The 139,296-nt window shown below is 36.8% G+C and overlaps 1 protein-coding gene across 7 annotated transcripts; it reads right to left on the bottom strand.

Moving 5' to 3' along the window:
• Positions 1-22,557: 22,557 nt before the first annotated feature.
• On the bottom strand, positions 22,558-100,819 carry ERBIN (erbb2 interacting protein; the record flags this gene model as incomplete). Of its 7 annotated transcripts, XM_084233358.1 has the most annotated exons (26): positions 22,558-22,665; positions 23,992-24,066; positions 24,521-24,613; positions 25,724-25,933; positions 28,284-28,403; positions 30,846-30,989; positions 44,511-46,056; positions 47,607-47,787; positions 49,778-49,892; positions 53,885-54,070; positions 56,338-56,511; positions 57,604-57,725; positions 63,306-63,405; positions 71,061-71,130; positions 72,785-72,900; positions 73,195-73,324; positions 73,592-73,664; positions 75,302-75,446; positions 75,900-75,974; positions 77,876-77,939; positions 81,937-81,993; positions 83,192-83,281; positions 86,173-86,251; positions 96,507-96,624; positions 97,631-97,828; positions 100,778-100,819. In XM_084233358.1, the coding sequence occupies 25 exons, from the start codon at positions 97,817-97,819 to the stop codon at positions 22,558-22,560; spliced, it is 4,380 nt and encodes a 1,459-aa protein (XP_084089484.1). The 7 variants fall into 7 exon arrangements, with proteins under 7 accessions (XP_084089484.1, XP_084089479.1, XP_084089478.1 ...); XM_084233353.1 differs by lacking the exons at positions 30,846-30,989; positions 100,778-100,819 and having other exon boundaries at positions 97,631-97,819; XM_084233352.1 differs by lacking the exons at positions 28,284-28,403; positions 100,778-100,819 and having other exon boundaries at positions 97,631-97,819.
• Positions 100,820-139,296: the final 38,477 nt, after the last annotated feature.

The following is a 139,296-nucleotide window of genomic DNA, read 5'->3' on the forward strand; positions in this document are numbered from 1 at the left end:
GTGAACACGAGGCCAAACATACAAGCTGCTCCGGCCCCGACTGTTTAAAAAATTGGGAAGTTTTGCAAGACGTCTCCATTCAGATCGAATTAAGGAATGAGGCGGTACGATGAAGGCTACGTGGCTGTATAATTTGTGGTTTAATCTCTCATTTCTCAGGCATTAATATTTATTGTTATGTACAAATCACTGTTAGACAAGGACGTACAGAACAGTTACAGACGGTTCACCCCAAATTCACCAACAGGTGAAACTAGGGCTGCTGTCCCCAGGCTGCCACGCTCAGAACCCTGAGGATGCTCGAGGCCCTTTCACTTGGCCTACAAGGTGAAAACAAATTTTGTAATACCTAAGACTTAACCTTTTTCATTTTTTTTTTATTTTTTTAAGATTGATTGATTGATTTATACATACATTCATACGAGCACTGGGTACAGTCAGAAGCTCGGGAGGGTGAGAGAATTCACCAGAGCCAGAGCGGGGAGCAGAGCAGGCAGAAGGACCGAAGTACACTGCTGAGGGGAGCAGCGGGCAGCAGAAGGGGTCTGCGCGCCATGTGGGACCCTCCTCCGGTAGCCGGGGAGCAGCCGGGGATCGAACCGGCAGCGCAGAGGCCGCGGGCAGCTTTACAACCCAGCGCTCAACCGCTGCGCCACCGGGGAGGCCCAACCTTTTTCATTTTTATTGACATTTGCACTGATTTTGGAAAGGCAATCATGGATTAAACTGCTTGCACCGTAGCAAGAATGAAGGCAGTGGCTACTAAAATAGTGGTATTTTGGGCCTCCCCGGTGGCGCAGCGGTTGAGCGCTGGGTTGCTAAGCTGCCCGCAACCCCTGCAGCACCGGTTCAATCCCCGGCCTCCGGCTGAGGATCCCACATGGCGCACAGACCTCTCCTGCCGCCCGCTGCTCCCCTCAGGAGTGTACTTCGGTCCTTCTGCCTGCTCTGCTCCCTGCTCTGGATCTGGTGAATTCTTTCACCCTCCTGCGCTTCTGACTGTACCCAGTGTTTGTATAAATAAATAAATAAATAAATCTTAAAAAAAAAAATTAAAATGGTGGTATTTTGTATTTACCTTCATGCACTCGGCATACAAAATTTAAGATTTTTTAAACAAGTTGGTTTAACATAAAAATATCCTTCACAGAGTAAAAAATATTAATTTCATTAAATCTGCAACATAGCATACATGTCTTTTTAATGTGTGAAGAAATGGTATTTGTGCAGCATGCTCAAGCAAAGAAGATGGTTGTCGCCAGAAAAAGCACTTGAGTGACAGTTTTCACACAAATAACCAAATTTTGCAAAACTTATATCCACAACCTTGAATTTGACTGCTTTCCAATACATAAAAACTTTTCTGGGGCCTCCCTGGTGGCGTAAGGGGTTAAGACAACCTATGAAGCTATCCACAGCCACTGCAGCAGGAGTTCCATCCCTGGCCAGGGAGCAACCCAAAGGTGCAGCAGACCTCTCCTGACTAGCCTGCTGCTCCCCTCAGAGGTCTATTTCAGTCAATCTGTCTGGTGAATCCTCTCACCCCCTGCACCTCTCGCCTGTACCCCAGTTCCTGTATGCATAAACAATTAAACCTTAAAAAAAAACTTTTCTGTTAGTTTCTTACAACACTTATGGCATATAAATATATAACACCCCCAATTTGCAGATATTTAGCATTTGGTTTCATCTGCCAACTAATCCAACACTTCTTTTTTTTTTTTTTTAAGATTTATTTATTTATGCATACAAGAACTGGGGGAAGGTCAGAGGTGTGGGGAGTGAGAGGATTCACCAGAGACTGAGTGGGGAACAGAACAGGCAAATTGACTGAAATACACTGCTGAGGGGAGCAGCTGGCAAGACAGGAGAGGTCTGCTGCACTAAGTGGGTTGCTCCCTGGCTGGCCAGCATCCAACTCATGCTGCAGTGGCTGCTGGTAGCTTCATAGTGTTGCCATTTAACCCCTTGTGCAACCATGGAGGCCCCTAATCCAACACTTCCTAAGCACTAAAATAAGCCATTACAATGTATCAATGCAGAAAGGGCCTCTCACCTGTAGGCTCACACCTGTAAGAGCAAACCAGAAATAAGATAAATTCCTGTAAATAAATTAACAATGAGAGAGAAAATGTTTATGTATTTATTAGATTTTGGATCAGATATTGACTTTATTTTTTTTTAATTTTTTTAACACTCCATTCCTTGAAAACTTTTTTTTTTTAAAAAAAGATTTATTTATTTATTTATTTATACAAGCACTGGGTACAGTCAGAAGCATGGGAGGGTGAGAGAATTCACCAGAGCCAGAGCGGGGAGCAGAACAGGCAGAAGGACCGAAGTACACTGCTGAGGGGAGCAGCAGGCGGCAGGAGAGGTCTGCGCGCCATGTGGGACCCTCGCTGGCTGGCCGGGGATCGAACTGGCACTGCAGGGGCTGCGGGCAGCTTCGCAGCCCAGTGCTCAACCTCTGCACCACCAGGGGAGGCCCCAGATATTGACTTTAGAGAGCAGATCCAGGATACAGTGACAAGATGAAAATACTTGAGCTGTGAGGGTATGCAGATGGATTATACTTATTCAAGCAGGCTTTGTTGCTTTTCTTTAGTCATCTTTAAAGAAGGAATGCTGATTATAATCTTAGTACAGCAAGAAAGCAATGGGAGAAAAATTAAAAGGTAATGGTGGAGAGGATCAAAAGAATGAGAACCCACATGCATGAGTGTGTGCGTGTGTGTGTGTGTGTGTGTAGACATGTGCTGTTCTGTGTTTTGGAATAGCACTTTTCCAGAAATGAAGTAGAAACTCTCTTAGTCTTTCCTGTGCTATACCACATAAGGCCCAAATTATTACTTTTTTCCCTTATGGATTCTATTTTTTTATTACCATGCATTGGAAAACTTGCCTAACCTGAGGTCACAATATTTCCTCATGTTCTAGAAATTTTTAGTTTGGGTACTTACACTTAAGTCTCAGATTCCTTCTCAGTTAAATTTTACATGTGGTGTGAGGCAAGGGTCTTCTTGCCTTTCTGGAGGCTTAGAAGTCCCAGGTCAAGGCCCCATCAGATTCAGAGTCTGATGAAAGCCAGGCTTCCTGGTTCATAGCAAGTTCTTTACACTGCATCTTGGGTTCCGTACTTTGTATCCTCACATGGTTGAAGGAGTAAGTGCTTTCTAGGACATCCTTTATAAGGACACTAATCATATTCACCTAATCACCTCCCAAAGGTCCTACCTCTTAATACCATCTTATCGGGGTTTAGGATTTCAACATATTAATGGGGTGGAGGGGGATGACGATGGAAAACACAAACATCAAACATTTAATTCATGACACTCCTCAGCAATAACTTAAGTGTGAGTAATGCATATTTTTACAAAATGATATTTTGCCTGCTCCCTGGATTGGATTCAGTTTTTCCTGAATCCTTTCTTTTTTCTTGGCATTCCTCATTTAGCTAGAGCACATCCCAAAGTAACTTCCTAAAAATATGTCACCAGTGTTCCTGAATCCTCATATATCCAAAAATGCTTTACTTGACATATTGATTATCGATTATCTGAATGGGTATAAAAAGTTATTCAAAGTGATTTGGGAATCATTGCTCATTTATCCTTGAGCATCCAGCATTGCCAACAATTTTTCTGTTATTGGTTAAATACAGCATTATTTGGTGACCAGAAACCAAACTGGCTAGAATCTTGAACATCTAGCCTCCAGACCTGTGAGAATTAAATTTCTGTTTTTTATAAGCCACCCAGTCAGTGGTGTTTTTTTATTACAGGATCCCAAAGACCCTTGATATACCAGATAAGTGTCCTCAATTCTTAAGGGAAAAGACAATCAACAGATACCAACCCTGAGATGACCTACATATTGAAATCATCAGACAAAGATGTTGAAACAGCTATTATTATTATGTCCCATGAATTGAAGTTTAGCACTCTTGAATGGAAAGATAGAAATTCTTAGCAGAGAAGTAGAAAACAAAAAAATGAACTAAACAGAAATTTTGGTATGGAAAATAGAATATTTGATATTTGAAATGTTCACTCAATAGCAGATAAGGTGACAAAAAGAGTCAGTGACTTGATAAGAATTTACACAATCACTGGCAGGTTGATATCTACTGAGAGGCCACTTTCTGGTTCATAGTCGCTATCTTTTCACTGTGTCCTCACAAGACAGAAGGAGGCAAAGGATCTTCTTAGGTCTCTTTTTATGAGGACACGAACCTGATACTTAATCACCTACCTCCCCAAAAACCTATCTATTAATGCCATTATTTTGGGGGTTAGAATTTTATCATATTTCCTGATCCCCATATAAAGCCCACAGCTCTTTTGCGTTTATCAAAAATTTTTCCTTTAAAATTCATAAGGACAACATAATTACAAAAAGATTTCATAACAGAGAAAAACTTCATAAAGCTATCACTCTAGTTTTTACATTTCTATAGAGGTAATCATAGGGCACATGGAATTTTATAAATTGGGACCTCCCTGGTGGCACAAGGGGTAAAGAGACAGCACTATGTGGCTATCCGCAGCCACTGCAGCATGAGTTTGATCCCCGGCCAAGGAGCTACCCACATGACACAGCAGACCTCTCCTGACTCACCCGCTGCTCCCCTCAGCAGTGTATTTCAGTCCGTCTGCCTGTTCTGTTCCCCACCCAGTCTCTGGTGAATCCTCTCACCTCCCACACCTCTGGCCTGTACCCCAGTTCTTGTGTACATAAATAAATATTTAAAAAAATTTTATAAATTATCTTTTCCACATAACATTATTATAATCATTTTCATGCTGCCTTCCTACTTTCCCAATTAGAATGCTAGGTAAATGCTTTTTTAAAAACATTTATTTATTTATGCATACAAGAACTGGGGAACAGGCCAGAGGTGTGGGGGGTGAGGGGATTCACCAGAGCCTGAATGGGGAGCAGAACAGGCAGACTGACTGAAATTACACTGCTGAGGGGACCAGTGGGTGAGTCAGAAGAAGTCTGCTGTGCCATGTGTGTCACCTCCCTTGCTGGGGATTGAACTCGTGCTGCAGTGGGTGTGGACAGCCTCATAGTGCTGTGTCTTAACCCCTTGTGCCACCAGGGAGACCCTGATGAACGATATTCTTACCTTATTTGTAGTAGCTCCAAAATTGTAGCATAAATAGCAGTATTTAAAAGTGGAAGATTGTGTACATCTGTAAAACAATTTCCTGACACAGTAGCAAGAAAGTTTCAAAAATATTAAGGTAGAAAAGCTGATGTTCTATACTCTGACAGTCGTATAGTTGCCTGATATATTAAATAAGACTTAAAAACTTAACCCATTAAATCCAATTCATTTTAAACCATGAATCATGTGATTTAAGTAAGATGTTTTTGCCTCTGTGCCTAAAGATAACTAACACGCAGTTGGGTTTTGAAGATACTGAGCATGGAGAACAGATGGGATTTTTTGGCAAAAAGTGGACATGTGTGACTGTCAGCAGCAGGAGCTGGCTAATGCGCTAGCATAAGGTGCTGATAATACCTCCATCAATTAAAGAGATGCCATCCAGGATTTGCCAGGCAGAAGACATCTTAACTATCTTTTCTTAAAGCCAAGAGCAGCTTCATTATCATCTCCTATGGGGCCAAGCAGCCAATTTAGGATTCACTTTTGACACTCAACTGATGTCAGTTTTTCAATGTTCATGCCTGAAAATATCACTAATGTGAAATGTTGCTATTTGTATGATATTATGTCACCATATGAGCAGCACATGCATAATTTATTTATCATACACAAATATTTATTGAACTCCAATGTTGAGTGCTTTAATATATACATAACAGATCTCTTGTTTTCAAAAGTCAATGTTTTGTTTTCAAGGTGATTATGCTGCAGATCATCATGGGGCTTCCTGTGAATGCCTGTAGTGCTTTGTCCTGGACAGCACTTCTTAGAATTAATTTATCACTTTCTTTTTATATTCTCTCAGTTTTAAAAAAGTCATTTTCATAACGGCCTAACAGATCTTATACAAACTTCTCTTAGGTATCTGATGTCTCGGCATCATTTCTCTGTTTTCTCTGACTCTGCATGTGTGGGTGAAATATAAGATTCCATTGTAGGAGCACAAATGATCCTCTCTACAGTTTTGAGTACATTTTACATATCCACTACACCAGAGTGGATGTAAAAGATTCTTCCATCAAGAAGTTTCCAGTAGTGTCAGAAATGAGGCTAAGTAATACACACGACAGCGTAAGTAGGTACTCTATTGTGTCAAAATTTAAATAACAAAGAATCAGGAGGAAATTCAGAGTTCAGAAAAGGCATGAGGAGGACGTCTGCTTGTACCAAGCTGTTATTATAACAATAATAAGTTTAAAGCCTTCAAATCTTTATCTGTTTCTCACTACTTTTTCCTGAGACTATGTGGGCATTTATAAATGCTCTAAACTAAGCAAGTGCAGTAGGGACTTTATTATTCCTGATTTCAATTATTGGCATTATTACGTATCCTCTGACTCCAGCCAGAACCTTCAAAGTCACTCTGACTTCCTCTTTCTCCCTGACTTTTTAGCCCGGTCTCTTATTAACCTGGCACTTCTTAAGTATGTCCTATATATAGATCCTCTGTTCTAAATTTCCATTACCATTACCTTAGCTGGTGCCAATGTCATCTCTATTTTGCATTTTCCAGTAACTTTCTAATGATTACTAACTCTAAGATTTTTACCTCAGGCACTACCACCCCATCCATTTTATATATAGCTGAGTGGTCTTTTTACTATCAAATCAAATAATTTCTGTCACTTGTTATTGTCTTCAGAATAAAATTCTTTGCATGACACCAGTTGTCCTACATATTGCAACCTTTCTAGATGATCTTTACATTGTAGTGAGTTACATAAAATTTACACAGAAAGGGCCTCCCCGGTAGCAGGTTGAGCGCAGCACTGTGAAGATGTCCGCAGCCTCTGCAGCGAGGGTTTGATTCCCGGTAGGCCAGGGAGAAACCCACATGGTGCGACAGACCTCTCCTGTCTCGCCTGCTGCTCCCCTCAGTGGTGTTTTCGTTTTCTGCCTGTTCTACTCCCCGCTCTGTCTCTGGTGAATTCTCTTGCCCTCCCACGCCTCTGGCCTGTACCCCAGTGCTTGTATAAATAAATAATAAATAAATCTTTAAAAAAAATTTACACAGAAATATTACAAGTGGTCCCCCAAACACCCCAAGTGAGTATGGAGAGTCAATAGTTAACATCCCAACACAGGCAGAGCCTCCCTGGTGGCGCAAGGGGGTAAGATGCAACGTATGAAGCCATCCACAGCCACTGCAGCACGAGTTTGATCCACGGCGGCCATTGAGTTATCCTCTGGTCCCCTCTGCGGTGTATTTCAGTCAATCTGCCTGTTCTGCTTCCCACTCAGTCTTTGGTGAATCCTCCTACCCACCACACCTCTGGCCTGTACACCAGTTCTTGTATGAATATTTAAAAAAAATCCCACATCCCAACACACATAAAGCCTTTGTTCTTGATAAGGGTAACACGTTCCATACATGATCTGAATATGAACTGCTAGTCAGATGTATGATACGCAATTATTTTCTTACATTCCACACATCACCTTTTCACTCTGTTGATTTCCTTTGATATGTAAAAGCTTTAAGGATAGGGCCTCCCCGGTGGCACAGCAGTTAAGCCCTGGGCTGTGAAGCTGCCCGCAGCCTCTATAGTGCTGGTTTGATCCCCGGCCAGCCGGTGAGGGTCCCACATGGCATGGCAGACCTCTCCTGCCGCCCGCTGCTCCCCTCAGCATGTGCTTCAGTCCTTCTGCCTGTTTTTCTCCCCGCTCTGGCTCTGGTGAATTCTCTCATCCCCACTCCGCGCTTCTGACTGTACCCACTGCTTGTATAAATAAATAAATAAACCTAAAAAAAAAAACAGTAAAAAGCTTTAAGGATATCGTTCCTTTTGTCTATTTTTAAACTTGGCTTCAAACTTCAGGGCCTCAGTCAACTGAGATCCAGAGAACTAGCCAATAAGCTACCACCACAAGGCCATCAGCAGATGCGGTCTCACTGCTTCAGAGCAGACTTTAAGTTTCCTAACTGATTTGTACATAAAACTGCACTTTAACACACAATTTGTAACTGTCAAAGTATAAGTCCTCAAAGATTCTTCTTAATTGAGATCTAACATGAGATAGTATTGTGAACTCATTTTCAAGTTAAGATCTTGATCCTATTGGGTGGTAAAATCAGTCCTAAAACTGACTTTTCATTCATTTTTATATACTTATATATGTACTACTTTTATATATATTCATTTATATATACTTTTATAAACATACATGCTACTTTTAAATTTGCAATTTTTTGTTAGTTTATTAAATTAGCAAAGGTTATTTTACAATGTCCTTGTTCATTCTTTGAAATGTTACCCTGTATTATCTTGGAGTTCATAACTGATTAAGATATTGTTTGGTGCAGTTACTTCTAGCATTTGTCTAAATCTGAGATCATCCTGTACTTAGGGATAAAACTAATGCTCAGAGGAAGCATAAATTTGATAGATCTACTGAATAGGATTAGCCTGATTGAATTAGTCTGCCTTTATACTTCCAAAAAGACCAAGTCTGAAGAACATGCCTGGTCTGTGGCGATCCTTCAGATGCAAATGTTAACATGTGTTGGCTATACCGGCCTGTTCTGTTGTTGTTGTTCTGTTATTTATCATTTGTTTAAAAATGGTCAATTTTAAAATTTCTGTAATATGGTACTCTTGTATGTTTTAAATTATGGTTAACCTCAAATTAATCCAGATTATGTGACCCTACACTTGAGCACCATGAAACTAGACAAATACTACCTTGCATCCGGTGCTGGTGGAGACTAGAAGCAAGCTGTAGGTTTCTTCCTCCCATTAGCCCTGTCATGTAAGAATTCATTTCTGCTCACTTGGATTCCATTTCCTAGTCTGTTTAAAGAGAAACAAGATTTAGTAAAAAAGAAAAAAGTTCAAAGATTCTCAAGATTGAATATGTAAGAGTATTGAATTATTAAAATAAAACTCTCCCTATAAAAGTTACAACGATCTGTTTTTTTCAAAGATTCATTTATTTATGCATATTAAGAACTGGGGTACAGGCCAGAGGTGTGGGAGGGTGAGAGGATTCACCAGAGACAGAGTGGGGAACAGAACAGGCAAACTTACTGAAATACATTGCTGAGGGGAGCAGCAGGCGATATAGGAGAGGTCTTCTGCACTGTGGGTAGCTCCCTGGCAGTATGGGGATTGAATTTGTGCTGCAGAGGCTGTGGATAGCTTCATAGTGCTGTGCTTAACCCCTTGTGCCACCAGGGAGGCCCAAGGTTACAATGATCTATTTGAAACGGATTACTTCAGTTCTGTATAAATCTCTACCCCTTTACATTTCTGTGCCCCCTTAATGTTACTGATGACACAAATTAACTTTTTGTATGGCCTACCTACTAACAAAGATTTATAATTGTGTTTTTTTTAAGAAGTGGGGTACAGGCCAGAGGTGTAGGGGGTGAGAGGATTCACCACAGACAGAGTGGGGAACAGAACAGGCAGATCTACTGAAATACAATGCTGAGGGGAGCAGCAGGCAAGACAGGAGAGGTCTGCTATGCCACATGGGTAGCTCCCTGGCCAGCGGGCTGGGGATCAAACTCGTGCTGCAGAGGTTGTGGATAGCTTCACAGTAGTGTGCTTAACCCCTTGTGCCACCATGGAGGCCCTATAATAATTTTTTATCAGTTTTTTTAATTACCTAATTATAAAGTGATTAACATACCTATGAAATACCTCATGATTCTATTTGTCTATATATTTTTTACCAGGCAGCTTTAAATTTTCATATGGCTTTGTGTTGCTGTTTATTGTCCTTTTGCTACAACTTGAAGGATTCCCTGAAGCATTTTTTGTAGGACAGAACTATGATGAACTCTCAGCCTTTGTCTGGTAAAGTTTTCATTTGTCCTTCAATTTTTGAAGAACAGTTCTTAGTTTTGTTTTGTTTTTTGAAGAACAGTCCTTCCAGTACTTTGAAAATGTTTACTCATTCCCTCCTAGCCTAGAAGATTTTGCTGAGAAATTTACTGATAATCTAGAGGGACTTCCCCCATATATAATGAGTCAATATTTTCTTGAGGTGTTCAAGATTCTCTCTTTGCCTATGTCTTTTGATGATTTGATATGATGCGTGTTTTTAAGTTTTCTCCTCACTGGGCGCCAGCGTTGGGAGTGGTACAGGATGAGAGCGACATCTCAAAGTTCACATGAAACAATGAGAAGCCTAGAGGGGCTACACCGGAAGTAATGTGTAGTCCCTGTCCAAAGGCCATCTTGTATTTATTGGAATCAGGTACAAACATAGGGTAGTGTACATAGGGAGTGTACATGCATGGGGGACATGCATAGGGGATGGTATTGGGATATAAGCTAGGGTGGAGTGAACAGAGGCTTTTGCTCCATTGTTCCTGCTGGTCAAAGTATATTATCTCTATTCTAACATCTGCCTGTTGTTTCAGCAGATACTGGTTTCCCAGCATGTTCCTCATACCAGATCTTTTGCCTTTGGTGAAAGGCCCCCAGCATGACACTACACCTAGATGACAGGCAGGAACTCTGGGCACCAAGACAATATTCCCGAAAATAAGGCGGGCCAGGGATCCCACAGTAAGTCTTCATACTTATCTTAGTTGGAGTTCTGTGAGTTTCTTGAACTTGTAAGTACTTTCCTCTGTCAGACTTGATCCATTATTTCCTAAAATAGTTCACTTCTTCTTCTTTCTTCTCTTCCAATAGTGCATATTGCTCTGCTTGATGGATCTCATAAGTGCTTCAGACTCTTTTATTTTTCTTCATTCTTTTTTTCTCCTCTACCTACCTTAATAATCTTAAATCCTGTCTATGATTTTGTGGATTTTTCTTCTTCTGCCTGGTCAAGTCTATGGTTGCCTATCTCTAGAGACTAGTTATTTATTGCATTCTTCAGTTTCAGAATTTGTTCCTTCATCATTCTTATCTCTGTATTGATTTTGTTCAAGCATTTTTATTTCAGTTAGTTGTCTTATTTGTGCTTTCTTTTAATTCACTGGGCATCCTTATAATATTACTGTTGAATTTTTTTTTAATAGAGGCATGTTTTTTTATTTATTTGTTTGTTTTGTTTATACATGCACTGGGTACAGTCAGAAGCGCGGGAGGGTGAGAGAATTCACCAGAGCCAGAGCGGGGAGCAGAACAGGCAGAAGGACCGAAGCACACTGCTGAGGGGAGCAGCGGGCGGCAAGAGAGGTCTGCGCTCCATGTGGGACCCTCCTCCGGTGGCCGGGGGGCAACCGGGGATCGAACCGGCGCCGCAGAGGCCGCGGGCAGCTTCGCAACCCAGCGCTCAACCGCTGCACCACGGGGGAGGCCCTACTGTTGAATTTTTTGCCTGGTAATTCATTTATCTGTTTCTTTAGGATCAGTCTGTGGAGATTTTTGTTCCTTTGAATGTGTCATGTCTCTTGTTTCTTATTGGGATTTTAGCATTTGACAAATCAGTCACCTCTCTGAGAATTTCAGTGTGGTTCCACATAAGGATTTTTCCCACTTAACCTAGCTAGATATTCTGGAGAGTTCCTAAAGCCTTTTCTGTAAATATATTATCTCTGGGCTTATGTGTATACTCTGTTAATTGGAGAAGTCTGCTGATCTCCACCCAGGATCTCTCAGAGGTTTCTGCAATACTGTGACTGATGGTGTGACAATAAGCAGTAGTACTGGAGCCCCATCTAATGTCTCTCTCTGGTACTGCAGACTCTAGTTTATATTGGTCATTTTTGTCCTAAAACCCCCAACTTTGTATCTCATTCATATTAGTGCTTGGACTCTGGAAAGCCAGTCCCTCAAGTCAGTACCCTGTGAGTCAGATTTTTGGATGTATGCTCTACTCCTTTCCCTCCCTAATAAATAGAGGTGAAATGGGATTCCTTCCAATCATGCTAGCAAGCATGAGGGGCTCAAATCTTCCTACCAGAATTAGTTTTGTACTGCCAGGGTACGGGAACTATGTAACTGGCCTCATGTAATATTAATTCTATGCCTTCATGAAGATCTAGGGTTTCCTATTCCTTGACTTTGCCAACATCATCTAAGCTTGACCCTTATCTAAAGGTTTTGTTGGATTAGGTTAGGTCCATACAGAATCTTTTCGATTCACACAAAGTCAGTTGATTAGGTCTTAATTACATCTACAAAATCCCTTCACTTTTGCCATATTCTATTGATTAGAAGCAAGTCACAGGCTTCATCTGTACTCACGAGTTGGGATTACACAGTATTTACATCAGAACCAAGAATTGTATAGGCCATTTTAAAATTCAGCCCACCACATTGTATCTTAGTTGGGAATGTGTGTACCAAGAAAGAAACTATCTAGCCTAACATTAAGTATTTATTTCCATGAGCTATATAGTATATATTGCATTAAAGTATTTCACCCTACTTGATGGTGAAATGGGGCACTCCATCCACTTCCAACCTTTGTTCTCATTACTATAGGCCCTCAGAAGGAATAGAGATACAGTAGGCAAGATCTTATTGCCAAAGATCAATAAATGATCACATTTAAACTTAATGGTTATTCCTGGTACAAGAGCTCCACCCAAAGTTTCCCTGAATGTCTTTGGAGTCTTTGGAGAGTCTTGGAGAACTCCAAGTAGCATAAAACAGAAACCCACTCAAATAAGCTCAGGCAAAAAATGAGAGAATTTTAATGTGGATCTAGAGGAAACTCCCAGAATGAGGGATAGTAATTGGGTTTTATCAGAGATTGTGACCATTAAGTGAAAATCTTTCAATTTCTTTGTACTGTTTCCTTCTGGATCTATTTTATTCTTTTAACTTTTTAAAAAAAGATTTATTGGGCCTCCCTGGTGGCGCAGCGGTTGAGCGCTGGGTTTGCGAAGCTGCCTGCAGCCTCTGCAGCGCCGGTTCGATCCCTGGCTGCTCCCTGGCCACTGACTGAGGGTCCCACATGGTGCACAGACCTCTCCTGCCGCCCGCTGCTCCCCTCAGCAATGTACTTCGGTCCTTCTGCCTGCTCTGCTCCCCGCTCTGGCTCTGGTGAATTCTCTCACCCTCCTGCGCTTCTGACTGTACCCGGTGCTTGTATAAATAAATAAATAAATCTTTTTTTTTAAAAAGATTTATTTATTTATGCGTACAAGAACTGGGGTCCGGGCCAGAGGTGTGGAGGGTGAGAGGATTCACCAGAGTGGTTAGCAGGACAGGCAGACTGAATGAAATACACTGCTGAGGGGAGCAATGGGCAAGACAGGAGAGGTCTGCTATGCCGTATGGGTTAGCTCCTTGGCCAGGGATTCAAACTGGTGCTGCAGTGGCTGGGGATAGCTTGATAGTGCTGAGACTTACCTCCTTGTGCCACCAGGGAGGCCCCTAACTTTTCAACTTATTTCCTGCAATAGCAATTCAGTCCCTTCTCATATTTACACAAGTCCAGTACCTGCTAATTAGCTGTCTAGAATCACCACTCCAATCCCAAATTCTTAAGGAGAATCTAATTAGCCCAAAGGAAGATAGCGGTCTAATCAACTATCACCAAGGAGAGATAACGTTCTATCCAAGTTGGTAATGGCTGAAGTATCTTTATAGTTTTAATAAAATTTTGTTAAATACATAAATTGAAAACTTTTGTAGGTAGGTAAGTATACTGTATGTAAAAGTGAGTTTGTTCTCCATTTTTCCAGTATCTACATTACTTATTTAATACTTAAAGTCAAATAAGCTAGGATTCCCACTACAATGTTGAGCAGTGGTGGTCATCAAGTATGAATACTTCTACAAGTATACTAGATTTAAGTTCAAGTTAAGGGGTTTGTTAGTTTAGTAATACTTGAGTCTTTAACTTCGGCAAACATGTTTTTAACACTGAAATATTTGCTCTTCCCTTTTTTATAACACTAACATTTTCCTACTGTTGAACTACACATGAATATGATAAACTCTAATTAGAATGTATTATTATTGCAATATGCTGCTTATATCAGTCAGGTTCAGAGAAGTTAAAATCAGTAGGACACAAATATTAGGAGACCTATTGTAATAAATTGACTTGTACAAGCTTGGGGGCTGACTCAGCAAGCCTAAAATCCAAGGGCAGGGCATTAAGGAGGACATGCTGAAATTCCAGGCTGAATCTTTTATCCACAGTTGGAATTTCTTCTTTCAAAAAACCTCAATTCCACTTTTAAGACTTCTCAATGGATTGAGTCAGGTTCACAGAGATCATCTAGGATTATCTCTCTTATCTAAAGTCAACTGATTATGAACTTTAACCATACTACAAAATACCTTCACAACAACTTAGTTTAATTAACAGAAGGCTATTGGCTAGCTAAACTGACAGATTAAAGAAACTACCACAGTCCACTGCTTGTCAACTTGATGGCCATATACATCTTCTTAAAGCATACTTAATTTTCAAATAAGGACAGTAACAAAATTATACTTCTATGTAGCACGATGTAAGTATCCTGTACATAATCAAAAACACCTTAGTCCTCTCCCCAGAAAAGGACGCAAAGTTCTTAAGTGGTGTGTGCACTTCTCCTTTCATATTCAGTAACAAATACTTTTATATGTTAACTCTTTAATACACCTTAAGGTAGATGATTGCATATTATAAAACAAAAATTAAAATAGTTGGTTAATATATACAAACATGCATAACCAGAAAGAAATACAACTATGATGATCCTTATTTCTGCAGTTGACCACATGGTCATATTTGTAGCTATCTTTTCTCACTGTTCATAACATATTCCCTTGACTTTCACCTAGTGTCCAGCTGAATTGGGTGCTCTCTGAATTGGGTGCTATAGTTTTCCATTTAATCATCAGACATGGTAATATTAAGAGAAACCTTAAGTTATCTTTTGGAGTGTGCCAGATAAGAATAATTTATCCAGAAAGTGACCCTTCAGAAATGTGGGAAAATAATTTCACAAATGGTAGCTGTGGGATTCCTATTAGATTTGCCTTACAATACTGAAAATTCTTCAAATTGAAGGCTTTAATTAGTAACATGAACTATATAACACAATGGGTAAAGTTTATAGATTTAGAATACTCTTAATTCTGTATTATTGTGGTATGTTAACTACGTATCAGCATTACCTGAACACTTGCCAGGAATGGAAGTTCTGGCTCCATTCCAATCTATTTTTAAAGATTTATTTATTTATTTTATACAAGCACTGGGGTACAGGTCAGAATAACGGGAGGTGAAAGAATTCACCAGAGCCAGAGCAGGGAGCAGAACAGGCAGACGGACCGAAGACACTGCTGAGGGGAGCAGCAGGCGAGGCAGGAGAGGTCTGCTACACCATGTGGGGTTCTCCCTGGTCGGCAGGGAATCGAATTGGCACTGCAGAGACTGCAGACAGCTTCACAGTGCAGCACTCAATTGCTGCGCCACCGGGGAGGCCCTCCAACCTAATTTAATTAAAATACTCTAGGTAAAGTCCAACAAATACTCTAGATGACTCTTCTTTGTGGTGAAGCTTGTTAGTCACTGCTATAATAAGATGTATATTTCAGTCATAAAAGTAACATGGTGCATAAAAGCAAATGCAGGAAAATGTTAAGAGAGTCCAAGAAAAATTTCAAATTTGTTAGAAAAAATATGGCATGGGTATAGGAAAAAAAAAAAAGACTCAAAGAACACTATACAGAAAGTGTATATGGATAGTGACTTCATATGTAATAAATACTGTTCAACAGATCAATAGGAAAAAGGTGGTTTAGCAGATAATACAAAGAAAATATGAAGCATAATTCCACCTTTATATGACATACAATGTAGACTCTAGATGGAATAAAATCTAAATGTCAACAAACATACATAACTAGTTGATACAAATATGGGGCAACTGCTATTTCACTCAGCAATGGGGAAGACTTAAGAATGATGAAGTATAAATACAAATCCAGACAAATCCAATCTTCATCTATTACTTTTTTCTTCAAAGGATGCCTTATCATAAACAAAGAGAATCAGAATGTGGACTGTGAGAAGGTATTTGCAAAGTCTAAAATGAAAAGAGTAAACAAGGAATTCCTACAATTCAATCTTTAAAACATCAGAAAAATGGGCAAAAGAGGACATTTGCAGAATGGTAAAGCTTGATAGCTAACTGTGCATTTATTTGTCAAACTCATCAGTAAGCAAAGGAATGAAATTCAAACCAAAATCAAAATATATTTATCCAAACATGCAATAATTAGAAAGTCAGTAATACTGTTTGCAAATATGTGGGAAAATGAGATGCTTATCTACCCAGTGAGAGTATAAATTGTTTTTTTTTTTAATATAAATTGTTGCAAACTTTCTGGAAAGCACTTTATCAGTATTCGTGAAATTAATAGTATTTATGATCTAACAATCCTAGGTATGTACTTTAGAGAAATTTTCACATAGGTTCATAACATGATATAAAAGATACTCACCACTCTGGTGTTTACGGCAGAAAAGTGGTGAAGAGTAGGCATAAGATGTTCATTACTTAAAAAAAGGGTAAGTTATCAAAAAAAACAAGCAACAACAAATGTTGGTGAGGATGCGGTGAAAAAGCAACTCTTCTACATTGCTGGTGGGAGTGCAAACTGGTCCAACAACTATGGAAAGCTGTCTGGAGCTCCCTCAGTTTACTAAAGATGGAGCTACCATATGACCTGGCCATTCCACTACTAGGGATCTACACAAAGGATACAGGAAACATTCATTCAAAAGAACACCTGTACACCTATGTTTATTGCAGCACTATTTATAATAGGTAAAACCTGGAAACAACCCAAATGCCCAAAAATAGATGACTGGATCAAGAAGATGTGGCATATATACACAATGGAATATTATTCAGCAATCAAAAAAGATAAACTCATGCCATCTACAGCAACGCGGGACGGAGCTAGAAGGAACGATGCTCAGTGAAATAAGCCAGAAGGAAAAAGAAAAATATCGGATGGTTTCACTTATAGCAGGAATATAGGGAAAACAAATAAGACATCAGTGTAAAAAAAAAAAAAACAGTACAAAACACAACAAAACAAAAACAGAGGCAGAGTGGGGAGCAGATCAGGTGGATCCACTGAAATACACTGCTGAGGGGAGCAGTATAAGACAGGAGAGGTCTGCGGTGCCACATGGGCCAGCTGCCTGCCTGGGGATTGAAACCATGCCACAGAGTCTGGACAGTCCTACAGCACTGAGACTTCAACACCTGTGCCACCAGCAAGACCCCCCCCCCCATCAACTTTTGAGATTTTTTTCATTTTGTTTGATTATATCCCCTGGCACCCCTTCTGGAGAGGTTTTCTGGGAGGTAAATTTTGAGACACTGAATTCCTGAAACTGTCTTATCTTGGCCTATGACTTGAATAACATTAAAGTTTTTAATATATTGCATTACCTGTCTCTTCGCATCCAAATTTTCTGATGCAAGTCGTTATCAATTTGATTTTATTCACTTTTTAAGTAAATTCCTCTGTATTTTGGAATGTAGGATGTTCTCTATAGCTGACCTGAGGTTTCAAGTGATGTGCATGTTTATAGTTATGAATGAACCCCACAGTTCTGATGATCTTTGTGTCAGTTCTATGAATTTTTAAATTTTTCTCCTTCATTACTATATCCACTCAACTCATTCACTTTGTATTTCTTAGTTCTTTTGTATTACATTCCATGGAATCCAAATCTGAAAAGCTCACATTTGTTCTTTAGATTTATCCTTCTCATTCTTCAGAACTATTAAATTTACTGTGATAAATTATACTTTAATAATAAGGATATTAAAGTGATTTACTAAGTTTTTTTTTTTTTAAAGATTGATTTATTTATGCATACAAGAACTGGACTACAGGCCAAAGATGTGGAGGGTGAGAGGAGTCACCACAGACATGGTGGGGTACAGAACAGGCAGACTGACTGAAATACACTGCTGAGGGGAGCAGTGGGCAAGTCAGGAGAGGTCTGCTGCGCCATGTGGGCAGCTTCCTGGCCAGGGATTGAACTCGTGCTGCAGTGGCTGCAGAGAGCTTCATAGGTTGCATCTCAACCCCTTGTGCCACCAGGGAGGCCTTGCTTTAGTAAGTTTTATGAGTTCTATATTCTTATTCCTCATAAGGAATATTTTTTAGATATTGTTGACTCTGTGGTGTCACTTTCCTTCATAATTCTCATCTTAGTATGAACTTACCTGAGAAAGTTATTTTCTTATTCTAAACTCCTTGCACTAGTGGGCAAAGGACATCAAACAGGGTAGGTCATGCTACTTCAAAATGGTTATGCTGTTTCCCTCTCAAATCTATGCATTCAGGCTGACCACTCCTGCTTTAAGCCACACAGCTCCTTTTACATACTGCCTGGCATTAAAAAAAAAAAGGACATTCCAATCAATTTTTTATAACGCAATATCCAAACCATTATTTAGGATTTTTTTTAAAGGTTATTTTCTGCAAACAAGAGCTGGGATGCAGGACAGAGAAACGGGGGGTTAGAAGATTCACCAGAGTAGGGAGCAAAACAGGTGGATCCACTGAAATACATTTTTGGAGCTGCAGCGAGACTGGAGAGGTCTGCCATACCAAGTGGGTTAGCTCCCCAGCTGGGGACCAAAAAGGTGCTGCAAGTGACTGGGGATAGCTTGACAGAGCTGAGACTTAACCCCTTGCGCTGCCAAGGAGGCCCGGAATTCGTCTCTTTCTTGACCCTTTATCCTATCTCCAGCTTGTGGCACCCTTGAGGCCAAATTTACCTTTCTTGGTAAAATCCTCTGGTCCCTATCTTTCCATGGTCTTCAAATGTTACCTATCCACTATATTCCTTTACTTCCCTAAGTTAACATTAATAAAACCTGAAATTCTACTGAGGTGCTTTCCTAAATAAGCCTTCTCAGCAAAGAATGGGCTTCTCAGTTGCTTGGATGTTACGCCTATAAATTTTTGGAGACTACATTAATTTTGCAAATTACTTCATGAAGAAAATGCATAATCCTAAAAGTTTTCCAAAACTGTAAATGACTCTGCTTACTGTCCCCCAGGCTTAAAAATTCTGCATTAAATAAACACCAGTTTAATATATAAACAGTAAACCTTTTCTGAACTCTTATATAAACAGAGGGAATTATCTGTAGGTTTGAACTAGCGGCATATCTAGGTTGCCTTTTAAAAAAAAGTGGTATCTTGTTCCCACATACATCAGCAATTATGTGTATTTATTAATGCTTTTGTGAATCAAAATTATTTTTGACTTCTATGGCACTTTCATAAGAAATCTACTTGCTTAATGTGAAACAGAAATAAGCTATTAAGAATTTCAACAAAAACAATGAAAAATGTAATGAGAGATATTTAACTAGTCATAAATCTGTAACTGAAAAACATTTCCTATCTCAAAGGCTTCCTTCAGATGTGAAAACAGTAATTTAAGGTAAACTACATTTCCTCCATGCCCACAAATACAAGGGTTTTAACACTCAAAGAATATAGTTATGTTTCATTTTATGAGAGTTCTTCTCACCCTGAATTCCATTAAAAAAAATCACACAACATTAAATGGCATTGTTTATTACCTATTTACTATGTTACTTCAACAATCTAGGTATATACAAAATTTTGGAATGTTTTATAAATGCTGATAAAATATTACATAGCTGCTAATGGGATTTTAAGAACAGCAAATTAATACTTAAAAGTTTAGTTCTGTTTATGGCACTGTTTGTATTTAAAAGAATTTTCAAGTATATACACCTTGTAGTCCAAGACAGAGCAGAAAAATATTTACAAAATAAATATGTAGGGGATTTTAGAATTTCATGAATTCAGATGAATTGATGACTCCTTAATTAATCAGCATAAAACTTTACCTTGTGTAAACAATTATATGCCAAATAAATTACTCAGAAGATACTATTTTAAATGGTTTAGAATTTCAGGGTGATCAATTTTAGACACTAAAAATAACTTCTCCATTTTCTCAAAATAATTAATTATACTTCTATTCAAATTTTGAAATTTTATCATTATCAAAACAGTTCTAATAAGAGTTCTTGTTATTTAACTTGTATTTTCCATTATTTAGAAGGAACTTTGGCTGTTATTTAAGTGCAGAACTTTTTTGCTATTAGTCTTTTGTTATATCATGCATCACATTACTTCTCTCAGTAACAAACTTTCATAAATTACAAGAACACTGAAAATTTTTAAATTAGCTAAAGTAAAATGCTAGTGCATACAACCCCTGCTTCAGGTGCCATATTTACATACAATATGAAGAAAATTAACTGAAGGTTAAATCACTGACCAATCAGTTGTACTCTGTGGCTTATTTCCTTTTCCAAAATTATAGTCTATGTATCTGATTCAAGGTAAAATATCGGAAAATGTCATTAATTTTAACTAATTTAGGTATTCCTTGTTAAATGCAGAATGTGACTGTGAAAAATTATTAAAGTCAATACAAAAGATGTAAATATCTTACAAGGCCCAAATTAATATTTTGAAATAAATGATGAATAAAGGTAACACCAAGGCTTGTCTTAAAGAAGCTTGTCGTTCTTTTTTTTAAGAGATTACAATACACATACAGTAAATGAATTTTATCAAAATACAACACATTTCTTCTACTATATTCATAAAAATCAATTCCTATGTAAAGAGTACTGAAAATCAACTGAAATTAGTTAAAATTTACAAAGAGTTGTTAAAGGGTTTCAATCAATATTATTAAAGCTATACAGTACAATAACCAATTGATAACATCTTAAAAGAAGTGCAATATTTGATTTCACATATTTTGAAAGTACTGCCTACTCTCACTAGCAAGAAAAGAACAAGTCCAACTCACTTTTGCAAAAATGCAGATTGCTGGTTTTGCTAATCCTATAAAAGTCTTAATTAAAACAAAGTTTAAGAAGAAAGCATAACAGATTAAAATTCCAAAATTATTTTTCTTAGTAATTAAAAGTGAATTGCAATAACTGAATATTGCTCTAAAGAAAGGCTCCAGACTAGCCTTGACTGAAAACAGTTACTGGTCTTCTATGGCACTTTTATCTGGTCCAATAACCATGCATTAATTCATACTATTGCATATTACTCAAATTTTACTTGATTACATAGACAGAACAAAAAGAAAATTAATGGTTTGGATAAACAAAATTAATAAAATACTACCAAATATTGTTATACTAATGAGGAACAAAGGCAGTTGGTGGTAAAACACCATTACACATATACACTTAGAAACCCTTTAAAGACTCTGAAGTGTCGAGTTCACATTAATGTTACTTGTAGGAACAGCCCTTTATTTGAACACCTTTACACACTGATAGGGCTCAAGGACCCATCACTTTGCTCTACATCTCTCCACAGCAATTCTCTATCACTGTGCCAGTTTCACAAACTTGCTTTGGTTTCCTAGCTCCATGCGTACTGTTTCATTTTACTTTACCAAGGCAATCTGAGACCAAATAAAATCAAAAGGCTTTCCTGAATCTTCTTACACTTTGTGTTGCACAACATAATCAATAAAAACTGGCATTTTAGTTTTATTTGCTGCTTAAAATAAAAATTATAAATTAAGATTAAAATGGAGAACTAAATTGTGAAAGAGATTACAATTACCACCATTTGCAAAAAAAAGGGGGGGGAGATTTCCATAGCACAGAAAATGTATGGACATGAATCTACGGTAGAGTTAAAAATTTCCTGTCACTAAAAAATTAAAAATTGAATCACCAGTAGCAAATGTATAGTCAATGGCTATGACAAGAACAGATCCTGTGGAACTCATAAAATACAATTATCTTTTTTCTTTAAAAAAACATTACATTTTTATTGCATTATCCTAGTAATAAAAACATATTAACAGATAGCTGTTTATTCTTTGCTTCCAGATTTTTATGGAGTAATTATTTTCACCTGGCCTTGGAAAGTGAACCCATCAGCACCACCTTCACCTACTCACTCTTCAATTCAATATGCACATAGCAGAAGCCAACACTTCAAATCTCTTGCCCACATAAAAAAAGTAGTTTTAGCAGAAAAACATTAATGCCTGTTGAATAAAAATAAGGGCATAAAAGCTATGAGATAGATAGCTCTGCCATCTGTCTCTGGGCTACAATCAAGGCTAACTAGAGCCTTGCACAGATTTCAGTCATGTGTATGAAATCCAAAAATAAACCTACAATCTATACAAAAACAACATCTATTTGTTTTTGTAGCCTTGATTGCTATGCTTAAAAACCTAACAAGAAGTTATGGTATGAATTCAACAGTCTCCCCTATATACTGTACAGTGGTTCTTTCCCTCTAACCACAAGTTCTGTTAATTTCATTAATGTACAAATTTGAACATAATTTTTTGAGTTCTTTATATATAAAAATAGTCAAAATATTAATTTCCCCTGCAGTATCTTTCAATACGTCTTGCTGTCTTCCCCCTCTTTTTGTCCACAATGCTTATGAGGAAACCTCTCGTACAATGATGAGTTCTACTGTGTTCTGGAAAGTTTTTAGCAAGGACACTGCTTGTCCATGTTCAATATTGATAAAACTGTAGCCATTAGCCTGGAAGAAAGAAAAATGCTTTTAACAAAAATATTTCATATTTATTTGCATGTGTGCATTTAAATTTCTGCCACATAGCCCACAAAACTGACAAAAAATAACTAATTTCAGCAATTTAAACAAAAGACTCCTGGGCACTATACCCAACATCTACAGAAATAAAATCTCTGAAAGTAGGATGTAGGAACCTCTATCTTGCCCACATTTATAGCACCCCAAATTGCTATAACTGTTTAAGAATGTCAGATATGATGTGTATGTATGAAACATAGGGCACGAAGTTGCACGGTTAGCAGAGGAACAACCTAGTCTCTCCATTGCCTTGGAGCTATTAGAACACTATTTAGATCAAGAATATTATGCTTAGAAATTCTTGTAACACAGAAGATTCTTTCACCATCTCATTTTAGAGAAGAGAAAACCCAGACATGAAAAGTAATGTATTATGTTGATAGTCCCTGAACTGAAACAATAAATTCCAAATGGTTTAGAAAAATAAGAGTGTATTAAAATTGTATGAATGAGTGTATGTGACATGAGAGGGAGGGTGGGAGGAAAGGGGGTGGGAAGTAGAGAGAGAGAGACAGACAGATTTGTCTTTCTCCTAAGACAGTGCTCATAATAAATTTAGTTAAAATGAGCAGCTAAAGAAAGAGAAAAGGAGGAAGCATGGGAAAATAAAGAGGTTCCTCAGACTTTGAAATGTTTTCTCTTTCTGATATGACAGGTTGCCTCTAAAAAGGGGCATTCTGATTCCCTGAAATAGTTAACATTCCTGAACTTAACCAAAAATGCTATAATATATCAAAAATTTATTCAAACACGCCAGCATTATTTTCCAGGTACACAGTTGGAATATTTTAAACTACAAAAGTACTAGAGAATAGTCTCTTTCTAGAAAGACCAGTTTTCAGTCACAGATATTTAAAGATAAACTTCATAAAATGCTTATTTTCAAATCTGGCACTTAATTTTTCCCTTTTTTTTAAAAAAAGGATTTATTTATTTATGCATACAAGAACTGGGGTACAAGCCAGAGGTGTGGAGGTGAGAGAACTCACCAGAGACTGAGTGGGGTACAGAACAGGCTGACTGATGAAATTACACCGCTGAGGGGAGCAGCGGGCGAGACAGGAGAGGTCTGCTGCGCTATGTGGGTCACCTCCCTGACTGGGGATCGAACTCGTGCTGCAGTGGCGGTGGATAGCTTCATAGTGCTAAAACTTAACCCCTTGCACCACCAGGGAAGCCCCTTAATTTTTTCTTGATAATGAGGCAGATATTATAATATGAAAAATTTTACAAAAAAAGGTATAGCTCAGTTACCTGAATAATTTTATCACCTGGTTGCAATAACTTTGATGCTGGTCCTTCAGGTTGTACCCTTGTTACAAATATACCCTTAAACAACAACAACAAAAAATAATTATTTAATGAAAAACAGTATACATAAATAACAGAATACCAAAGAGAAAGCATCTCTTTCACAGTAGGTAATTATTTGAATTGTGGTAAAATTCTCTGTCTTCTCTGAATAACACTGTGACAACCCAAATGTTGTTTCTGTCACCAGTAATCGGACCTGAATATACAGATTTCCATTCAAGTGAAAAAGTTACCTCAATAGAAAATTAGCATAACTTCATAATATGAACATGCACATTTTTGGTTAAATTTATCCTCAATTAATTTGATCACATTTCAAAACAAAAAAATCATTTAGAAAGAAATCATAAAGGTGTTAATCTATCTAGATTTATATAAATAACTTAGATTTTTACTTATATTTAACAGGTATTAAATTAGAAAAGAAAAACTTTATGGATATTTCAAGGATATATAAACAAAAACTCACATCATCATCAGGTCTGAATGGATTTCCTCTACCCCCAACACCTCCTGATATGCTAAACCCAAGTTCTGGATCTTTTTCAATCCTCACTCGAATCTGAGTTAATATATGAAAATAAAATAAACAATTATTGCTATCTCAGAAAAAACTACAATATAGTAATACTCTTTTTAGACTATTGCTGAATTAAATTCAAGCACACAAAATAAAACTACATCTAAGATAAATATTCAAGCAGATGAAGTGAAACTATTAACATAAAATGTTAATTAGTTAGTGAGTTAAAGACACAGCTGGTATTATAAAGTAAAGCTCCTAACTTAATCTTTGTCTTATAAGGACAGGCAACTGATTAAGGTTGATCACCATTATACTTTTTAGATATGGATTTTAATGACAGTATACACACAAGACATGTATTTTTATTATCAATTTTCATTTGTGATATATCTAAATCACACAGTATCTCTATTCAGTGTTTTCATAAGATATCTAAAAGATCTCTGGGTGGTTGTTTAATATTAACTCCTTCTTGAATCTGTTTATATGCTTCCAGGAGTTGGTATTAATGATCAACTGATAATATTTTTTTTTAACCAAGTTATAGAAAGGATGCAAGAATTGAAATTTTGTTACAAAATATTACCCTTTTCCTAGGGACTCACTCACCTAAAATGAGTTATTCTCTACCTAAATTTCTAATGTTATTTCATCAGTAATATATATTTACAAAATATGTAAATGTATTTCTGGTGACTTTTAAAATACTTTTTAAGATTTGATTCTCAAAGTACTTTGGAGTCTATAGTCAAATTTCAAAAACTGCATGTAAAATAACAATAGCAAATCATAACAGCCAGTCAGTTTAATGGTCTATGACTCATATTCTATTAAGTCTATCCATGAAGGAGGTCTGATTACTAGTAATGTATCAATGAGTTTTAGAAAAACAACCACCTTAGAAAACAAGATCATGTCCCAAATGACTAAATCCTATTAATTAGGATTAATCAGGACTGGTGGGTAAGGGGTGGAGGGGGGAACAGAGTTAAGCTAAACCACAAAGTTTAACACCTTATAAACTTAACATGAAACCAAACTTCTAAACAAAATGGTAAAAACTATGTTAAAGTTCTATGGATTTATTGCTGATAATAACCTAAAATTCATTAGTCTCATATTTCAAATATTCTTGATTATTCTTACCTCATGCCTTGCCAGTTCATGGCCTGGTCTAGGAGAACAATGGGGCTGTGTATATGGAGGCTGGTGGGCCACCTTCAGCATCAAGTAATCAATTAGTTGTTCTCTAGAGGGATGCCTTGCCACAGATGCCTGAGGAAGGGGGTGATGTATTTGACTATAATTTGCCTGAGGCCTGAGAGGCTGGGCCATCTGTCCATTACTCAAAGGCATCTAAGAAAAACATGAAGTGTCTTAAAATGACCAGTAACAATGTGTTATCACAAATATTTGGATTTCCCTAAAAGCATTAGAGTTTAACAATCTCAATCATACAATATAACGTCACCAATACTATTTTTTCCCTAATTTTATACTTCTAAAAGAAAAAAAAGCTATCAGTAATCTCTTTAGTCTAAATTTATGTCTTTTGTTGACAGAATCAGTCTTCAAAACTTTCAAATAAAAGTAAATCATATAGGGCTTCCCCTGGAGGCGCAGCGGTTGAGCGCTAGGTTGCGAGGCTGCCTGCAGCCTCTGCGGCACCAGTTCGATCCCTGGCCACCAGTGAGAGTCCCACAGAAAAGAAAAAAAAAAAAAAACAGTAAATCATATATGTATTTAAAATTATTTGCTTCCCTGATAGATATAATTTCTTCAGAAACCAAATGTTAAAATGGTATTCATGCCAAATTTTTAAAATTTAATTTCATTAAATGGTATATTTTCTCATGTTACGCATACCCACAAAAGATGCATTTGCTGATGTTTTTCTTTAGAACGAAAGCAGTTAAATATTATGTTAGAATTTTTTCCTAATCTGAGTTTAATTTTCTACCTTTCTTTCTAGAATTAAGAAGCCTAAAACTGATTTATTCCCAGTATGCATCAGTAATTTTTAAACTCTAAATACAAATCCCATACAATATTAATCAAAAAATTAAACCCTGACTTCTGTTCTACTTTTCACTAGCTAATAAAACACCAGAGATTATTATATTGTGGTTGCTAAAGAATTACTTTGGTTTAATGCTCTTATTTTTAGGGATTGAATTTTAGACTCAATATCACCTTTGTGGAAATGTGACTAATAGCTTACTTTTGTCGTGTGGGAAATCTAGATGAAAAATGAGTTCACATATTTACATTACAAATATTTGAAGATTTTTCAGAAGAAATATTTAAGCAATTCAATCATTTAAAACTTCATTGTTGATTATTACTAAGAAGGTGACCTCAACTGGATGGAAATTGTAGGAACAATTATGAGGGAAGTATTTGGGTCCCATTTTCCTAAAATTATCCAAAAGCAGAGAAGTTTGGGGAAAATTCAGGTAATCATTAAATGTTCATCTCATGTAAACCTTCATAAAAGATGCAAAGTTTGGCTTTGGTGAGGAAGATGTTTACTTAGTAAAGACATTTTTTTTTCATTGTATTATTCTAGAGGCTATGGACAGACATGGGAGGTGTTTCATGACAGGGTACAAAGATGATTATTACTCTATGATGAATCTTACATTATTAGGAAAGAATAAGAATGAGGTTACTGTATTATTCCTGTATCTTTTTTTATTATAATTTATGAATGGTTACAACTTGATCACTGTAGATTTGAAGCAATTCCTCTGACCGGGAGTACTTAAATGGTTGTGTTGTTATTTTATGACTTCTCTGTAATAGTACTTGCTTTTCTTCATATTTATACCATTTATTCCAATATACAGCTATCATACCTTTCTCCTGGGTAGAATTCGCGAATTATTTCTAATCCATCCTTAAGACTCCCTAACACCTAGACACTTCGCTGTGCCTGACATTCTACATCAATGTTAAATACATTCATGGAATACATTAAGTTATGACTAGCATATGGCTCAGGAAAATAAAAAGCATAAAATAAACTCAGTAACCTAAATCACAAAATAGATATTAAGGAGAAAATAAAAAAGTCAGCAGATTTAGTTAAAAGAAAAACATAAGGTTAAAATAAAAAGTTTTATGTGAACTTATGTGGTTGGGTCCCTCCTCTCAAGAACAATTATTAAGTTTATAAAATATATAATTCTACTTCATAATTATATTTAGTTCTACCAGTGGTATGGAATTAGTTCTGAGAAAGAATAGTAATGAAAAGAATTATCTTTCTGCACTGGTGACAGAAGTAATATCTAAAGGAGAGATGCTTCATTTATAAAACCATATACAAGCCTTCAAGGTAATTTCTAGTTGTATTTTTAAGTGCCTTAACATCTTCAATTGTAGAACTTAAGACAGGTTCATCTAATGCCAAAAATCCTCTAATTCAAGTGATAAAATAAATAGGTGATACTATAGAAATCCAAAACCAATAATAAAGTTATTTTCTGGTATGGGGAAAAAAAATCATAGACTAAATTGATGAGAAAGAAAACAAGAGTTAAACTGTACTTAATATTTCTTAATTATTAAAAAGCTATTATCCAAGAGGGAGATGTCATTTAGAAAGTATTTTCAATGTTGAAGCCCATGATATTTTTAGTTTAAAAATTAGAAACTGTAGTGAGCTCTCAGATACTACTTTATTTATTTCCTGAGCACCTACTTTCATCGAGCTGTCTGAAGGAACCTCTTTGTGACTAAGTGTAGCTGAAGAGTAGTTCTGCTGTCCTGAAATGAATATATCATCTTGACAAGGATCTCCTGGACAGGATGTCTGAGGATGCTTCAAATGAGGAAATAAAAAGTAAACAAATAATGATCTTTAAGATGTGAAACCAAAATGATGATGACACTTGAGAGAAGATTAGGGAAATATATTGTCAGATAACAGAAAAATGAAGAGCCAAATCAAATGTTACCATTAACTACCATCAACATTAGTACTTTCATGATGGATCGTCACTAAACTTATTGTGATAATCATTTCATAATATATACATATAATCAAATGATTATGATATAATCTAGATATAAATTATGATATAAACCTAGACTAATACAATATTATGTTTCAATTATATATCAATAAAATTGAGGAAAGTAGTACCTTTAACTGTGTTTGTACCATAGCCAAATGTTTGTTCTTATAATGTGTGAAAAGTATATAACAATGTATGCTGTTATTTCTTTAGAATGCTTTTACTTACATTAATACATAACTTCTAACATTTTGAGCAAATGTAGTTATTAATCAAAGTCAGGGGTACTAAATCCCAACAGCAACTAAAATATACTCCCATTGAACACTACATAGTTTTTTGGTTAAAAACAAACAACTAATTGGTATTCTTTTAATAGCATATTATCACCCAGAAATTTCTTTTTAACGATGAGCAATACCAATAATCTTTAAAACTGCTTTATCTTAATACTATCATACTAACATTAGCTTAATATTTCAAAAGTATATTGGTTAGTAATACTTTTAAATTTAACTAGAGTGTATCATTTTATAGTTTACCATATCAATAATGTTAAAAAGAAAACACACTCAAAATCTTTTATTATCTGAATATTCCTTATAAACATGCTGGGAAGTAAGAGATCTATATATTTCATTTAATTTCGTTCTAAAACTATATTTTAAATTTTAGTTCTAAACTAGCTATATTTTAGAAAACTCAAGAAAATGTAATAAATAGCACTATTGTTACTTTCAAAACAGCATGGCTTGCAATGTAGATATGTAAACAATACCATCATGCTGAAAAATAATCTGAAATTTACTTCACTGTGATATACCACAGGATCCATATAAACTTAAAGGTACATAATTTAATCTTAGAAACTACCTGCATCAGACGTATCATGTGCAGTTAGTTACAAATTCAAACCATGGCTTAGCAATTTTAGATGTGATTTGATCCAATTGTGTGTATTTAGGCAATGAATAAATACTTTTTCTCTTTTCCCTTTTTGAGATGGGCATTCAGAATGTCTAATAAATGATTCTGCTCAGTTTGAAGTTCAAACGTTAAGCCTGAATACAAGTATGTTTATCTAGACTTTAACAAGCAAAAAAATATTACTATACAAGAATGTGGGAATGAATAATTGTTCTAGATGACTACAAAGTTTAACCCTGAGCTAATGAAAGACCCTAGTCTTTACTTTGTGGCTTCAGCTGGAATGATGCCAGAAATATAGAGTTTAAGTCATCATCCTCTCTTTCAAAATGCTAAGTTACAAAATGATCGCTGCCACTTTAATACAGCATAGAAACCAAATAGTGGCAGGCAACAGAAGGCAGAGTAAGGAAGGTATGGCACAGCCAGGCCAAAGAGAATTCCAGATTTCTCCTTCCCTAGAACACAATAAAGCTGAGTCAGGAGTATATTAAAAAGTGGGTAGGGAGAGATGTGGAGAGGCTCAGGGAACAGCAAAGGACCCAGAAAGTAAAAATCAATATGGAAATAAAATTACTGGGAGGGGTAAAAATAAGGTTATGAAGGGAGAAAAAGGTCTTTTAGGGATGAAAGTAGAGGGGGGGAAGAAAAATATTTGTTTAGATGCCATGCTACCACCTCAAGTTATAGAGAGAAAAACCTTAAAACAGCCATGCCAGAGTTGTTTTGCTCTCTCTCCTCTGCCATTCTTATTTCCTACACTTAATTGTCATTACAGGAATAATGACTACCAAAGGAAAAATGACCACTACTAACAACTACATGGAAATGTACTTAATAAAAGATCTGGGCTTTGCTTTTTCACTGGTACTTACTACAGCCTCTCCAGCTTCACATTTAATCAGATTCAGTGAATTATGATGAAACTTAGTTCCAGGTAGAGTTTCTTATTTGCCAAGAGAAAATTACCCTTCCCTATAACCCATCTGAGTATCATGTATAGCCCAGTCTCAAAACCCTGAGTTAGGGAGAGCAAGTTAATTTTAACACTGAAGTGTTGCAAATGATGGTAATATTTACAAAGCTTCTCAGGCAGTTACTATTATTGCTTGAGAAACTAAAGGAGATGAAGACTAAATCAGCTTTGCAGAAAGTTTTAGACCCAAGTTTAGAACTAAGCCATGGAGGAACTGGAAGGTAAACAAAATTATCAAATCCACAGTAAAAATGGTTTTTTTTTTTTTTGAAAATGTTAACAATAAAAGTTGGGGTTCCCCCCTGTTCTATGACTAAAAGTAGTGGTCACTACAGGTACTCACTCGAAAAATGTGCCCACCAGAACCTCTTCCGTCTGCAACACTCAAGGCAAGACTGCCTTGGCTGCCATGCAGATCCCTAGAGCTGCCATAGTGAAAGCTGCTTACAGTGGTAAAATTGGAATTAAAGGACCTTGACAGCATGTTCTGAATAAAGAGGGGACAGATTTAACAGAGATTAGTGTAGCATGCAAAATTCACAAGACTTGTTATGTACATACAAGTATTTACAGGCAACCAATACCACTCAGAAATAACATGCAACACTAAATTGTCAGTGCCACGAAAGGAAATTGGCACTATTATTCATACAATTTACATGACAACACATACACATAAAAACATGTAAATATAATCATTCACATGTTTGGACATCAAAGAAAGTAGAAATACATAACTGCTTTTATAATGCTATTATTTCCTTAACTCCTAACACATCTTGTTAGAAGTTTGTCAGAAGACAGGAATTAATGTAATACCCAGAAAAGTGTGTTTGTGTATGTGCGTGCGTGTGTGTGGGGGAGAGGGCTTATACTTGGAATATGAGCTAATTTCTCTATAAAGATAAATTTTAGCAACAGTTATTTTGAAGTGAAAATGAAGTTCTAAAGCCTGTTTCATTTTATATCAATTTTTAAGTAAAATGGGTAATTTAAACAGAAATAATACTGCATAAAATATATTTGCAAGAAATACCTGGTTTCTGGCAACTCCATTTCCTAAAAAAATTATTTTCCACATTTGAAAAAGCATCTTTGATAAAACCTCACATAACACAGCTTTAGTATATAACATTTAAAAGTCACCCACTGTGGGGGAGGACTATGGTGATGGTGCACAGGTGCATTGGTGAAGGAAATTCTATGGGGACTACACCTGAGGTGGAGGTGGGGGAGAACAAATATTGTTTAAAAATGAACAATGTTGTAAAAAAATAAAAAACAAATTAAAAGAATTCACCCACTGTGGGTGGTTGTGTTGGCTTTTCTGCAGCTGTGGGGGTATATTTTGGCAATAGCATTGATGGTAGAATGTACTATAAGATGGATCACCTCTACTTCTGTATTTATTACCAGACCTCAACTACAATTTTTTTTCACCTTCCACCTCTCTTTGCCTATAGGATATACTGTATGCAGCCATGCACTTTGTATTAATATATTAGAAATCTATAAATCTGTTCTGTATTTTTTATACTGTTGGATACTTATAATTAAAACTTTTACCTATTAAATAATTCAATCTTATTAGAAAAGTCACCCATAGCTCTATAATAACAGAAAACTAGAAAACGCACATGTAAATTTTTTCCCATTCAAATAAATATACATTAAAGGTTATTTTATTTTAGAAATTAGTAGTCGCTTTTACTGCTTAAATTTTAAGAACCACTGATAAAATCCTTTACAGACTGAATTTATATGAATCCCTAATCACTAATCCCGTACACTTCAATAAATAATAAATTCATAGTCTGAAACAGACTGAATTTATATGAATCCCTAATCACTAATCCCGTACACTTCAATAAATAATAAATTCATAGTCTGATCTAATTTCCTCATTTAATTCCAGACTTGTTGACTGTTGTTTTTTCATGTGGATGCTTTCAGTACATCCCTGAATATTGAGGTTTGATGGGCCAACTGAAAGAAACCATATTTTTATCATGGTTTGTTATAAAGAAATACAGAAATACCATAACAAGCATTTCCATGTTATTTTAGGGAATTTAGACCTTCTCTAGATTGTGAAGTTGTTTTCTAATAACACCACCAATATTAAATATGGCATTCCAGAAGGAAACAGTTTTTTTAAAAAGATTTTTATTTATTTATGCATACAATAACTGGGGTGTAGGCCAGAGGTGTGTGTGTGGGGGGTGGATTGGAGAGGATTCCACAGAGACGGAATGGGGAACACAACAGGTGGATCTACTGAAATATACTGCTGAGGGGAGCAGCGGGGGAAACAGGAGGGGTCTGCTGTGCCATGTGGGTCAGCTCCCTGGCCAGGGATAGAACTCATGCAGAGCTTCATAGTGCTGAGATGAAACCCCATGCACCACGAGGGAGGCCCTCTACAAGTCATGATTAAAGAAAATTCTAAATTTAATAGGCCAGATGTGTACTTTCCCAAATAATTTCGCAACAACAAGGATTTAGAAGGGGCAAATCAGAGATTCTATAAACATTTGATTATAATATAAAAATAAAGAACTTATAAACACACAAACATATCAATGACACACACTCACAAATGTTATATATGGAATTTTAACATGTTAAGTGCCCTGACTGATCCTTTTTAATACTATATAGATCTTGGAACATAGCTTTTTCTGTCATCTGTTGACAAAGATGAAGAAGTTTTTGTAAATATTTTACTAATAATTCTGGCACTCAGAACAAGTGTAGTTTTGAATTCAGGCTTGTGCATAGATATTCACATTAAGATTGTACCTCATCATAACATATCAACACATTGTGCAGAGTTCAATTAAGAGGAAGGCCCATGTTCCCGGCACTACTTACATTTTAACAGCTATATGAACAAATGAACATGGAAATTAGTATGCAGTTTAGAGGGTGAGGACTAGTAAACCATTATGTTTAAAAACTATGTTATAATAGCGTATCTATTTCTGTATTGTTATAAAAATCCCAGTTGGTCAAAGTAACAATTTTTTGAAAAGATTTATTTATTTATGCATACAAGAACCAGAGTGTAGGCCAGAGGTGTAGAGGGTGAGAGGAGTCACCAGAGATAGAATGAGGAGCAGAACAGGCAGAGCTACCAAAATACACTGCTGAGGGGAGCAGCAGGAGAGACAGGAGGGGTCTGCTGTGCTATATGGGTTAAGCTCTCTGGCAGAGGACTGAACTCATGCAGCAGTCAATGGTGACAGCTTGATAGTACTGAGAAACTTTAACCCCTGCACCACCAGTCCCTATTCAATTACTTTAATTGAATGAAGTGAATCTCATTAAGAAGACGGTGGCAGAATGGGGCCTCCCAGGTGGTGCAGGGGTTAAAGACAGCGCTATCAAGCTATTGCCAGCCACTGCAGCGCGAGTTCAATTCCCCCGCCTGCCTGGGAGGTGACCCACATGGCGCAGCAGATCTCTCCTGTCTCAACCACTGCTCTCCTCAGCAGTGTATTTCAGTAGATTCGCCTGTTCTGCTCCCTATTCTGTCTCTGGTGAATCCTCTCACCCCCCTAACACTTCTGGCCTGTACCCTAGCTCTTATATGCATATATAAATATATAAAAATCTTTAAACAAAAAAGAAGATAGTGGCAGAATAACTCAAATAAAAAGAAATACATTTAACATTATTTGTGGGGATTAACTTCAGGTTCACAAAATTTTTAAAAATCCAAAATGGTCAAAATTAACTTTTGAAATCCATCAAAATATACACTTAATGTAGTATTACTTATAGACATCACATAGTCGAATTTGAGACCCACTGATCTAAATTAAAGGAAGACAAAGGTAAATTTATATATACAAATCTTGGGACATTCACACCACTCCATCTTCAAAATTTTAACTAGCAGCTAATGGCAGGGAAGAAGGGGAAAGATATTTGAGAAGTCTTAAGAGTGTACATGTCATGGAACCCTACTGCTTTTGGAAAATAAACATGCCTAACAACATTAGCAATATTACCAAACATAATGTATTTTAAGTATCTCAGAAACTTTTTGTTCTTACTCTATAGCTACAAGGAAAACTCACTCCCTTTCATGATTTTGTATATTAAATTTGCATTACTAACCCTAATTTCACACTCTGCTCTCAACCATTTGTACCTAGTCATCACATAAAATTCATTATGTACCAAACTAAGTTATTTTTGCCAATTCTCTACTGTACCCTTTAAGAGCTTTAACTATTCTTACCCACTCTAGCTTTACATTTTTTTTTTTAAAGATTTATTTATTTATGCATACAAGAACTGAGGTACAGGCCAGAGGTGCGGGAGGGTGAGAGGATTCACCAGAGACAGAGTGGGGAACAGAACAGATGGATTGTCTGAAATACACTGCTGAGGGGAGCAGTGGGCAAGTCAGGAGAGGTCTGCTGCGCCATGTGTATCACTTCCCAGGCCACGAATCAAACTTGTGCTGCAGTGGCTGCGGATAGCTTCACAGTCCTGCGTCTTAACCCCTTACACTGCAGATTTACTTTTGATTTCATGCTCATCATAACAATATACCCAACCAGATACCTTGGCTTTTTCTTGGATTCTCTCTTTCATCCAACTCCTAATACTAAATAATTTTCCTAAAATCCCCTTCAGGAGGGGATCATATCAGTCCTCTGCTCAGGTAACAGAAGTGGCTTCTCATTATTTATAGCACTAGAACAAAACTCTTCTTTTAAAACTCTTCACAGCTAGTCCTAGCCAGGGCAATAAGACAAGAGAAAGACATCCAAGGAATCCAAATAGGAAAAGAAGAAGTCAAACTATCACTATTTGCAGACGATATGATATTATACATAGAGAACCCCAAAAACTCCACAGAAAAGCTAATTCAACTCATCAATCAGTTCAGTAAAGTGGCAGGATACAAAATCAACACGCAAAAGTCAGTAGCCTTCCTATACACAAACAATAAATCTGAAGAAGAAGAAATCAAAAAGACCATCCCTTTTGTTATTGAAACAAAAAAAATCAAATATTTGGGAATAAATCTAACAAAAGAGGTAAAGGACCTATACAAAGAAAACTATAAAATACTGTTAAAAGAAATAGAAGAAGACACAAAGAAATGGAGAGACATCCCCTGCTCATGGATTGGAAGAATAAACATTATTAAAATGGCCATCCTTCCAAAAGCAATATACAGATTCAATGCTATTCCAATCAAAATTTCAATGTCATTCTTCAAAGAAATAGAACAATTATTGATGAAATTCATATGGAATCACAAAAAACCCCGAATAGCCAAAGCTCTCCTGAAAAAAAAAGAAGGGAATGGAGGCATCAGACTCCCAGACGTCAAACTATACTACAAAGCCATAATCATCAAAACTGCATGGTATTGGAACAAGAACAGACATACAGACCAATGGAATCGAATAGAAAATCCAGAAATAAACCCACAGATTTATGGTCAACTAATCTTTGACAAAGGAGCAAAGAATATGCATTGGAGCAAAGAAAGTTTGTTCAATAAATGGTGCTGGGAAAACTGGGTCGCTACATGCAAAAGAATGAAGCTTGACCACCACCTCACACCATACACAAAAATCAACTCAAAATGGATTAAAGAACTAGACATAAGACCTGAAACCATAAAATATATAGAAGGAAATATAGGCGAAACACTACGTGATTTGCACATCAAAGACATCTTTACAGACACATCACCCAAAGCAGTGATAGTGAAGGCAAAGATAAACAGCTGGGACTACATCAAATTAAAGAGCTTTTGCACAGCAAAAGAGACAATAACAAAAACAAAGAGAAACCCCACCAACTGGGAGAACATTTTTGCACCCAACACTAATGATAAAGGACTGATCACAAAAATCTGCAAAGAGCTGATGAGACTCAACAACAACAAAGAAAATAATCCAGTCAAAAAATGGGCAGAAGAGCTTAAAAGAAACTTCTCTGAAGAGGAAATGCAAATGGCCAACAGGCATATGAAAAAATGTTCAACATCACTTGTCATCAGGGAAATGCAAATCAAAACTACCATGAGATACCATCTTACACCAGTGAGAATGGCACATATTAAAAAAACTAGCAACAACAAATGTTGGCGAGGGTGTGGAGAAAAAGGAACTCTTCTGCACTGTTGGTGGGAGTGCAAACTGGTCCAACCACTGTGGAAAGATGTGTGGAGATTTCTGGACCTACTAAACATAGAGCTTCCATATGATCCAGCAATTCCACTCCTAGGTATTTACCCAAAGGACACGGAAACATCAATTCCAAAGAACACCTGCACCCCTATGTTTATAGCAGCACTGTTTACAATAGCTAAGCTTTGGAAACAACCCAAATGCCCAAAAATAGATGACTGGATCAAGAAGATGTGGTACATATATACCATGGAATATTACTCAGCATTCAAAAAAGATAAACACATGCAATTTGCTGCAACATGGATGGCGCTGGAAGGGATCATGCTCAGCGAAATAAGCCAAAAAGAAAAAGAAAAATACCGGATGGTCTCACTCATAGCAGGAATCTAGAAAACTTAAATAAGGGACCAGGAAAATGAATAACTATAAGAAAGTGAAAATCAAAATCAACAAAAAACTATGAACCAGAGACACTTTTAGGGGGGCGGGGGCGGGAGGGGAGGGATTGGGGTCAGAATGGGGGGCTGCAATTGTATGGGGAATATAACAATAAAATTTATAAAAAAAAAAAATAAAAAATAATAAAACTCTTCACAGCTTTTAAAAATGTTCCTCCTTTCCCCCATACAATGTGTATAGTATCCTGAACAAATTATTTCTGTGCCTAATTTCCTGAATGTAAAAAAGGATTTAAAAAACACCTCATATAACTCCTATGAAAACTGAGAGATAATGTTCATATAATGAAAGTTCCTGGTACTTTGCAGACACTCAATGTGCTCTTATTACTACTCTCACTATCCATAAACTAGATTATTTTATCAAATTCTCTCAAAATAAACCCCAAATTCAACTAGGTTGAAGCTCCTGTCTATTCTTGTTCCCATTCCTCCTTGATATAACTTTTACTTAATTTTATTTATCAAAACCTTAGGAGTATTTCAACAAATAGGAGTCTTTTAAATAGTCTCATCTTCTCTGATTAAGTTATATTTATTATTAATGTTTAAGCTTTCAAAATGAAAACACTCTAGATTAATGTATTAAAATGCCCCCAAATCTCTTCACTTAAATGATCGTTACTAGTATTAATACATCTAGATTTCATTTTATAAACTGTAACTCTTTCCAAAATAAGAAAAAAAAATTTTTTGAACAAAAGATGACTCATAATGAATCCACAGCATTTTATTAGTATTTTTCCTGTCAGGCAAGTAAATATGATAGAAGTATTATTCAATATATAATCATGCTTGATAAAGTAAATGTTTAAAAAAGATTTTTTTAAAGGAAACCCAGATCTGTAGGTTTTTTTTTGGGGGGGGGGGATTATTTATTTATTTATTTATACGTGCAAGCACTGGGTACAGTCGGAAGTGCATGAGAGAATTCACCAGAGCCAGAGTGGGGAGCAGAACAGGCAGACTGACAAAGTACACTGCTGAGGGGAGCAGAGGGCGTGGCAGGAGAGGTCTGTGCACCATGTGGGACCCTTGCCGGCGGCCAGAGATCGAACTGGCACTGCAGAGGCTGCAGGCAGCTTCTCAGCCCAGTGCTCAACCACTGCACCACCGGGGAAGCCCTAAAAGCTTAGAAGCTAAACAACATACAAATAGTACTTTAATTTCTGAAAAGGGCTTTTACATTTGATATAAGAAATTCTGTTTATAATAAAATAGACAAACCTCTAGCCAGGCTCACAAAGAAAAAAACGAGAGAAAACACATATAAATAGGATTATAAATAGAAGAGGAGAAATCACAACAGACTCAGTAGGAATCAAAAGAATAATCAGAGATTACTATGAACACTTATATGCAAATAAATTCAACAACCTAGAAGAGATGGACAAATTCCTAGAATGATATAATCATCCAAAGCTGGACAAAGAAGATATAGAACACCTAAACAGACCAAATACAATCAGTGAAATTTAGGCAGTAATCAAAGCACTCCCCAAACACAAAAGCCCAGGTCCAGATGGCTTCACAAATGAATTCTACCAAACATTCAGCAGTGAATTAGTGCCTATCCTACACAAACTCTTTCAAAAAATTGAAAAAGAAGGAATATTACCAAATATGTTCTACGAAGCCAACATTAGACTAATGCCAAACCAAACAAAGACAGCACAAAAAAAGAAAATTACAGGCCGATCTCCCTAATGAACACTGATGCAAAAATCCTCAACAAAGTTCTTGCCAACAGAATCCAACAAAGCATCAAAAGGATAATATACCATGATCAAGTGGGATTCATCCCAGGGGCACAAGGATGGTTCAACATATGAAAATCGATCAGTGTAATTCAACACATCAACAAAAAGAAAAATAAAAACCAAATGATCATATCAGTAGATACTGAGAAAGCATTCAACAAAGTCCAACATCCATTTATGATGAAGGCCCTTGAAATTCTCAGGATAGAAGGAACATACCTTAACATGATAAAAGCCATATACGACGAACCCACCACCAATATTATTCTCAAAGGTGAAAAGCTGAAGACCTTTCCTTTAAGATCAGGAACAAGAAAAGGATGTCCTCTCTCACCACTGCTCTTCAATATAATACTGGAGGTCCTAGCCAGGGCAATAAGACAAGAGAAAGACATACAAGGAATCCAGATAGGGAAAGAAGAAGTAAAACTATCACTATTTGCAGACAATATGATAATATACATAGAAAAACCCTAAAAACTCCACAGAAAAACTCAAAATTATCAACCAGTTCAGTAAAGTAGCAGGACACAAAAATCAACACGCAAAAATCAGTAGTTTTCCTATACACAATCAATCTGAAGAAGAAATCAAGAAAATCATCCCTTTTATAATCGAAACAAACAAAAAAAATCAAATACTTGGGAATAAACCTAACAAAAGATGTGAAAGACCCATACAAAGAAAATTACAAAACACTGTTAAAAGAAATAGAAGATACAAAGAAATGGAAAGACATCCTCTGCTCATGGATTGGAGGAATTAACATTATTAAAATGACCATCCTACCAAAAGCAATATACAGATTCAATGATATTCCAATAAAAATCTCAATGACATTCTTCAAAGAAATAGAACAAATACTGATGAAATTCATATGGAACCACAAAAAACCATGAATATCCAAAGTCCTACTGATGAAAACAAAGGAGAAAGGAGGTATCACACTTTCAAATTTCAAGCTATATTACAAAGCCATAATAATTAAAACAGTTTGGTATTGGAACAAAAACAAACACACAGACCAATGGAACCTAACAGAGAACCCACAAATAAAACCACACTTATATGGATGACTGATCTTTGACAAAGGAGCAAAGAATATGCAATGGTATACGGACAGTTTGTTCAATAAATAGTTCTGGGAAAACTGGACCACCATATGCAAAAAAATGAAACTAGACCACTACCTTTCACCATGCACAAAAATCAGCTCAAAATGGATAAAAGAACTGGACGTAAATCCTGAAACCATAAAATATATAGAAGAAAATATAGGTAAAACACTATAAGATACATCACAGTAACATTTAAAGACTAATCACCCAAAGCAAAGAAAGTCAAGGAAAAGATAAACATCTGGGATTATATCAAACTGAAAAGCTTCTGCACAGCAAAAAGAGACATTAACCAAAACAGAGAGACACCCCACTGATTGGGAAAAAAATCTTTGCACTCCAGTCAACTGATAAGTCAAAGAACTCACAGGGTTAAACAAAAACAAAATTAACAATTCAGTAAAGAAATGGGCAGAAGAACTCAAAAGACATTTCTCCAAAGAGGAAATGCAAATGGCCAACAGGCTTATGAAAAAATGTTTAACATCCCTTATCATCAGGGAAATGCAAATCAAAACCACACTGAGATACCACAAAACAAGCAACAACAAATGTTGGCAAGTATGTGGTGAAAAAGGAACTCTCCTACATTGCTGGTGGGAGTGCAAACTGGTCCAACAACTATGGAAAGCTGTCTGGAGTTTCCTCAGTTTACTAAAAATGGAGCAACCATACAACCTGGCAATTCCACTACTAGGGATCTACCCAAAGGATACAGGAAATGTTGATCAAAAGAACACCTGTACACCTATGTTTACTGCAGCACTATTTACAACAGGAAAACCTGGAAACAACCCAAATGCCCAAAAATAGAAGATAGGATCAAGAAGATGTGGCATAGGGCCTCCCCGGTGGCGCAGCGGTTGAGCGCTGGGTTGCAAAGCTGCCCGCGGCCTCTGCGGCACCGGTTCGATCCCCAGCTGCTCCCCGGCCACCGGAGGAGGGTCTCACATGGCGCGCAGACCTGTCCTGCCGCCCGCTGCTCCCCTCAGCAGTGTACTTTGGTCCTTCTGCCTGCTCTGCTCCCCGCTCTGGCTCTGGTGAATTCTCTCACCCTCCCGCACTTCTGACTGTACCCAGTGCATGTATATAAAAAACAAACAAATAAATAAATAAAACATGCCTCTATTTAAAAAAAAAAAAAGATGTGGCATATATATACAATGGAATATTACTCAGCCATCAAAAAAGATAAACTCATGCCATTCACAGCAACGTGGATGGAGTTGGAAGGAATTATGCTCAGTGAAATAAGCCAGAAGGAAAAAGAAAATTATCGGATGGTTTCACTTATAGCAGGAATATAGGGGAACCAAATAAGACATCAGTGTAAAAAAATAACAACAGTACAAAACACAACAATGCAAAAATGGACAATTATAAATCAGAGACATACTCCAAGGGAGGAGGAAGAAGAAGGATCAGAGGGAGGAAGGGAGGGAGGAGAATAGGGGGCTGTGGTGATGGTGCACGGGTACACTGGTGAAGGAAACTCTATGGGAACTACACTTGAGGGGGTGGACGGAAGCAAATATTGCTTAAAAATGAACAATGATATAAAAAAATTAATACAAAAAATAAATAAAACTAACAGCAAAAAAATAAACTTGAGCTTATCAAAAAAAAAAAGAAATTCTGTTTTTAATTAGAAACTACCAACTATTTCTCGATTTATTACTATAATAAATCAACCTATTTTATCCTAAGTATTTTGATATTCTAAATGAAAAACATTAATTTTAATGTTTTTAAACAGTGCAAAGTTATATACTAGGTACTGTTATAAGTGCTTTATATGTATTATTTAATTTTTTTAAGCAATTCTAGGTAGTTCCTTACTGCTCCTATTTTATAGATGAATAACCTGAGATAAGGGAAGTGTAAGTTACCTGTCCAATTAGCTAAATAGCAAAGCTAGGATTCTGAACAATTTATACTCTCTAAATGTTGTAAGAGGAAGTCACTAAAATTTGTCTTAAAAAAGTCCAAGAGAGGTAACATGTATATATTCTGCTAAATTCTTTTGAAATGAATTTACTGAACATTTTATGAATCCATTTTGTGTTAATGTATCTGAAAATAAAACTTTTATGTAAAATTACATAAGCCAATCTCACATGTGAATACTTAAGATCTGAAAGAACCCACAGAAAAGATTTCTAAAAGACAGGAAGAATAATTAATTCCCTTGAAGGTAAATAACAGCGCTATAGTAACAGTAGCATATTCTTTGGTTTACTTGGCAATGCTTCTCAACCAGTAAGCTGAAAACACACCACAGTGTATTTGGCAGTCAACCTACTGCATGGGAGAGGTTTGTGCCTTGGCAAGTAAATCTCAAGAAATAGCACTGCTCTGTATCTCCAATAATGACCTATACCTGGAAATTGGAGTTGTCCTATCCGCTATAGATTTGTGCTCAGATCTAGTCAGTTCTGTGTCCTCACGGTTTCTCTTAGTTTCAGTAAACTAATTTTCACCTCTAAATCAACAGTGGGTACAAATGGGAAATCACATTGCACCCTCAAAGCAACTGTATGTCAGACTTCTAATTATAAAAAGCAGAGTGGCACAACGAAGCATGAAGTGGCTGCTACTCGATTTCTATTTACTACATCCACAGACATCTCAGACAGAAAAGAACAGGGAAGACAGCCATTTGAGATGTTAACTACGAGAATATAATGATAACCAAACTCCCTTCAATCTGCCATTCAGTACTAGTTATTTTCAGTAATAGTGAATGGCATTCTCAACAACCAATTACTCAAAGGCACCAATCTCTCCAGGTGAATCTCTTCTTCATTAACTAATTACAGGAATATTTGAATCTGAAATAAACTCTTAAAAAGTCTATTTCAGAACTGCCTTTTGAATTCCTTTCTCGGTCTTAATTCCACAGATACATTTCTTGTTTTATATGTTTTCTGGACCCCTAGATAGCTTCCTAACTCAATCAACTTAATTATAGCCGTTTTCTCCTCAAACCCAGTTCCACACCATCACAAGAGTTTACTTATAAAACAGCTAATTTACTCCTTGATTTAAAAATTTCCAAATATCTGCGAAAACACACATAAGCTTAAAGAGCTTCCATAGTATGTAAAGTTAAGGCTGAAACAAAATGGATACATGAGAATGATGTTGTCTAATGCCCATTGATGCTCAGTTATTTAACGTTAAGAGGAAAGCATGGAATGAAACAATAGTATGGTACTAATGACATATGGTACTAATCATATTAATGACATATGGTACTAATCATATTTGAGGCATTTTTGAAAAACTTGACTTAAATTTTTAAAAATAATGACTGAGGGGCCTCCCCGGTGGCACAGCGGTTGAGTGCTGGGTTGCGAAGCTGCCCGTGGCCTCTGCGGCGCCGGTTCAATTCCCGGCTGCTCCCCGACCACCGGAGGAGGGTCCCGCATGGCGAGCAGACCTATCCTGCCGCCCGCTGCTCCCCTCAGCAGTGTCCTTCGGTCCTTCTGCCTGCCCTGCTCCCTGCTCTGGCTCTGGTGAATTCTCTCACCCTCCTGCGCTTCTGACTGTACCCAGTGCATGTATAAACAAAACAAACAAACAAACAAATAAATAAAACATGCCTCTATTAAAAAAAAAAAGTGTTAAAAAAATAAAATAAAAATAATGACTGAGCTTGTATAAACTTAGCACTTTAAAAAAAAAACAAAACCAAGTATTTAAAAACAGAATTACTGGATAAAATCCACTGATTTTAAGTGACACTGAACTAAACCATAAAGAAAGAATGCCTTTATTCACGCAGGCTGCAGAACTGGGGCACTATGTAAGTTTTACAAAAGTATTTTTAAAAAATTTTAACTTTTTAAAAAATGAACATCTACACATAAAGTTATAAATTGAACATTAACAGAAGTTATATACCAACTCTTTCCAAACTACAGTAGAGCCATAGACAAATGAATTCAAATATGTCAGAAATGAAGTTCAGAAAAATCAAGAGCAAATGTCATGCCAGAAGTCATCTGCGTCAGTGACTGTGAGACATAACATGGACTGGGAAAAATATCTTTTATATCAAATGCTTACAGTACATTCCTTGTTATTCTGTTAACTACATAGCAAACTACTACTTTCTTATACACACTTACATAATCAACAATTAGTAGACAAGAGCAGAAAATACTAAACAGAGATACACATGAATAAAATACATGCATTAGTTATAGTAAATGTGGCACGATCTAAAAGAGATACACACATAAACATATATAGTGAATATAAGTCCATTAGAAAACACTAGGGAGTTAAGAGAAAGGCAAAAAGCTTATACTACTATTTCAGTTGAGTGTTACTCCTGGCTAAGTCTAAACTTAGAACTCTATTCTCAGGACCAAGGAAAAACTCTTAGAATACAAGATATATTCAGTAATTCAGAGTGTTTTGCTTCACTGTTGAATACCAAATATTTTTAAGGAAAATAAATTCATAAATAGGAGAAAGAAAAATTCATATTTAATTACCTTTTCTAACTTTTTGGCCTCAATGTGTCGCAGTACTTGTTCTCGCCAGTCATGAGGAACTTTACTTCTTCCTGGAGGATCTAATAAAGAATGCTCAGAACCAACCCTTGCATTTGGTCTTTTTGAAGGACTAGTCCTTGAATAATTGAAATCACTAACTGACATAGTTCTCTCTGGTATCTCACTAACAGAGGGTCGAGCACTTTGAGGCCTTGAAGCATTTGGGCCATCTATGCTGTATGTACGTGCAGAAAGAGGTCTCTGTGAACCTGACATCACTGGAGTTCTTCCTACTGAATGCAACTCTCTGTATGATAAATAATCTCCTTCAGGAATTTGGGCCCGCCTAGAGGGACCTGGCTCAACAAGATTTACGGAAGCTGTAGAGGACACACTACTTTGTCGCTGAATTGTACTACGAGTTGCTCCAGGTACAAGTCGATCATTTGGTGATATGGCCCACATTTCCCCATGTCTTCCTGGGCCAAGTCTCTGATGTAAATGGTATCCAGCATTAGCTCTAACATTATTATGATTAGAGAAATTCATATTGGCAGAATGTTTAGCATAAGTGTGATTTTCTGTGCTTTCTGATCTAGGTAGGCGCTGAGGAGGAAAACTGACATGATCTGTTTGAGGATTTTGTTTGGTGTGCCACAAAGTGTCCTTGACTGCCGCACTGCTACTATACTGGATATTATATTGTGGAGGACCATATATTTGAGGTGTAGATTGTGGGCCACTTATGATGGGACCTCTTGTGATATTTGGCTCTTCAGGATTATGATTTGAATCAAACTTGAAAATTGCTGTTGTACCTGATAGTAAATCAGAAGATGAAGAAGAACCAGTAAATACTTGGAGTGGTTGATCATACAAAAGTGTAGCGGACTTGCTCCTGACTATATTTTTTCCATCAATAGTGGATGTCACTTTAACTGTTGCAGTTGGTTGCTGAGGCCCATCATCACCAAGAATGTCATAGATTTTTAATCCTCCAGACTCCATATTAGTTATGCTATGAGATTTCACGACAGATCCCACTGGCCCACTTCTGTGAGGGGAAAGATCTTCAGTGCTTTTGGAAATACCCATATCAACGGAAGAATCAATGTCATGTGGTTCAGTCCTCGTAGGAGACTGTGGTATTTCCACAGAATGTCCATTTACCTTATTTATGGATTCCAGATTAGGATACTTGTTTCCATTTTCCAAATGCTGAGCTTCTCCTTTAGTATTAATGCTTGAAAAGCCCGTTCCAAGCACTACATCCTGTGTCTTTGACCTTTCCATTATCTCTGGTTGAAATGTATCATTAATTACAAGTTTATTAAGATTCATATTAATGTGGTCTAATTTGTGAGAGTCACTAGATGAGGTTGTTGAATCAATTCCTTTCTCAATAAGAACTAATCGCTCTTCAATATTCAAATCATATTCTGGTAACTTAAAATCATTTTTGTCACGAACCTTGAATTTTTCTTCTGTTGAATCATTTAAAATATCTCCATTTTGTAAAAGGCTGTTAAAATTTTCATCTTCTTGCCTAAAATAAAAATACTTTCATCAAAAATTATGTATAAAGCTCAGTTTTCTGAATAGGATTATTGATAACTAATCAGTTAATGTGCAGGTAGGTATACAGTTAAATTAGTTGATAAGACTCACAGCTGAATAGCATTTGTTATCAAATACGTAATAAAAATATTCTATTAGTCAAATAATAGATTATATTAAGTGAAGACAGCAAGACATACTAAAATTATTATATAAAATTAATTTTCATCAACAGCAATCTACTTTGTCTCCATATAGTTAAATAGTTAAATAAGAAAAAACACACATATCCTCTTGTACTATTGCATCTTTTCACAAATGTGCTAAAACATGAAATGCTTGAAAGACATATGGAAAGAAAGCCAGTAACTTGAATAGATGAATACTGAACACAAATTCTTACACATAATTTTGAGACCTTTTTTTAACTATGGCAAAAAATATTAGCTAAGCAGTTATTAAATTCAAACATACAGTTAAGGAATTGTAGAGAACAAAGAACTAAACAAGTATATACAATTCTAAATTAAATATGAAGATCAAAAGAGATACTATGCCTAATTACTCTTCAAAGTAACTACATTGTATTTGGCAAATATTTTGAAATGTGTAATTCCAAAATTATATAACATATTTTCTTCTTGCAGATATGAAAATATTATCTCTCATCTTGCTGTGCATATATTCATTATGTTTCAATAAATAGTCCTTAATACTGATCATTCCATTAAGATTTCAGACTTACTTTCATAACCAAACTTTTTAAGAGCTCACATATAATGTGTTTTAAACTTCTGCTAAATTCCAAAACTGTAGATTTTTTTTTTCACAGAATTGAGCCCATAAAGCCTAAACCAAAGACACAACATGACCCCTATAATGACATAACCCAAAAATGATTCTGTATTTTTTTTTAAATATATTTAAAGAGCAGGTTTATTAGGGAAAGGAATAGAACCGTAAAGGACACTTGCATAGACACAAGCGGATAGAAAGAGCTGACCCAAAAGGGGCAGCTTTAATGAGAGAGGCCTGCATGGTTGCAGGCGGGTGTCCCTGAGGAGAGCTGCCTCCGCTGAGGGGGGTCAGTGAAGAGAAGTCCCTGCATAGTACAGGTTACGGGCAGGCAGGAAGCTGCTGCCCTGCAGATGGAGAAAGTTGGTGAGAAGAAGCACCTGTACAGTCACAGGTGGGCAGAAAGACTGCTCGATTCTGTATTTCTAACTGCAAAAATATACCTTTCAGCTTGAATTACTACAAATAGGCTGTTTATATGTTTTATTTTTAGACATATTAAGGAGACTGTTCAACCTTTTAAAGAGAATCAGAATGTATTTTAAGTCTTTTCTTCCACACTTAAAAGACTAAATTGGAAACGTACAAAAGCTAAATTACTGGTAACAAAATGGGGAAATCTTTTACTAACTGAACCACTTCTATAATTTGTGAAATGAAATCTCTCATTAGTTTTAGTGATATGTATTTGTCATATTCTCTGTTTATTGTATAAATAAATAATTTGTTAATTTGATCACAAACCTGATTTTGGAATTAATACCGCTATGAGTTTGTTTCACTGGAGAGCAGAGTGAGGTATCTTGACTACTGTCAGTATTAAGAGAAACTGAATCAGACATCCGAGATGGAGAAGAACAGTTGCTGTTATTCTGATTGCTATTGTGTGTGACTTCATCTGATAAAGAATCTGTATCCTTTGTATCTGAAACAAAAAGATTTTAGTTACTGATAAATTCACCAAGGATTTGTATGAAATATTTTCCAATGATGACATTTATATTGTACTGGTTCAGTAATAAGGTAAAAAATTATATGGATCAGTAGATAATCAAAGTACTCCCTGAAAATTTTCTTCCAATATAAAGACTGAAAGATTTTAAAATACAGATACTATTAGTTTTGTTTTTTTTTAAGTTGTAACCAATTTTAGGGTTACCCAGAATTTGATTTCATTTTAATTACTGACAGGGTAGTACTGCAGTGTTTACTAAGTACATCAATTAGTTTTAATGAATAGGTTTTTCCACTTATTTACAATTTTAAAAACCCTTAATGTAAAAACATATAGTAAGGTTTACAGCCCTGTAAAATTATCTGGTGAAGAAATTACATCCAAAGGAATTGTTTTACCCTATTTTGAGTAATGCAGTCAACCAAACAACAAACACTAAACAAAGGAACTTTTATAAGATCAGCTCTTTCTTCATGTTTTCTCAATCATTTCTAAGAATTACATATGAATAGTGAACTACCAATATGTGATACAGTAATTATATCGACATAGACAATATTCATTATATATTTTATATATACATATACCTACACACATATAATCTTTTATAGGCAAGTGGTGAAAACATTTAAAAAAAATTTTTTTTTAATACAATAGCTGGGGTACAGGCCAGATGCGCCGGAAGGTGAGAGGATTCACCAGAGACAGAGCAGGCAGCAGAACAGGCAGACAGACCAAATGCACTGCTGAGGGGAGCAGCGGACACGACAGGAGAGGTCTGCTGTGCCATGTGGGAATCTCCCTGGCCGGCCAGGAATCGAACCCACACTGTAGAGGCTGCAAACAGCTTCACAGCGTGGCACTTAACCCGCTGAACCACCAGGGAGGCCGTGTAAATATTTTTTAAAGGAGTGATAATAGACTATAACTTATTATCTTTACAGCCCTAAAAACTTTTTAACTAATTCAAATCTAGCCAAATGATAGAAATGGCGTGTACAAACTCTGACATAAGAGATTTTATGAATTTATATTTTCCTGCTTTAAAGATCTTAGAAGCACAGTTCACATGGTGTGGGTGGTGTTTACAGGTGAAAATAGTAGCACATGGAACTTTTAAACTTCAAGATATTCAGGTCTTGAATTTTTAATTTTTAAAACACTGTTAAATTTGATTGCATTTCAGTTCTTTCCTATATATATATTCCTCTTCCACCTTCTTATCGTGGGATAATTGTGACAACACCTGTGTATTGGGTAACAATACATGTAAAATATTTCACACAGTAAGCACTCAACAAATTATCACTATCATTTATTATTATGTAACCCGGGCTTTCCAAGGGTTGTACTAATACTGTGGTAAGGATACTATGATTTCATTAATGTCATAAAGGCAAAGGCTGGATAAACATTTGGTGGAGATAATGTAGAGATAATCAGGTACTGGTGGGGAGGACAAAAGAAGGTTTTATTTCTTCAAGTTTTATTTCTAAGCACTGATATTTTACATAATGTTCTGGGAAAGACAGTAGAGTCACAAACATCTACTATATCAGATCTCTGTTAGAACTGAGTACCATGAAAAATTCAGTTCATCTGATACTCTCAAAATCCTCCAGTAGCCTCACTATGTGAAATTTAACATATACATATGAATAAAGTTATATAGCTCAAGGATCACATAGCAAGTAAGTGGTGGAAATGCAAATAACCTTGGCCTGTCTGCCTATAAAGTGCATGTCTTCCTAAGTACACCTGCATGAAGGAAAAGAACTATCAAGATTTTTCTCTAAAAACAAGAACAATAAGTAACAGAACTTTTAGAAAGGCATGTTTTAAAATTGTTTCTAGAAAATTTTTCAAAAGACACAATGGTACTTAATGAAATTTATTCCAAAAAAAATTTAATTTTTAATCAGCTCATTTTTATTCTTAGTGCTTTCCTGTAACAGCTAACCTTTTTTGTTATTACTAAGTGCTACCACTTTTGGCTGGTTAATAGAAGTTCCAATTAGTGGAGGTCGCATTTCCGCCATTTTCATTTCTTCATCAGAAGAAAGTTCTTCAGATTCCTAATTTAAAGGAAAAAAGATGGAAAATATTTATAGTAATGCATTTTGGCTTCCTTAAATTAATAAACATTAAGCCACAACTTCAGAAGAAAAGAACATTTAGAACATATATGAAAGCATTTTGTGGTAATAGTGACTAAAACATGATTTAAGTTTATCAAGATAAGAAAATAAAACTATGGCAAGTACTAGCAATATATCAAAGTGCCTGTATGATAATTTTCTGTGATGGGCCTTAATTCAAATGTATTAATGATACCATGTGCCTGGTACTATTCCAAATGCCACAGAAATACAACAAAAATAAATAAAATACAATCACTGCCATCAGAAAACTCAGCTGATAAAGGTGCTCCAGTCGCTTCCTAATACTCAAATTTATTTCCTTAAGGATCAGAGTTTAAGGAACAGAGATTTGAGGTGTTCTTCCATTAATACGAATTAACAGCAATTTATTCCCAATCTCAAGACAGAATTTTTTATACTCCATGAATTTGTAATACTTGACAAGTGTCCCAGATTACTCATCACTAATAATATCATAGAGCAAGAAGAAAACAATAAAAGACTTGATGGTCAACAAATACTACCAGAAAAAATTTAACACTATAAATACCAAATACAAAATCAGATCTTTTGCAATTAAATTATCCCTAGTTAATATAATAAAAATAAACAATATAATAGAAATAAATAAAAGGTTTTTAAATGATGTTCTGTCAAGAGTACTAAGATGTTTAGGTACTCAAAGTGCCACAATAAAGATGTGGTCTGGGGTCAGCCAACTATTTCAGTAAAAGACCAGACGGTAAGTATTTTAGGCTTTGCAGGCCATAGGCACAAAAGTTGTTGTGCACAAAAGTAGCCACACACAAGGTGTAAACAAATAACCATGGCTGTGTGCTAATAAAACTGAATTTCATCTAATTTTTCACTTGTCATCAAATAATAATCTTTTGATTTTTATTCAACCATTTAATAGTATAAAAGCTATTCTTAGCTTGAAAGCCAAAAAAAAGGCATTGGGTTTGATTTGGGCCATAGGCCATAGCTTGTCAATCCCTGCTCAAAACTATACTATGAATAGGGCCTCCTTGGTGGCGCAGCGGTTGAGCGCTGGGTTGGGAAGCTGCCCGCAGCCTCTGCAGTGCCAGTTCGATCCCTGGCTGCTCCCCGGCCACCGGAGGAGGGTCCCACATGGAGCGCAGACCTCTCCTGCCGCCCGCTGCTCCCCTCAGCAGTGTACTTCAGTCCTTCTGCCTGTTCTGCTCCCCGCTCTGGCTCTGGTGAATTCTCTCACCCTCCCGCGCTTCTGACTGAAGGGTCACAGGTAGATGACATTTTGAGAAGGGGAAAGCATGGAAATAAAAGGCATGGCCAAATCAGCTCCATGCAACTATAGCTCAAAATAAGTGGCAGGAGAGAGAAAAAGAAGACTGGATTGCATATGCAAGGTCATGCTGGGTATGGACTCAAGTATGGGTTGGTCCTTATTGGAAATTGCTAATCAGGAAATGGTAAATTAGACTATCTTTTCAAATGTTAACTGGTATTAAGAATGCATGGAAAGAGAAAGACACTGGCAGAAAGGAATGTAGCTATCACCACAGTCCTAAAGAAAAACAGATTACATCCATCCTCAGGTAATGGTGATGATACCTGGTAAAGAGATAGAATGTGACAGAAATTTTGTAATTAACAAGACTTGTAATTCATTTAAAGTACATTCAAAAGTCATGAGCTTTTTCTGTAGTAAATACTAGCTCACATTAAGATGGATGATGTGCTGTGAGTACATCTGAATTTTTATGAATACAGATGCTATTATAAACTCACAAGATCACTATTTTTATACCAGTACTCTTTAACTGAACCTTCTGTAATGATGTAAATACTCTACATGTGTAGTTCAACATGATAGCCATTAGTCAGATGTGTTTGAAATGTGGCCTGCAGTGTAAGAAGCTAAATTTTTATATTTATTTATTTTAAAGATTTATTTATTTATTTTATACAAGAACTAGGGTACAGGCCAGATGCGCGGGAGGGTGAAAGGATTCACCAGAGACAGAGCAGTGAACAGAACAGGCAGACTGATGAAATACACTGCTGAGGGGAGCAGCAGAAGTGACAGGAGAGGTCTGCCGCCATGTGGGACCTCGCCGGCTGGCCAGGATCAAACCAGCGCTACAGAGGCTGCAGACAGCTTCACAGCTCAGCACTCAACCACCTGCGCCACCAGGGGAGGCCCTTTATATTTATTTAAATAGCTGTAAAATAGCTGGCAACTCCTGAAACGTAAACACAGAGCTGTCATAAAACCCAGCAATTTTACTACTAGGTACATACTGAAGGAAAAAGAAAATATATAGCCACACAAAAACTTTTAAACAAGTATTTACAGTAGTGTTCTTCATTACAGTCAAAATGAAAAAATAGCCCAAATATCAGTTACAGATAATCACAATGGAGTATCACTCAGGCATAAAAATGAAGTACTGATAGATGCTAAAATATCTTGACATTATGCAAAGTCAGACCAGTCACAAAAGAGTACATACTGTATGGTATTACATTTATATGAAATTCTAAGACTAACTGAATCTAAAATAGAGGCAAGACAAAGCAGATTTCTAATTGTCTAGGGTTCAGCGGGCTGGGAGGTTATGGGGTAATGAAAATATTTGGAAAGTGACTGGTAAAGGCTACACAATTCTACCTATACTAAAAGTCACTAAAGTGCACTTTATATAAACAGGTGGTTTGTATAGTGTTATATCTCAAAGCTATTTCTATAGAAAAAAGTTACAAATTTTATGTATTTTTTAAAGATTTATTTTTATGCATACAAGAACTGGGATGTAGGCCAGAGGTGCGGGGATTGAAAGGATTCACCAGTGACAGTGGGGAGCAGAATAGGCAAGAAAGGAAAGGTCTACTGGGCCATGTGGGTTAGCTCCCTGGCCAGGGATCAAACTCACGCTATAGTGGCTGAAGATAGCTTGGCAATGCTGAGACTTAAACCCCTGCACCACTAGGGAGGCCCAGTTACAAATTTTATTGACCCCATAGAAGACACCTATCTAAAAAAGTCTTGGACATTCAGGATAAAAAATATTTCACAGGGCCTCCCCAGTGGCGCAGCAGTTGAGTGCTGGTTTGCGTAGCTGCCCGCAGCTTCTGCAGCACCGATTCGATCCCTGGCTGCTCCCCGGCCACCACAGGAGTATCCCACATGGTACACAGACCTCTCCTGCTGCCCGCTGCTCCCCTCAGCAGTGTACTTCGGTCCTTCTGCCTGTTCTGCTCCCCGCTCTGGCTCTGGTGAATTCTCTCACCCTCCCGCGCTTCTGACTGTACCCAGTGCATGTACAAATAAATAAATCTTAAAAAAAAAAAAAACTAATCTATTAAAAAAAAAATTTCACAATCAATGATAAATGCTTAAATAAATCAAATAAAGTACATCTATGGAAACTATTGATTTTAAGTTACAGAATAAAAGCAATTGCTATTGTGAATTTTGCAGAATTAAAATAGAATCATCACAAACTCATTTACATGACAAATATTTGTACAATCATTATAAAAATTTTCAATTTAAAGTGGTATTATAGTGAATATGCAATTTCTCAACAGTGAAACCATTAACATAGTTTCTGCTCTCAAGATCAAGTTTTTCCTACCTTGGGTTACTTTGTCATTTTGACTATAATGAGTAACACTGCTATAAATAGGTGATCTTGGCGCACAGAATTTATCTGAGTCTGCTGCTGTGAAAGAGATGCTGAAGGAACAAGAAAACAAGGAAGGCCTCATTGCCACCATTTGCACAGGTTTGACAGTTCCGCTGGCTCATGAAATGCGTTTTGGAAGCAAAGTGACAACACACCCACTTGCCTAAGACCAAATGCTACCTTTCGGTAGCAAGAAAGAAATATTTAATTCTTATAAGTTGTTATGATTATTCCAGAATAACCATAAATTCATACCTCAAACACATCATCATGATTAACAATATGTTTCAAGTTTTCAGAGGCTTTCATATTTGAAGACACTGGTAGATTCCCAGGACTAATCTCAGTTTCAGGTTCACTGGTCTTCTGTATGGAGTTTCCTATCATATACTTTTCTCTTTCATCAGTTTCGCTTCTTACTGGAGTAGTATTTTCTGAAGTCTAAGTAAATGGAAAAAAAGAAAGAGAGAGAGAATTCATATTCCTTAAGCTTTAAATTTATTCTTGTATTAAAAAAGTGAAAAAATTTAAAATAATTTAATATATCTTCCCATTTTGTATCAATCAAGGAAACAAACATGGAAATCTGTAGCACCTAAGATTAACTGAAAATGGATTAAAACCCACAACCATAAAATACATAGAGGAAAACATAGGCAAAACACCACGTTGGCTTCAGTGATGTATTTGTGGATAAGTCTCTAACAGCAAAAGAAACAAGAAAATATAAACAAATGGGGCTATATCAAACTAAAAAGTTTCTGCAGAGCAAAAGAAACCATCAGCAAGACAAAGAGATATCCTAATAAATAGGAGAAAATACCTGCACATCATAACAAGGCGGTAATATCCAAGATCTACAGAGAACAAGTAACCCAACTGAAAAATGGGGAGAAAAGCTGAACAAATGCTCCACAGAAAACATGCAGATGGCCAACAGGCACATGAAAAATTGTTCATCATCACTTATCATCAGGGAAATGCAAATAAAACCACAGTGAGATACCATCTCTCACCTGTGAGAATGGGTCATATCAAAAACACCAGAAACAACATATGTTGTCAAAGTGGAGGAAAAGAACTCTTGTACACTTGGTGGGAATGTAGACTAGTCGAGCCCCTATGGAAAACAATCTGGAAGTTTTGAAATATTAAAAATAGAGGTACCATACAAATCTACCTGAAGAATACAAAAACACTAATTTGAAGGGATATATGTACTCCTATGTTCATTGTAGCACTATGTGCAAGAGCCAAGTTATGGAAACAACCTACTTACCACCCAAGGAAGGACAGATGAATGGATTAGAAACATGTGGTATATATGCACAACACAATACTCAGCAATAAAAAAAGTTCTTCCCTGGGCCTCCCCGGTGGCGCAGCGGTAGAGCGCTGGGTTGCGAAGCTGCGCGCGGCCTCTGCGGCGCCGGTTCGATCCCCGGCTGCTCCCCGGCCACCGGAGGAGGGTCCCACATGGCGCGCAGACCTCTCCTGCCGCCCGCTGCTCCCCTCAGCAGTGTACTTCGGTCCTTCTGCCTGCTCTGCTCCCCGCTCTGGCTCTGGTGAATTCTCTCGCCCTCCCGCGCTTCTGACTGTACCCAGTGCATGTATAAACAAAACAAACAAACAAACCAGCAAACAAATAAATAAAGCATGCCTCTATAAAAAAAAAAAAAAAAAAAAAGTTCTTCCCTTTTGTGATAACATGGATGGGGTAGAAGGCTAAGCAACATAAGTCAGAGGAGAAATGCAAATACCAGATGGTTTCACTCATGTATGGAATAAAGAGAAACAAAACAAAGGATCAGACAGAACCAAACCAATAATGAACCCTAGAAATCAGACTGGAGAATTGAAATTACCAGAGGAGGAGGGGCAGAATGGAGAACAAAGTGTAGAGGGGGCACAATGGATTATGACAGAGGACTAGAATGCCTTCGTGTGGTAACATAGTTCTGAAGAGGCATGATCCTACACCAGTATCATACAGAGTATTGTAAACCATTGTGACCCCCAAAAAACAAACAACAAAAAAACCAAACCTATAGCACTAACAGTTAAAATGTTCATTTTGGGAAAAGACTATCCCCAAAGGTCCATGAAACACATTAAACATTACAATTTAGTTGAAGCTACATTTTAGAAGTTATAAGGCTGGTGTGGATGTAAGTCACTTAGCTCAGCATGCACAAACTCAGGATGGTCAGATTGTTTTCAGTTCATTGTGGAATATACAGTAACTCCAGCAACATAGTAAAACTTATTTCTGTGATACAAACCCACAATTTAGGGATATGTGTAAGTATCTGAAACATTCCAAGTAAATTCCAATTTGCTGTCTTTCACAGCAAGTACATTTAAAAACAGAACTGGGTAGAGTGGATCAATATTACTAGGGGAGAAAAAAATATTTCCATGATGCATTTCTGACATTCATTATATTATTTTTGTTCAAGCAAATAATTTTTTAAGGTTATGCTGACAATCTCTTGCCCACCTGGACTGTCTGTAATCACACTGAAGTGATGATAATAACAATTAGGGAATTCACTGACTGTTATAACTTTTAGGTCATGTGGTTGAGAGCAAGACTCTAAATTAAGGAGCATATTTTTGGAGTACATAAAAAGTCACTGTTATCAATTAAAAATTTTAAAAGAAATAAAAAGGATTTTGTTCAATTTTTCTGAACTTAGTTTTCTAACCTTCACATCCACATCATTATTCACAACTTGCTGATCTTCATGTAGTTTCAAATCTTTGCCAGAATCATCATTAATCTCTTCATCTTTTAATCTATGTACAATGGTTTGAACAGTTTTCACCATATTCTTAAGCTCATCTGGGTATGGTGTTGGATATCTCTTTAAATTTCCCTCCTAGAAAAATAAAGTAAAAAAAAAAATGGATAAATATTTCTAACAGCAATCTGAAACAAAATCTAATCAACAATCCATTTTAATTACATTAATATTTGGCTTAGAGGAGTAACTGTGAAGAAATATGATAGGTTTCAGAAAGCATTTTAGACTCCTAAAAGTATGGTTTTATTCAACAGGTAAGGACTTCCTAGTCACAGACTTCACAGTTTTAAAAGTCGCTTTAGGGTCTCCCTGGTGGCTCAAGGAGTTAAGACGTGACCTATGAAACGGTCCGCGGCCTCTGAAGCACAAGTCTGATTCCCCGGCCGGCCACGGAGCAACACACATGGCACAGCAGACCTCTCCCAGCTCACCCACTGATCCCCTTAGCAGTGTACTTTGGTCAGTTTGCCTGTTCTGCTTCCCACTCTGTCTCTGGTGAATCCTCTCACCCCCCACACCTCTGGCCTGTATCCCAGCTCTTATATGCATAAATAAATAAATTCTTAAAAAATAAAAATAAAAGCTGCTTTAGCAAAATTAAATAAATTCCACTAGCTGTTGCCAAAGCTGTCACTTGGCTTTGAGACAAATGTGTGTTTTCTAGTTAAGTATTAGATTCAGACACATACAAAATTTTTTATATGCGTTATCTGATCTGTCATGAACTAAACTCTTCCAAGGTCACTTTTTGTTTTATAGAATTCAGCTAACTTATATAAAAAGGAAATAATTACATCCATAAGTAACTTGGAAATATGTGTTCGCTACTTCTATCACTATATATATTTTCAATACCATAAAAACCAAAATGTTCATGAAAGAGTTCTTTATCCTTAGAGTATATAAATAAATCATTAGAAGAAAGGGAGGAAAGTCTTTTTTTCTGTTATATTATATTTATTATGAAATCTGGCTTTTATCCAAAATATTTATATTGCTCTCAAGTTGTTTCATATGTGATAAGTGTTGGGTAAAGAAAATAAATCTTGAGGAAAAAAATTAAAACTAATACATCTTTGTATTCCCCCAAACAACAAAGAATAGGCATAAAGTACCGAAGAAGTATTAGACCTTTTTAAAATCTGAAGGAAGAAAGGACAGTCTTACCCTGGGAGGTGCCTCCCTTTCATCTTTATCTTCATCACATTCAAATGCCACTTGAGCCCGCTGTTTCCTTTGTTCCTCCCACAATGAAGGATTAAAACTTTCATTATCTGAAATGAACATAACTAGAAAAAAACAAAAACAAAAAATTAATTTTTACTATAATTATGAAAACTATTACTTGCTCATATTTTCTTTAGCAGTTACGTTTAAGACAAGTATGGCAAGTGACAGCAGCTATAAATTCTACACAAACAACTAGGCTCTGAGTCTAACATTTCTTTACAATATCAACCACATCTTTTCTCCCCTAAGTTGGTTTGTCTTGTTTTGTTACTAAAAGGGTTGCTGGGCTGCTGAGGAGAATCCGCCAAATAACAGCAATATACATAAGTGACTTTGTGTAATTCCTTGCAAAACTACATAGTAATAAGTACTTTCATTTGAGTTATATTATTAATCTTCCTAAATTCCAATAATGTTCATTATGTCCTGGGAGGGAGCAGGAGTTTAAAATGGGTAGAGTGAAATATACGGGCAAAAAGGATCATCCTAACGGCATGTAATTACATCTTTGCATTAAACATTATATAAAATATGGCTTTATGGAGTAAATACAAACTTTCATTGGGTGATATGTAATAGTTGTATGGATTTTTTTTTTAGCTACCTTTTAAACAAAAAACTACATATCAATAGAGTTTAAGACTTGGTATTATTATTGCAATTATGTTACTGTGGTGTCCTTAAAATACCCATGGTGAAACATTTTAAGGAGTACACGAACTCTAAGAGGATTCAGAATTTTATAAGTGCATTTTGGACTTTTCCATTGAAGGCTCTTTTATTCTATAGCAAAAACATCTCCAAGATTAAAAATAGAAGTGGTTTTGTTATTTTTGTTTTAAAAGATTTATTTTTTTTTTATACAAGAGCTGGGGTACAGGCCAGAGGCACGGGAGGGTGAGAGGATTCACCAGAGGCAGAACAGGGAGCAGAACAGGCAGACGACAGAAACACACTGCTGAGGGGAGCAGCGGGCACGACAGGAGATGTCTGCTGTGCCATGTGGGACTCTTGCCAGCCGGCCAGGATCGAACCCACACTGCAGAGGCTGCGGACAGCTTCACAGCATGGCGCTCAACCCACTGTGCCACCGAGGAGGCCCGGTTTTGTTACTTCTACTCTTCAGATCAGAAACCATGATCTCTCATAGGAAGAAACAGTAAGGGAATAAATCGAAATGACAGAAAAGAGGAGGCCAGATAAAATTGAATGATTAAAACAAAAACAGACAAGAGATCAAGGCATGAGTATACCCATGATTAGAATCACTTAGACCAGGGGAGGGGTCAAGCAAAATAGTTTCAATAAAGGATTAGATACTAAGCAAAAAGTACATAAAACAAAGCTGGTTCTTTCCTGTAGTGATTATCAAAGGTTTATTCATAGCCCCAAATCAGTAATAGAGTCAGCAGGAAAAACCATGCCTGAGTTAATACCGTCCAAATCATTTCTGTGGTCAAATGAATGAAATGAACATCCAGATGCCAGAACCTTCTTGTAAGCCTGGGTATTCATAAAAACATGATGTAGATTATATGTTAAGAATAGTTTTACACAGGTGTAGTTCAGTCTCCCCTGTATCTAGTTAAGGATTAAGATAATGCAGAAATCCTAAAGTGTGAGGCTACTGAGAGCATTAATAACTGTATACATATTGCATTAGGTAAGTAAACACGTCTATCTCTCCAAATACTTGAACTATATTTCCCAGCAGGTGTAGAACTAGTGGAAGGAGACCCACTGTTCAGTGTTTAGAGCTACCTGTCTCCCGGAGTAATTGTTGGTTCCATGATATGTATGGAGCTTGGAGTCTTACGCTTGGCCATCAGCCATAATGTGGACTGCCTCCTACCAGCATTTTCGTCTTCCCCCAGTTGCCAGCTTCAGCATGGTCACATCATCTGCCCTTGGGAACATGTACTACACACTGCATCTATATGTGTTCTTTATCTTGTGGTAGCAGTCCCCGTCCAGAAGTAAGTCCGGTTGTCAGAAAGACTATAAACCACTGTTTCTAGTTTTGATAAATTATGAGGAAGGTGATTCAACACATGAACACTCTTAGCTGTTGTAGAACTAGGCCTTTTGGGACACCTGGGTACACCCTGGCGCAGGGTCCAGGAAGCACATGTATCCCAGCACCATCTTCTCACTGCAGCACTTGTTGCAGAAGCAGAGGTAACAGTGGTGCTTTCTAGTAAGAAAGTCCAAAGTGGTGCTGATAGAAGGAAAGTACCAGCTATTTCATGTTGCAATGCCACAACACAGTCACACTAAAGGCCATGACAACACTGCAAGCAGCACTCTGGCCCTTATCCAGGGGATATCACACTCCTGTCTTTTATTGGAACCACTTTTACTTGAACAGAAAGTGTGTGACAGAAGATATTTATCTCATTGCTTCCTGGAAGAGCCTTCAACAATCCCACAACTGTGTATTTAATTATCCAGTTCACACACACACACACAAACTTGAGCAGTTTCACTAACTGTTTGCTTTTTTTAATTTAATTTAATTTAATTTAATTCAAAGTTTGCTTTTTTTAATCCTTTAAGAGAGAGAACAGAAAACTATCAAATCTGGCTCACTTCTTGGCTTGGTACAGAATGAGGCCTAAGAATGGTTTTAAAATTTTTAAATGGATGCAAAAAACCCCCCAAAAAGTACTTTATGACACACAAAATCTAAACTTATCTGTTCATAAATAAAATTTGATAAGGGCTCACCTATACTTATGACTGCTTCCACAGTAAATTGGCAGCACTGAGTAGCTGAAACAGAACCTCATGGTCTATAAAGCTCAAAATATTTATTAAATAGGTCTTCACTGAAATAATTTGCTAACCAATGATACAGAACATTGAAGTCTCTACATGAAAAATTCATTCCATCTTTCCTTACAAATATTTTAAGTAGGGCCTCCCTGGTGGCGCAGCAGTTGAGCGCTGGGTTGCAAAGCTGCCCTCAGCCTCTGCAGCGCTGGTTCGATCCCCGGCCACTGGGTGAGGGTCCCACATGGCACGCAGACCTCTCCTGCCACCCGCTGCTCCCCTTAGCAGTGTACTTGTCAGTCTGCCTGTTGTGCTATCTGCTCTGACTCTGGTGAAACACACTGTTGAGGGGAGCAGCGGGCGAGGCAGGAGAGGTCTGCTGCGCCATGTGGGTAGCTCCCACATGGCTGTGGATCGAACTCATGCTGCAGTGGCTGCAGATAGCTTCATAGTGCTGTGGTTAACCCCTTGCGCCACCAGGGAGGCCCTGAACTTAATTTTTAAAGCACATAATACACGAACACTGATTATCTAAAATTAAGTAAACCACTTTTACAGTCCCCCCAATAAATGAAGCTATTTGCATGTGACATCTCAAAAGCCTTAACTTATAATTTCATTTAAAAGTTAAAAGTTCTGCTTTATCCAAATAAATCTCATCAAATAAAGCCATGAATATATATAAGAATATATCAAAGAAAGTCTTATTTCTTCTTGCAAAAAGCATGCTATAATTAGCCTATACAAGTAATGGATTTCCTATTTATCACTAGTTATGAAACAGAAGTTAAATAATTTTATCTCTTTTTTTTTATTTTAGTTCTTAATCTATTATTTCAAAGCTGTGCTAAACCTGCTACAATGTAACCATAATAACCAATTTGATTTTATCAAATACAGAGCTCAGTAATTTATAGCCAGTGTTTCTCGTTTTAGAAAAAACTGTTTAAAAAAAGAAAAGAAAAGAAAAAGCTCTGTAAATTTCTGATTTCAGGATAAGGAAATGTAAATGCAAGAATTTATTAAGGGCCTCCACCAGTAGTGCAGCGGTTGAGCACTGGGCTGCGAAGCTGCCTGCAGCCTCTGCAGCGCTGGTTCGATCCCCAGCCACCAGCAAGGGTCCCAAGTGGCGCGACAGACCTCTCCTGCAGGGCCCGCTGCTCCCCTCCCCACTGTATTTCATCAGTCTGCCTGTTCTGTTCCCCGCTCTGGCTCTGGTGAATTCTCTCACCCTCCCGTGCTTCTGACTGTACCCAGTGCTTGTATGAATAAATAAATCTTTAAAAAAAAAAAAAGAATTTATTAAATGTTCTAATTTTATGAACTAAGACTAATAATTACCTTTGATTTTTTTCCATCAGTGTTTTAATGTAGTAAAAGTTGAACTAATAAAAAATAATTTGGGTCATAAAGTTCTTCACTGGTTTCAGAAATATTCACATATAAAAATTATTAAGTGTGACATAAAATACACTTTCTTTTTCAGTACAATCTATAACAGAAACAACTTGCTTCTTAGTCTAAAAAACTTTAATGCTGTAAATTGTCTTAGTAAAATTTGTGGTCAATATAAGGTTATAATCCCCTTTTCTGGAAAAATGTAACAACTTGTTAAGATTTATTGTCAGAATTCAAGATTATGTTTGTGTAGATCCAAATATTGAGTCTAAAACAACAGAAGTGAACAAAATATTTCCTAGTCTAAAAGACTTATGTAACACTTAACATACATTCTTAATATTTATCCAAATATAATTTAGAATAGAGATCTATAAGAGGGGCCTCCCTGGTGGCGCAAGGGTTTAAGCACAGCACTATGAAGCAATCCACGGCCTCTGCAGCACAAGTTCGATCCCAGCTGGCCAGGGAGCAACCCACATGGTGCAGCAGACCTCTCCTAAGCCGCCCGTTGCTCCCCTTAGCAGTGTATTTCATTCAATCCACCTGTTCCGTTTCCCACTCTGTCTCTGGTGAATCCTTTCACTCCCAATACCTCTGGCCCATATGCCAGTTCTTTTTTCTTTAAAGACTTATTTATTTATTTATACAAGAAGCAGTGTACTGGCCAGATGCGCGGGAGGGTGAGAGGATTCACCAGAGACAGAGCGGGGAACAGAACAGGCAGACTGATGAAATACACTGCCGAGGGGAGCAGCAGGCACCACAGGAGAGGTCTGCTAGGCCGTGTGGGACCCTCACTGGCCAGCCAGGATCTAACTGGTGCTGCAGAGGCTGCGGAGAGCTTCACAGCGTGGCGCTCAACCGCCTGGCCACCGGGGGAGGCCCTATACCCCAGTTCTTGTATGCGTAATAAAAAAATCTTGGAAAAAAAAAAAGAGGGTCTCCCCAGTGGCGCAGCGGTTGAGGTTGAGCGCCAGGCTGCCCACAGCCTCTACAGCATCGGTTTAACCCCTGGCCAGGCGGCGAGGGTCCCACGTAGCACGCAGACCTCTCCTGCCATGCCTGCTGTTCCCTTCAGCAGTGTATTTCGTCAGTCTGCCTGTTCTGTTCCCGCTGTGGCTCTGGTGAATTCTCTCACCCTCCTGCGCTTCTGACTATACCCAGTGCTTGTATAAATAAATAAATAAATCTTTAAAAAAAAAAGAGAGAGAGAGCTATAAGAGATTAAAGTCAATGTTCAGCTTCAAGGAATCATTTTAGTGTATATATAGAGTATGCATGTACTTTTAAATTCAATAATCTATAACCCTGAGATAGTGCCTTATTTTCCCATCTTGAGAGAAATTCACTGAGCAACTCTCCAAATTCCCATTAAAAGTCTTTTAACTCACTTTCACACCTTTATTATGATTTGTTAGTGGTTTTTTTTTTTTTTAAAAAAAGAAAAGAGATTCTTAAGTTCCTACCATCCTCAGTCCTTGGCTGCTGAGGGAACATGTAGTTAGTAAGCACCGTTTTCTGGGTCTCTGAATCAGTCTCTTTTTGAAGAGGTATCAGGGGTTTGGACTAGGAAAAGAAAATACATGTTTACATTTCAATAATCCTAAAGCACATACAAATCCAACAATTTCTCTAAATAAGTACTCACCATTTTTTTTTCTAGAGTATCAATGTGCAGGTACAAAAAAATTAAATATACATCATAAAATGTTAAACACTGATTTGAAACCTTATGCAAATATAAAAGATCTAAATTAGTTTTTTAGTAAAATAAAGCAAACGTACAGTGTATTACGCTTACCACTTATCAATACTGTTTAAAGATCTCCTAAGCTAAATATAATCACAACCCAGTAATTACTTATTAAATGACTTAATAAAAGTATAAAATAAGCCCTTCTGTTTTATGTTATGTGGCTTCTCTCTAGTATTCCCTTTTTGGAGATGCTTTTGTAGAAAATTTTAGAAAGTTTAATCTAGCTGAGAGAAAAGTACTAAAAACATGTAACCTGCTTCTCCTCTATACTGTGTCTCCCGTCTCCAATAGTGACACCACAAATTACTTACTGGCAGGACCAGTAACCCCACTTTCTTTTTAAAGATGTGTTTCCTAATTGGTTAAGTGTGTTCATTTTACTTAATTCAATTAATTTCACTGTCAGTCCATTCATGAAACATTCATGATACATCCTGCCAATCCAAATTTGGCCAACTCAACAGGCTGGGATCTACTCAATCCTCCCCTCTCCTGCCACCCTATCAATTCTTTGGATTCAATCAACTGGAGCAGTTAGTTGGCTAATTCCATCCTATAAGCTTACTCCCATTCAGACATTTCTTCCATGTATCCCCACTTTTCTGTTCCCTTATAAACAAACCACCCTAGTATATCAAACATTTTCACTAAGAACTTTCCTTGATCTCCTTGAATAATGGAAATAGTCCTACTTTCTTCTTTAAAGACAGTGTATATGAAGTCTGCTCATATACAAGAGGTTTATTCTACCACACCTCATAAACCCTAGGCCAAGAGAAGGGCTTGCAGTCATACAAAAGTGCTATACAATCATTACTCTTCTTTCCTAAGTATAAGCACCTGTTCTTTTGGGGCACACAAACTCTGTCTCTACCACTCTCTTTTCTTAATATCATCCACAGGTCTCCAACTAGTGATCATCTAGTCCTGACTCTTTGATGACAAATGTAAAATGCAGGTGACAGTGCCATGTTATTAGCTGAATAATTGAAGTAGAGCAACTCGAATTAGAAGATGGAATATTCAATTTTAGGCTGGTTGACTCTGAGACATCTAGTTAGCAATGTTAAAGCCGACAAGTTATATGAGTGTGCAGTTCAGGAAAGAGAACTGGACTGGAGAGACTGGTTAGGAATGATGATAGTTAATTCTTTCTTTCTTATAGAAAAGTGAAGTGAAACTAAAGTAGAACCTAGAGAACCAAGAGGGCACTAATATGTAGCTCCCCAACTACATGGATCCCACAACTCTTGCTTATCAACCTCACCAACACTGCACTCACCTAAACTTTCTACCTTATCACCATCATTCTTTATTGTCTCTGTCTTTTTGTATTTCACCATATGTCACAACAACTCTGTCCTGACAATTACAAAAATCTCTGCTGCATTGTACTTTTCGTGCACCTGGGTTGGCCAAGCTGCAACCCGGAATCATTCCCATTGTGTGCTTTCTCTATATCATACAACTGAGAAAAAAAGTATAACTGCAAATTTGTGGTGACTAACTTCAATAGGGCTCTCAATGTTGCCTGAAATTCCTTACTAAATGGTATTCTGAAGAAGATATTATCTTCTAAAAACATTTTTTAAAAATAGGATTCAAGAACTAAGAGTTTGAAAACAACTACATTCTAACAGTTTTACCATGTATATTCTTATTAGCCCTTTTTCTCACAAACTTCAGAACCAACCTTCTCTCAAGAAGTCCTGTTGGAACTTCTGCTTCTATGAGCTTACCCTCCAGTTATCCAACTACCTTTTACATCCTCAATCTTTTTCTCCGCAGTCTCTGTCCAACTTACAAATATGAATTCTAGTATTAAGTCTTCTTACTCTGTTCCTCGCTACCAATTTCTTTATGATCCATTTTGTTTCTGTCTCATCCAGCCTCCTAAAAATAAATATCAACAATCACATAGCTCTGCTCTTTCATTTATTTATTCCTTAAACTACTTCAATACGGCTTTGGACATTTATCTGTAAAATTACATTAGCTGCAGTCAAGATAATGTGGCAAGTTAAATATTTCGTCAAATATACTATTTTCCAGATTTTATTTGAACTGCCTTCCTTCAAAATCAATTGCTTCACCCTTAACTTGCATTATACAGTTTTTCTCCTATCTCTGGCCAGTCTATTAATTGATCTGCCACTTAAATGTTGAGTATTCCTCAGGATTTATCCATTCCTAACATTAAAAAAAAATTACATAATTCCTTTAAGAAAAAATTAAAAGCTCTGAAATTGCTATCTAGAGAAAGTGATTAATATAAGCTGTTTTGATTGAAAGGACTGAAATGATCTTATGCTTTCTTATGCCACAAAATTTTTAAATTGATAAACTTTACAAATGAACAAATGGAATAAATCTATTATGGTACTGCAAAGGAAAGGAAATTATGACTTCAGAAGCAATTTTGAGAAATCCCTGCATATTAGAAATTAAAAGAATGGAGAAACCAATAGGTCAGAAACCATAACCTAAAACAAAGTCAGGGGGGGTTCACAGCACTAATACTGGAATAGAACATCTTACAAAGACTTATTTCCTTCTCTTCTGTTCCCTATATTGATATTTGTATCAATATTTACCTTGGGGCCTCCCAGGTGGCGCAGCGGTTGAGCGCTGGGCTGTGATGCTGCTGGCAGCCTCTGCAGCGCTGCTTCGATCCCCAGCCACCAGCAAGGGTCCAACATGGCGCATAGACCTCTCCTGCCATGCCCACCGCTCCCCTCAGCAGTGTACTTCATCAGTCTATCTGTTCTGCTCCCTATTCTGGCTCTGGTGGATTCTCTCACCCTCCCGCGCTTCTGACTATACTCAGTGCTTGTATAAATAAATAAATCTTTAAAAAAAAAAATCTACCTCATCACACAAACCAAATCACTGAGACTTATCTTTACATTTACTAACCCTTTTCTTCTCACATACATGCATTCCTCGTATGTTCTAATGTATGACCTTTAAAGTTATGTCTTACATTGGCTTGTTCCTGAACCTGCTCTCATTTACTTTAAGCCAACCTTTTCTGTTGCTTTAAGTAAAGCAATGCCCTCCAATCAACCTACCCTATTTTCACCTTTGTGATTATCATCCCCTGCTAAATCCATCTTCCAAATACAGACCAAAAATTTTTTCTAAAATACCAATCTGATCATACTATATATTTACCTGTTGATATGTTACACTGGTTCTCTATATTAACTAGGTTAACATATCAAAGGACAACTTCTTCCTCTTAAACTGAGACACATAAATAATTGATCATTAACTATGATGACCAAACACCCAATTAGCTTGAGTCATTCCTGTTTCATAAATGCTGTTCTGACATAATTATTATACTCCCTTTAACTATTAAAATTGTTGCAGTATGGATGATAAATTACACCATCACCCTAGTCATAGCTAATTTCCACTGAGCCAGAATATGGCCTCAGAATCCTGAAGAGAATCCTTCAGGAAGTCACTCATAATTGACATGCAAAATAAAAAACATATCCTAGAAATACAATGCAAGTTACTTTGCATGGGATATGAGAGCCACCATGAGACTTGATCCTATCTATTTTCCTACTTTCCATCTCACCAGTTATGCTCTAATAATGATGAATCACTTATAGTTACTAAATATGCAAGATCATTTCAGTCTCTTCAATCAAAACATGCTCCCCCCCCTTCTTTGAATTTTAATACTCTTGAGAAGAATTAGGAATTGCATAGTAGTTCTCCAGGTAATCCGCCTTTACATTCCCCAGTTATGCTCCCCCTTCTTTGATCACAAAGCCTAGTCCTATTCAAATCTTTTCTCATACTATATAAAAGTAAGCTTCTTAATATCCTCACTTGGCCTACCTGGCAAAAAAAGTTGTTCAATAAATGGTTTTAGAATGAGAATGACAAAATGAATATAGGAATGAATGATCAATTATTCTCTTCAAGTCTTCAGAGACTCAAATGATAATGCTATTATTTGTACTACCAATAGGTATATTCCCGATGGGGTAAGTGAATTATTCAAGAGCAACTTATTTTCAAAACTCATAATCAAACTTTCACATACCTTCTGCAGCAGAATAACTGCTTCATACTGTAAGTGAAGTTTTCTAGCTATACTGGATGTTTTACTATTTGCTACTTCAATATATTGTCAAAATGAGGAAAACAAAGTCCCCCACCACAAGGAGAGAAGAATGAGAGAACCCCCGTAATATGAAGACTAAAATGAGTCACCTGGCATAATTTGCTGGCACTGATTTATCCACAATAGTGCTATTATTTTGAAAGCATGCTCGAGATCAAGAGCTATGCTTCATTCATACTGCAGTAAAAAATTGTCTTAAGTCAGGACTCCAGAAAATGCTTTCTAAATCGAGCCATAAGATTTAAGATTTCAAATCAAGTTACAAATATAAATATTCAATTAAGGGAGCGTAAAGAGTTCAAAGTCTCATCTACATGTATTCACACTTTTAACAGATGCAATAAGTAACTTGTATTAATGCTCTAATATCATTATCATTATTTTAATATCTCCTTCCTAAACATGCAGAACAAGAAAATAGTACAGAATAATTCAGAAGTGTGGCTCAATGTCAACTTAAGTTTTTCAGAATATTAGTTAAGAGTCAGGTGGAAAAGGAGTCTCCTACTATAGTAATGCATTAGGATCGTTAACATTAATTCAAAAGGGAATGTAATATAATACACTCTTAAGTAAATATGACTATGGAAACTTACGAATAGCATGAGACTAGTATAAGCCACACTTTGGGAAAATATGGCTTATTTTAAGACATTGTTACAAAGCAACGATTTCATTAAAAAGTCAGCAAATTGTACTTTATTTTGTTTAAGAATTTAGCATTGAGACATATCAGGAAATATATAAAGAAAAAAGGTTTCCTCATATTTACACATAATAAGCCGTCCTTATTTTTTCTTCATGTTTAAGATCTACCATCTATTATTTGGGGAACATTGTATGGGGGGGTATCTTATCCATTAAAGTAGAAAGTTCTAAACAGTTTTTGCTGTGAATCCTAATACTGAGGGTCAGACATTTCAAATTGAATCCAAAATACATTTTGCTCATGCTCATGTATTTAACAGGTAAACTATAGCTAATATTCCCAAGTAAAAACATTAACATTTAATTCAAAGACCAAGACAAATACACATATATCTATCTATTGTTCAACTGTAAATTTAGCTAGAATACTAAGACATATTCATTGTCCTGACTGACTGTGCAGTCCATGTACTTTAATACATTTAAATCAAACTGTCATCCCACTTATTCCACTAGTAATACCCTTCTCAAGGTTAGTAATTATGTCTATCTTTACAAAACGAATGGTGCATCAGCAACATTTGACATAGCTGATCCTTCTTGAAGGACTACTTTCAGATGATTCTCTAAATAAAAAGTCTCCAGGAATGGCACATATTAAAAAACTAGCAACAACAAATGTTGGTAAGGATGCGGAGAAAAAGAACTCTCCTGCACCGATGGTGGGAGTGCAAAATGATACAACCACTATAGAAAGCTGTGTGGAGATTCCTCAACCTACTAAAGATAGGGCTTCCATATGATCCAGCAACTGCACTCCTAAGTATCTACCCAAATGACACAGAAACATTAATTCAAAAGGGCACCTGCACCCTTATGTTTATAGCAGCACTATTTACAATAGCTAAGCTATGGAAACCACCCAAATGCCCAAAAATAGATGACTGGATCAAGAAGATGTGGTATATATACACCATGGAATATTACTCAGCAATCAAAAAAGATAAACTCATGCCATTAGCAGCAACATGGATGGGGCTGGAAGGGATCATGCTCAGCAAAATAAGCCAGAAAGAAAAAGAAAAATACCAGATGGTCTCACTCATAGCAGGAATTTAGAAAATCTAAATAAGGGACCAGGAAAAAGAATATAAGAAAGAAAAAATCAAAATCAACAAGCAACTACAGTGGGGGGTGGGGCAGGGGGGGGAGAAGAGAGATTAGGGTCAAAAAAAGAGAGTGGGAATTGTATGGGGAATATAACCAAAATGAAAATGCATACATTATGCAAAAATGAAAAATGATGTAAGAATTATATAAAATAATTTATTAAAAAAAAAAATTCTCCAGGCTGGCTATTCTTCATTTTACTTTTAGGGTCCTTCTGTCCCTGAGCCTAATCTTTAACCTTCTTTTCTTTTCTATCCTCTCTCTCTACTAATCTCATATAATTCCCTGATGTTATTAAATCCTCTTTTAGAATGCTGACTCCCAAAGTTTGTCTTCAGTGGATACCTGAGTAACGAACTCAGCTACTGATAGAATATTCCTATTTTAACATTTAAAAAGTTACTTGAAATTTAACTTGTCAAAAATCAAGCTATTAATTTTATCTCCAAACTTACTTTTCTTCTCCTACCGTCCCTTTTCTCAGGAAACAGTAACCCCAATATTCTACTTCTTCAGGTAGGTAAAAGCCTTAACAGTAATTCTTGCTTCTGTTCTTTCTCTTAAGCTCCACAATCAATTCCTCTGGCAATAACTTAAAAACACACCATAAATCTGAGTTCTTCTCGCCATTTTCATTATTATACATGGCTCACTCTTAATTTCACTTGAGAATCTGCTGTACTGCTTCTTTCTTCAGAGAAAAACTTCCTAAACCACCCTATTTTTAAAAAGGATGTTTTACTCCACAACCCTGCTATTCTTCTAATGCCTATCAAATTGTTTTTCTTTGTATTATTCAAACATTACTACATATATATGACTTTTCTGTCTTTCATGAGAATGTAAGTTCAAGTAGAATGTAAGACAATTCTATTTTTTTCACCAATGTATTTCTAGCTCCCACTGTAAATTTTCAAAATGTGTGTCTACCAAAGAAAATCTAGGGAAAAATACTTCCTTTAAAATACTTCTTTAAGGTTTAGGGAAATGTTCAATATGGAGTATAATTTAAATTATCAAATTTCTACAGATATATATATAGAGAATAACAACAAAAACTCAAAAAAGTTAGGGAATATTGATCCCGATTTTGAATCTTTGGATCTTAACAACAGATTTAAGAGAAATTAGACAAGTCCAACAGATTTATTATTTATGAACCTATACACAGAGCACAAAAAAAATCTGTATTAAATATTTTCAAGTTTTGGGTCTCCCTGGTGGCACAAGGGGTTAAGCACCACACCATGAAGCAATCCACAGCCTCTACAGCACAAGTTTGATCCCCGGTCGGCCAGGAAGCAACCCATATGGTGCAGCAGACCTCTCCTGTCTCACCCGCTGCAACCCTCAGCAGTGTGTTTCAGTCTGTCTGTCTCTTCTGCTCCCCACTGTATCTGGTGAATCCTCTCACTCCCTGCATCTTTGGCCTGTACCCCAGCTCTTGTATGCATAAATAAATAAATATTTTTAAAAAATAATAAAGTTTAGAATGCCCACCTGATTATCTGAGAGCCACATAGCAGTCAATTGTTGTAGCTTTGTAAAGCTAAAGGGCAAATTCTTTAATCTGTGGGAAAAAGTAAAAACAAAACAAAGGAGATATGTAAAAATATGTGAACTTAATTTAATGGTTTCCTAAACAATGTTACATTATTGCATATGAATAGATCAAAAATAGTTAACTCAGGAGAAAACCCAACATAGGTCTTTGTATAGCACCTAAGACAAATTATTATCCAGTTTTATAAGACCTGATTTTAAAATTATAAATTTTTGATTCAATCAATTCAGTTGGGTGAAAATGGGTTATCTAAATACCTCAAAATACTATCTTTGAAAAAATGTTAATTGTCCCTACCAAAGAGCACAGAAAACAACACATTAGACAATGTCTCACAAATTTGTTCTAGACAGTTTATTTGTATTTAGACAGAAAAACTATTTTAAGGAAGCATTCTCACTGACAGTTTCTTATAAAAACTGCATTGTTGTATATTTTAAGTCAGCATTCAAGAAAATTATTTTAACATCATGAGTAAAAACAAAGGAATATTAATACTTACTAGAACATTAAATTAGAATGGCACCCTATTAAAAACAGAAATGTCTATCTAACTCTAAGCCTATCTTTCCAAGTAATTTGTTGATACCTACGTCAAATATAAAAATTAATTAAAAGAAAAAGGGTAGTGGTTTTTCCTAAATAAAATGAAATAGAACACGCTAATTAGTCAGAAAAATAGGATTTATTAAAACCTATGCATCTGAGGTGTGATACTCTGCCTTTGACTCACATACAGTGTCATAAACAAATGTTACCACAAAACAAAAATTTAAACTCTATCTTATGAGCTATGTGAGTCACGAAGAATCCAAGTCTTAATTCTCTCCTTCATGAAATGGGAATACCTGGGAATTCTTATTATTTCATAAGGTTGTTTGGAACACTATGTAAGGTAATATGAAAGCAAATGTGAAAACACTCTGTAAATGTTCTTTTATCATTAATATCGTTACCTCAGGGAAAGTTATAGACAATCTGTTTTTAAACACTGTTCCAATTTAGCAACCCTAGTGACTTATTAGCTCTGTAACTTGGCTATGTGGTCTAAGTTATATGAGTGCACACCTGATCACACTTCTGCCTAGAAATACAATCACTTGATAAAAAGCCACTCCGTTGACCAGTAGTATTAAGGGGAAGATCTGACTTTTGGAATTAAAAAAAGGTAACCATAAGAAGAGACTAGTGGCTGCATAGGTGAAGCTGACACAAAATGTACTGTGACACATAACCATAGTATGATGATTAACATGAGATAAAACCAGATCATTCTTTCAGATGAAAATTCAATAGAAAAAAAAAATGAGGGGATGTCCCTGGTGGCCTCAAGGAAGAGTCTCAGCGCTGTCAGTGCAAGGGCCTGAGGTCAATCCCTGGCCAGGGAATTAGGCCACATGGTGCAGCAGACCTCTCCTGTCTCACCCGCTGGTCTTCTTAGCAATGTATTTCAGTAAATCCACCTGCTCTGCTCCCCACTCTGTCTCTAGTGAACGCTATCACTTCCCGTACCTCTGGCCTACACCCCAGCTCTTCTACACAAAAACAAACAAAAAAAATGTGATTATGTATCAGATTTTCTATATCACATACAATGAAACTTTAATTTCATTCAAACAATGGCTTCTATAAACCAACAGATGAAAATATTACTACAAACCTATTGTCACTTAAATTAATGACTTTTAATTTTTGCATGTCTCCCATTTCCTCTGGAAGTGTCTCAAGTTTATTGGAATGGAGAAAGAGCACAGTTATATTTTTCCAATTTCCAATCTGAAAGAGAAACATAAATTTAGGGATCAAAATTTTGTCCTACTGCTTGATATAAGTACAAATCATTTTCAAAAGTTATGAAAAATATTCTTTTGACTTATATAAAAGGAATTATCCTATTTTCCATGTTCAACTATTATTCTTCATATAGAAAGGATAGCATTTAGACAGTTCTTGTAAAACAACATAATTATTCAGAAAACAACTAGTTACCTAGTTATTTCTGAATGAAAATAAAACCACATGTGATAGATATAAGTAATTAGAAAAAAAAAATAATGTAAAACACAGTACCTCTGGTGGTAACTGCTGTAAGTAATTATGATCTGCAGCAAAGGTTCTTATATTAATAAGTTGACCAACAGATGATGGCAAAGCTTCAATTTCATTGAAGCTACAATCCAGTTCTTCTATTGATTCTAACCTTTAATTAAAAAAACAATTTCATAGATATAATCTAAAACTTAAGAACACAAAAACATTTGAACTTGACTTTAACAAACCTAATAAAATTCTATTTCCATTAAGCTAAATTTCTCCAACAAAATTAAGCTTATCTGCATTGTAAGTATACCCAACCTATAACCAATTGCTTATTTAAATGTTTACAGAATTGCCTTCAGATAATATTTATGCAGTCTGTTGAACTAAAGTAGAATCTTCTAGTTATTTTAATTCATAAAAGGCTTACCCTCCTATAGAGTCTGGAAGATACATTAATTGATTTTCATCTATTTTAAGAGTTGTTACATTCTTCAAAGAACCTATTGAGGAAAGAAATAATTTACATTTTCAGCTTGAACTAGAAGCAAGTTAATCAACAGTCACTGTAAACACACATTAATCTGACATGAATCATAAATTTGTCAATCAACCTATCTAAAAGAGACACAACTTCAATCCCATCATTTCTCTAATTTCCCTTATCCCTATATTTATAATTTCACACGCACATCACTTCTTAATATTAGAGTATATTTATCTATTGAATCTCTTTTAAAATATATCTTAAAAGTAGACTTTTTCCCTACTTTGTTCACTTTTGTGGCAATGCTCCTTAAAACAATGGCACGGCACAGGGAAGACACACAATAAAAACTTATAGTATTAACAGATTAAGAAGTGATAGTGAGCTTCCCTTGGTGGTGCAGGTGGTGGCGCTGTGCTCAAGCACATCGCTGTGAAGTTGTTCGCAGCCTCTGTAGCGCCAGTTTGATCCCCGCTGTCAGTTTGATCCTCGCCAGCCCACTGGCAAGGCTCCCACGTGCGCAGCAGACCTCTCCTGTCTCACCTGCTGCTCCTCTCAGCAGTGTATTTTGTAGTCTGCCTGTTCTGTTCCCCACTCTGTCTCTGGTGAATCCTCTCACCCTCCCGCACCTCTGGTCTGTACCCCGGTTCCTGTATAAAATAAATCTTTTTTTTAAATGACTTTATTATATTGCATTGTTGTTTTAAAGTAAAGAGATTTAGCATTAGAAAGATAGTAGGAGAAATACACCATGCTATTAGTGCAGAAGGACTGAGGTACACTGCCAAGAGGAGCAGTGGGTGGCAGGAGAGGTCTGCGCGCCACGTGGGACCCTCCTCCGTTGGCTGGGGAGCAGCCGGGAATGGAACCAGCGCTGCAGAGGCTGCAGGCAGCTTCACAACCCAGCGCTCAACCACTGCGCCACCGGGGAGGCCCCTAAATAAATAAATCTTTAAAAAAAAAAAGAAGTGGTAGTATGATGGTTGTTTTTATAGGTATATAAACATTATTCTACTCAGTGTCTACTAACTACTAAAACAATAAAATGTAGTTTAATTTAATTACAAGTGTTGAATAAATTTTAGTACAATTTGCAAAATGTAATTTGAGTTAAAACTATGTAATTCAACTGAAAATATGTAAATATATATTTTGGTTTTTATCAGTCACAGAGATGCTAAGATTTAAGTTTGTAGGTTTTTAATTAAAATAATTCTATTTCCATTGATGCAGCATCAGATAAGCAACTACACAAATACAGACACAGTAACAACTGTAGCTTTCTTTCAGGACTTGTTCAACTGGCCTGTGAGGCCAAAACAAAATAGGATTGGAAAAAGGTTACCGGATAAGGATTACAATTAAGCTAAGGCAAGTTTGAATAAATTAACTTCCTTTTATAGAATTCAAATTTTATTACGGTGATAAAAATGAAATCTCCTTAGGATAAAGAAAAACATGGTAATGTCAACAAAGGAGTAAATTGTGTAGTCATATAAAGAAAAAATTGGAAGACTGGCTGTGATAGTAGAGTAAAACTATCTCTAAAATTTGATATATGGAAACAGTGAATAAAGCAATCACAGAAATTTAACTTGTCAGATTTTATATATTAGTAAAAATTAATTATATATGTAAGAAAGAGATACAAACCAATAGTCTCTGGCAGCTGTTGAAGTGAATTGCTTGATAATAGAAGATCTTGAAGGTTTTCACATGCTGAAATTCCTTCTTCTACCATTTCAATATTATTTTTAGAAACATCCAAATATGTGAGCTGTTTCAAACTCCCAATAAACTGTAGGACCCCCCCACAAAAAAAGGAACTCTAATTACTAATTCAACATTAAGTAATTTATAAAAAGTTTAGGTAACAAAGTTGCCATTCATAATTAAATATTTAAATGAGAGAAGATTCCTGAACTTTTAAAATGCCAGTAATAATATATTTAGTAACAATGCTTCCACACTAAAAGCAGCTCCTACTAATTTTAGCCCAGCAGAATGACAATGGACATAAACTAGAGACTATTTTACAAGTTTATAGTGAATATTTTTCTATTTTAAGCAAGTATGTGTTGATAGTAAAATAAAATCTAACCACTGCTAATAATCAAATAGTATTAAGAATTAAGTAACCTTCCACTTTGTTTTTTTTACTAATTGAAAATAATTTGAAAACCCGCAGTTTAAAAAAACTACACAGAATAGATAGCACTAAATAAAACCACTGAAAATTTTATATACATACCCCTGGAATAAAGGTCAGTCTATTACCATCCATCCAAAATTCTTTCAATCCACTTAGTTGCTCAAGTACTTCAGGCTGTGTGGATAAAGAAAGAGAAAAAAAATGCAGTAGTTTATTTGAATATCTTCATTTGTCAAAAGAAACCCATGGGAATTTCTAATAACTTTTAGTTAAAACATTAGATAAGACGTGGACAGAAATAAAGTCAAGATTCAAGCCTGGAACTATATTATAGTTCTTACCATATTACAAAAGGAGAACTCAGACAGACCTTCCATAAGAAATTATATAAAACTTATTTCAGTTTTTGATAACATAATGGACTCATACTTACACAATTAATGTAAGAAATAAAACCAGACCCATTGCTTGCAAGAGTACAATAAAGACACAATTATTTTCTATACAAAAAATTAGTCTTTCTGGAAATCTTGGAGAAAATCACAAAAATACTTCCTAGTGAGTAATAGGGGGGTGGGGAAAGAATCAAGTGATATACATATTAAAAGTCCAATAATAAAGGAAAAGTAAGTAAACCAAGGCATAATCACACAATAGAGCATATTATATAACTTTAAACTCCTAGCTATCAAATGACAAATACTGTTTATAATACAGTGTTGAGGACAAAAAAATTAACCAGAGTTGTAGCAGACCTTAGTATCAGACAAAATTTGATACTGGGCAGTCACCCTTAGAGGGTAAAGATCTGAAAGCATCTTTCAAAATAATTTCTATCATTGTACAAACCTTGTCCAGTCCACTATGGTGGCACTGAGTATCATCACATCTAATCACACTAACATTAGTAATACTTAAAAGGCATGTCATTCAGATTTTCAGAGGTACGAATTCTAGTTGAAACTCAGCTAAACAGAATCTCCTTTTGTCCTTTACCTGCTATAATTCTATTAGTGAATTTTTAAAAATATATGTTGGAAGACCAAATTGGTACAAAACTGGTGATTCTGAATGTTGCTCTGGTTCATGATAATTAGGAATTTTCAAGTAGTTAGTATGCAAATGACTAATACATATAAAAATTAAAAGAGTACAATAGTTAGGTAATTTGGGAAGGAGGAATTCTTTCCACAAGGATTAAGAACTCCCAAAACACATCATAAGCCATCTTCAATTAAAACAAAATAAAGAATATGAAAGATTTATAAAAAGAACATAAGGTACCTAAAAACCACCAGCTCCTCCACTGACTTTCAGCTAGAAAGCTAAATAGAGAGCAAACAGAAAATACCAAGAGGGACCACAGAGGTGAAAATTCTTGTTCTTAAGACAATCATCTGAAATCCACCACAATTAAAAAACAAACAAACTTGGAAACTTGATGCAAAAAATTCTTATGATGATAATATTCAGCTTAATAAATTCCTCTTTTTAAAAATCTAGCTCATTTTCTGAGTTATCTTAACAGAATTGAATAAACACAAAAAATTGCTTAAATACTCCTTTCCTTTTCAATTCAGCATCATAGTGCATTTTGCATACAAAGCAAAAAACAATGCAGAGATGTCTCCTTAGCAACTGAAAAATAACAGATGTTTTTCAATGATTTTTTTCTCTAGCAATAAAGAAAAATTACAGATAAATATCTTATCATTGAATAAATTCCTAAACAATAGTCCCAGAGTTATTTTGACTTAGAAGTATTATTCCTGTTGCATTCTAGCCTGATAAAGTTTGTTTCTCCCTTATAATCACTCAAGTTTTGTACTTCTTATACCTTTTAGCTACCTCTCTGGCAGGTTTCGCTCTAATTTTACAATTTAACCTCCATCCATATCAAATGTATTTATCTACCTGGTTGATTTTACCTGTTAATTTGCCCCTCAAAAGTGTGTATATGTCTTTACACCCAAGTTTATACTTAAAAATATGCAAAGAAATGAACACGTAAATTTTCACATTTTGTTCTTGATCACATGTAATAGTTATGGGTAATAAAACTGCTGAGAACTTACCACTTCTGTGAATTCATTACTTCCCAAATCCAGTCTTTCCAACTGGGTCAGTCTATTCATGGTTCTATTCATGAAAGATTTATAAAGAGTTAATTAAGAATATAAAAAAATCAATTATATGGAAGCTCTCAAAATTAAGACTACAAATCATTCTTATGTAATAACTAATAATGTACATGTACTCTCGTAGACAAAATACAAATAACGTTCTAATAATCATTAATTTCTAGATAAAATGAAGTAAACTATCAGTTTTTAAAATTAATTTATATATATTTACATCATTGTTCTTTTTCTATTTTGAAGATTTATTTATTCATTCATTCATTCATTCATTCATTCATTCATTCATTCATTCATTTATACAAACACTGGGTACAGTCAGAAGCACGGGAGGGTGAGAGAATTCACCAGAGCCAGAGCGGGGAGCAGAACAGGCAGACTGTTGAAGTACACTGCTGAGGGGAGCAGCGGGCAGCAGGAGAGGTCTGCGCGCCATGTGGGACCTTTGCCCAGCGGCCGGGGATCCAACCGGGCGCTGCAGAGGCTGCGGGCAGCTTGGCAACCCAGCGCTCAACCACTGCGCCACTGGGTAGGCCCTCATTGTTCATTTTTAAACAATGTTTGCTTACCATTCCTCAGGTGTAATCCCCATAGAATTTCCCCCACCAATTCACCAGTGCCCCATCACCACAGTCCCCTACTGTGCTCTGCCCTCCCTCCCTCCTATCCCTCTCTTTTCCCCTCTCCTGCAGGATGTCCCGGGTTTATAATTGTCTGTCTGTCGTTGTTATCAGTTATTTTCTAATTTCACTTCTCATCAGGTTTTCACTTCTATTCTTAAGAAACAATTACAATAGGGGCCTCCCTGGTGGCGCAAGGGTTAAGACGCAACCTATGAAGCAATCTGCAGCCTCTGCAGCACAAATTTGATTCCTGCCCAGCCAGGGAGCAACCCACATCGCAGAGCAGACCTCTCCTGACTCGCCCACTGCTCCCCTCAGCAGTGTACTTCAGTCAATCTGCCTGTTCTGTTCCCCACTCTGTCTCTGGTGAATCCTCTCACCCCCCACACCTCTGGCCTGTAACCCAGTGCTTGTATGCATAAACAAATAAATCTTTAAAAAAAGAAAGAATCACAATAAATTTAAACCCAGAGGCCAAAACATCAATAACTGATTTTTATCCCCACAGACTAAGTTTCATCAGCACAAGTCAATTAATGAATTATGACTGGTTGCCCCATAGTAACTAGTATCATTTCTCAGGATCAGTTATGTATCTATAAAACTTCAAGGTAATTAACTCTGAAAATGAATATTCAAAATTCTAAGAACAGTAAACACTGATCCACACATTTTAAAACTGAATTCAATACAATCAAAACAGTTTTATAAGAATCAACTATAATTAGTTGGCATTTCTTTTAAGTGAAAGCTATAATACATTTCAAATTTCTAACTCAGTATGAACACTTTCCTGCAACTACAGTATAAATTGATTTCATAATAAAATAAGTTGTACTTCTATTTCTTGTTTCATAAGGGCAATTCTTTAAACTAATTGCTAATAAGTTCAAATGCACATTTATGCTTATAAATTGCTATGTTAAGAAAACGCTATTATTTAACTACCCATCAAGGGCCAGGCACTAAAATCCTTTCAGCATATGACGATAGCAAAATACAGTTATATTACTGTAAATTATAGCAATGTTAATGATTTAGAAATTAACATAATAAAAAATATAGGCTCTATAAATTAATGACATAAGAACAGATTATTCCTATCTTCTCTGGAAATTTAACAAACTAATAGTAGTAAGTAAAATAAAACTCAATACTTTTCTCTGGCTGTTAAGTGAAAAAATGTAATACCACACTTCAAGTTTGTAAAATCACTAAGTTACTGTTCTAACATTAGAGGAAGCTAATCTTCCCCAGCTCCATTTAAAATGCCATTCTATCAACAAACCTTTAGTTTAATTCATCTTCCAACTCCAATTTTCCTCAAAGTTACTTTATTTAACTTAGATTTACTTTATTTAACTTAGATTTACCTGTGATTCACAGGTACAATAATTTTACTTCTCTTACTCAGCTCTACTTTGTTTAATAACAAAGAAAAAGGTGTTTCCAGGATCTTTTTCCAGAGATTAGACTCTGTGATATTAAACTCCTATATCCAAACTATGTAAGGCAGATACCCCTTGGAGAAAAGCAGAGAGTGCTATGAGGAGGAGAAAGGATTCAAAGAATAAAAAAACATTTTTTTTTTTAATTCAGTGTTCTCATGAAGATAACCCAAAAACTTCACATACAACAATTGTTGTTTTGATGGGGTAAATTATAAAAGAGGGTACAATAATGAAAAGAAGTTCATTGGAAAACTTCAGTAACAAACATCTTCAGAAACTTAAGTTTTAACTGATATAGGAAAATATGAATGACAAATATGCAATGAAAAAGCAGAAATAAATATAAAGAACTAAAGTGCCTCCAATTCAACTTGTTACAGCTAATACCGACAACTTTGGTCTTAAGATTTTCTTTTATGTGTGTAGAAGAACTGGGGTGTAGGCTAGAAGTGTGGGGGAGTGGAGAGGGACTATGAGAGAAAATTCACCAGAGAGAGTGGGGAGAGGAACAGGAAGATTAACTGAAATACACTGGGAAGGGGAGTAGCAGGCAAGATAGGAGAGGTCTCCTGTGCCATATGTGGGTTAGCTCTGAGGGACCGGCCTCCATAGTGGTGTTAGTGGTGTTAGTACTAACACTTAATGTCTAGGCCACCAGGAAGGCCCAAATTCATCCTTTTCATTGCAAGTCTTTTCATTTAAGATTCATCTTCCTACTTCAAGGGCAGGCAGAAACAATATTCTTCAAATTTCCTCCTGTTTAACCTCTAAAATTCCTTTGTATTAAACTTATTTTCATCTTTTCCTGTCTCAAAGAATACACATCATCTTTTGTGAACTTGGTATTGTGCTTTCCAGTACTAAGATGGTACTAAATTTCACTAAACTACATATGGAAAATAGCTTTCCCTCTGCTCTAATCTTTGATTCAAAAAAGTTCATTCACAAAACCTAAATGCACATGACTTTTATTAACATTTAAAACAATGGCCTCTTTATAATTTATGAGGCCTCGAAGGTTTCAATCATGAGTCTTAAAGAGAAAGCAGGAAAGAATTCTATTTGTAAATATACAAACAGACCCCAAATTGAAGTCAAGTCAGGAATAAAAAGGAACATAAGTGAGTTAATTACGGTAACTGATAAACTGTACTAATTATAGGCTTAGCTGTTTCAGTTAAACAGTGTACACCTAGGTTATTCAAATCTCTTTGAAACCAGTCATGCTGTGAGCTGAGGAGTCATTAATGCCAGTACCAATTCTGCAAAATATTTAAACCATTTTTTAATACAGATCATAATTGTTAATGCAATTTATTATAATCATAACCATCACTATAAACTCCAGTCATTCCTGCACCAAGCAATTACTCTGTTAATAATACATAATGTCTTTGGGAGATCAAAACAAGGTGTGTTCTTTGCCCTCAAAGACTTACATTCATGGGGGAAGAGGTAGAATACAAGCACATGGGCAAATGTGTCCATGTTGGGCAGGTAAGAAGAAAGTGAAAAGTAGAGAAATAGATGCATGACTAGAGTATATGGTTAAATGTCCTCACAGATGTAAGTTAAATAATATACATGTTAAATAAACAGAACAACTAACACCTGGATAACTGGAGATACTTCCCTCAAGAGGTCAACAATGTTTTTCTGTAAAGGGCCTGATAGTAAATATTTTAGACTTACGGAACTCTATTTGAGACTTGGATAGGCTCTTAACACACTGATATCTAGAAAACTATGAATAAAAAACAACAGATACACAAATTTTATATTGAATTATCAGTAATTAAAATGACCACAAATGAAAGTATATTAAAATAATTTATACTCATATTTTAGATATTAAAAAGTTAAAAATCTTTTAGGAACTTAATTAAAAAAATTCTAAACTTGAAAGGACAGTATCTTTACTTACTTTGGCAACATTTTCAACTGGTTTTCTCTAAGTTCTAATATCTGGAGTTTAGTTAGTCTGCAAAATAAAGGAAAAGTGAAGCAACTATAAAGAAAATATTCTATTTAATAAAATAATGCCATATCCAAACTTTAAAACAACTATTTGCTATATGGTTATGACGTGCAGAATACTGTATTAAAAATTACATAGACATACAAAGCACATAAAGACAATCTAATTTAATTAGTGGGAGGGAAAAGGTAAATATTTTTAGACACTCTCAAAGCATAATGACCCCTAAACATCAATTCTAGAGCATTTCATGTCTTTTTCTGAAAATAACTTTCCCCAAATTACTGGTCTTTGGTAGACTGGAGAATAAGAATTCAAATCTAGAGTTCACCTCTGAGAGAAAAAGTAAGGGGACACAAAAGACTTGGAAAAGGGAAAATCCTCTGGCTCTTCAATGATGTACATTCCAATTAAAATTAAAAAGAAAATGAGCAGATTAAGTGGTCCACAGGTATGCTGCAACGGGGATCATATTACTATACATATATAAATATATGTATCAAATCAACATGTAAACACAACGTTATATGACAAACACATTTTAGTTTAAAAACGTGTTTCAAATGCCAGATACAGAAGAGGAATTTGACAGTCACACTGTCACATTGCTTTTATACAAAAGATTATTAAAAAAATAACATGTAGTTGGATAGCCCCTTCTCTAGTAATTAAATACAACAATAATTTGATACCTATTTTTCCATTCATTCATTTCTCCATTAAAAAATCTAACAGAGGCTTTAACTATGAAAGGAACTGTTGTACATGCAGACAAGGGGAGAGGCCATACAAAATCTGTGTGGACCCCAGAATCACATTCTCTTTCCTAGAGAATTTCAATTCCAGTAAAGACAGGTAAATCAGTAATCAGCTCATTTTCAAATGTGGTAAATGGTAAGAATAAAGCATTCCCTATCTCAAACATACAGGAATTATCCCTATTCCTATTTATGCACACCTTAAAAACTAAGTCAAGTCATAAATTATTTCCTTCTTTCAAATTTTCAATCATATAGTTCACTTGGAAAAAATAAAATCGAAGTCAAAATAACCATGTACAAAGAAACTGTAAAAAAATCACAACGCTTGGAAATAATTACAAAAGAAGAGCCTATGAAACTATAATTAGTAGTTTTACTAAAGCAACTTGTAGTTTTAAAAAGAGCTAACAAGAAAGGTTTTAGAAGAAACTATAATTTACCTGCCAAAATTAGCTGGCAAGAACTCAAGGAAAGCATCATTCAGATATAACTGGGTTAGGTTTAATAGTTGAGAAAATCCATCAGGAAGCCTATATAAAATACATCAGAATTTAAATTAAATTCATATACAGAATTTTAATGTCTTGTTAAAATTTTGAAAATATATGTAATCAATATATAGTTTTTTTTTTTTTTTAAGATTTATTTATTTATTTATTTATACAAGCACTGGGTATAGTCAGAAGTGCGGGAGGGTGAGAGAATTCACCAGAGCCAGAGCGGGGAGAAGAACAGGCAGACTGACGAAGTACACCACTGAGGGGAGCAGCAGGTGCGGCAGGAGAGGTCTGCATGCATGTGGGACCCTCGCCTGCGGCCAGGGATCAAACTGGCGCTGCAGAAGCTGCCGGCAGCTTCGCAGCCCAACGCTCAACCGCTGCGCCACCGGGGAAGCCCTCAATATATGTTCTTAACAGATTAACAATCACTTCATTTTTAGAAGTGATCCTCAAATTAAGATTTGTCTTTTGTAGTAACTTACCTGTTTCAATGTTTATACCTTCATCACTTTGTAGAAAAAGAAGGGATTATTAAATAAGGGACCAGGAAAATGAATATAAGAAAGTGAAAATCAAAATCAACAAAAAACTATGAACCAGGGACACTTTATGGGGGTGGGGGGGCACGGAGGGGAAGGACTGAGGTCAAAATAAGGGGGTTGCAATTGTATGGGGAATATAAAAATAAAATTTGTTTTAAAAAAATAAAGATGTTGCTAAGGTGTAAAAAAAAGGGGATTATCGCTCAATAAAATAAAATCTGCACAAAATTATTAACTACAAACAAGTCTGAATACACAAAAATGTAGTTAGATGCTAAGTATAAAATCATCAGGCACTCTTGAAATTCATCTAACATCAATCCAAAGGACGGTATAAGGATTTTTATACAATGACAGTATTGACTTTTGAGGCCGTAAAATTCTTTTGTGTGGGGACTGTCTTGTGTACTATGGGATGTTTAACAGCAACCCTGGCCTCTACCCACTAGATGCCAGTAGCAGTCCTGCCACAAGTTGGGGGGGAAAAAAACCAAACTCCAGCATTTACCAAGTAACCCCAGAGGGCAAAATCATCCCCACACCAGAACTACTGGCTTAGAATATTTTCCTTTTCAACATGTGGTCCCTAAATAATCACAAAAAAAAAAGATTATATAATTCTGTAATGAGAAATGAGAAAAAAATTTATAAAGCTAGATGACATTTTAAGGGCACATTAAAACCTGTGTATTTGAGTTTACTTTTATCTCCTCTGGTTTAGTAAAGAAAGTGTAATTCTGGGGTCTCCCCGGTGGCGCAGCGGTTGAACACTGGGTTTGTGAAGCTGCCCGCAGCCTCTGCAGCGCTGGTTCAATCCCTGGCTGCTCCCCGGCCACTGGAGGAGGGTCCTCATGATGTGCAGACCTCTCCTGCTGCCCGCTGCTCCCCTCAGCAGTATACTTAGGTCCTTCTGCCTGCTCTGCTCCCGGCTCTGGCTCTGGTGAATTCTCTCACCCTCTCGCGCTTGAATGTACCCAGTGCTTGTATAAATAAATAAATATAAATAAATAAATCTTAAAAAAATTTGTAATTCTGGAATTTAATGATGTTAACAATACTTCAAAAGGAAAGTAAGGCATCAACTTTACATATATTACCTAGATTTTGACAAGTACACTATTCTCTTTTAGTAAGAAATTAGTCTTTGATTCTTTTTCTTCCATTGTCTCACATTTCCCCATCTGCCACAGCAAGTTAAGTCAAAGTTGGAAAAATTCATTAAATACAATAAGGTGATATGGTGATATGATATGGTCTCAACTTTCAAGTGACAATGCTAATCTGTACTTCACTCTTTACCATTCTGCTTTATCATTTTGTTTTTGCAAAACTTAACGGCTTTGGTACCAATTTGTTTACAGTCATTCCCACCATAAAAGAATACATATGACCTCTGGTATAAGGTACAAACAATTCTGTGGCTTTCCCTTTTTTTGTTGCTTTTTCCATGTTGATCTTTTAGTTTCTTTTATTTTCATCAGTTTGAGTGTGCTGCACATATGATTTGTAGGTCAGAAATTCTTATATACAGTGAAAAGAACAGTGAGCAAGGAGATCTGGATTCTAGTCTCATTTCTAACATTTTGAGACTTTCATAGTTATGTAAATGTCAAATTTACCTTTGTAAAACAGAAAAATTATTAAAAGATTCCTTTTTCTTTTTTAACATAATTTATTTATGTATCTCTTATATCACTGTTTTCTTTCTTTTTTTTTTTTTTACAATGTTTGCTTTCTTTTCTCAGGTATAGTCCCCACAAATTTTCTACCACCAATTCACCCGTGCACCATCACCATAGTCCCCCTTGTGCTCTTCCTGCCCTCATTTTGACCTCCCTCCCTTCCCATCCCCTACAAAATGTCTGATTTACAGTTGTGTGGGTTTTTTGCTTTGTTTTTGGTGTTTCTTATTGTTATTATTTTTTACCCTGATTCCTTATTTGCTCCCCCTATATTCCTCCTATAAGTGAAACCATCCAGTATTTTTCTTTTTCCTTCTGACTTATTTCACTGAGCATAATCCCTTCCAGGTCCATCCATGTTGCTTCAAATGGCATTAGTTCATCTTTTTTGATTGCCAAATAGTATTCCATTATGTATCTATACCACACCTTGATCCAGTCATCTATTTTAGGCATTTGGGTTTTTTCCAAGTCTTCTCTATTATAAATAGTGCTGCAATAAACATAGGGGTACAGGTATCCTTTTGAATTAATGTTTTTGTGTCTTTTGGGTAGATCCCTAGGTGTGGAATTGCTAGGTCATTTTTCATTTATAGATTTGTATAGATTTGAGATGGACACTAGTTGTACATTAAAATATGGACAGTAATAATAATTTTATCCACAGAAATAACTCATTATTAAACAAAGAACTTACTTGGAAATAGGGTTTACACTGGCCTCCACAACTGTCAAAACTTTACAATTTTTTATATTTTCTGGAAACTCCTGTATTCCTAGAAAATGAACAAGTAAATTAACGATCAATTTGAAAGAATCTATTACAAGGACAAAATTATAACCGTAATTTTTTTTTAAAGATTTATTTATTTTTATACAAGAGCTGGTGTACAGGCCAGAGGCATGGGAGGGTGAGAGGATTCACCAGAGACAGAGCAGGGAGCATAACAGGCAGACGACAGAAATACACTGCTGAGGGGAGCAGCAGGAGCGACAGGAGAGGTCTGCCGTGCCACGTGGGATTCTTGCCGGCCGGCTGGGATTGAACCTGCACTGCAGAGGCTGAAGACAGCTTCAAAGCACAGCACTTAACCCAATGCGCCACCAGGGAGGCCCAAAAATATAACAAAGATTAATGTATTCCTTGCAGATTAAAATTTTACCAACTAAGCATTATCTGGACAACACCAAACATCAACAAACAGAATAAGCGCCACAATAAATTTCTCTTTAATCTTTTGTTCATGACCTCTTTATAACTGCTAATTATTTTGGTTACTTTTACTTTTCTTTCCTTCCCTTGGCTCTTTTGAAAATTAGTGCCTTCTCCATGTGATTACAGGGATAACAAAATGCTGAACACTTAACATTTTCCCTGTTTTTCTCAGGTGAAAATGGGCATTGCTTTTTTAATGCTGGGCTCCAGACTGAGGTGGCCCCTGGCATATACAAAAACAACAAAAGGAAAAAACGAAAAACAAAGCTGGAGATAAAAGAGGCAGAAAACTACTTTTCAGATAACCAGAGGATATGCTTGAAGGCAGATGTAGACCAGCACTTTTGTAAAACACCACTCAAATGTGACCAAATTTACCGTCAAGGTTTCTAAGCATTTACTCAGTTTACCTCACCAAAAATACAAAACACAATTTGTGAATTAGAAACAATCCTTTGGACAGCTTCTAAGTAGCATGTCCATAATCTTGACTAGAGGAATTCTAGTTAATAAATATTCCCAAAGTCTGAGTTTATAAAAGCCATTCCTTCATAACATGATAGCATAATTCAACAGGGTTGTCACTAAAGAATCATTTAAGTCTCTCACCTTCATTATTAAATGATTCTTTTTTTTTTAAGATTTATTTATTTATAAAAGAAACGGGGTACAGGTCAGATGAGCAGGAGGGTGAGAAGATTCACCAAAGACAGAGCGGGGAACAGAACAGGCAGACTGATGAAATACACTGCTGAGGGTAGCAGTGGGCGAGTCAGGAGAGGTCTGCTGCACCATGTGGGTTTCTTCCTGGCCAGCCGGGATCGAACCTATGTTGCAGAGGTTGCGGACAGCTTCATAGTGTGGCACTCAACCGCCTGTACCACCAGGGAAGCCCCATTATTAAATGATTCTAAGTGAGCAAATTTACCACACTACCAAGTATAGAACTGATTTTTCAGGTCATAAAAAATGCATAACACGGTATCACAACTGACAAGTACGACACTAATAACTGTTTAGCCAAATCTTATCAATAAATATGAAAACTAGCTAGGAAAAGAATGATGAATAATAGAACATTAATAGAGTCTCACAGTTTCTCCCTAAAGGATACTTACTAATTATAACAGGAAAAAAAAAAATGAGTTTACTGTACAGAAAACCCATAAGCATCACCTTAAATTACTTCAAAGTTAGCATTATCAGTTAAAATCATCATGTGGCAACTAGTTTGAGATGCAATGAGCAGCACTTACAACATCACTATTGTATTCATGCCAAAAATACAGAACCTGAGTTTAATTATAAGCAAACATTAAATTAAATTCTAATATATGACTGGCCAGGAAGCTGCAAAACTCTTAAGGTGAAAAGAAACAAAACAAAAGCAAACTGAAGAACTACCCATTAGATATTAATCAGGTACCTAAAATAAAATATGTCCCAAACTGAAATTATTTATCCTGTATATTATTCACCAATTATATACTAACAATACTGCATCAAGTTTCAGACACTATGCTATGGACTATAGATAGTAGGCCATGGTTCCTTTTCTTGAGAAGTTAAAATGTAGCAAAGAAAACATATTTTCATTCTATTAGTTTCCTTTCTTAACTATAATGTTCCCTTTCAATAGTATTTTTCATATCTTTTTCCCTTTCCTGTAGTACCTCCAGGGCTCATTCTTTTTTTTTTTACCCCCCCCCCTTTTTTTTTTAATATTTATTCATTTATTATTTATACAAGCACTGGGTACAGTCAGAAGCGTGGGAGGGTGAGAGAATTCACCAGAGCCAGAGAGGGGAGCAGAGCAGGCAGAAGGACCAAAGTACACTGCTGAGGGGAGCAGCGGGCGGCAGGAGAGGTCTGCGCGCCATGTGGGACCCTCCTCCGGTGGCCAGAGAGCAGCCGGGGATCGAACCGGTGCTGCAGAGGCTGCGGGCAGCTTCGCAACCCAGCGCTCAACCGCTGCGCCACCAGGGAGGTCCAGGGCTCATTCTTTTGGCCTCTTTTCTTCTACACTCATGACTTTAGTGATTATCTCTAACCTCCGGCTTTATATGCCTTCTATATACAGGGAATTCCCAGATAGGTTTGGCTAGCATAGTTTCCTTTTAACTCCAGACCCCTAGGAACTGGATATGTATCTCAAATATCGCACGTTCAAAAGTGAGTTTTTTATTTTTTTCCATTAACGATTACAACTCCCACAGATGGTCCCATCTCAGCTAACACAACTCTATCCTTTCATTTGCAAAACCAATACTGCTGAGGTCATCACTGACTCTTTGCTCACACCCCACATCTAATTCATCACGAAATCTTCAAATCTTCTAGGTATATCTAGAATCTGTCTACATGTTACTATTTCCACCATTATCACCATAAAGGACTAAATAGCACCTAAATTGGTCACTTTTCACTCTTGTATCCATAGTGTTCCTATATATAACCAGAGTGAACCTTTAAAATATAAATTAGGTAATGTTCTGGAAAACTGCTCAAAAGTTTCTAAATACATTCATCTCAATAACAGTAAATGCCTAAGTACACACAAATGCCTACATTATGTGCTCTTTCAAATATCTACTTCTCTGACCTCTATTTCTGTCATGCTCCCATTTTATTCTGTATGTGTTTGCTACCCTTTCAGTTTCTCACATATGCCATGGAACTTGCACTTCACAAACTTTACAGTAGTTCTTCAGTCTTTCTGGTACATTCTTACCTCAAATATCTACATGTTAATTTCCTCAAGTTGCTTTCTCAACAAAGCCTACCCTTAATGCTCAGCTAGTCTCCTAAGGGCTTATTTTATCCTTATACATACATAAAGTATGCAGAATCTGAATCATGAGTTACTTTTTAAAAAAAAATATTTATTTATGCATACAAGAGCTGGGGTACAGGCCAGAGGCGCGGGGGGTGAGAGGATTCAGCAGAGACAGAGTGGGGAACAGAACAGGCAGACTGACCAAAGGACACTGCTGAGGGGAGCAGCAAGTGAGTCAGGAGAGGTCTGCTGTGCCATGTTGGTTGCTCCCTGGCTGCAGTGGCTGTGGACAGCTTCATAGGCTGCATCTTAATCCTTTGGCCACCAGGGAGGCCCCTCATGAGTTACTTTTTTAATCCTCTAACAGTTTCAACTACTCTTTTTCATTCTCAGTTGACATTAATAGTCTTCCTTCATCATATTTTTTTAAAAGAATTTGATTCTGTGGTTCAAACTAAATGATAACTAGACATTAGACATCACAAAACTATGTGGCTATTGTCTTTATATTACTTCTGTCTAGTAATAGAATGCTCTCCTTTCTGTAAAAAAAGACAGCAACTCAACATCTAGGAGCTGGCCCTGGTACTCTTAGTCTCTAATTCTACTATGAGATATCCACCTGATTTTCAAAGGGAGGCCCTTGGTATTTTCACATTGAATTAAATGATTTCACATATCATCAACTTCAGACCAAGCCGTGTGACTGACAAGACAAAAGCATTTACATCTAAACAAAGACAAAATATGAGTATTTCCAAGCCACAAAATACCAAGCCACCCTTTCTCGCAACTAATGAGTGACTGCTAATTCCTTATCATTCATAGTTTTAGCTTCACTCTAATCTACACCTAGGGTAGATATGATTCATTAAGACTCCCAGCCATCAAGCCTTATTCTTTTTTTTTTTTTTTAAATAAAGATTTATTTATTTATTTATTTATACAAGCACTGGGTACAGTCAGAGGCACGGGAGGGTGAGAGAATTCACCAGAGCCAGAGCGGAGAGTAGAACAGGCACAGTGACGAAGTACACTGCTGAGGGGAGCAGTGGGCGGCAGGAGAAGTCTGCGCGCCATGTGGGACCCTCGCAGGTGGCCGGGGATCGAACCGGGCAGCTTTGCAACCCAGCGCTCAACACTGCACCACCGGGGAGGCCCAAGCCTAATTCTTGATAGTATCCCATGCACAGCAAATCCATATTCTTCAACCTTCCCCAAGTCACCAAAAGCCCCGATCCTATAATAAACTTATTTTAGGGCCTCCCTGGCGGTACAAGGGGTTCGGCATCAGCACTATGAAGCTATCCACAACTATTGCAGCACAAGTTCAATCCCCGGCCAGGGAGCTGACCCACACGGCACAGCAGACCGCGCCTGTCTCACTTGCTGCTCCCCTCAGCAGTGTATTTCAGTCAATCCGCTTATTCTGCTCCCCAATCTGTCTGGTGAATCCTCTCACACCCCACACCTCTGGTCTGTACCCCAGTTCTTGCATGCATAAATAAATCTTTAAAAAAAATCTTTTTCTAACTCATGTAACCATATGGTAAGAATTTTTGCTCCCTCCATGGAGTAATTTCAACTATAGGTGAGTTCTCTGTGATCTCTGGTAGGAGGCATCAACATCCTCATGTTCTAATTGTAGAAACAGAGTTAACGGCTGTTCCTTACTGGTGTTCCTAATTTTAAATGCTATGGCAAAAAAAAAAAAAAAAAAAAAAAAAAAAACCAGAATATAACACGGAGTTTTAGTCAATAGAGTCTAAGGCAGGAATTACAAACTCAAATGATTACATTGTCTAGGAAATGACATGCATGATTATGTCCAGGTACAACATGAGTGGTAAGGACTGTGATGAGACACAATGAGAATATCCCCCAATTATTGTCTTGTTATTAACACATCTATCGGTGACCAGTGATCATCAGCTAAAATATTAATTTTTAAATTCCAGGTAACATAATTTTAAATTCCAGTGTAACATATAATTTGTCTTCTTTCATTATCATAGTTAAACTGATTTTTCACAACAGTTGAACTTGACATCAACTATTAAGCAAATGAGAAATTTCAAAACCCAAGAGAAAAATTGTGACTTCCTCAACAATGGTAATTTCCTTTGTAATCAACTTAACTTCTCTGAGCTTAAATGAAGAGCTTTTTCCAACAGTATGTCCCCAATCATCAGATTTTCTCAGGTTCGATGAACTGCTTTCTATTTTGAAGAATTTTCAATTATTCTTCTTGATCTGTTAACATTTCCACATCAGACAGAAAGATCTGAGCTACTTTTTCTGTTATGTGCTTTATAATTCCTGTCTTTTTATTCACTTACTCATACAGGAGAATTAACAGTAACATAGTCTTTACTTTTTTTACTTCTCCACCATACGACTTCTCCCATCAACCATTCCGGCAAGATGTTTTAATCATAATTTTTATTTAGTCTTCTCAAGAAGATAGGCCAGGCCTCCCTGGTGGCACAAGGGGTTAAGATGCACCACTGTGAAGCTGTCTGCAGTCACTGCAGCATGAGTTCGATTCCCGGCCAGGGAGATACCCACATGGCGCAGCAGACCTCTCCTGACTTGCCCGCTGCTCCCTTCAGCTGGTACATTTCAGTACATCTGTCTGTCCTGCTCCCCACTGTGTCTCTGGTGAATTCTCTTATCCACCCCCACCTCCACCACTTCTGGCCTGTAACCCAGTTCTTGCATGTATAAACAAATCTTTTTTTTAAAAAAGGTCATACTTCAACACAACACAAGATAATTTCACCTACACCAGCTGCTATTTGCAATGACTTGGGATAGTAGCTTATTGAACATTTTATTTCTTTAAAAGGCTAACAATAAAGCAAAACTTTAAACACAAAAGGGAAAAGCAAACTACAGCTCATAAATTAAAATTTCAGTTTTATTACAGAATACAAATGATTGAAAATAGTGAATTCCTTCTAAAACAAAGTTAAATATTAGTACTTTCATATTATATACCTCCTATACACAGACTGGTTAGTAGCTACATGAGGCCAGGAGGGGAATGGTAATACCGATAATATTACAAAATGACTGAGAATTAAAGTAAACCCCAAATATAACAACAAGACAAAAAAAAAAAAAAGAAGCAATGACCAAATCACAATTATTCGCATTCCTGAGTAAGTGTTTTAATCACTAAACCATATTACCTGGCCAGTTGAAGACACTGGAAGAACTATTTATAAAAGATTAGAAACCAAGAAAATCTAAAAGCAAAAACCCTAAAGTGCTTTTAAATAAATACAACTTCTGAAGCATTAATAAAGTATGGCACAATATATTTCTTGCTTTCTTTCAAGCAGGACATATAGCTAAATAAATATAAAAATATTATTCAATCTGATGTATTAAGATTACTAGATAAAACTAATACAGAGACACATATAAGAGGGTTGATGACAGACTATAGACTATTCAAAAGGAGAATTAGATTACTATAGAAAATTAGGGATTATTCATTTTTCTCATTCGGAATATAAGATGAAACTCTCAGCTATCTCTAATATTAGTGATCAATCACCTGAATAGTAAATAAAAACATAGTGATTTAAAAATCTGATAAACACTATACTAATACACAGTGAGTATACCAACCTTTTCTTTAAGCAAGCTATTAATCAAATGTGTGAATAAGGAAATTCAAATTTTTCATAACCAACCACATTAACAGAGAAAGCAAATATGTCAAAATGCTAACAATGGGTGAATCCATGGTTATATTATCAATTAAGTAGACTTTTCATTAGGGGATAAAATTTTTTAATAAGAGGGGGAAAAGGTTTACTATTATACATAAATTCAATTTACATATTTTTTATTAAAATGAAATTAATTTATAACAAAATTAATTTTAAATTAAATAATTCAAGAGTCAATTAAAATAGTTTTAAATGTTGGGCCTCCCTGGTGGCGCAGAGGTTGGGCGCTGGGTTGCGAAGCTGCTTGCAGCCTCTGCGGCTCCGGTTCAATCCCCGGCTGCTCCCCAGCCACCCCGGAGGAGGGTCCCACATGGATGGCGCGCAGACCTCTCCTGCTGCCCGCTGCTCCCCTCAGCAGTGTGCTTCGGTCCTTCTGCCTGCTCTGCTCCCCGCTCTGGCTCTGGTGAATTCTCTCACCCTCCTGCACTTCTGACTGTACCCAGTGCTTGTACAAATAAAATAAATAAATTTAAAAAAAAATAGTTTTAAATCTAAAATCAATTGGCTATTGACAACTGAAACCCAATAGGGTACTAAATGCTATAACCTTCACCTGAACTATATGAATGAATACATTACAAATCCTTTAAGAGGATTTTTTCTTTATACCAGAAGGGCTAATTTGATCATCTACCTATGAAATTTATAATTTTCTTATTGATATGGATTGTCTGCATTTAGATAATTAGGGATTACTAAATGAAGGCATGCAACAAATTTATATTTTGCTTCAAAATATCTTTTGTGGTGAAGATGGACAGACACAGTGGCTGTTAACTGTCAAGCACGAAAACAGGATGACTCTGTTAATTGGTCCTAAGGTGGTTTTGGTAAGTTCTGAAATTTAAAAATGATGTGACAGAGGGATGGATACTCATATCACCAAGATAAAAAGTAACTCTGGAATATGGTTATTAGGTTTTAGCACTAACTTCTGGGGACTTGTTGATAAATATTTCTTCCAATTATCATAACTGGAGGATATTATCATATAAATAATATTATACTGTAATATATATTAATATATACTATATAAAGAATAGTATAAGGAGTTACTTGAACATGACTTAGTATTTAGTATATGTTGAAAAGTTCTACCTTCAGGAAGAACATTTAAAATTTATCCTCTTCTGATTATCCCCATTTTAAATTATAATAAATGTATGTCCATTCTAAATTTTTCATGTGTCTGCTTCTCTATCCTGCCAAAGAAACACCTCAGCATGTGAAATATATCTTTTGCTTCTCATCATTAATTGTAATCGTAGCTTCTAAGAAAGTACTTGGGACAGTGTAATCTCTCAGTAAGTATTTGCTGGATGTTTAATTCATTAAAAAGTTACACCACCTTTTTTTTTTTTTTTTAAAGATTTATTTATTTATTTATTTATTTATTATACAAGCACTGGGTACAGTCAGAAGCGCAGGAGGGTGAGAGAATTCACTAGAGCCAGAGCGGGGAGCAGAACAGACATATTGACAAAATACACTGGTGAGGGGAGCAGTGGGCACGGCAGGAGAGGTCTGTGCGCCATGTGGGACCCTCGCCGGTGGCCGGGGATCAAACCGGCGCTGCAGAGGCTGCGGGCAGCTTCGCAGCCCCTTGCTCAACCGCTGTGCCACCAGGGAGGCCCCACAACTTTTTTTTTTAACCTTTAACACACTACACTGGCAATAGTATTGATGGGGCGCTACATTACTTTCCACACTTACGGATTTATAAAATGTGTGTAATCAACAATGGACACTGCAGTTGTTACTCTTTTTTTTTGATCATTATAAACAGGGCAGGGAATATAAAAACAAAAATTTAAGAACATATGAATATGTACACATATGTATCCATAACACTTTAAATAATTAAAAGGTCAATAACAATTTATTACACTTATTTTCTACTTAGCTTTAAGCTATCAAAGATCATTTAAATACTGGATTGCTGGAAACATCATGACACATTTTTTCTATGTCTTTCAGAGGTTACTTACTTATATAAGGAACAAAGATCAATGATATATTGCCTGTTTTGTTCCATAATCTTTTACCATTTTTCAGTGTGCTTCATGATTCCTCATTCACAGAACGATGGCTTCATTGGCGAAAAACTGAACAAGGTACTGATTTACAATATCATCTGAATTATCTGAATTGAACGTTATACCTCACAGGGGTTTCAAAGAGAACTAAACAAGTAGAAGTCTGATGGCACAAGGTCAGGCAAGTATGGGGGATGTGGCAACACATCCCATTTCCAAGCTCCAATAATTTTTGATGGGTGATCAAACTTGTGCATAGTCTCATGTTGATGTGATGAAACACAACTCCTTTATGATTAATGAGCCCTGGATGTTTCTGGATGATGGATTCATTCTAACTGTCCAACTGCCGATAGTACACACTCGAATTGATTGTGGTTTCTTGGTAGGAGCTTGAAAAACACGACACCTTTAAAATCCCACCACACTGAGCACATAACTTTCCTCTGACGAGTGTATGCTTTCAATGTTGTTTGAGGTGAACCATCATGTCGGGACCAAGACCATTTGAGCACTACACTGTCGTAAACAATCCACTTCTCAGTCGCTTCAAAAAAGGATTGCTTTCCTGACATTTAATGAGCATATTGCTGATGTTTCTATGTGTCAAATGAACTTCTTTGAGTTCAACAGGAACTGAAATATCGAGCTTGCTCACGTATGCCAGTTTTTTCAGGTGGTCACGAATGACTGACGCATGTTCAACATTTCTGCAATCTTTCATGTTGTATAATGTGGGTTTGACTCAATCCATGCCTTTATTTTGTCATCATCAACCTCAGTGGGTCTCCTTGACCGAGGAGCATTGTTGAGATCAAAATCACCAGCACAGAATTTCATGAACCATCTTTGGTAATGATGTACTTGTAGAGCATTGTAACCATACCCTTTATGCAACATTTCACAAGTTTGACATGTACTCTTCCCTTTATGGAAGTAAAACAGTAAAATATGGCAAAATGCAGAGTTTGGGCTTCCATCTTCAACTTGTAAAATCAAAACTCAACCAAATCATTCAATTTTTTTTAGAATGAAGCTAGAACTGTCCACTGTTAAATGAGTAGCAATAACATAGATGTGAATGACTCCAGCACTTCCAAAAATGAACTAGTGCCATTTGTTGCAAAAATGTGTCATGATTTTTCTAACACCCCAATATATTACTATCTGACTTTGTCACTTTTTATTTGCTAAACCACAGTAGAAATCTAAGTAATATAGTATGTTCCCAAGTATAAAAAGTTAGGGGGGGAATCTTACCATTTTTGCTGACATCCAGTTCCCTGAGATTAATGAGATTTGCAATAGCTGCTGGTAATGCTGTTAAGTCATTGTCTGGCAAACTGAGTTTATGCAGAGACTGACAGTTAAAAAGTTGCTATTGAAACGAGAGGAAAAGATTTTGATTATTTAAAATTCCTTAAATATTTCATATATTAACTTTTATACAATAATATTAAAACTCAGTAAATTATACCTACACAAATACCAAAGAGCTCATTGTTGTATGCTATTATGGATACAATACGAACACACAAAAAATAACAGAATAATTTACAGCCTCAACCTTCTGCCCTGAGAACAATGCACTAAGCGAGAATAAACATATGGCTGTAGTCTCTGTTGAGGCAGTAAAAAATAAATGACTATTAAAAATGGTAAACTGTGGAGTTTGTATGTCAAGCATCCTTAATCCAAAATCAAAGTCTATACAATTTAAATCAAAACAATAAGTACTACTGATTTTATACAACAATTTGGGAGGATAGACAAAACAAATAAGGAACAAATACACTGTTACACTAAAAGCACAATAATGAAATGTGATCTAAAAATACATGTAACCAAAGGTAGTAGTAAGTAAATAGATCACTTCCTAACTCCATGCCCAAAAAAATTGGAATACTGAGGAATTAGAGCAGTGAAAACACTAGAGCAGTGAAAACAGTATGTTTTCGACTGGCTTTCTCTGTTCTTTTGATTGTATTTCTTTATATTTCACATATGAGTGAAATCATACAGTATTTGTCTTTTTCTTGACTTATTTTGCTTAGCATAATCCTCTCAGTTGACATCCATATGGATGTCAGCCAGTCTACTTACTGGCTGAAGAAACTGTGTAGTCTTATTACCTTAATGACTATAAAACAACTGGAATTGAATGTAAACATTTAAGTTTTGTGGACAAATATTCAGTAAGTAATGAAGAAATACCAGGTTAAAACCTTTAAAAAATATTAATTGTGCTGCATACGCGAAGATAAAATTAAACCAAAAATAGAGAAAAGTACACACATATATCTGCACATTGTGGCAATACTGGGAACAGCATTTCTAGACATAAAAATAACCAAAGCAATTCTTAAAAGACAGTATTAAGATACCTTTGGGAGCTCTTCAATCTGATTAGCATCTAAGTAGAGCTCCTCCAAAGTTTTTTCAAAAGTAAAAATCTCTTTGGGAACCTGTTCCAAACTGCAATGAGAATAATCAAGTGTGGTGACAGTCTCCTCTTCTCCTCGTAGACAACGACATGGTACCAAACGCACAAACAAACTTCGTTTTGTAGTCATTTTTAGACACTGCAATATGCAAGTAAAAATGAATTTAGTTAAAATGCTTTTCAAAGCAAATTATTTCAATCAACTTATCAAAATTTATATATCACTGATAAATACCTCCTCCCATATATATAGCCAGTGAAACACACTTAACATTATTTTACTATCAAAATATATATATTCTTTTTTTAAAAAAGATTTATTTATTTATTTATACATACAAGCACTGGGTACAGTCAGAAGTGCGGGAGGGTGAGAGAATTCACCAGAGCCAGAGCGGGGAACAGAGCAGGCAGAAGGACCGAAGCACACTGCTGAGGGGAGCAGCGGGCGGCAGGAGAGGTCTGCGCGCCATGTGGGACCCTCCTCCGGTGGCTGGGGAGCAGCCGGGGATCGAACCAGCGCTGCAGAGGCTGCGGGCAGCTTTGCAACCCAGGGCTCAACCGCTGCGCCACCAAGGAGGCCCAAAATCTATATATTCTGAATTTCAAATTAAGTTCAAGCAATTTTGATCTTTGCAAAATGATCTAATCAAATCAATAATCCCAATCCATTAAATCCTACATAGTTCTGTAAGAACCATACTTTACAAGTCTGCTTACCCACAATAAGGGAAGACCTAATACAACAAAGATAGTTCTTTAATTTCTGACTAAAAGTTGTTGCTTAATTAAGGACTTGCCTATACAGTACTGAGTAGGAAGCAGGGAAAACAAAGCTGTTTTCAGGTCTTCTTTTTTTTTTTTTTTTTTTTTAAGAGAGGCATGTTTATTTTATTTTAGTTATTTGTTTGTTTGTTTTGATTATACATGCACTGGGTACAGTCAGAAGAGCAGGGGAGGGTGAGAGAATTCACCAGAGCCAGAGCGGGGAGCAGAGCAGGCAGAAGGACCGAAGTACACTGCTGAGGGGAGCAGCGGGCGGCAGGAGAGGTCTGCGCGCCATGCAGGACCCTCCTCCAGTGGCCGGGGTGCAGCCGGGGATCGAACCGGCGCCGCAGAGGCCGCGGGCAGTTTCGCAACCCAGCGCTCAACCGCTGCGCCACCGGGGAGGCCCTGTTTTCAGGTCTTCTTAACCAGCCCTCAATACCAATCATCTTTTTGTTAAAAAAAAAAAAAGGAAAGGACAGGTTTATTAGGAAAAGGAGAAAGAAAAAGAGAGGCCACCTGCATGGTCACAGATGGGCAGGAGAGCTGCTCTTTGCAGACCAAAGGTGGGGATGTAGAGATTGAGGGTCATTATAGAGAATCACAGGTCCTTACAAATCAACCTAGTGACACCCTAGAAGCAATTAATCTAGCAATAGACAATAATTCCACAAAGGAATGAACCCATCCCCAAAAGAACACAGTATCAGTACAATTTCTGTTCTGGCAAAGGGCACCTCTCCTGCCCATCTGTGACTATGCAGATGGCCTCTCTTTTTCTTTCTCCTTTTCCTAATAAACCTGTCCTTTCATTTTTTTAAAAAAAAGATTTATGTATTTATGCATACAAGAACTGGGGTACAGGCCAGGTGTGGGGGTGAGAGGACCCACCAGAGACAAGAGTGGGGAACAGAACAGGCAGATTGACTGAAATACACTGCTGAGGGGAGCAGTGGGCAAGACAGGAGAGGTCTGCTGTGCCCTGTGGGTCACCTCCCTGGCTGGGGATAGAATTTGTGCTGTAGTGGCTGCAGATAGGTTCATAGTGCTTCATCTGAACCACCTGCGCCACCAGGAGGGCCCCAATAAGGCTATCCTTTTAAAATGTAACCTTCACCTGCCTGTGTCTGTGCAAATGTTTTCATCCACTGGATAAACCCATCATGTACAAATGAAAAAGTAACTGTCGAAACTTTCTTAGAAGTAATCCAAGGACTCCTACTCTCACCAAAACCAAAACCTTTTCAAAACATCAGTAGGATCAAAGAACTTGGAAGATATGGCTTTAAAAAATGCACTTCCTAGAAGTCATAATGGGTTTGGGGTAAAATGCCTAGATGAGACTACAGGATATAATGTGTTACTACCAAATATATGTGATTTAAGAGAGTGTATTTATTTTAGATGTTGTCATTTGTACAAGGCATTAAAGGTATAAGGCAGTTTAAAGGGCAGAGTATCTGTTACTGAAGATAAAACCACCTCCACGATTATTCTGTCATGATCACACTGCAGACAGATGGTCAGAAATTATAGAACTTCTTGGAAAAGACAATGAATTCAGAAAAGGAAGGTTAACTGCTTAACTCTAGAAAGCTGCAAAAACAGCATACATTTCAAAGGAAAACTTCCTATGAACAGAGAATGTAAAGAAAGCAATTCAGATCTCAGATTAAATTCAGTGGGTTCTAATTTAGCAGATTAAAAACTGCTGACTGACATGAAAGGAAGGGGAACCTTAATTACTGAGAGCAGAGGAAGAAAGTACCATACGAAAGAAAAATGAGTAACAATACCTAAAAAAACAATCCTCCCTACACAATACCACAAAGAAGTAAACCATGGGACAAAGCCTAGCCTTATCTGAAGAACGGGGACTGCTAATTAGAATTGCAGTGTCATGATATTTAAAACCAACCTTATAAATGACTTAATATAGTAAATGTAAAAATATTCTTATCAGGGCCTCCCCTGGTGGCGCAGCGGTTGAGTGTTGGGCTGCAAAGCTGCCCGCAGCCTCTGCAGCGCTGGTTCCATCCCTGGCCGCCAGCAAGGGTCCCACATGGTGTGCAGACCTCTCCTGTCTCGCCCGCTGCTCCCCTCAACAGTGTATTTCATCAGTCTGTCTGTTCTGTTCCCTGCTCTGGCTCTGGTGAATTCTCTCACCTCCCACGCTTCTGACTGTACCCAGTGCATGTATAAACAAACAAACAAATAAATAAATAAATAAAATACGTGCCTCTTTAAAAAAAAAAAATTAAAAAAAAAAAAGACTTAATAATAAGCCATACACTTTGTAACCAAAGAAATTAAAGCTACTTACCACGGGGTTGAATTTGTCTCCCTGATGTTTCTTAATTGAGTCAACATTCTATGGGAAAAAAAAAAAATTGAGAAAAAATAAGATTAACAATTGAGAATAAATTACTGTGACTTTAAGAAATTTTTCTTATTTCTTATTTAAAGAGTAAAATTCTCACAAATGTACCCATACAAGTTTGCTAACTTCTAAATAAATAGCTAACTTTTTAACCAGTAACTACACTGTTCTCAATGCTTGTTAACTATTTAAAATATTCAACTCTATTACATAATTTATATGGTAAGTCCTCACTCAAAATCATCTTGGTTCTTAGAAACTGTGACTTTGAAAGAAATGATATATAGGAAAAACAGGTTCTCAATAACATCATTTTGTTCAACATCTGCGGGGAGTCTTACCAATATTATAACAAAGCAACATTACTTGAGGACCTGCTGTATCCATCCATTAAAGGCCCATTTATTTGAAGTTAGTGAGAAATAATAAAAGTTTTCCAAGCAAATAAGCTCTAATCACCAAACATACTTAAATTTAGTAGTTTTTCTGGCTCTGTGGGGCAGGCACTGCTGATTGCTTGTTGGAATCTACTCCTCCTATCCAGAACTTTTATTTTATTCGGGAATACTTTTTGAGTTTTTCAGAGTAGGGAAAGGCGGAAAGAGGACAGACGACACAATTAAAATCCATTATATACACTTTGAAATCTACTTTGCCAGTTGGTTCTGAGGAAACATTTGCTTTCCTTAAAAGGGATAGATGTGAACATGATGTCTCCTGTGCAACAACTAACTATACCAGGACCATAAGTCAACAAGAGTGAGGATAAAAACCAACCAATAGGGAAAGGACAGGGGTGAAAAAACAAAATAATCAACAATCAATAACAACACATAGTAAAAAGACAAAACAAGCTGGAGGTCTCTTAAAGCACTGCTAAGCAACGAATCAATGTTAACTACAACCTACTTCTGGATTTCATGGTAAATTAAAAAAACTAAGTTCCCTACTTGTTAAAACCATTGCTAGTTTTCTGCATTTACAGCAACACATTCCACTGAGACAGCCTGAAATAATAGCATTAACAAAAAGTAAACACATTGTAAATAAACTTTTTCTTACATATTCAGTGATATCTGAAAATTAATTAAAAATGAATTGAAGATTTAAATGTTAAGACCTGAAACCAGAAAATACATAGGAAGAAACAGGTGAGAGAAGCTCTTAGACATTAAACTTGGAGATGTCTGAGGATTCAAATCCAATGTCATGGGAAACAAAAAAATAAATGGGACTACATCTAACTAAAAAGCTTCTGCACAATGAAATAAACTATTCAAATGAAAAGGCAACCTACTGAATGGGAAAAGATACTTGCAAATCATACATCCAACAAAGGATTAATATTCAAAATAGATAAAGAATTCACACAACTCAATAACAAAAAGAAGATCTGATTAGATACTTCTCCAAAATACATACAATGTACAACAAAAACATTAAAAAGTTCATCATCTCATTATCAAGGAAATCAAAACAATGAAATAACATCTCACAGCTGTGAGGACAGCTATTATCAAAAAGACAAGAAACAACAAGTGTTAGGAGACAACTTGGGGGAAAAAAGGAACCCTCAAATACAGCAGGTGGGAATGCAAATTGGTGCATCCACCATGGAAAACAGTATGGATATTTCTCAAAATATTAATAAAACATTGTATGATCTAACTATCCTAACCCACTTCTGGGTATTGGTCTTAGGATGATAAGAACACTAATTCAAAGTGACATATGTACTTCCAAGTTATGCTAACTGAAATAAATCAGACTGTTTCTTTCATATGTGGAAGATAAACAAATGAACAAACAAAACAAAAACTCCCAGGCTGTAAGAACTAAATAGTGGTTACCAGAGGGAAGGGAGGAGAGGGTAAATGGTAAAAGGGGTCAACTGTATGGTGTAGGATGGAAATTAGACTTTTGGTGGAGAGCATAAAAATATAGTATAAACAGATGTTGATCTACAATACTCTACACCTGAAATCTATATACTATAACCAATGTTACATCAATAAATTTTAATATAAAATAAAAAGCTATTCTACAAAAAAGTTCAGTGACATTAATAAATGTGTTTCAGAATTTTTAGTCACCCTAAGTATACTAAGTTTTTTGTCTCCTATGGTAAATAGTTTAGGATTGAGTTATGTAACCATCTCTGCAAATTCTACATATGTAACAGGGTGGTGCCCAGGGAAAGGGGTGGTTCCAAGTTCCCTGCCCCACCCAGGGAGGGTGGAACTGAGCAGGGAGGAGATGAAGCTAGAGAGACTGGAGGAGGACCAAGGAGACCTGGAGGAGGCACATGGAGCAGAGAGATATGTGAAGAAGCTGTGCTTCCTTCATGGTCTTGGACTGGCTGAAACAGATGAAGGTGAGGGACCCCTGGGGAGGTCAAACAATGGCAGTTTATATCTTGATTTTGATTTTGCTCTTTTCCTTCCAGACTTGTCTGGCTGTGTCTTAGCCCTGTGTATGGGTATCCACCAGAAGGTGCTTTAGACTTGTGGTAGGCTTTCAGGCCTCAGTGGCCCTGCTTTGGGTCAATCTGGTCAAGCTTGGCATTTACCCACGAGAGGATGGGTAACTTCGGGCGCTCGAAACTTTGGAAACTTTATTCTTTCCCATTCTTCCCCTTTTCTGTATTGCACAGTAATTGTATTAAAGTTCCCTGGCATTAAAGGTCTTACACACTAGAGTATGTTTTGTTTTAATGCAGCAATGGCAGAACCTATTTAGAGATAGGGAGCAGGTTTGGGGATTCTGGGGCCCCTCTCCCTGACCTGTAACACATTAATAGATGGCACAAAAACAACAACAAAAAGCCTTTCTGGGCATAACAAGCAAAGATGGACACTGAATTCAACATACTCCCAACATATGTAATTATCTGGTAGAACGGAATTGCCAATAACCTAAGATGAAGTAAGAATGGCAGGAGTAGGTTGGAAAGAGAAGTTTGAAACTTCTAGTTTGAAGTACATGAAAGATGTCCTAGTAGGATCCTGAGTAGACAGTTGAATATGGGTACTCAGAAATGTGGGGAGAAATCCAAGCTAAGGATATAAATTTGGAAGTCATGTACTTGATATATTTAAAGCAATTGAATGAAAGCATCAAGGGCATGAGAGTAGAAAGAAAGGAGAGAAGGCTCAATGACTTGAGTCCTAAGATATTATCAACTATGATAATGAGGACACAGACCTGCCAATGTATAGCTAAGTGAAGCTCTTATTATCTTGACAAGATAACTTATCACAGAGTGGTAGAGACAAAACACTGTGTGGAAGGGATTCCAAAAAAAGGAGGATAGTTGAACAGAGCAAATACACACAACTCAGGCAGTTTGGCTAAAAAGACATTAGAAAAATAAAGGAACAGTGAGGACAAAATGTGACTGGAGAGTCACAGCAGTGGATTTGTAGGCAAATGAGAATAATAAAAGAGCCCATTGACAAACTTATAAAAAGATTTAGGCAACCATTCATAGACAGTCCTAGCAAAATCGCCTGCCAATAAAAAAGCTACTCATGAGGAAGAAAACAAAAGAAACCTTTAATGCAATGGTATAAATAGTAGAACAAAACTCACTTAGGCTATTTTTCAAAAACATAGATTACCACACCTTCTCGCTAGATAATATGATTTAGGAAATTAGGTATAAAACTTGTGATTCTTTATTATGCATGCTGATGTTAACTTGTTTCAACTGTTTTCAACAATGATTAACAAATGGTTAATCTTATTTCATCTATACTCAAATCACCATATTTTTTCCCTCCTCCTCCTCGTTTACTATTTTTTTTTAAAGATTTATTTATTTATTTATACAAGCGCTGGGTACAGTCAGAAGCACGGGAGGGTGAGAGAATTCACCAGAACCAGAGTGGGGAACAGAACAGGCATAGCGACGAAATACACTGCTGAGAGGAGCAGCGGGCGCGGCAAAAGAGGTCTGTCGCGCAATGTGGAACCCTCACTGGTAGCCAGGAACTGAACAGGCGCTGCCCGGCGCTGCAGAGGCTGCAGGCAGCCTCGCAGCCCTGCACTCAACTGCTGCACCACCAGGGGAGGCCCTCGTTTACTATTATTGTGACAAACTTTCAGTTTGGGAATTATAACAATTGAAAAGTTAAATCACTGCAATGCCTTTAAAATTAAAGTTTGCTATATTCCCCTATCATTCTAAAAAGATCAAAAGATATACTTGGCCAGATTTAAGAGAAATCTTATATTGGAGTGATCTTCCTGAGTTAGGAATTAAATGGCACTACAACGGCCCTGCAGATGTGCCCACAGCTATTGATAAAGAAACTGTAAGAAGCAACTCTGAGCATAGGAATGACCTCCTGGATGAGCTCCACCATTTTTTTTTACTTTTATAGATTCCACCCCTGTTCACTGAAGAGATTTCAGGCACCCAGGATTTCCAACTCTCAGCATGTCATGAACCTGACTTTCTGAATGAGGAGGTCCATGGGAACCAGGGGCATAGTTAAGCAGCTATCCATGGCATATCACTGAACATGTGTGCTGTGCTCTCTTGCATTTTGAATGTGACCTGCACCGAGAGACACACATGGAAGACATGGGGAACAGAGACAGGGACAGATATATGGAGGAAAAATTTGGGAGAGAGACATGTAGGGAGGCTGCTCCTGGTCCGTGACAGAGATAATGGCAGCCATCATCTTAACCACATGTTGGACTACATGGTATATTTTGAATTCTGACTCTCTCCTTTTGTCCCAGCTCTTAAGACCTGCCCAATCTCTTTCTTGTGGTTCTTTACCATAGGTACCTTAGACTTGTGGCAAGCTTTCAGGCCTCAGCAGCCCCACTTCAGGCCAAGCCTATTTAGCTGAGTATTTGCCCATAAGCGGATGATTAGTTTTTGGAGTTTTATAAGGAATATCCTTTCTTTTCTCTTTCTCTATGCACACCAATTCTATTAAAAAATCTTTCAAACTTTCCTTTGAGCATGCAGATGGCTGGACTGCTTTTAGAACATGCACCCCTTAACAGTTTGGGTTCCCTGAGTTCCCCCACAGTCATGCACTAACATTATTTGATGGTATTTAAATGATCATCTAAGATCATTTTAGTTTAATTACAGCCATCAGTGTGTGCTTATCTGTAAGTGACATCTGTGATTAGTTCCAAGGCATTTATTATTAACCACTTAAAGTACATAAATAGTAAACAACGGAAATAGGAATATGACAGATAATAAAGGTAAACAATTTATGTAAAGAAAATATTATAAAATGCATCATAAAATTAATATACTATATTGCATCTACAACATATACAGCAATAAATGAGGAAATAGCATAGTTTCACGTTTATGGTTATAAAATCATCAACGCCTGGGCCTCCCTGGTGGCGCAAGGGGTTAAGCACTGCACCCACAGCCTCTGCAGTGTAAGTTCGATCCCCAACTGTCCAGGGAGAAACCCACATGGTGAGGGAGACCTCTCCCATCTCGCCCACTGCTCCCCTCAGCAGTGTATTTCAGTCAGTCTGCCTGTTCTGTTCCTTACTCTGTCTCTGGTGGATCCTCTCATCCCCCCGCATCTCTGGCCTGTGCCCCAGCTCTTGTATGCATAAATAAATAAATCTTTAAAAAAAATCATTATTGGCCTAATTTTGATCCAGTAGAAAGCTGAAAGTTTCTCAACATCAGAACTATAAATTAAACTTTCATATCAAACCATGGTTAGCCTAAATGTATCTAAAAAGATCTTACTGTGGAATAAAGTAGTAAACAGACATATTTCAATTACTGAGCTTCCACATTTACAGATATTTCCAGATAATTTGCATGATGAAGTGGACAGATCCTTGTAATTTGGCAACTGTGTATGTTCATGTAACCAATAGCAATCAAAATACAAAATCTCTTCATCATGCCAGAAAGTTCCCATGTGCCACTTTCCAGTGTGCCACACCCTCACCAAGGCAACCTATCCTGATTAAGAGTGCTATAATATTTATGAGCAACTGTTATGAGAACACAGGCTTTAGTTCTCATGTGAGTGAAACTGCTAGATTATAAGTCTATAGTGCCCTGGTTGCTGATTTTGCAGTGAGTAAAGCATCCTATCTTAGATCTAAAGATCTTGTGCTTTCTGGCAGGTTAACATGTTAAAATGTAAATATGGTAAAATCTCTAATCACTTGTTTCCTCTTATTTACCCAGTGTAAATTAAGAAACATGATCACAATGTTTTTAACGCCACCTATGATCAAGAGACTTGGTCCATGCCCTCACACCTTGATTTTGGGTTGACCCTGTGACTTGCTTATACCAATTTAATGTGTCATCCGATTACTAGGCAAGAAACAGTACTCATGTCTATTTGTATGTAACATATAGTTGATCTTGTTTTTCTAATCCAACCTGACAGTATTTTGATAGGTTTAGACCATTTGAATTTAATATAATTATTGATGTGGCTTAATTTTAAGTCTATTACATTATTTTTTTTCTGCCTTCTAATAAAGTTACTCATATAATATCTCCTTTTATGGCCTATAAGCATACTTTTCTTGATTGCTCTAGGAATACACATTCTTAATTTTTAATTTTTTTTAAAGATTTATTTATGCATACAAGAACTGGGGTACAGGCCAGAGGTGTGCGGGGCGAGAGGATTCACCAGAGACATAGTGAGGAACAGAACAGGCGGATCTACTGAAATACACTGCTGAGGGGAGCAGCAGGTGAGTCAGGAGAGGTCTGCTGCTTCATGTGGGTCACCTCCCTGGGCTGGGGATCGAACTCATGCTGCAGTGGCTGTGGATAGCTGAATAGGTTGGGTCTTAACCCCTTGCACCACCAAGGAGGTCCCTAATTCTTAATTCCTCATAGTCTTCCTTCAAATAATATAACTTCTCATATAATCTAAGACATTTAAGGGTGTAATTTATACTTACATTTACTCTTTTATGTCATGCTATTGTCATATATTTTGTTACAAATCCCACAATTTTTACACCATCACCTGTTGTTCAGGTAAAAAAATTTATACTAGAAAATATTCTCAATTATTAACAGAGCATTCCTGCAGTTTATTTCTTACTACTTATGTGCTGTGAAGCACATTAGAACACAGTATTGAATTTTTCAGTTCTAGAATCTGAATCTCATTAATGCCACTATTATGTATTAACACAGCAATTTCCAAAATGATTTCCTAAACCCGTTTTCTCAGCACCTGCCTTTTTTCATTAGAATTATTTTATTTCCTCCCTTTTCCCTTTTAAGTTACTTATAGCCCCAAACTCCAAAATCTAACTCCAATTTACCTTTATACAATATTACTACTGAGTCAACCCAGGTAAAAGAAAATGTAAGGTGGTAGGATAAGAGTTGCTCCAAATCCTATTTGAGCCAATGGACTAAATAATGGACTAGAGAGCCCTGTCTAAACAATTTGGCCCACCAGACTGACCAAAGGTATCATGCTAGGCAAAACAGCATTATATCTTGAGTAATGATTTATCTTACAATTTCCTAGAGGGAGAAAGTCAAAGCCCACACATACAGCTGGAGTGTGAACCATCAGCACATGCCCAGGTATAGCCAGCCCAACCCAGAACAAGCTATGCTGCTACTCTACTCCACCCCGCTTCATGAACCCATTCATTAAATATCTCATCCTCTCATTAAGGAACCAGACTACATTCTTCTTTCCAGCACTGGTTCCCTCATGCATGAGTCTCTAAAAGGCCTTGCCTGGTTCAACTACACTTAGCACTCTCTGATGACTTCTTTCCCTAGCAGGCAAAGACTCACCCTTTTGGGTTGCAGACAGTAACACTTCTGAGTCAAATCCTTTCCTTAAGTCAAGCTTTTTACCTTACTACAGACTCCTCATTCCGCCAGCAATGTCATCATGTTAATTACTTCTTTATCTCTTTAAGTGGTATTTTAAATAAAGCTATCCATAAATAAAATGTTTTTATGCAGTGTGTACACTGCCCTAGAAACTGTGCCAAACCTGTTGAAAAGCATGACCTCATTTGAAATTCCACCATTATTTATTTATTTCTGACCATCTCCAAACAACTTTTATTTATTTTTTAAAGATTTATTTATTTATGCAAGCACTGGGTACAGTCAGAAGCGCGGGAGGGTGAGAGAATTCACCAGAGCTAGAGCGGGGAGCAGAGCAGGCAGAAGGACCGAAGTACACTGCTGAGGGGAGCAGCAGGCGACAGGAGAGGTCTGCGCGCCATATGGGACCCTCCTCTGGTGGCCGGTGGCCGGGGAGCAGCCGGGGAGCAGCAGGGGATCGAACCAGCACTGCAGAGGCTGCGGGCAGCTTCACAACCCAGCGCTCAACCCCTGGGCCACCGGGGAGGCCCTATTTTTTTTATTTTTTAACCATATAATTAGTTACGTATTTACTGACTGCCTTACTACAAAAGGGTGTTGTGGTAACAAAAAAAAAAAGTGGTTCTCTGACCCCAAATGACTTAGATACATAACAAGACATAAAGGAATTTATCCCTTAATAATAAAATATTATTTAATAATATTAATTATTAAAAATCAGACTAAAGTGCAAGTGTTAAAATGGCACACCGTTAAGGATTTGATAAAAAGCAATTGATAGGGCCTCCCCGGTGGCACAGCGGTTGAGTGCTGGGTTGCAAAGCCACACAGCCTCTGCAGCACGGGTTCGATCCCTGGCCACCGGGTGAGGGTCCCACATGGCGCGCAGACCTCTCCTGCCACCCACTGCTCCCCTCAGCAGTGTACTTCATCACTCTGCCTGCTCTGCTCTCCGCTCTGACTCTAGTGAATTCCCTCCCGTGCTTCTGACTGCACCCCAGTGCTTGTATGTATGTATGTATAAATAAATAAATAAATCTTAAAAAAAAAAGCAACTGATAAAGATTCTGGTAAGAATCTGAATACCAAAAAATAGTTATCTTTGCTGCTATCATATATGAGGACAGTATCTGGACTCTGAAGAAACTCCAAGTATAAGAAATCACAATAAAGAATGTATATTAATTATGGATATTAACTAAAAGATATTATATAATAATGTAAATTAATAAAAACATTAATAATCCTATGGTAGAGCAAAACTTTATAAAGTATTCCACTTAACCAAAGCGGAATTAGAAACTCCTGTTGGCATGCCTAAGGTTGTAAGAAGTGGCTATGTCTTTAAGTCAGAATTTAAATTTAGTTTTAAGAATTATGTCTCACTATTTGATGATGCAAAAGAAAAACAACAATGAACATTTACTGATTGCTACTCTGGGTTAGGTACTCTGCTATGCATACATAACCTTGATTTTTTTCTCAGAATAATCCTACGATGTACAGTAGACCTCTGTACAATTTGGGGATTAGGAGCACCAAACTGACACAGCCCTCCTCAGCCCCCACCCACCCACACACACACACACACACTGCAGTGGAAAACCCACATATAAATGCATAGTTAGTAGTCCATATGTATTGGTTTCTACATACAAAGATTCAACCAACCCACGTCTGGGTTGGTAGGATGTGTGAATGTCAAGGCAAGGAAAAAAATCTACATATATTTCCCCAAGAAGTTTAAACCTAAATTGTTCAAGTGTTAAGTGTAGTTCTGTTTTATTCCTATTTTACAGATGAAGTTATTTCACTGCTTAATTAGCTTGTAAAGATAGGGTTCCTGAGCCCAGCCCTCTTGGCTCAACAGTCCACTATACATGCATTTGCAGAAAAATTCTACCTATGTCAATCCTTGACTACAGGTTCTGGTGTGTCATGAAAGTGACTTCCTAAGTGAGGGGAGTGAGAACTAGGGGCAGAGCTGAGCAGCTATGTGAAGCTATATAATACAGAAGGCAGGTGGGCTCTGGGGCTCTTGCTTCACTGGCTTTGATTTGTATCCAGGCACTTGAGGGGACGTGGGAGGAGACACACAGAGGAGAAACATGTAGAGACACCAGAAAAAGACATGAATAAAAGACATGTGGAGAGGTTGCTTCTAGTCCTTGGTACAGAGATTGGCAGCCATTATCTTTGCATATTGATTTTGCATTTTCTTTTTCTCCTTTTTGTCTCAGCTTTCTATGACCTGCCTTACCCCTTTCTTGCTGTTGCTCATCAGAAGTGCCTTAAACTTGTGGCAAATTCTGAGGGCTCTATGACCCTGCTTCAGGCTGACCCGGTTTGGCTGAGCATTTGCACATGAAAGGATGGGTAATTTTGGGGGGGGTGTTATTGGGAAACTATTATTAGGAATACCTTCTCTTCTAGGTCTATGAACATTAATCTAATTAAAGATCTATCACATAAAGAGTCTACTTTATATGCCTTTGTGCAAATGGATAACCAGATCCCTTTAGAGCATGGACCCCTGATAGAAGTCTCTAGGTGTCCCTCAGTCACATGCTAACATTTTAAGAACTGAAAACTTATGACCACAAAAAACCTGCACATAGATTTTATTTATTTTTTTTTAGAAGATTTATTTATTTATGCACACAAGAACTGGGATATAGGCCAGAGGTACAGGGGGTGAGAGGATTCACCAGAGACAGAGTGGGGAGCAGAACAGGCAGACTGACTGACATACACTGCTGAGGGGAGCAGCGGGCGAGGCAGGAGAGGTCTGCCGCGCCATGTGGGTAGCTCCCTGGCCAGCCGGGGATCGAACTCGTGCTGCAGAGGCTGCGGATTGCTTCATAGTGCTGTGCTTCACCCCTTGCGTCACCAGGGAGGCCCTGCACATAGATTTTAACTGCAAGTTTATCATAACTGTCACAACCTGGAACCAATTAGGATGTCCTTCAGTAGGTGAAGAAATGAGCTATCAGACCATGAAAAGACATGGTTGAATAAAATCATACTACAAAAGGAAAGAAGTCAATTTGAAGAAGCTATGTATATACATATAATTTCACCTATATGACAGTCTAGAAAAAGGCAAAAACTATGGATACAGCTAACAGAGATTTCTAGGATTAGGAGGCAGTGGTGAAGGAAGTATGAACAGACAGAACACAAAGAATTATTAGAGCAGTAAAACTACTCATACTTTTGTCCAAAGCTATAGAGTGAAGCTAAAGTAAACCATGAATGTTGGGTTAAAATTATGTGTCAGTGCAGGCTCATTAATACTAACAAAAATGAGCTGCTCTGCTGGGGGATGGTGATAATGGGGACAGCAATGATTTTTTGTGAAAACAGCAAGCATATGGGATATCACCACTGTACCTTATGTGCAGTTTTGCTGCGAATCTAAAACTGACCTGAAAAAAAATCAAACAGTTAAGAATAAACAACTAATCCCACTGCATACTTTTGTGAAAAAAGGAATGGCTGTACATTAATTGGAAGAACTGCTGTCAGTGGCACACACATTTCAACATGCTACTATTTAGCATTAAAGGATATTATTTAATACCTCTCTGCAACACCTCACTCTTTCAACTACCTAGAAGTTTTTGATTTTGTTGTTGTTGGTTTTTTTTGCTACCTCAATTTGGCAAAATTGGGACACCATGTTGCCCAAAATTTGACACTTTTTGGGATTATGAGGATTTTTTTCCCAACAGATATGTGACTGATTATACTGGAAATCTCAAAAATCTCTTAAGCCAAAATTATCTGTATTGTATTTTCTTAGTATTTTTAGTGGTCTCGGCAAAGCACCTGCATTAGATGCCAGCAGCAAATCTAAACCTGACTCCTAAAGAATCTACAAGCTTTATAATAGCAAGTACCCACTGTAAAGCAGAAATGGTCTCCTTGTCAGACATAAATACTTGTCAACTTGTTAACACAATAAATATACCACTTTCTCAATTGAATTCAAATCTTAAATTCCAAATCAATAAAACAGAATTCTGATATACCAACCTCTCATTAGAAAGTAAAATCCTGAAATTGTATGCCACCGGTTATAAAAGTCCAAATGGTAACAATGATAGGTATAGCATTAAAAATGCTGTATCACCCACAGTGATTTTTCCCTCAAATCAATGTACTAAAAAGTCTTAATTTGTGAAGTACATTAGCCTTTCCTCATATATAACCCATTTTGTATATTATATACTTTTCTTTTCATTAAAGCAATCTTTAAAAAAAGCCTGAAAGCTATAGGATGTGTCCTGTTAAAAAACTGTTACACCAGCACTGTCCATTCATTACTCAGTAGCTCTTACATAGGACAATTCACATTTTAGAAACCATTTAGAATTTAACGTGAGGAAAATCTCTGTCTCCTCTGGAGAACTTGTGATATATTTCTTTATTTAGGATAATGAGAACCTTGGCTCCCAGGAAGCCTAGCTAAATCTGATGTTCTATCTCAGTAGCTATGCTAAATTATGTAAAAGTCATATATACCTTTACCCATTGGACCTGATTTTCTTATTCTGTTAACTGTAATATACACATATTGTTAAAGCCCCTCAAAAGTTAAATTCTGGAAGAAATATTAAAAATAGTCAAGTTGAACATATAGAGATCTGATTTTATCATCTGGTAAAAGAATAGGGCAAAATGAATTTTTTTTTTAAAAGCTGCCCTGAAAGTATCATTTAGAAAGATGTTCAAACAGACAAAAAACAAACCAAAAACAAAAAACTGAAAGATTACACGGCAAAATAAATGCATAAAGGCTGAACAACACAAAGGATCATGGCCAAGGAATGCCCGCCCATATGTCTCAGTTTCTTCATTTACCAGAATAAAAGCTGGGCTACTAACAGGCTAGGGATAGAATCAAGTCAGACTTCATGTATTTGTTTCTTGTCCTCTCCTGAATTGAGAATACTTCTTAGCACAAGCAAGGTGTTTAAATGTTGTGGTTATATATTAGCTACTAAAGCTAGGAGATGATGGAATCTGAATTTTATACTATCATCTGGAAATCTGCCTCAACACTTTGCTTCTACATGGGAAGTATACTACATAGGTGAAACTACATTTAAGTTTTAGAAGAAAGTGTCTTCTGTAAACTGATACACTGAGATTTCTTCACATTGTACACAAATAAAAGGAATATATTTTACTTAAAAGTAACCAATACTAGTATACACTCAATGAATGGCAGAATATAGTATGTAAAAGAGAGGATAAAAGGTAGAGCAGAATTTTATTTTGTCTTGTTAAGGTAAGTATGATCAGTATAGGGCCTCCCTGGTGGCGCAAGGGGTTAAGAACTGCACTATGACGGAATCCGCAGCCTCTGCAGCAGGAATTCCATCCCCAGCCAGCCAGAGAGAAACCCGCCAGAGAGAAACCCACATGGCGCAGCAGACCTCTCCTGTCTCGCCTGCTGCTCCCCTCAGCAGTGTATTTCATTCAGTCTGCCTCTTCTGTTCCCCACTCGGTCTCTGGTGAATCCTCTCACCCCCCTCACATCTCTGGCCTGTACCCCAGCTCTTGTATGCATAAACAAATCTTTAAAAAAATATGATCATTATAATAAATAGGTCTAAGTTAATTTAGCATGTATATACTGAGAATCTATTCACTATGTGAATACTATAGAATGTAAATAATGGAGAAAATAATAAAACTCCATCAATAAGTTACAGCAGAGCTACAAATGAGAAAATTATAGTCATTAAAATGGTTTATTTTATGCATAAATAGAAAATCGCCCATAATAAAGAACAAAACTGGTAACAGTTTACTTAAACAAAAAGTATACAACTCAGGGCCTCCCCGGTGGCGCAGCGGTTGAGCGCTGGGTTGCGAAGCTGCTCCGCGGCCTCTGCGGCGCCAGTTCAATCCCCGGCTGCTCCCTGGCCACAGGAGGAGGGTCCCACATGGCGCGCAGACCTCTCCTGCCGCCCGCTGCTCCCCTCAGCAGTGTACTTCGGTCCTTCTGCCTGCTCTGCTCCCCGCTCTGGCTCTGGTGAATTCTCTCGCCCTCCCACGCTTCTGACTGTACCCAGTGCTTGTATAAAACAAAAACAAACAAACAAACCAGCAAACAAATAAATAAAGCATGCCTCTATAAAAAAAAAAAAAAAAAAAAAAAAAAAGTATACAACTTCATGCACACACACACAAGCAAGCAAAGAAACACAACAAAATACTAATAGTGATTATCTCAGGAAGGTGAAATTGCATGTGATTTTTATTTCCATTTGTAGCTTTTCTTATGTTAAAAAAAATCTGTACATACAAATACTCTCAAGTGTTTATTCAACAAAGATGCAAAAGCAAGAGAAGAATGTAATAACCTTTTCAAGAAATGGTACTGAAGCAACTGGATATCCATAAGCCAAGAAAAAAAAATCCTTGACCTCAACTTCATACAAAAATTAACTCCAAGTGGATCACAGATTTAAATGTAGTACCATAAAACAATGGGAAAAATATATAGGAGAAATATCTCATGATACAGCAATAGCCAGAGAATTTCTGATTTAACAAAGCACAACCCATGAAAGATTGATAAACTACAACCCATGAATTTTTTCTTGCTCTGCAGAAGAACCTCTGAAAAGAATAAAAAGGGCAAGCTATAGATTGGGAGAAAGTATTTGCAAACTACATAGCTCATAAAGAACCAGTATCTAGGCAATTATAAAGAACTCTCCAAATTCAACAATTAGAAAATGGGCAAAAGACATGAACAGAGACACTGCAACGAAGAACATACCAATAAGAAATAAGCACATAAAAGATGTTCAACATCATTAACCACTAGGGAAATGCAAAGTAAAACTATGGTAAGATACCAGTATGGTAAAGGAGAAAGATACAAGCACCACCAAATGCTGCCAGGGATGTGGAAAAACTGGATCTTTTGATATACTGCTGGTGAGAATACAAACTTTAAGACTATTCTAGAAACATTCTGTACATGTATGTTCACTTTATTCACAACAGCCAAAAAGTGAAATTAACCCAGGTCTTTCAATGTGAAATGTGTAAATAAACTGATATTACAGTCATCCCAAATAATCACTCAGCAATAAAAATGACAGAATTATCACTATAAGCTTTGATGAAATGAAAGGAAATTAGCCTGAGCACAAAAACCAATCCCAAAAGCTACAAACTACATGATTCCATTTATACAGTTTGAAAACACACACACACACACACACACACACACACACACACAAATGGGGATCAACTATTAAATGTCAACAACAGAACCTTGTGCTATTATGACAAAACTATTCTGTATCTTGCACCTCTCTGGTGGCCTAGGGGTTAAATCTCAGCACTATCACTGTGAAGGAAAGGCCCATCTCAGCGATCATAGTTCAATCCCGGCCAAGGAGCTAACCCACATACGGCACAGAAGACCTCTCCAGTCTTGCCCATTGCTCCTCTTAGCAGTGTATTTCAGTAAATCCGCCTGTTCTCTTCCCCACTCTGTCTCTGATGAATTCTCTCACCCCCTGTACCTGTGGCCTATACCCCAGTTCTTCTACACAAAAATAAACAAACTCTTAAAAAAAATCCTGTTATCTTGACTATCAATTTTAATACCCTGGTTACTGTACAATTCTGCAATGTTGTCTCAAAGAGAAAATGAGTAAAAAGTACATGAGATTTAGCGGCATGATTTCTTAAAACTGCATGTGACTATCCAAGAACCTTAAAAAGGTTTAATTTCAAAGGAAATTCTGACATGAAATATAAATGGAGGAAGTAAGAAGAATGTTAGGTTTTTCACTTGTACTCAAAAAAGGATAAGCAATCAGGCCTACTGAAGTATCCAAGGACAGTTAGAGAACAATTTATATACATAAGTTTTAAATTAAAAAGCTAAGCACTTTTACAAAGCTCTTAATCCAAACTAAAATGTAGAAGAAAATGTAAGGCAAAAGCTTCATAATAATGGATTTGGCACAGAGTTCTTGGCTATTACACCAAACCAACAAAAGAAAAACTAGGCAAACTAGATTTCATGAATATTTCAAGATTTTTCTGCATCCAGCCACTATCAATATCGTAAAAGATGAACACAGAGAAGTAGAAAATATTTGTAAATCATTTGCTAAGGGATTAATATCAAGAAGGGAGAGAATTTCTAAAACTCAACAACAAAACTCAACTGAAAAATGGGCAAAAGAAGTGAATAGAAATTTCCACAATGAAGACATATACAGATAAGCACACAAAAAGATGCTCGATATCACTTGTTATTAGGAAAATGCAAGTCAAACTATAAGGGGATACCAGCTCACACACATCAGGATGGCTACTACCCAAAAAACAAACAAAAAAAAATTCCAAAAGTCAATGTTGGCACAAACATGCTGAAATTAGACCCCTGTGTACTGCTGCTAGGAATGTAAAATAGTATAGCCACTTTGGAAAACATGGCAGTTTCTCAAAAAATGTAAAATAGAACTGAATGATCCACAATTTTATTCAGGGTACATACCCAAAATAATTGAAGACTGTGTCTCAAAGTTATTTATACACCTGTTTTATTTATTTTTTTAAATTAATATTTTATTTTATATAATTCTTACATCATTTTTTCATTTTTGCACAATGTATGCATTATCATTTTGGTTATATTCCCCATACAACTGCACCCCCCCCCTTATTTTGACCCTAGTCTTTCCTCTCCCCTTCCCTTCCCACCCACCCCCCCGTAGTGTGTCTCTGGTTTATAGTTGCTTGTTTTAGATTTTTACTTTGTATTAATTAGTCTTTTTCCTGGTCCCTTATTTAGGTTTTCTAAATTCCTGCCATGAGTGGACCATCCAGTATTTTTCTTTTTCTTTCTGACTTATTTCGCTAAGGATGATCCCTTCTAGCTCCATCCATGTTACTGCAAACTGCATGTGTTTGTCTTTTTTGATTGCTGAGTAATATTCCATGGTGTATATGTACCACATCTTCTTGATCCACTCATCTATTTTTGGGCATTTGGGTTGTTTCCAAAGCTTAGCTATTGTAAATAGTGCCACTATGAACATAGGGGTGCAGGTGCTCTTTGGAATTAATACTTCTGTGTCCTTTGGGTAAATACCTAGGAGTGGAATTGCTGGATCATATGGAAGCTCTATCTTTAGTAGGTTGAGGAATCTCCACACAGCTTCCCATAGTGGTTGGACCAGTTTGCACTCTCACCAACAGTGCAGGAGAGTTCCTTTTTCTCCACAACCTTGCCAACATTTGTTGTTGCTAGTTCTTTTAATAAGTGCCATTCTCTGGCCTCCCCAGTGGTGCAGCGGGTTGAGCGCAGGGCCGTGAAGCTGTCCGCAGTCTCTGCAGCGCGGGTTCAATTCCCAGGTGGCTGGGGAGATACCCACATGGTACAGCAGACTCTCCTGTCTCGCCCGCTGCTTCCCTCAGCAGTGTTTTCGGTCCTTCTGCTTGTTCTGCTCCCCGCTCTGTCTCTGGTGAGTCGTCTCGCCCTCCCACGCCTCTGGCCTGTACCCCAGTTCTTGTAGGCATAAGCAAATTAAAAAAAAAAAAAAAAAGTGCCATTCTCACTGGTGTAAGATGGTATCTCATTGTAGTTTTGATTTACATTTCCCTGATTACAAGTGATGTTGAACATTTTTTCATATGTCTGTTGGCCATTTGCATTTCCTCTTTGTTCTTTTTAGCTCTTCTGCCCATTTTTTGACTGGATTATTTTCCTTGTTTTTGTTAAGTCTCATCAGCTCTTTGTAGATTTTTGTGATCAGTCCTTTATCATTAGTGTTGTGTGCAAAAATGTTCTCCCAGTCGGTGGGGTTTCTCTTTGTTTTTGTTATTGTCTCTTTTGCTGTGCAGAAGCTCTTTAATTTGATGTAGTCCCAGCTGTTTATCTTTGCCTTCACTATCACTGCTTTGGGCAATGTGTCTGTAAAGATGTCTTTGAGGTACATGTCATATAGTGTTTTGCCTATATTTTCTTCTATGTATTTTATGGTTTCAGGTCTTATGTCTAGTTCTTTAATCCACTTTGATTTGGTTTTTGTGCATGTGTGTACACCTGTTTTATAGCAGCATTATTCACAACACCTAAAAACATGGAAGCAACCCAAGCATTCATTAATGGATAAATAGTTTAGCAAAGTATCCTGACATACGCTACAGCATGGATAAATTTTGAAGGCATTATGCTTATGAAATTAAGTAAGACACAAAAGGACAAATACTATATGATTCTACTTATATGAGGCACTTCAGTTTTCACCCCACAAAAAGAAAGTAGAATGGTGGTTGCCAGTCACTGGGCGGAAGGGTTAAGGTGGATTGTTGCAATTTTCCAAGGTGAAAACAGTTTTGGTGATAGAATGTGATTAATGAATAAAAAGCCATGTATTCAATACCAATTAATATATATTTAAAGATAGTAAATTTTATGGTATGGGTATTTGGCCACAATCTTTTAAAAACTATGTTATGCATCCAAAGAGAAAACTTTTTAAATGTTTGGGAAACTTCAGTGGAAATAATGGTAGCTGAGTTTGATGGATGAGTACAAAGAGGCAAAAATGAGTTAAAAGAGGCAAAATAAGGAATTGTAGAACAATGAGCGAAAAAAATAGTGATGAATGTTTCCACTTACATCTATATGTAAACATCTGTCTGTTTCCCAGAAATAAAAACAGGCCAAAATTTAAATCTTGATTTTTCAGAAATTGTGGGCCTAAACTACCAAGCTCATAATTTCTTTAAAAAAATTGATTTCCAAATAGAAGTATTTGGTTTCCGTATAAGTAATTTTAACATCTGTATTATATTAGTCCTACATATGTGCTAATAAAAAGTAATTTGTTGGGCCTCCCTAGTGGCACGAAGGGTTGAGCATCAGCACTATGAAGCAATCGCAGCTTCTGAAGCATGAGTTCGATCCCCAGCCAGTTGGACCCACACAGTGCAGCAGACCTCTCCTGTCTCGCCTGCTGCTCCCCTCAGCAGTGTATTTTAGTAGATCTGCCTGTTCTGCTCCCGGCTCTGTCTCTGATGAATCTTCTCAATCCTCCCCCCGACCCCACACCTCTGGCCTACACCCCAGCTCTTGTACGCATAAATATATAAATCTTTTTTTTTTAAGTAATTTGTTCTTCTCAGGTAATGCAAGTACCTTATAATAGTCTTTTCAATTCTTCCCTCTCAAGCCCTGTAACATCTGACATCATCTTATCTATAAACTGTCACCACTGAATACACTGTACTAGTCACAGTAGTAGATGTCATTATACATTTGTCAAAACTCATATAATGTACATCACAAAAAAAAAACCACTAATGTAAACTATGAGTTAATAATGTATCAATACTTGCTCATCAAGTGTAACAAATGTATCACAATTAATAATGGGAAAAGGGAGGGTGGAATATATGGAAATGCTATCTTTTCTTCTTAGGTTTTCTGTAAACCTGAGACTATGGAGGGGGGGAAGGCCTATTTTTTAAAATCTGAGATTATATTACAAAATTTATACTGATTAATTTTACATCTTCCCATGGCTAAATATTGCGGCTAATCCTTTTTTAAATAAACTTACTGCGTATTCCACTTATTTGTAAAATTCAAGCATTTAGGAAAAACATATCTGCCAAAGAGGAAAAAGGTACATTAACCCGAAGTTCCTCTCTAATACCTATTAACAATCTTTGAAAAATAGTATTTAGTTTTCATTTGGAAAGGGATCAGTGTGGGCCTCCCTGGTGGCCTACAGGTTAATTCTCAGTTCTACACAGGACAGCCTGAGTTCGATCCCCGGCCAGGGAGCTAACCCATATATGGCACAGCAGACCTCTCCTGTCTCACCCGCTGCTCCACTTAACAATTTTATTTCAGGGCCTCCCCGGTGGCACAGCGGTTGAGTGCTGGGTTGCGAGGCTGCCCGCAGCCCCTGAAGCGCCAGTTCAATCCCCGGCCACCGGGTGAGGGTCCCACATGGCGTGAAGACATCTCCTGCCACCCACTGCTCCCCTCAGCAGTGTACTTCGTCACTCTGCCTGCTCTGCTCTCCGCTCTGGCTCTGGTGAATTCTCTCAACCTCCCATGCTTCTGACTGTGCCCATGCTTGTATAAATAAATAAATCTTTAAAGAAATAATAATAATAAAATAAAAGTTTTAAAAAAAAAAAACAATGTTATTTCAGCAAATCTGCCTCTTCTTCCCGCCACTCTGTCTCTGGTGAATCCTCCCAGATTCTGGCCTATACCCAGTTCTTCTATGTGTAAATAAACAAATAAATAAATTAATAAATCTCTGAATAAAAATGAAGTGGATCAGTTCTAGGAAATCTAATGTATAGCACTGTGACTATAGTTAATAATACTGCATTATATACTTGAAAATTGCTAAAAGAAAACATTTTAAATGTTTTCACCATAAAAAAAATATGTTGTAATTATGTGATGTTAGGGAGGTATTAGTTAACCCACAAGTGGTAATGATACTGCAACATATGTGTATCAAATCAACACAGTTGTACATATTAAATGTACAGAATGTTGTGTCATTTGTGTATCAATAAAACTGGAGGGAATAAGAATTGAAAAGAAGCACAAAAAACAAAACATTCAGCACATGAAAAAACTGTTATTCCAAAGAAACTGTATATTTTAGGACATACCTAGGAAAATGCTGGTATAAAGGAATAATAAAGAGTCAAGAAACCTAGATTTATTTTTCTAATCTCACTTAATATCAGTAGCAAACTAAATAACCTCTAGGATTTCACTTCCCCCTCTGGGCCAATAGTTTTCTATTAATTAAAAAGAAAAGAAATGGTAGTTACCTAGACTACTCTATTTCCAAGTTAATCACTTCCAGTGATAAAATCTATTAAAGATGAATAATATCTTTCATTCTCATCATATTATAAGAAGGATAAAGATCAAGGTCAATGAAACATTGACTGACAAAAAATAAACCCTAGGGTGTCTAAGTAGTGGCAAAGATCTATTGGAAGACATTTATTATGTATATATGCTAAGAAAAAGAGTTTACTATTATAATCAAATGTCATTTAACTACATAATTATTACTATGCATTACACTAAATATTAAACAGTTGAAGGAAAGAGTTTATAATTAGTATTTTTTCAGAGCTAAATCAAAAGAAGAAATAAGGGTCAAGAAGCCATTCTCCTATGATTAAAGACACCTTTCCAGAGACAATTAAGGGAATTCTATTTAAATCAACCCAAGGGTTTTTCCTTCTCTGACAAAGAATACTCAGTTTAGCCAATTTTTTTTTCCTTTCTCATTACCATACCACAGTTAGACAATGCTAGAGAAAGTAAGTGAAAAATGATTAAATGAAAGTTTCCAGGCAGCAATAAAAATTCACTATGCCCTTAGAATGATTACCAAATCAATCAGACTGCTACACTAACGTTGGAGGATAATCTCAAATAAGGAAGGAAATTGAGAAAAGAATTTTGTAGTTTAAAAGAAGGGTTATTAAGTACATGTCAGTATGCACATTAAATTACAAAATGTTAGAACATATGATTTAACAAATACATTTATGACAATTTGAAAATAAGTATGTGACTATACTTATACACCTGCATTATGTAAGCACATTTAATCTAAAAATCTAGTACCAATTTTTTAAAGTTGTCAGGGGCCTCCATAGTGGCTCAAGGGGTTAAGTCATAGCTCTGTGAAGCTATCTGCAGCCACTGCAGCAAGGCACAAGGTCAATTCACCCCAAGGAGCTAACCCACACAGTGCAGCAGACCACTCCTGTGTCACCGGCTGCTCCCCTCAGCAGTGTATTTCAGTCAATCTGCCTGTTCTGTTCCTCACTCTGTCTCTGGTGAATCCTCTCACCCCCTTGCATTTCCCGCCTGTACCCTCGCTCTTATATGCATAATAAATAAATCTTTAAAAAAAAGTTTTTAGTAGAACATAGTAAAAAAAAAAAAAAAATCAATCTCCTCTCTATACTTAAATATCCAAAGAACATAATTAATGAAATAGTCCTACATAATAATACCAACTTTAGCTTTCCCGCCGCTGTTTTTGAAAATAAAATTTACAAGAAACATACAATTTTTTAGAAGTAACAAGGAATATGCATACTAATAAATATGGTAACAAGAAGACAATCATGAAGTCCACTGAAGAACATAAACTATTAAATAAATGAAGACTTTCCTTCCTAAAAACAGATATGCTATTGTAAAGGTATCAAATGCTTCCTAGATAAGTTTAAAAATTCAAAGCACCCACAATCAACACATCAACATTATTTTTAGATATTATTAAGAATGACCCAAGCCCTAGAAAAGTCCGCTAAAAGTGGGGTAGTAAAACAACACTAACAGATATTAAGTATATCATACTGGGGGAAGAGGAAGGACAGGACAACATAGTATTAACATAACAAATGACAAAAAAGAAAATCATGATAGATTAGGTCTAGGAACTTGCTATTGATAAAAGAATTTTATAGGTAAAAAGATTATTCAACAATGTTACAACTGGCTAGAAATTTGATGAGAATAAAGCAAGATGATTATTTCATTCTTTAAGCCAAAATAAGAAAACATAGGTTGTTATTTTTATTATTAAGGCACAAATTCTTTCTAAGAATATCACTGAACCCAAAAATGCATACAGATTGATGAAATTTGACATTAAAATTTAAACTATGGCAAACACCATAACCAAAGCATTATAAGCAATAAACCACTTAAACCATGTGGAACAGAAAAGGCAAATAAGTACTATTCCTCCAAGAATTCTTGAGTTTAACTTGCCAACATCAAAGCCTATGTTCTTACATACTAAATGATATTGCCTGTCTCCGATTTGCGCAAGAATTTTAGAACAGTTAATGTCCTCTTTATTCAAGAGCACATAGGAAGTTTCTCTTACAATATATACTACTGGTGAAAATATAAATTGATACAAACTCTTCAGAGGGAATTTGATTCTATTAATTTCAACTACACACACAACAAATGCACTTTTCCACCAAAAAATACTGAAGTGCAAAAATAAATGTGCAAAGAGTACAGGAGTAAACCTGTATTACCTACATTCTATATACCATTACAATGTATAACAACCTAGAAACAATTCTAATGCTGATTAACAGATATATAACCTGCCATAATCCCCTTATATAGAAATGAAATATATGTGTAGGCCACTCTTAAAGATACACATACAGACACCCTGATATGTTAAAATATATACAGAAGGTTGCAAAGATTTGGAAGATGACTCCCAAGGTCTGTAGCTTGGGAATAGTTTTCAAAAGAAAACAGACAGAACTCTATGCTGCTATCAGATAGGTATGACAAACAAAACTGCATCTACTTACAGTCCCAGGACAATTAACTACATCTTTTGAAGATTTATAGGGCACCCAAAGAATCCATTTGCTGCTGCCAGGATTCTTATCTATCTTTTCCTAGAAGACTGAGTGTACACATATTTTAGTCATAAAATGATATCCCAGCATGCCTCTTAAATAACTTTCAGAATCTCCAAGAATGGGGAAGTCAAACCAATTTATTGTGGGGTGAGTGAATGCTTCAATAAGGAAATTCATTTTCAGATTACAAATTTCTTACACTGGCCCTAATACAAATGAAACCACCTCCTTCTTAACCCCGTAACATTCTAGAATTGGTCTAAGATTTGAAATTCTAAGGACACCATTATTAGAAAGGTAGACACATGCTTCAAACTCTGAGAGCATACAAACAATATAAGCTCAATACTGAATAATAAAGTTGCATAAAAATCACTTCACTCATCATTCCTTAATGAGCTCCAGTATCATACCTTAGATAATTAAAGTCCTGAATTTTTTTCAGCCACCTATCATACAGTAACCTTGGATTACTAAGGAACAAAATATTTGACAGATGTGTATTTTACCATATGTTACACTTTAGGATATATTCCTTTAAAAGCATTTCAGATATTATGTGGACTACTGGGACTAACTGAAAATGTCTGACTGAACAAATGTTTACCTCATCCCTCATCAAAAAAAAAAAAGGATAAAACAAAATTAGGAGGGCGGAGCAACATGGCGGCGAGGAGACGCTGCGAGTAAGATCTCCCATTAAAAAAAGTTAATAGGGAGGAAAAGCGGCAGGTCACAGTGAGAACTGGGACACGGAAGATAAACGGGTGACTCCAGCAAACTACCCAAAGAAGAAAGTGGCCATAAAAGAGGACTAGAAGGGAGGGAAGCGCAGAACCCTGCTCCCCTCCCCCGCCCACAGAGGCGGCACTCTCCGACCAGCAGAGAGGAGGAAAACAACAAACCAAAACGGCCAACAAGAACAAACGACTCAGCAAGCGGGACTGTGAGTGGAAAGGAACTATTGCAGCCACCACACCCCGTGAACAGGAGCTGAGGCGAACCCTGCAGGATTCGCCGCGGCGGTGAGCGAACGGCTCCGGGCGCCATTAGAGAAGAACAAAGACCCCGGGAGACGCGCACACAGCCCGGGCTGCTGGTAAGCTTGCACGGAAAAGCGGCCCGCTTGGCGCGCTTGAAAAGCAAATGCAGACCTGGATCGAGGCTGCCCAGGTACCTGCGCCTGCGACCTAGGCTTGCGGAGAGACGCGCGGAGGTCCTCACTGAGGTGAAGGTCCCTCCCTGAGTAAGCAGGAACCAGGCGCCCAGGCACGCAAGCGGTGCAAAAGGCCCCATTTCCACGCCACTGAACTGGGCTACAGCCCGCGTCCTGGAACTGAGGGCTTTGAACTGAGACCCGGGGCACGAAAATTCGGGGCGTGGGTTCTCCACGCCGGTGGGGCACAAGGCAGACACAGCACCCCAAAGCTGTTGAGGTGTACCCTACCATTCCCGCTCTGTTCCCTGTCCCACGGGGTGGGGGGAGGCGAAAAACAGCCCCCCAAGGACAATAGAAGAGATCTCTGGCGCCACCTAGCCACCAGGAAAAAAAGTCACTAACACCCCATAGAACAGGAAATTTCTTAAGACTGCTTGAAAAGGGCAGAAGGCTTCTGGAGGACCCAGTGGCCAGCCGGGAAGTTAGCCCACGCCAGGCCCCTTCCGACCAGCAGTCTGAGCCCACAGAGGGAGCAGGCACCCACGTCCGGGGCAGACCGGGTGCGCAGAAGAGTGTGCCTGAAACCAGAGGCGCAGGGACTGCATCCCGCTTCGCCATTTTAGAACAGGGACATTTCTTCAGTAAAAACTGCCTAAAACCAGCAGAAAGCTCCCCCAGAAGACAGAGATGGCTCCTGGAAGAGCCAGAGGGGAGCGGAGAAGTTCACCCAAGATGCCAGTCAGTCCGAGCAACACAGTGTCCCAACGCATACGACAAATTAGAAAACAGACAGTAGGGAGTAGAAGAACCACACGCAACCTAACAACTCCTCAGGAAAGAAGTACACCACAAAAAGAAAACCACTCCCCAGATTGCAACGACAGCAACTTGGAAGAACTTCTGAGCCTTCCAGAAAGAGAATTTAAAATTGCCATGATTAAAAAAGTGATAGATCAGAAGAAGGAAATTGAGTCCCTAAAGAGGGAAGTAAAAGAAATGCAGGAGATCAAAGAATTAATGGAGGAGCTAAAGAACTCTGGGAAAAGCAATGAAAGCAAAATAGATGAAATGGAAGAACGAATAAGTACTCTTGAAGACACAGAAATAAAAAGAACCAAAACAGAAAAGGAAAGAGAAGTACGAAGGAAAAAGAATGAAGAAAGACTTCGGGAACTATCTGACTCCATGAGGAAAGGAAATATAAGAGTTATAGGAATTCTAGAAGGAGAGGAGAGAGATGTAGGAACAGAGAAAATATTCCAGGAGATAATTGAAGAGAACTTCCCAAATGCGAAGAAGGAGCTGAAAATTGATATACAAGAAGCAAGAAGAACACCAAACTTCCACGACGAAAGGAAAAACACAGCAAGACACATAATAGTAAAGCTCCCAAGAATCCAGGACAAGGAAAAAATAATGAAGCTGACAAGAGGGAAGAAACAGATAACATTCAAAGGAAAACCAATCAGGCTGACATCAGACTTCTCTGAAGAAACACTACGGGCAAGGAAAGAGTGGAGGGACATAGTCAACAGACTCCAAGAAAACAGATGCCAACCAAGAATACTCTATCCCGCAAAGCTCTCTTTCCTCCATGAAGAAAGAATATGGACCTTCCCAGACAAAGAGAAACTCCGGAATTTCATTACGACTAAACCCCCACTCCAAAAAATACTACAAGGAATCCTAAAGCCAGAACCTCAGAGGGACGAATAACAACGAAAGAAGACCAAAAAAAAAAAAAAAAAAAAAAAAAAAAAAAAGTTATTAAAAGAATAAATAAATAAAATCAAAGGAAAGACAAACATAATGGCAAATACAGATGCTAACATATCAATATTAACTCTAAATGTAAATGGACTAAACTCTTCAATAAAAAGACACAGAGTTGCAGCCTGGATTAAGAAACAAAACCCAACCTTTTGCTGTCTCCAGGAAACACATTTAGCTACAAAAGATAAAAATAGGCTCAAAGTCAAAGGATGGAAAACAATCCTACAAGCAAATGGGCCAAAAAAGAAAGCAGGAACAGCTATACTTATATCAGATAAAACAGACTTCAAACTCAAAAAAATAAAAAGAGACCCCAATGGTCACTACATTATGATTAAGGGGACAATACTTCAAGAAGAAATAACACTCATTAACATATACTCACCAAACGAAAGAGCACCAAAATATATCAGACAACTGTTGTCCTCTCTCAAAACAGACATCAGAGAAAACACATACGTAGTGGGAGACTTCAACACACCACTATCAACAATGGATAGATCAACAAGACAAAAAATAAGTAAAGAAACTAAAGCTCTAAATAAGGACCTAGAGCATTTGGGCTTAACAGACATCTATAGAACACTAAACCCAAAAAAAAAAAACGGAGTACACATTTTTCTCAAGCGCACAAGGATCATTCTCCAGGATCGATCAAATACTGGGGCACAAGACAAACATCAACAGATACACCAAGATTGAAATCATACCAACCATCTTTTCTGACCATGAAGGCATCAAACTAGAAATAAATCATAAAAAGAAGGCAAGGAACTATCCTACCTCATGGAGATTAAAAGCCACACTACTGGAAGATCACTGGACTAACGAGGAGATCAAACAAGAAATTAAAAAATTCTTTGAATTGAATGACAAGGAGGACACCAATATCCTAAATGTATGGGATGCAGCAAAAGCAGTAATAAGAGGAAAATATATAGCAATAGAAGCTCACATCAAAAAACAAGAAAGAACTCAAAGAAACAACCTAAACTCGAAGCTCAAAGATCTAGAAAAAGAACAACAAAAAAAAACCCAAAACCAGTAGAAGAAAAGAAATAATAAAAACCAAAGCAGAAATAAATGAAATTGAAACTAAAAAAACAATCCAAAAGATCAATGAAACCAAGAGCTGGTTCTTTGAAAAAATAAATAAAATAGACAAACCCCTAGCCAGGCTCACAAAGGAAAAAAGGGAGAAAGCACAAATACACAGGATCATAAATGAAAGAGGAGAAATCACAACGGACACAGCAGAAATCAAAAGAATAATCAGTAACTACTATGAACAGTTATATGGAAACAAGTTCAACAATCTAGAGGAGATGGACAAATTCCTACAACTCTACAATCACCCAAAGCTAGATAAAGAAGAAATAGAACACCTAAACAGACCAATTACAAGCAGCGAAATTGAAATGGTCATCAAAAACCTCCCCAAAAACAAAAGCCCAGGACCTGATGGATTTACAAATGAATTCTACCAAACATTCAGAGACGAATTAGTGCCTATCCTTCACAAACTCTTCCAAAAAATTGAGAAGGAAGGGACAATACCAAACACGTTCTATGAAGCCAATATTACACTAATACCAAAACCGAATAAGGACAACACAAAAAAGGAAAACTATAGGCCAATCTCCCTAATGAACACTGATGCAAAAATCCTCAATAAAATTTTAGCTATCAGAATTCAACAATGTATCCATAAGATAATTCACCACGACCAAGTTGGATTCATTCCAGGGGCACAAGGATGGTTTAACATCCGAAAATCAATCAACGATATCCAACACATCAACAAAAAGAAATATAAAAACCATATGATAATATCAATAGATTCTGAGAAAGCTTTCGACAAAGTGCAACACCCATTCATGATAAAAGCCCTTGAAATTCTTGGGATACAAGGAACATACCTCAACATCATAAAGGCCATCTATGACAAGCCAACAGCCAGTATCATTCTCAATGGTGAAAAGCTGAAAGCAATTCCATTAAGATCTGGAACAAGACAAGGATGTCCACTCTCACCATTGCTTTTCAATATAATACTGGAAGTCCTAGCCAGAGCAATAAGACAAGAGAAAGACATCCAAGGAATCCAAATAGGAAAAGAAGAAGTCAAGCTATCACTATTTGCAGATGATATGATAATATACATAGAGAACCCCAAAAACTCCACAGAGAAACTAATTCAACTCATCAATCAGTTCAGTAAAGTGGCAGGATACAAAATCAACACACAAAAGTCAGTAGCCTTCCTATACACAAACAATAAATCTGAAGAAGAAGAAATCAAAAAAACCATCCCTTTTATTATCGAAACAAAAAAAAATCAAATATTTGGGAATAAATCTAACAAAAGAGGTAAAGGACCTATACAAAGAAAACTATAAAACATTTTTAAAAGAAATAGAAGAAGACACAAAGAAATGGAAAGACATCCCCTGCTCATGGATTGGAAGAATAAACATTATTAAAATGGCCATCCTACCAAAAGCAATATACAGATTCAATGCTATTCCAATCAAAATCTCAATGGCATTCTTCAAAGAAATAGAACAATTATTGATGAAATTCATATGGAATCACCAAAAACCCCAAATAGCCAAAGCTCTACTGAAAAAAAAGAAGGAAATGGAGGCATCACACTCCCAGACTTCAAACTATACTACAAAGCCATAATCATCAAAACTGCATGGTATTGGAACAAGAACAGACATACAGACCAATGGAATCAAATAGAAAATCCAGAAATAAACCCACAGATTTATGGTTAACTAATCTTTGACAAAGGAGCAAAGACTATGCATTGGAGCAAAGAAAGTTTGTTCAATAAATGGTGCTGGGAAAACTGGGTCGCTACATGCAAAAGAATGAAGCTTGACCACTACCTCACACCATACACAAAAATCAACTCAAAATGGATTAAAGAACTAGACATAAGACCTGAAACCATAAAATACATAGAAGGAAATATAGGCGAAACACTACGAGATTTGCACATCAAAGACATCTTTACAGACACATCACCCAAAGCAGTGATAGTGAAGACAAAGATAAACAGCTGGGACTACATCAAATTAAAGAGCTTCTGCACAGCAAAAGAGACAATAACAAAAACAAAGAGAAACCCCACCAACTGGGAGAACATTTTTGCACCCAACACTAATGATAAAGGACTGATCACAAAAATCTGCAAAGAGCTGATGAGACTCAGCAACAACAAAGAAAATAATCCAGTCAAAAAATGGGCAGAAGAGCTAAAAAGAAACTTCTCTGAAGAGGAAATGCAAATGGCCAACAGACATATGAAAAAATGTTCAACATCACTTGTAATCAGGGAAATGCAAATCAAAACTACCATGAGATACCATCTCACACCAGTGAGAATGGCACATATTAAAAAAACTAGCAACAACAAATGTTGGCGAGGGTGTGGAGAAAAAGGAACTCTTCTGCACTGTTGGTGGGAGTGCAAGCTGGTCCAACCACTGTGGAAAGCTGTGTGGAGATTTCTGGACCTACTAAACATAGAGCTTCCATATGATCCAGCAATTCCACTCCTAGGTATTTACCCAAAGGACACAGAAACATCAATTCCAAAGAACACCTGCACCCCTATGTTTATAGCAGCACTGTTTACAATAGCTAAGCTTTGGAAACAACCCAAATGCCCAAAAATAGATGACTGGATCAAGAAGATGTGGTACATATATACCATGGAATATTACTCAGCATTCAAAAAAGATAAACACATGCAATTTGCAGCAACATGGATGGCGCTGGAAGGGATCATGCTCAGCGAAATAAGCCAAAAAGAAAAAGAAAAATCCCGGATGGTCTCACTCATAGCAGGAATCTAGAAAACTTAAATAAGGAACCAGGAAAATGAATATAAGAAAGTGAAAATCAAAATCAACAAAAAACTATGAACCAGAGACACTTTTTGGGGGGTGGGGGGCAGGAGGGGAAGGATTGGGGTCAGAATGGGGCGTTTGCAATTGTATGGGGGAATATAAAAATAAAATTTATTATTAAAAAAAAACAAAAACAAAATTAGTACTCACTATCAGAGATAAGTTACAAATACAGTGCTGGATTAGAATTGCAGATATCACTGTTAATTCATAGTTTTAATAGACAGACAAATATTAAGTGTAAATGTGTGCACAGAGAAATAACCCCAACTCTAGACAGTAAGGCAGCCTGGGAGGAGTGACACTCCAAGAGCAATGAACGCAAGCAATGTCTACATCTTGGCCTCTAAGCACAATTTTCATCTAAAACTGACAGGGGCAGGTTTGAAGGTTAAAAGCAGAACATCATATAGTGCAAGGTGTAAGGAACTGCTCAAAAAGGAAGCGGAAAATAAGCCAGCTAGAATGGTTTCCCACTGACTAACCAACAACAATTTGAGCTTCAAAATAATAATGAAGGGCCTCCCTGGTGGCATAAGAGGTTAAGTACCACACTATGAAGCAATCCGCAGCCTCTGTAGCACAAGTTCAATCCCTGGCTGGCCAGGGAGCAACCCACGTGGTGCAGCAGACCTCTCCTGACCCGCCCTCTGCTCCCCTCAGCATTGTACCTCGGTCAATCTGCCTGTTCTGTCCCCCACTCTGTCTCTGGTGAATCCTCTCACCCTCACATCTCTGGCCTGTACCCCAGCTCTTGTATGCATAAATAAATAAATCTTTAAAAATAAATAAATAAAAATAATGGATTAAAAGTCAGTGAATAGGTAACCACAAATGTAAGTAGATGTAAATAAATGAATAGGTTAAAAATCTGATGAGGAACAAATTATTTCCATACAGTTTCAAAGTACCTACCCAAAAACTTAATTTCAAAAGGTGAAAGAGTACCTTGACATAGGAGATGTCTGGCAGTTACAACCTTAATCACATAATCACTAGGCAGCTGATATTACCTAGCACTTGATAAGATGCAATGGGAAGAATATATAGCATCAGTTGTTGATAACCCTACTAGAGATCTAATCACACACCAAAAAAACAATCAAAAATCTCATCAGAAAATATTGGAGAATGCAAATTAAGGGGTATCCTACAAAATAACTGAATTTACAAGTGTTAAGGCTCTGAAAGTAAAGATACTGTTCCAGATTCAAGGAAACTAAAGAAACATGACAACTGGATATAACGCATGACTCTATAACTTTTTGTTTTAAAAGACACTGGGAAAACCAGTAAGATTTAGGCGTTAGTAATGTATTGTTAATATTCTGACTTTGATGGTTATGATGTCTTTGTGTCACTGTTCATAGGAAATTAAAAAAAAAGGGCCTCCCTGGTGGCGCAAGGGGTCAAGACGCAACCTATGAAAACTATCCCCAGCCAGGGAGCTACCCACATGGTGCAGCAGACCTCTCCTGAGTCACCCACTGCTCCCCTCAGCAGTGTATTTCGGTCAATCCACCTGTTCTGTTCCCCGCTCTGTCTCTGGTGAATCCTTTCACCCTCCACACCTCTGGCCTGTACCCCAGTTCTTGTATGCACAAACAAATCTTTAAAAAAATTTTCAAAAGTGGGAATGATGGGGTAACAGTGAACAACTTACTGTTAAGTTAAAACTTCTCTGTATATACTTAAAAATTTTCTTATCACTGTTCCAAGCTTTAAAATATGAAAGAAATTACAAAAAAACTATAGTAATACTGAAAAACCTGGAAGTAATGTATCTACAAAGACAGGACAGAATTTTTAGAGACTACAAAATGAAAGAGGGGTTGGCAACAAAATATACCACAGAGGAAACAGATACACAAAACAAGCATAAAGTGAGATCTCTAAAAACAACACATTTTCTAAGCAAAAGGACTGGTACAAGTATGTCCTATATAGTCAGCCAGGTAATGAAACCACAGTAGAACAGGTTGCATGATTAAAGTCTCCAGCACAACTGTCTTTACTATAGGAGATCTGACACTTGGGAAGCGCAACTATGAAAATAGTGGAATATTATCTCCAGTGGACAGGAAACATATGTAAGAGAATAAGCTACTCACAGAGCCTAAAGGAGAAACCAATTAGTTAAATATACCAAAGCCAGAGGATCAGGGATTCACTTGGACCTGGGAAAACATACTTAAGTATTTAAGGACCAATACTATGTACTATGGACCATAATATAAAACTTTAACGACCATGAAAAATCTAACATTTGAAGAAAATCCAAAAACATGATGGAACTATCAAAAAAACCAGTAAGATCAATTTCCATACTGCAACAGAGCAAACATGAGACAATTAAAAATACTTAACTCAAAATTTCAGATTATGCATAGACCAAAAATAAAATGCCCTGGGAAAAGCAGCCATTCTTAGAAATTCTGTCTCTCTACCTCCCAAAAAATAATGAAATAACTGAAAAAAACTGAAGCAAGTTGAAAGATCAAGCCTCAGAATCCTCCCAAAATGCAGTACTAAAAAAAAAAAAAAGTCAAAGGAAGTAATAAAGTTCCATAATTCCAACATCCGCCTAAGTTCTCAAAGTGTAGGTCACATGCCCTGGAAGTCCTGTGACTTTCAAGGAATCTCAAGAGCAAAACTATTTTCATAATACTACTAAATAAAACATCATTTGCCCTTGCCCAAAATATCAAATGGACAGTAACAGTATAAAAGCAATGTGGGGGCCTCCCCAGTGACGCAGCGGTTGAGTGCTGGGTTGCGAAGCTGCCCACACCCTCTGCAGTACCGGTTCAATCCCCCGCTGCTCCCAGGCCACCAGAGGAGGGTCCCAAAATGGCGCACAGGCCGCCGGCTGCTCTCCTTAGCAGTGTACTTTGGTCCTTCTGCCTGCTCTGCCTCTGGTGAATTCTCTCACCCTCCCAAGCTTCTGACTGTACCCAATGCTTGTATAAATAAATAAAAATAAATCTTTAAAAAAAAAAAAAGCAATGAGGGGTTAAAATACTAGCACTTTAGTATAAATGCACCACTACATATTTGCAGAATTTTTATTTATTATTTATTTATTTTAGATTTATTTTTATTTATTTATACAAACACCGGGTACAGTCAGAAGTGCGGGAGGGTGAGAGAATTCACCAGAGCCAGAGCCGGGAGCAGAACAGGCAGAAGGACCGAAGCACACTGCTGAGGGGAGCAGCGGGCGACAGGAGAGGTCTGCGCGCCATGTGGGACCCTCCTCTGGTGGCCGGGGAGCAGCCGGGGATGGAACCAGTGCTGCAGAGGTTGCGGGCAGCTTTGCAACCCAGCGCTCAATCGCTGTGCCACCTCAACCGCTGCGCCACCGGGGAGGCCCATTTGCAGATTTTTTAAATGCCACTTTCATTTAAAGAGTATCTTTAATGAATGGGGCCTCCCCTGGTGGCGCAGGCGGTTGAGCACAGGACTGTGAAGCTGTCCACAGCCTTTGCAGTGCCTGTTAGATCCCAGCTGGCCTGCGAGAATCCCACCTGCCACAGCAGACCTCTCCTGCCTCACCTGCTACTCCCCTCAGCAGTGTATTTTGGTCAATCTGCCTGTTCTGTTTCCCAGTGTGTCTCTGGTGAATCCTCTCACCCTCCTGCATATCTGGCCTGTACCCCGGTTCTTGAATGCATGAATAAATAAATCTTAAAAAAAAAAAAAAAGAATATCTTTAATGAAGCAGTAAAAAAAATTTCTATTAAACTCTCAACTCATGATGATGTCTTTTTCATACTCAATAGGAAGGCATTGGCAATTTTCAGGAAAACTACCTGGGTAATTACTTTTGAGTTATGAGCTAAGTTAGCCCTTTTCTAATGAAACAATATTTTGACCTGAAAGAATGAACAAACTATGGGTATACAGCTTTAGGAATTTAGTAGACATTTTCCCCAAAATTAATCAAGCATGCATGTAACTTCAAGGGAAAAACACTAACAGTATTTGTTACCAAGATAAAAATTTGAACTTTCAAGTGAACGCTTAGTATCATGGAAAACTTGTCTGTCCCCCTGAACCTGACAGCTTCCCAATACTTCTCTGGTAAGTGGTGATATTAACAACTTTACTTTTGTTTGCTATTTTATAATGAAATAGACAAAATTTGGGGGGAAATGTGTAACTCAATGAACCAGTATCTCCTAAACCAATACAAGATGTTACAAAATCATGAAGAGGTAGAAGAATGAAAGTGCAAGATAAAACAATAGATTTTAAAGTAACAAAAAATGAAAATTTCATCAATATGGTTTCAGATTCAACACTGCTACTAACCTTTAAAAAATTACCACTTGTCAAATTTTGGTGTGATGTCAAAGAACATCCACTATCACCTAAGAAAGCTGTGAAATACTGCTCTCTTTGACAACCATAGATCTGTATAATGCTGGTTCTTCAAATAATTCAACCAAAGCAACATATTTCAAGATCAAATGTAGAAGATAAGACAATTAAGTTGTTTTCTCTTCAATTAGACGTAAGAGGTTTGCAAAATGTTTAACAATGCCATTATTTGGCTAAAGACTTATTTTTATATGTTAACATGCAATGACTTTTTTTTTTTTTGCAATGACTTATTTTTTAAAAGAACTTTTAATACAGGAAATATAACTCAGGTAAAACAAAGATCTGTGGGGTTCTCAGTAATTTGTAAACATACATAGGGATCACAAGACCGAAAAGTTTGAGAACAGTTGCCTTAGGGTTATTACCATTATTTGTAATTACACTGTACTATTAAAACATGCATCTACCTATAGTCAAAAGAAATATATAAGGTATGCTACCCCAAAGCAAGCTTTTGCACTCTATTTCCTAAGTTATTCAGTCTTACATTTTCTACTCCCTGACTATAATACCATAAGCCATAACTTCATGATGCTATCAATATCTAAGTCTTTTTTCATGCCCTCTACTACATCATAAAGCCAGGAAACAACTATGTACAAAAGTAAACTGATTCTAAATAAGGATGTTACTGTGAAGGAGGCCCCCAAACTTTATTTGCCTGTTACTTAAATGCCTTCTTGATTATTTTCCAGTTTCTGTACTACGTTCTATATATCTAAAGTCATAGACAAATAACCTCCAGAGAAAGTCTCTATCCAATGATACCTGGAACAAAATCTGAAGTGACAAGAATAAAGTGAATGAGAGTTCTGTGTTCATTTCATAAAGCAGACAAACTAAGGCAATTTCAAAATATTAGGGTTGATAGAGAAGACAAAGGAGGACAGAAAGGAAGGAAGGTGCAGAGACAGAAATGTGTGTTTTAAGATACTAAAAGCATAGTAAAACAAAAAGGAATAAGGTGGTTGTAGAGAATTTTAATATAAAAATATTTAACAACCTGCTCTTAACAGAGATAGTTCTGTGAATATTAAAAAAAATGAGGAAACAAAGTATAAATAAAACAAAATATATTAATGAATAATGAATACCCAGGTAATATACTGGCACATAAACTGCGTTGGAATGCAAAAGGGATAGTAAGCGTTAAATGGGGCTGATCTAATAGTTTTCTACTCGTGTTCTGAACAGCTTATGTACATGATACCGCATGGATTAATAAAAGAGGGGAAGGGCAAAATATATAATTAAACAGCTGAACATAGAGAAAATAGGGGAAGTAAATGAAACTAACAATAAAAATAGGAAGCTAAAAGAATTATAAGAGAAAATAGCTAGCCTTCTTTTCCATAATTAGGAAACAGAAAACAAAACACTAAAAGGTAAATCTGCAAAATGGGTACAGTATGGTTCAAGTGTTGGTGATGATAGGCACCCAGAAACAAACAACAAACAGATAATGTGGAATAATTCAAAGAAAAATGAAAGGTAGGACAGAGCTTATTTCCTTAGAAAATATAAATGTACTTATTACAGAGCATAATTCTTATATTTTCTATGGCAAGTGCAAACAGTGTGCATTCAAAAATTGGAAGATTTACTGTGAGCAATTAAAAACAGATACAATATATTTTGTAAGGAATGGAAAAGAAAAAGCTACTTTTAGCCTATAACCTAGGTGTTTCCAAGAAGAAAGGAAAAAAACATGGGACAGAGAAAAAATGGATGGGCAACAAAGAGTCAAATGAAAACTTGAGCAGCAAATGTTTAAAGAAAAATCTACATTAAGGAGGAATTGCAAAAAAATGAATAATGGAATTATTTTGCTACTCAGCATCACTAAAGTCCTCATAAGCCCAAATACTTTGTAAACACTGCCTAATCTATGTCTAAACCAAAAGCAACTTAAACTCTAAATGCTATCATAAGCAATTATCTAAAATAAATGCCTATGTAGCTAATTTTCTGAAATTTTAAAGTATGCTTCTTAAAATAAGGCATTGTTTACCAACAATGTCTCCAAAATCAACTACGGATTTCACAGTATCAATACCAGAATCTCTAAAATAAGCAAATTTTAGAGATGTACCAATGATACAGGTAAAGTGCCTCTAACTATATACCATTTCATTAAGAAACAATGTGTAGAGCTTCCCTGGTGGGGCAAGGGGTTAAACACAGCACTTTCAAGCTATCTGCAGCCACTGTAGCACCAGTTAGATCCCAGATGGCACAACAGACCTCTGCTGTCTAGCCTGCTGCTCCCCTCAGCAGTGTATTTCAGCAGATCCTCTTGTTCTGCTCCCCACTCTGTCTCTGGTGAATCCTCTCACCCTCCACATCTCTGGCCTATACCCCAGTTCTTGTATGCATTAAAAAAATAAATATTTAATAATAAAAAAGAAACAATGTATAATAAATTCTTGGTTTTGGCTCCTCAAACAAGATGTTTGCAACAGCTTGATCCCAAATAGGAGGTGGACTTCATAACTTATACTTGATTAATTAGTTGAAAGACTAAGTGTACATCACTACCAAAAACGTCTAAGTACATTCAATAAACAGTGCCATTAAATGTGTATTTTGTACAGAAAATAATAAACACTTTTGAAATAACCTATATTTACAATTTAAATCTAAGAAATCCCACACCAGACTAAGATTATCCAAATAGTGAAGCCATTTAAAAATATTTAACCAATTATCTTTTTAACCTCTTTTCAAATTATTGTTATATTTAAAACAAAGCTCTGAAAATATTTGTAGTTTAACAATAACAAACCCTGAAAATTCACTGCCGTGAGTGCTAAATTAACAAAATTCTAAATAAAGAAATTTAACTTTGTTGAGGAGGAAAAAAGGAATCAACGGTAACTACAAGGGTGAACATCTCATTTTAAAAATGCATTGTCTGCATCTAAACATACTATATCTTCCTCAAGCCAAAAAATAAATAAAAAAAAATCTAAGAACTATATGTGAAAACAGGAATTCGAAAATTTTCAAGTGCCTCAATACTTTTTATATGTAAAATTCACCAACACAAGGAAACATTTTCACAAAGTGTAATTCTCTATAAAAGACTTGCTCTATTAAGGCTTTGTTGCTCTGAAGCCAAGTATAAGCCATATAAGGAAACTTAAGTTCAATGCCATTTATTTTGTTCCATTATTTAAGATGCCCAAGAATAACCTCCTTTGCTGCCTAATGACACCTTCCGAAATCATCAAGCAGATCAATTGAGCACTTTAAATTCCTTGCTAAAGCTTCCTGACTCAACAGGGACTGGCGGACCTAACAGGTTCACAAATCTTACAATAATTAAATGGTGGGGGGGGGGGGAATCACAATAATATATAGCTCCACAATATACAGTAATAGTTACAAGATTTCTATTTTGAAGAGTACTTAATAAGTTGTGAAATCTAAGTTTTTCTCTTCTCCAAACAGAAGAAATTCAACTATAAGCAAACTTTACATCAATTTGCATTTTAGACAGAGTAAGACATTTAATTGTTTAGTATTTATTCAGAAGTACAGCACAATCTTTCACCTTCCCTTATAAAATAGTACTGGGGCAAAAAACGAAACAAAAAGACACATGAACGCACTATTTACGTAAGTCACTGTTGTTTGTAGCCACCAAAACTAGTTTACCTACAGCAGTATTGAAAACAACGACCGGTGGAATGCCCCCAATACCTTACTAATCCCTAGCCCCAGCGTAGGTACCGACCACTTGTTTGGCAGAATCGTCCAAAACATTTGGCACAAAGCAAGAATGTAAATAGCGTACTATTCAAAAAGCACGGCTGTTTATCACAATCAATGTGATTCCCATAAAATTCGTTTTAACCGATTTTCTTCCCTTCCTATATATTCTGCTCTGAATTGCAGAGACGTCCCACTAAATCAA

The sequence above is a fragment of the Talpa europaea genome (assembly GCF_964194135.1).
Source record: "Talpa europaea genome assembly, chromosome: 5".
Lineage (NCBI taxonomy): Eukaryota > Metazoa > Chordata > Mammalia > Eulipotyphla > Talpidae > Talpa > Talpa europaea.